The 144179-nt window shown below is 41.1% G+C and overlaps 1 protein-coding gene and 4 long non-coding RNA genes across 14 annotated transcripts in view; 2 read left to right on the forward strand and 3 right to left on the reverse strand.

The window, feature by feature from the left end:
- Positions 1-3540: 3540 nt before the first annotated feature.
- LOC118168864 lies at positions 3541-13734 on the forward strand. Its single transcript, XR_004751826.1, has 3 exons — positions 3541-3688; positions 11144-11248; positions 12645-13734. It is a non-coding gene; the product is annotated as an uncharacterized LOC118168864 (long non-coding RNA).
- LOC118168866 lies at positions 5554-15649 on the reverse strand. Its single transcript, XR_004751828.1, has 4 exons — positions 15436-15649; positions 13245-13318; positions 8061-8157; positions 5554-5961 (listed from the first exon to the last, which is right to left on the reverse strand). It is a non-coding gene; the product is annotated as an uncharacterized LOC118168866 (long non-coding RNA).
- Positions 15650-24787: 9138 nt separating this feature from the next.
- LOC118168861 lies at positions 24788-28918 on the forward strand. Of its 2 annotated transcripts, none has more exons than XR_004751822.1 (2): positions 24788-28406; positions 28488-28918. It is a non-coding gene; the product is annotated as an uncharacterized LOC118168861 (long non-coding RNA). The 2 variants fall into 2 exon arrangements; XR_004751823.1 differs by having other exon boundaries at positions 28682-28918.
- A 3410-nt stretch (positions 28919-32328) lies between these two features.
- Positions 32329-120378, reverse strand: LOC118168863. Its single transcript, XR_004751825.1, has 5 exons — positions 119684-120378; positions 107813-107908; positions 56580-56700; positions 48389-48473; positions 32329-32565 (listed from the first exon to the last, which is right to left on the reverse strand). It is a non-coding gene; the product is annotated as an uncharacterized LOC118168863 (long non-coding RNA).
- A 4356-nt stretch (positions 120379-124734) lies between these two features.
- GRID1 (glutamate ionotropic receptor delta type subunit 1) overlaps positions 124735-144179 on the reverse strand; it is a 522277-nt gene continuing 502832 nt past the window's right edge. For 4 of the 9 annotated variants that reach the window (XM_035329542.1, XM_035329546.1, XM_035329543.1 and 1 more), the window contains 3 exons: positions 142677-142917; positions 142337-142423; positions 124735-125442 (listed from right to left, as the gene is read on the reverse strand). In XM_035329542.1, coding sequence (XP_035185433.1) covers positions 125014-125442; positions 142337-142423; positions 142677-142917 — 757 coding nt within the window. In that variant the 3' untranslated portion in view covers positions 124735-125013. The other 5 variants (XM_035329548.1, XM_035329551.1, XM_035329550.1 and 2 more) reach the window with 5 other exon arrangements.

Raw genomic sequence — 144179 nt, forward strand, 5'->3', positions numbered from 1 at the left:
CCCGCAGTGACTGGCACCTCTGCACCTCTCCTGGCACGGTGGCCAGGCTGGTGGTGGGCACCTGGCACCTGCCAGAGGCTACAGGGCTGCCTCTTCCCCCTGCCCTCCTGCTGCTGGCACACACATGAAGCAGGCATCAGTGTCTCCCTTACTTTTTCCCTCATGTCATCTCATAGTGTTTATCTAGCGAGCAGGAGTAACCTTAAAAATAACCCTTGGGAAGGCATCTACCAGCATCTGCTTTCTGTCTTTAACCTCAGGCAGGCTGTTGTCAGCAAGAGACATATTCTTAATGATTTTTTCCCCCCATACCAACTTTTTTTCTATCAGATAGCACTGTTTTGAGACCAAGAGACATAGGCTGTATTCCCAGCTTTGATGTTTATGGGCACCTCTCTTTACCCCTTTGCAGCCCTCCCACCACCCACCTGGCACTTCAGCCTCCTCCTGCCTGGGGCAGCGATGGTGCCTCACTGTGCACTTTGACCACTCACCAAGTCTCATCTGTGCCATGCAAAAGAGAAATAATAAAACTAAAGGCAGATGGCTGATAACACCAATCTCAATATTTCTTCAAAACATCCTGCTGAAAAGTCTTCGTATGAGGCTAGAGGGGAAGATAGCCAAAAGCACAGGCTTTATTTCACCCAGAGTTAAAGTGATGTGTGTACAAGTGCACTGCGACTGCCAGGCGGATTTTAGCTCCAAGGAAATTTCTGATGCTTTAAAAAGTATTTTCAAACCAAACTGGACAAAAGGTTACATTTTGAGAACCTTGCACTAAAACGCTCCCCTAATTTGGAACTGCTGCTCTTTTGGTCATGTCTGATCATTTTCAAGAGTGTAAAAGAGACTCTTGCAGGGAAAGAGAACATATCTTTTTGGAACAGGGCCCAAAAATTATGGTACAAACATCAAATAACATCCATTATTAAGTACACTATATAAATAGCAATTACTGCTAAGTTCTCTGAATCAAGAAATCATTGAATAATTTAGCTTAGAAGGGACCACTGGGAGGGTTAAGTAGTCCAACCTACTGCTCAGAGCAGGGCTAGCTTCAAAGAGCAATGTGGCAGAAGGCTCGTCTAGCCAAGCACTGAATAATTCCAATCACAGAGAACCCCACAGCCTCTTTAGACAACCATTGCGGTGCTTAATATTTTTGTGGTGTTTGGATGGTTGGTTTTTAAGATCTCCTTTTACCCAGCCCTCGCTGTGACTTCTGAGGATTTCCCCATTCTTTCACTGCCCTCCTTTGAGGAGGGTCTGGCTCTGATGTCCCTGTAACCCCTCTCGGTGGCTGAAGACCGCAGCTGGTGGCCCTTTTTCCTCCTCATTTCAAGGCGGAACAACCCCAGCTCCATCAGCCCCTCCTGTATGCTGTGCGCTCCAGCCCTTGAGCACAGGATATCAATTCTTGAGGATATCAATATCTCTCCCCTAGTGAGGGACAGGTTTTAGGACACTGCATGAGTGCTGTGGCCTCCCAGGTGCCCAGTGGAGGGAAATCATTCGCAATGTGCTGGCTACCCTCCTGCTATGGCTGCCCGGGATGAGGCTGTGGGGCTTGCATTTGCCTCTGCTGAGCTCCTTGAGGCTCCTCCAGCTCCAGCCTTGAAGCCGTCCATGCTTCCAAAGCAGCAGCCCTGCCCTCTGATAGATCTCTCTGCCCTGCAGTCTGGTGTCACCTACAAAGCTGCTGAGGGTGCATATTTTCCTGGCTATTTGATGGAGATGCATTAGCTCCTGTATTGACTCCTGAGAATGCTGCTTGTAACAGGACACTGATTTGAACCGCTGCCCCCTTGAACCCAGCAGTCCAGTCCAGTTTTCCATCTGTGCCTCAAGAGAATTAATTATACTTAAGTATAATTAAAAATCAAAGCAAATGGAGTCAAAATGGGAATGCTGGTATGTTTTCCAAACAGTATTTGATCCTTCTCTGAAATTAGTATACGTTATTTTGATATACTTACCTTTTCTTTCCCTGCTTTTCATTTTAAATTAGGACATTCCTTCTAAATTATTGCAATTTTTAAGTAAAATGAAGTGGGCAGTGTTTCAACCTGTTCTTAAAGTAATATCAAGATATAAGATCTAAAATCAAGATATAAGAATATTCTTTTGAAAATGTAAAAGGAGAGTTTCAGGATTATGAGTATTTTTTAAAAGCAAAAAGCCAGATATTGCTGCCAGCGTAGAACTGAAATTACCAACGCCAAAGAATAATAGTCTATTACTCGGTTTCCTGCTTTTATTAGCTTGCATGAGTATTATGACTGCCATAGAGTATCTGTTCTGCTGCGAATGTGTTTGACAACAGCCAGACAGGTTCCCTCTGCAGAGCCGGCACCAGGCCGGTATCTGAGCTGCTGCTGCTGCTTGAAATTCGACAAGGCATTTCTCCAAAGCTGGTCCAAAGGTGGTAATAGCCAAGATTTATCTTGGTAATTTTGGTCTTGGCCCATTGGAAATGTTTTTTAGCCTTCAGACATGCTGCTGGTCAAAGCTTTCCAATGGGATGTGAGCCATAGACTTTCTCAGTCGTCGTAGCTGAGTTATTTTGCTACTCAGCTATGCAGAAGCAGCAGGCCTTTAGGCTAATTAATAAATCATCAACGCATTTGTGGTGTGAAAAATGAAATATTTATGCTTGCCAGAGTAATATTTCTGTCTTGCAGCCCCATGCTCTGTTGATGCCTGATGGAGGATGAAGTAAATACCAGCTGGTGTAGAATGAGCAGAATATAATTACTTTCTACAAAGTTAACTGAATATTAAAAATAGAAGTCAGAGAAGCTGGCAAAAAGAGAAATATATATATATACATTGCCTGAAAGGCAGGGCATAGCCAGTACATAAAGGGAACACTTGCCTAACTAGTGCCGTGGGGATAGAGAACCTGCAGGATCCATATTGTGTACAAATGTGTCACGCCGAGGTCTTTTTACAGAGCAGTTAGTGACCAGCTGGAGTAGTTAAAAGGCCTGAAGGGAAGCCAAGGATACTCTAATGTTCCAGTCGGTCATCATTAGGGGACCAGTGAAGGACTTAAAGCATCAGATGTTGTTGCTTTTCTAAAATGTGTCCACTATTTAAAAAAAAAAAAATACTTCTAGGTTTTAAGGTGAGCAGAGCTAGTTTTGCTCTTTATGTTCTGACACAATAGTAGATTTAAGGGAGCTGTGCGGGGTGTGATTTTTGCAATCACTGCCCCAGTCCTTCACCACAGAGTGAATGTATGAGCACCAGGCCAATCAAACAGCTTGAAGAAAAACATTCTCATATAGCAGAGGGAGGATTTAACCCCTTATGTGAAGTGGAGACTCTTTACAATAATCAGCTAAGAGCAATCTACACAAGAGGCTCATTTTGCATGCTGGCAGTTACAATCAGGGGAATTGAAAGAGCAAGCCATCTACAAAAGCTATCCAGACAGGCAGAGGGGTGGCATTGTGCAGGTCAGACATCACCTTCCCCCCCTCCCGGGGCGGGTTTGAGGGTTGTGTGTGGGGGGGGGGGGGGGGGGCAGAAAATTTATTCTGACTCTTTCCCTTAGGCCTGTGTGCACAGTCTGAGGATCTGATGAAAGCCAAATGACCAAAATCCAAGAAGAGCACTCTGTTCATGGATTTTTTCATTTGCTTTCATAGATGTGAGAGATTGTGGTGTTCAGGTGTTCAAGGTAAGTTGAGCAAATGAGCTTCTGAGGCTGAGCCAAACCTCCATGCCAGACCCTTCAGGCTGGTAGCATGTGCTATGATATGTGTTCATGTTCAGTGATTTATGTTAGAGTCAATATGCAAGGACAGACTTCTAACCTGGATCATTGGTCTGTCTTGCAGTGGAGCATTTATCTCAAAACAGAAAAGGAACACACTATTCCCATCTGGTCTTGATGTTTCTGAAGTCAGGCAAGTTTGCATACAAACAGTGGTCAGTTCATCCAACTGTTCCTCCTACATAACAAGCGTCACATGGGGAGCATTTGATATCACAAGAAATAACAAAGGTTAACTATTTGTGTCTTTTCTCTGTTTGCTGTGGGATATGCTTACAGCAGTGATGTTACTCTTTAGTAGTAGAGGTGCCCTTGACATAATCTGAGGACTACATCATCACAGACTCACGGAGTAGTTGGGGTGGCAGGGACCTCTGGAGGCCACCCGGGCCTACCCCTGCTTAAGCAGGGCCACCATGTCCAGGCAGCTTTTGAAGACCTCCAAGGAGGAGACTACAACCTCTCTGGGCAGCCTGTGCCAGCACTCCGTCACCTGCACAGCTAAGAAGCACTTCCTGATGTACTTGTGACCAACCCTGTGCTGTGGCACAAAGCTGTCCCAAGGTACGTGCTCTCTGCCCTCCAGCACCTTGCTGGAGGAGTGGAAGACGTTGGAGCTTTTGCCACTTTCCTCCCCATCACTGCAGATGTGTGAGCATCAGGGAAGTCATGCAGGGAGGAAGAATGGCACACAGGAAGCTGAAAGTCCCTGTCCCAGGTGGCAGCAGCAGAAATGGTACAGACAGAACCTCTTAGTCCCCTCATGATCAAACTGCCTGCTGAGTATGATTTGAGTAAAACAGTAGTACGGGTATGGAGAAGGATGAATGTACCCTTTTGCACTTGTCTGCCAGGAGAAAATAAAAAAAACATTCAAGGAATATGAGAAATATATATATATTTCAGGAGGAGATAAATTTAAATCTTCTAATGATATTTTAAAAAGATGTTAGACCTTTTAAGAAAATCCCTTTAAATAGAAGAATTAGAAAAGTAGTAAATGACCTCTCCTCTCCTCTCCTCTCCTCTCCTCTCCTCTCCTCTCCTCTCCTCTCCTCTCCTCTCCTCTCCTGCAGCCTTTAGAACTAAATGTCATATTTTAGCTCCATGCTTCATGTTTGCTTCTACAAGAACAGACAATTTAAATATCAGTTATTATAGCTTGTCAATAAATTTCAGAATCTAAGCAAATCTGGCAAACATGACTGACAGCTACAAATTAATTTAGCTTTGTTAAATAACCAGCCAGCACGGCAATGCCATTGCTGACACGCATCAGGGTATAACACTAGTAATTCAGAATGTGAGCTGTTGTGTTGTCATGAAATACAAATTATGCAGATCTTACTCCTCTCCTAGGAAGAAAGAAATCTTTGAGGCTGTGATGCCCGTTTGGCGGAGTAATCAGTAATCCAGAATGCGCTGTGGTTTTATACTTAACAGAGCAGTGGTATGGTTTAAAATAAAGCAGGCTATCATCAGCGTGTAAAATCATAACCACTAGTGTGGATGGTAAAAATTAGTATTTGCTGCAGAGAAAGAAAAGAAATATTGTGGAAATGAAGGTGCTCACAAAGTTAAAAGTCAGTCAAAAGCCAGCAGGAGCTACCAGTAGGTAATCAGAATTTTTGAATAGCAAGTCATTTATTTAAGCACTTAAATAAAGTCACAGAAGACTAAATACAGGTGTGTGTGAAACACTAGGCTATATCCACACTGGGGTGTTGTACCTGCAAATAGTAATAATATTAACGATGATCTTCCACGTTAGAACTACCAGATGCTTTTGTTGCAGAGTATATGATAAACAAGTTTTTTGACAGTATTATCTAAAAAAAGAAAAACAAAGAGAAACTGTGTAAGCAGTTGTTTTACTCAGAGCAGGTGGCCAAATAGGGATGATCTAAAAATTACCAAATTTCTTATTTTACTGATGTTGTTAGTCAGTTGCATTGGGTTGTAAGCCCTAGCAAGTGCACAAGGAAAAATGGGTGTTCCTCTCCGCATCACAAATCAGTATTCTTGTCTTCAGGGGCATCACGTTGTACTCCTAGTGAAGTAGGTCTTGTTGTCTTCAGCAGGGTTTGCCAAAGCTATCAGGGCATTCAGGGCCTCTCTCTGTGTGTGAAACGCTGGACGGGGCTGTTGTCACAGGCTCATGAGTTGCTCTGCACCTGCTGAAGATTTATTGAGACGTGAGCTTAGACATGTCTATGATTAACATTCACACCGTGCTTTACATGGCTGCGGTTTTAGTGGCTGGGTTGGGTTTTGCTGGTGGTGGTTTTTAGCCTATTTAGCTTTAATAACCACATGTTCTTCCCACACAGTTACGAGTGATAAAGGTTGGTAGCGCCTTTCACTATTCGGTTCAGTCTTCAGTCTTTCCTGTTACAGATTTGTAGCGTGAACATTTCTCTGATACAGGCAGGATGGTGAAGATACGATACAGCTATGAAATAAAATTGGTTTGATCACCACTGACATAACTTGAGCCAGAGCTGCCCTGTATTAGAGCTGACACAATGGCCATTTCAGCCCTAATGTGTAGGGAAATGAATGCCACTGTATGAATTCCATTCAAATTTTCTAGCAGTGTTTCACTTATTTGGTTTTCTCATGTTTTGTTGTTGTTGTTATTGTTGTGTGGTTGTTTGTTTTGTTTTTATTTAATTTTCACTGTGTAACAGCAAAGAAATTCTATCTGGACTTATCATAAGGACTTATCATACTCCTCCACCTGCAGAGGGATTCAGGCTGATATATCTCCTCTGGCAGAAAGCATTAAGTCATTAATCTGTAAGAAATGCAAAAGGCCGCAGTTAGCTCAACTGAGTGTTAGTCCCAAGGTTTAATGATGCTGGTGCAAAATTTAGCACTGTTAATTATTTCATGGAGACATATAGTGATGTTTCTGTTGTTTTAATCATTTTAAGAGGAAAGTCAGCAAAAGTTTACTCAAGGGCTATGAAGGATCAACTAAAGTTAAAAAATTTATACCTCAGTAGAGAGTCTGAGTAAGTGAATCGAGGGGAGATGTGATTTGTGGATCTCAGAGGAGAAATAAAGATATTATAGGAGAAAGAGAGACACTGGAACATTTTGATAGTCAATTTTATTTAAAACCATTCAACCACAATATGACTAATTTACTCTTATAATTCATTTGGACTTTCATAGGTGTTGTGAGAGCAATATTCTGAGGGGAGAAAATTCACATTTCTCTGTATGCTCTAGCGGCCACCCCAGGATGTATTTTAGGTAACCTTTTCTGTTTATTTGTCATTCATCTGGCTCAGCATCCTTCAGACTACTGTAGGATTTTAGTACCAATTGGATCTTCCTGGTGCTGAGCTGGAACAGAAACTCCAGCTGTTTCCTTAAGGCCCAAAACAGAAGGAGGTCTTTGTTTTGACAGAGATTGCCATGTGGCAGCCTAGGCAGAAATACCCACTCAGAGAGGAAGGCTCTTTGAAAGTCAGGAAGTGTTCTGAAGGCCTTGGATACTTGCTTAGGCCATTTTCCATGGCTGTAATCTTAATAAACCAAAGTTGTTCTATGAATTTCATTCCTTTCAAATCATTCCTGTGATGTCTTTAATTTCAGTCACAACAGTCTTGTCTTACCATGTATAAAATTAATCTGTTACCATAAAAAATGCAATGTTTACCACTGTTAACCTGCTGGGTCACTAGGGTCAGTGCTTCATGCCCCACTCCAGCTCACCCAACGCCAGTGTAACTGTGCATTTGGTAGTAGCCATTGTAGTTAGCTGAAAATGTTCTGAGATTCTTCCAGTTCACATGCCATAAACATATCAGATTATTTTTTTTCTGCCTGTGAAAACAAGCATCCAAAAAAGAAAGAAAAAAAAAAAGTGTGGTATAAATAGAATATGTAATGAAATTGGCCTAAGTCGGAAACTCATCAAGCTGGAACTCAGATGCTGTAAACTCAACAGGTAATAGACAAAAGGTCATCCTATTTCATGGACATTGCTTTGAGATAAAATAGCTGTTAGAGTTAATAATTCTCACTATAAATCTTAATAACATAAAGAGCTTGGTTATACAACTGTAGTTATTTTTATCTCAATGACCTTAATTATTAATGTGAACCCTTCACTGTAACAGATTTTACTCTATCAACTGTATGCCCAGAGTATGGAAGTGCCCCAAATGACCACTAGGGAAAGGAGTAGGTACCATTAGCATATTTAATTTGCACTGAGTACCTTAAATCTACAGTGAATGAGATCTATCATAATGAGGCTTACCATCAAATCACAATATTTCAGGGGAGCCATATGGAGCACAGCTAGCATGGAGTCAGAGCCTGGATTCAGTCTAGCTTTCAGACCAGAAGAAGGACTCCTGTGAAAGAGCAGCCTGTCAGGAAGAGGGTATCTAAGGTGGTCTGTGTTTAGTTTGAATTTGAATGTGTCTGGTTCTGGGTTGCTTGACAACATTATGTGTAAGCATAGGACATTGTTTCTGATTTATGGAAAACTTGCTTTATTTCTGCGCTGCCTTGTGGAAGAACTGAAAGTTTTTGATTTGCATGGAGGAAAACTGAGGCCCGCCTTCTGGGATCAGGGGCTAAACGTTGGTAATTCACCTTATTAGGCTTCCAAAATGAGCTCACTAGAACTAATCAAAGTATCATAAATCTCATATCAAGGTTATCTCCCCCTTCTTTGCATGGAGAGAAAAAAAAAAAAAAAAAAAAAAAAGGAGAGAATTACAGGGAAGACATCAGGTAATCCTGAAGTTACTGCCATACTGACTGATTCATTCTGGTATTATCTAGTGCTTTCATAATTGAAAGTAAACTTTCTCTCCCTCTTAGAATATCAACTTCCATCCATAGCATCAGAGCATCAGATTGGGCCTGCCCTGGGTATAACAGTCATTTGTCCCAGGACTGGCAAACTCCTTCACCGTTGCTGCTGTGTTCATGAGAGAGGTGGACTTGGGGGTTAGTTTTTTTGTCTCTGGGACTTAAATAAGTTGGTCAAGAAGTCTGATTCAAATTGCTGTAATTCTGCAGGCAGCAAGTGTCCACTGCATGTGTTCTTCCATTTCCAGGCAGGCGGCTGGGATAAGATTTCTTATTTAGTTTCTGAAAATAGGAAGAAAATATTGCTCCTTCACTTCCTATTCAAATACTGCACGCTGCAGTGGGAGTCTAGACACCTACTTCATTTTGGGCATTGTGTTCCCACAGAAGTTCAGCAGAACCATCCCTGGTCACAAGCAGCAGTGGCACAGCCTTGATAAGTAGAATTTAACCTGGGTCACTTCTCTCCTGGTTGTGCTCCCTAGACACAGAGTGATCGCATAACGCTAGTCCTCTAAATCTAGTCCTAATGCATACTGCCTTTCCCTCCTTACTCACAAAATCACTCAATTTTTGAACAAAGCATCCCTGAAGCTTTGCTCCAGCCTGGGAGTCTTGTACACCTTCTTTCTGCAGCAGACTAGTGCTCTGTAACCTAATATGAGATTATTTACTTTTCAAATTATCTATTTTTGGAAAAGTAATGAAATCAGGAATCCTACTTCAGCATATCATCATGAAATAACCTTTGGTGCAATTACTGAATGCCAAGAAGGAAACTATTTTCAACTCCCTAAGAGTTTTGTTCACAATATTTGGAAATACTAACCTTTATCTACCAATTTATGTCTTCCTGCCTTTTTATCCACCATGTAAAGAACTCGTCTGTCACTCACTCAAAAGGTCCATTTTTCATTTCTGGGCAAATGATTGAACTGCAACCTTAACAAATCTGTACATAAATATGAGAATACTCTCTTTATTCCCATTTCTGATTTTTCATATGATCTAAGAGATTAGCATACTAAGCACTCAGGATTTGGGTTTTTGAAGAACACGGAGTGAACCACTAAGTATTTCTGATGATCTACAAAAAGCAATAATGCCTCTTTCCTTTTGATGTGTCTATCAGGAGCTCAGATTCCTGATTGCACAGTTCAGTCTTTAACCTTTCCTGGGGTTATATTAATGAGTCTTCTCTGAAAACTGAAATACTTAGCATTTGGGATATTGGTAAACTATCCAATTCATAAATATATATGTGCATGTAAATATATATAATGTGACAGAATATATGAACCTTTAGGTATCAGCTGATAAGCATGCTGTCAGCAATAGCTTATAGGTGTGAGGTGTGAAGAGGTAAATAAAGTTACATTTTTTAGACCTTCAGAGCTCAAGATGGTAAGTTCTGTGCTCATTTTTTTTTTTTTTTTTTCAAGAAAACTCTTGCTTTATGACAAATATTTTTTTAATGATTTTTTTTGTTAATGAAATTTGCATTGCAGAAAGATACTTATTGCAAAGTAACTAAGAAGACTTTATAATGACAATCAAATGAATAATAACTTTTACAACATTCTTCACTAGCATACTACATTCCCTGGTGTTTAGTTAAAGATGAACTACATGAACTGTTACACTTTATTAAGTGACATAAGTAGAGAAGGATGTATGGAAAGCAAAAGCAAAACATTTGTAAGAAACTAATAGAGTTAAACTTGCAAATTTAACATGGAACATTTCAAGTTTTCTCAAGTAGAGATAATCAAACCTTGCTAATCTCTTTTACAAATTCCCATCACATAGGGATAACTAAATTAAAATTAGTTCTTAGTAGGTATTAGGATTCACTGCCCATACTAATATGATAGATCTTTTATACTATTCGCTTCAATGAGTGTTCCTTTAGTATGGTTCAAGGCATCCCGAAAGCTTGCAGTGAGCTGACAAAGGTGCCTTTGAATACTTTAATTATGCATGGCCATCTTTATCCTATTTAGACTGAGACTTATCTAGATTACATGATTGGTTAGCCTTTCAGAACAAGTTGACCCTTAAATTAAAATGTTGCCTCTTCGAGGACTACCAATCAAATTAAAACAACCAGTCACATTTTAACCTCTATAATGAATTGTTTTTTAAGTGTTCTCTTTTAATGATCAGTTCCTACAAAATAATTTATAATTGTCAGCGGTCCACACTAAAGAAAATCAAACTCAATTGAAGACTGAGACTGTGATGAGCCCTTCTCTCAGAGCTTTCTGCTCTTTAGATCTATGATTTTGGTAGGATCACAGAACAAACTATAACTCTCTAAATTGGGTCGATGGATGGCATGAACTAAATAGCAAGCCTGAAAACCAGTCCTCTTCTTACCACTGCACAAAGACTTCTAACTGTATTGGCAAGAGCTATTCTTTCCCTGTTTATTACAATCTAGCAAACGTGGGGGCGCTTTCCAACATAGTTCAGTGCCTTTAGAAAAAAACTTTCTATTTTTCCACTATTTCTCTGCAGCTGCCACTGAGTGTAACCCCCATGGTGGCAAGCTCCCCTGCTCCTTTCAGGTGTTTTGCTGGTGGGATCGTCCATTTTGCAGGAGACTCCCTGAGCCCCAGCAAGGTCTGTGGCTCCAGAGAGACCATTGTTTTCTCTTCTCATTGCAAAGGTTAAGTTGATCCATAGGCAGCAAATAGGACAAGGGAGACACGTTGGCTTTCTTTTCATTTTGTCTTTCTATATATTCTCTTTAACAAAATGTGTTCTGTTGCGTACTCTCACAGTACGGCTAGCTGGCAGCACATACTTTGTATATTTTCATGCTATTTCACATGCCACTTTGCTTTAACACTAACTGTAAGAGAAATTCATGTCTGTGTTGACAAACTCACAATTAACAGATGATGTAAAACTCTAGCATAAAACTTCCACATCACTCCTTTAGCGTATGATAATAATGCCTATTACTCATATTGATTTAAGCCTTAGCATTGAAAAAGTGAGTTTTTATTTAAAAAAAAAACAAAAACTGCAAAAGTTGTAAACATGGGGGATAACCTGGCTACTAATTTCAGAATGTCTTATTCTACATTTATTTTTACACAAATATATTTAGTACATTTAAAATGTTACTTTACTGCAAAATAGCTTTTAACTAAAAACAAATTTAACAGTTAAACGTCTGTGTGTTCCATGATGCCAAGAAGCCACCTCTTTCTTTCTCTACCATTATCAAACTAGGCTATACAAAGAATGTTTCATAGCTCATTAAAAAAGGCAGGTTATCCTATAGACCTGCCAAAAGGAGAAGCTTATGATCAACAGATGAATTTAGCAACTAAATAACACAAACTGGGGGTGGAGAATTATATGCAGTGAGACTGTTTCTCAGACAAAATTACTAAGTAGAATTAAAAGGATGATAGGCAAACTCCTAAATAAAATCAGCAATAGATATCTTAGTTTAATGAAAAATAAATATATATATATATATTTAAGAAGATCTCTAAAATGATAATGCATGTTGCTCATTCCAAACTGGAAGAAGAACTACAACTTCAGATACTCTTGCTTTGTGCAAGGAGTGACACCTCTCAAGCAGGTGTCCTCTAAAAGTTCTTGGTTGACTTAACATGTGCACTGTCTTGTAATGCATATATTATTATTGATAAATAAAGAGGTGAAATGAAAGCATGCAAAACAATACCAATAAAAATAGGGAAAAAATGAAACAAAATGAAGGCGGGGAGATACACTTGGCATATTTATTTTGCTGTCATTTCCACTTTTACATGCTTACCTTGTGGTTTTATTAAGGCTTGGCCCTCTGGTTCTGGGTGACCCTTTTTGATTTTCCTACTAGCACTGGAGTTGCACCATTGAGTGGCGTTTACTGGAACAGTCAGTATTCTAGATGTGTTAGATTTTAACAGTTCATGGACTTGAACTACTAATTATTTTCCCTGTAAGCATGGGAAAAGTCTTCAAACAGTGTTTTTTTTTTTCTCTACATTTCCAGTAATAAATAGAACAAACAGAACGTGTGTTACAGGCATGGTCAACTACACTTGTGAGGCTTCGGAGAGATCATGGGCAAGTACATTCCCCAACTTTGTTTGAATGCTTATTGAGACTGGGGCATCTGCTGGGTCTTCGTTCCCATCTGGTTTCCCAGCTAGGAAAGAAGCTGAGGATTTCTGGGAAATGTTTCTCCTGTCATTCAGACTTCCATCACTTTTTTTTTGATCTATTTTATTACAGTCATAGTGTATTTGAGATTATGTACATCGCAGTCAGTAATCTGTATGTCTGCACTGTTACAAATCGGTATTGCATTAGTACCTGAATTTAGCTACATCTATTTCCATAATTCCAACATACACAGGCATAGGCTAAAACATGATTAAGTTCCTGGAAATGGTTAGTATTTTACACTGACCAGTTTAATTTAGTCTCAAGCTTGAACATAATATGCACAGGCCCCACGAGTAAGCGCTTAGACATATGTTGAAAGCACAAGTAAACCTTGGTTGTTGGTGGGGTTCTTCTTACAACTTTAAAGTAACTTAGCTAAAGCTCTGGTTTTGATGCTAGCAAAACCTAATCAGGGTGTGCTTACCTGGAAAGATTCCTTCAATTGCAAGTGAAACCAGGAGAACACTTAGTACATGAGAGAGCACAGCATCAACATTACTAAATACAGCAACAAAAAAATCAATAATTATAAATAATGAAAGTAATAGCCTTTAATGTCAGTTCCCTGTCTACTTCTATAAACTTAAGGTTGATAATTTTAGCTGCCACTTCCTTCTTTCCCATCTCCTACACTGTACATAAGGTTATATATTGTTTTTTATTAGTAGACCCCCCAAGTCTGCTAATACAATGGCCTAAATACAGAAGGGCAGTTAGAAAAGCTTTTCCTCCCCACTTAATGAAAGAGTTATTCTGAGGCTCTACAATCTAACCCAGTGATATTGATTTCTACTTCTTACATGTAAAGTAGGAAATTCTCTGTGGAGTTGATTCGGCTCTTTGTTGCCTTGAGGTTTCATAATAATTCAATTAATAGCTGAATTTCACCAAGAAGTTGCTTGGGATTTTTTTTTTTTTTTTGGATGGAAGCAAAGAAATGGCAAACAGGAGAAAAGGCTTTTCCTGGTTTAGGGTTTCGTCTTTTCAAGATTTTCACTCTTTTTGTTTTAATATTAATTTCCATTTGATCAAGAATTTCTGTTCAGCTCTGGAGACACATCAGAGCATCATTTGAAAGACTGCTGAGTAAAAATCTTTTGTCAATATTTTTTGTCTCTATATATACATACTTTTTTTTCTATTTCCTAGTAGACCTTAGCAGGAGCACTCTTCCCCCTTTTTTATGAAATCTCTCATTTTTTCCTGGTCATCAAAAATGATAATGGTGAACTACTACAAAGCTTTCCGTGCTGTCTGATCTTGTGGAATCTTAAAATTCGATTGGTGTAAACTGAATTTGCTTTCAAAAGCTCTTAATTGGTTTGTCCTGGCTTAGCATATGACTTGTAGTATTTTTGGAGGCTTTGTTTGGTTGTTGCTTAATCCTTCCCTAACTGTCTTGCTAATCTAGCGCACTTTAGATCAAGTGTTGCAAAAATGACACCGTGACACTCACTGCTTCTGTGTTTGAGCAAAAAAAAAACATCTGTGTGGCGTCTCCAGGGGATCGCAGCTCAGCCACTTCAAAGGATGGGTCTTTTAGTGAGTTAACCTCTTGATTCTACTTAAGGTCTATAGATAGATGTGCATCCTCTCTAGCTCATCATAAATGAAGCACAGTACTTCAAGGAGAAAAATCTATTATTTGCTCAGTTGCTGCCCGTACCCCCCCCCCCCCATCCCTTTTTACTTGACTGTTGCAGTATGCAAGCAGAATAAAAAGTTATTAAAGTTATTAGATGTAATTAATGTGGCCCACAAAGCAACTACTTCTAGAATATTGTACTTATGGGAATTATTGGTCCATAATTATTTACAAATTTGTATGATTTCATTATGAACTTTTCTTACTTGTCTCTTTCATTGTTTGTTTGAGGTTTACCCCTATTTATATAATTGATTTTTTCCTTTGTGTTGCAATGTACAATGTGATGATTGAAATTCTTCAGTGCCTGCATGATAGTTTTTTGTTTGGTTGGTTGTTTTTGTCTTATGTCCACTGAAGTTCTGAGGATTTAACCTGTTAAAAACAAACTTTTCATTCAGCTTCCTGCGCATGGGGATGGCTATTGCTGTTGGTTTCTAAACAAAGATACATCTTGCCTCTCATGCATAAGTTGCTTGGAAACCTCACCTTCTTAAAAAACAGTAGTTTCAGTGATGCTCTTGAAGTGTTCTTTGCTAAGCTCATTATTGCAGGAAATTCATTACTCCAGCAATACACCTGGGGAAAATGGGAACACTGTGTGGAAAGAAATGATTAATCCCTGGGACACGATCCTGCAAGCTGCCAAGTCGGGGAGCAGAGGTTATGCCTGAAGTTTGTCTTGATTCATTTTGCATTTCTCCAAGGAACAGAGCTCATCTTATTCATACAGTCCACTGAGAACATAGGGCAGCACTATGACTCCGTGGACAATGCCCCTACTGTGAAGAATTTATCAGTTTCTGTGTTAATGCAGTTCTAGTTCAGTGTGCTTAAATTTTTTCTTGTGATGGACACCTCCAACCAATCTCAAAATATAGTAAATGAGAAAATAGATTTCAAATCTGTTTCTATGTTCTTGCACAATAGCAAGCAGCTCTTTTAGGAAAACAGTTTCAGAAATATTTACTTCATTCCCTGGGGAAGTTACAAGATCTGCTGGGAATCTCTGAGAAGTGACATGTTGGGGGATTCCTTTTCTTCATGCTGGAGATCCGAAGTTAGGGTGTGGATAATTTTGTTAGTGCTTTAGAACTAATTTTCCAACTATGTGCAAAGGTTAAGGACATTTGCCATTATCCTTTAGGGAGAATTTGTTAGAGCTAAGGTTGTAGTTCCTTCTGGTGGTTTCTCTCTATATCAGGGTTAATGTTAAGGTTGTATTCCTAACAGAAGCTGAAAAACTGCAAAGATTAATTTCTCTATCTACTGTAGAAAATTGCTCATAATTTTTGATAGCAATTTAGACTTGTCAAGGTCACATCCTCCAGCTAAGCTAGGTTTAAACATATTTGGTCACCTATATTTAAGGTTGACAGCAAACAGTATTTCAAATTCAACGAGAATTTCTCATTCAGGATCCACATCAGGGTTGAAGCGAGGGCTGTGGCTGGTTTCTGGGAGCTGGGAGCGGACCTGTGGTGATGGCTGTCTCCCGCAGGACCAATGCCCTTGGCGAGGGATCTGAGGAGATGGGGCTGTTGGATAGGTGCCGCTTACAGAGGCAACTATTCACTATTAGATGTGGACGGCAGAGTTTGGTGAGCTGTTTAAAAGCAAGGCCGCCAGGCTGTGTTTAGTGATCACACATTCAGCGGCACATGACTTCTACTTACTCTTGTGGCTGGTGGGAGCTGCTTGAATAAGATTTGTCTCAGTGGTGGCACATCATTACGTGGGGTTTTGAGATCCCAGGAAAAAACAGGATTGAAAGCTGAAACGCCAACTGACAAATACAAGTTCCAGTCAGTTATAGGTGTTGCTGTATTATATTTGCCATCCTTGGAGAAAAAAGTACGGTATGTTACAGCATTATTTTATTGAAAGGCTTAATAGACTTTACTTTTCAAAACCTTCATAGCAGTCTACCAGGCTGCAATTCATCAAGAAATACATTTGATGTTAGTTCAAACTGCACTTTTATAACTTGTTCTTTCTCTGGGAACATAGTTGAACGTAAAGTAAAATACCCAGCTGCTAATAGGTTGATAGGATAACGGGGTTTTGTGATGGGAAGAGAACAGAAATGATCCTGAAGGCAACTTTGCCAAGTGTCTGGGGACAGTGCTGCTGCTTGGGGTGCAGTGTTAACGAGCTGTCAATAGTGGCAGGGAAATAGGCAGTCTCCTTCACTTTCCCATCAACTTGCAGGCTGCATCTGACCAGCAGCAAGAAATCAGATTGTACTGGAAGGAAGAGGGAGCAAAAGGGCCTAGTAAGGAGTTGTGATACCACGAGATGCACTGAGTCGGCAAGTTTCCCCAACAGCCTCCACTTGACATTAAAACTGCCACGCCTTGATAGACATCTGAGAGGGAAGTAAGTCCCAGAGAGGCTGCCTGTGAACCCAGGCAGCATTATATGAGATGAGAAATATATAAACAGCTGAGATGCTGGAGGTCTATTTCCTTAATCAAACAGATACAAATGAGGTAAGCAGGAATGGGACTGTCAAAAACACTGTTGTGACAATTGAAAATTAATATATTTACTATGTATAATTAAGTTTATGGATGTATGTCATCTTCAATGTTAATATTTCAATTAAATTGCAGTATCCCTTTTTATGTGTTACACCATTCAGCTGTGGAGGTTGGACTTTGCTGTGACAGCTGACGAGGGTACCTTCTGCCTTACAGAAATTTGCTGCCTCTGCAGAATGGCTGAAGGGATCTCCTGCTTGCTCCTTACCCACCTTATGGGAGTGAAATTTCCTACTGACACGCCACCCCATATGACAATTAGGCAGCCGATCTGCAGGACGTGTTGTGCATGGCAAACACTGCAGTGGGTGAAGGTGTTCCCAAGGCCGCGACCTCCTAAGGTGCTGCGCAGCCTAGCAGAGTGGGGTCCCTCACTGCCACCCTCACATAGCCAGTGACATGGTGCAGGGGATTGCCCGCCCTGGGGTCTTCCCTGTACTGTGTAGAAAAGTCAGCAGGACACGGCCGCAGCAGCAGGTGGGCGCCCACAGTATCTTGTGCCTGAAAGGGCCGGTGATACGAACAGACTGACACAGCACCACGCAGCAGACTGCCTTGCTGCTGGTGTTGTAGGACTCCTCTTAATGTGTTTCATTAGCTTTTAGCTTCATCTGTCATTAATTGCTGGTGGGAGACTTGCAATCCATATCTGTTTCATGCTGCCATTTGATCTAAAAGTTAGTATTTCAAATGAATGCACAAACGATTGCCTTCTTACCTGCAAGGAGCTAACATTTCAGCTCCCCATCAATGTCCAAGCCTCGTGCCAGTGACAGAAAATGCTGCATAGCCAGTCAAGTGTTTTACTACACTGTTAAGGGAACGTGTTTCTAAACATTACTTACCTATGGCCTCTGACCAGGTAGTTAGGCATGCTGTAATACTTAACGTATGTAATCAATCTATGCTTTTAAGCTGAAAAACTGAAAACATATGTTGAGGCTAGGCACACTCAGACAAACTGGCAACCCTGAGCTCCTCGTCCTGTTGTTCTAGACGCATTTACACCGTTTGCCATGTGAAGCCATCAGCAGAGCAGCCAGCCTCACTCTTGACACTCTGGCATGAGCAACGCAAGCAGCAGTGATGAGGGCTGTTATGCTCAGTTCAGCAGCAGGTGCCCAAGGCCACACTGCCCTTGCCTTCACACAGATATTATGACCTGTCACGATGGGTGTTACCTGCACTTCTCGAGCCAGCTGAAGCATTTCAGGGACAGGACAAGGGGTGGTCCTCCCCAAGCAGCTGGCATAGCAACAGCTGTACTCTGCTTTTTCTTTTCTTTTCTTTTCTTTTCTTTTCTTTTCTTTTCTTTTCTTTTCTTTTCTTTTCTTTTCTTTTCTCTTCTCTTCTCTTCTCTTCTCTTCTCTTCTCTTCTCTTCTCTTCTCTTCTCTTCTCTTCTCTTCTCTTTTTTCTCTTTTTTCTTTTTTCTTTTTCCCTTCCCTTCCCTTCCCTTCCCTTCCCTTCCCTTCCCTTCCCTTCCCTTCCCTTCCCTTCCCTTCCCTTCCCTCTCAAGTGATGGGAGCACTTGCACCGTTTACCTGTGCCTCGGAGCAGCCACAGCAGGGGATCAGGACAGGCCAATGCACCAAGGACACATCAGCTTGCTCACCTCCTGCTCTTTTGGAATTAGTTTTGCAGTTAATGTACACACTGATGTCAAATAAAATGAAACCGTTATGATGTTGTGAGTTGCCTGAGTGTTCTTTTGAATTTAATTATTTAAATGACCTACTATTGTTTCTAAATTAAATATTTAAGCTTGCTAAATGGCTGCCATCCTGGCTTAGTAGTTAATGTGTCATGATTCGTGCTGACAGCTGGAGTTGGTGCTAGTGTTGGGGGATCTCACCTCCATGCTGTTTTCTCTGCACTGTACACACCCCGGTACTGCACCCTGGTACTGCACAGCCAAGGCACTTCGTGGAGACTTGTTTGCAGTGCCCTGGCTGGGAAGCTGAGGGCTGGAGCCAGCACAGGCCTCCAAGAGCCCAGGTTGCCCTCCCGCGCACACCCATGAGCACACGCACAAAATGCGGTATGGCCTATCTGCAGGTGCCAAGGGCACACGGAGAAAAGCTCTGTGTGATTTTTATGGAGCTACCAGCAATTCACCAGGGACATCTTGCGTGCCTGCTGCAGGCTTTCTGCAGGAGGTGAGGCATCAGGCCTGCTCGTGGGACCAAATCCCTTCCTGGTGAACAGAGGAGTCAGACTTCAGTCAGGGAGAAAAAAATAACGTCATTTGTCCAGGTTACCTGAAGTTTCTCAGTTGGCGAGACTTTAATAAGATAAAGAAGGAAGGGCACTGAGGAAGGAGAGGATTAGTATTGCATTCTTTCTTTGATTTTTTGTAGCTCTAGCTGTGCATTTTACACATCTATCCATTACTGTATTTGTTGGTTTCCTTCCATACGCCCAAAATCCTAATACAGTAAGCCTACGCTGTACTCAAGAAGAGGATTAATTCAAAATGAAGGCTTAATAAAATAAAATACCAATATAAAAATAGCAATATATGTCCATCTGTCTGCTGAACAGAAAGGGCCTGGGCACGTCAGACTCATATTTGTTACAAGTCCTTTTGTTTAGGTGTTATTTAGCACACGAATCATGAGCGGTGTTTTTGTTTGCTTTTTGTTTGTTTTAAAGATGGATGTTCAAATTTGAGCTATGTATTTTCATCCTTTGGTTTTGCATGGACTTTGAAACTTTTGAGGGCCTGTGGAGGAAGCATAAAGCTTTAAAAACGATATATATTTTTAAATATTAAGAATAGGAGATGTCAGATTTTTCTTTAATCTAACAGCAGAGATTATAATGGTCATTTAAATAATTCATAAAGCCTAAATAATTAGTCACTCTAGTTAATTTGCAAGCAGACAGACAAGGAATACATACTACATATGTAAGGTCAGAATTCAGTTTTAGGTGTTAAATAGCATGAATGCATTTATAAAAATGTATCTATCTTTTAAGAGATCCACCTTGTGCTTTCAAGAGCACAGGCATCACACATTTATTCTCAGCTCTTACATCATCAAGCACTGAGTCTATCCAGGCAGAAGTTAATACTCAGTTTTAGCAACCATAATATTTTTAATTTGCTGGGTTTGTCACGGCTAGGATCTGAAGGTGATCATGAGCCTGCACTCTTGCATTAGCACAACACACCATGTACTGTGTCTCCAGCAGCCAGCTGGGCATGGACTTAGGAACAGGGCAAATGTGCACTGATATGGCCCCATGGGGGGCCACCCACCCAGCAGGAATTTATATGGTAGCTAATTTCTGAGCCACAGGGGCAGGTAATTTCTTTATCCTTGCTGGATTTTTTTCTCTCAGTGTCTTTATCTGGTATGCTTTCGATTTTCTGCAGCCATTTAACATTCATATCTTAAAGCAAAGCTTTTTCTCAGCATAAAGTCACTCTGACAGAATAAACACTTCATTTTGTTTGTTTTAGAACTAGCAGCCATCTGCTAATTTCCTTTGATCATATCTAATGACTGTATTAGGTGATAACTATGACTGTTCCTGACACATGCCCACTCCTGTTGCCCAGCTCAACCTCTCCAGCATCTTACTTCACCGTATTACACCTCGGAGTACTTAGTCCTTCCAGGAGACATTGGCTGCTATCCTCTCCCTTGGGATCACCTGTAGTTCTGCTACATCTTTACCTGAGATGGAGACAAAGGAGGCAGGCAGCACTGCACAAGGTAATCACAATGGAGGCAAAATACACACTTCTTTTTTTATACAGTGCCTAATTATGCTTTCTCAGTATCTGGCCTATGAGCCCTAAAGCATATTTCCTTCTTTTCTCTGTTCTTTTTTTTTTAAAAAAAAAATAAAATAAAAACTTTTTGGAATAATTTTCTTTTAGTCATTTAAGAGTCACTGAGTCTCAGAGGGTCTTTCTTCAGTTCATATCGCGTGCCCCTCTTCTTAATAACCACAAATAATGTCATGAGCAAATGTCATCACCTCCCTGCTTAGCCAATTTTCCAGATCGTTTATGACAGCGTATGCCTGCACTGGTCCCTGAAGCCCTCCCAGTAGCCCTCCATCTACTGTAAAAACTGACACGCTCATGTCATACTGAATCCTAGGCTTCAGGCTCTTACCTGGATATTGCAAGACCTCCGACTGACAAGACTGCTTGCAAGTAGTCTCGATTGATGCCTGTACAAAATGGCATGGCAGAATCCTGTTGCCCACTTTCATATGACTTGTGGCACAGATAATTTTGATGTCCCCTGATGCAATATGCTTGGTAATGCCAGAAGGGCTAGAGCACAAGTACATATTCCCACTTAAAGCTCATAAGGGACTTTTCTCTAGGGTGAAAACACATTTAGGCACTTAAAAGCGGAGCAGGCTGTCTGCCATGCAGAGCCAACACACAAAACTGGCCCGATTTGAAACAATGAGGAACGTGCTTATTTACAGGAAGCTAAACTGTGTTTAGTTCAGCACTAAGAAATACAGACACGTGTGTCAAGTATGTGTCTTCTTTGTAGTTTTGGATTGGTGAAATTGGTAGCCTCCTCTGTTGTTTGTATCAACACCTTATATCAGCAGGAGTTAATCAAAACATTTTTATTTTTTTTCACAGAACTTGATGATTATGACAACATAATGCCTTTTTTCCCCCAATGGATCTGATATCTATTGCTTGGCATTGTTAGCACTGGGCATTTGATTTATATCAAAGTATTTTAAGTGTCACATACTATTGGTATAGAAGGGATGATTCTCAGTAAAACACTAGGATCGAGCCACTCCTCTAATTATAATAATTGTATTTAGAAAAGGTAAACAAGTTCCTCTCATAGGGAGGCATTTAATCTGTTCTGTTAGTGATGTCTTCTTTTTTGTTTTTTTTTTTTTTTTACCTAGTGAGTAGGTTAAAAAGTAAGCAGACAGCATTCTCCCAGGAGACAGGTTCTCCCCAGGCAGAATATATATTTTAAAATGACTGCCGTCAATGTGATGTGGTAATAGACCTTCATCCCTAATGCAAGTGCTGGCAGCAACTGAGGCATCATTTACTAGAATATATCTGAGGATGACTTTTTGTAGCTTTTTGTAGCAATCTGAGTTCAATTCAAACCATAATCAGCTAATCACTGGCAATTTTCAGATATGAGTCAAGCTAATTTCAAGACAATCAGCCTTAGATAGTTTCATTGAACAGCCCTGGAGATGATGTTTATGTTGATGTCCATTAGTATTCCAACTGACAGTAATGTGTGCTTTGCAAAAAGAAAACCAAAAAATAACAACAAAAACCCTCTCTAGCATGAACAACAACTAAAAGTCTGAAAGCCTGAAGTGTAGAAAATGGAGGTTTATTTTTACCCACTGGTGTTCCCGAGCAGGTGGTCGAACTCCAGGGCTGCATTTGTGTAAGGCGGCAGTGTGCTGTTTAGGATACTCACCCTAATTTGAAAGTGTATATTAGCTGCTGTTCAACAGTGACTTTCAAAACATTTGCTCTATTCAAAAGTTGAGGAAACTAAAAAGACTGTCAGAATCTAGGCCATACTGTGTGTTTGTTACTGTTTTCAAGAATTTTGATTCAAACCACTTGCACCTTTGCTAGCGCACATCACTACGGTTTGGAAATGAGCCTATAATGGCCCTTACTTTTTTTTTTTTTTTTTTTTTTTTTTTTTTTTTTTTTTCCCATTACTTGTTAGCTTGTTTTCACAGACTCCAGAGTTAGATATTCGTAACACCCCATTTGCAGAGAAATCCCCCAAAGGAAAGATGCTCCTTCCAAGCACACGGCCAAAGTGAGGCGCAGTGAGACTACAACAGGCAACTTACCCATTTGATCTGCCTTCCTTTATGAAAACACTCTGTCAGTCAGTCAGCTTGGAATTGGATGGGTACAGTTTGATCCTGGTACTGCTTAATGTGAAGCGGTGCTTTCTGGCATCTATTGCAGATGTAAGAAACCCTGAGGCCTGGTTCTTGAAGCACTGTGTGATGAAGTTATTGCAGTATTAACTTCACTGAGAAGTATTTGTTTCATTTTAGTGTTCTGGATAGCAAATACAGCTTTGGAGCTCTTGCCATCACATCCTTGACCTTTTATATGTCATTAACATGAAACTGAAGTTTTGTTGTCCCTCCTGACCTCTCCCGGGAGCTGAGGAGAGAGGAGGCACGCAGACTGCTCAGTGCCTGAGGAGCACTCCCTCAGGCCTGCCTGTGCCAGAGGCCTCAGCAGTCACACCGCATGGTGGTGGTGGTGCTGAGTCATGGAAGAGCATTTCTTACACATAGCTCCTGATGGTGACACACGCACAGGATCCTTTTACTAATGCTCCTGTTAATTAAACAAGTTAAAAAATAGCAAACCCCACAACATTTGCTAAATATGCACGTTAAAAAAATATTTACTGCAAATCAGTCCCCACTTCCTGAGACTGAGATGAATGCTAAGAGCCGTAACTCGTCCCCAGAGTACCTGGCAGCCTGACATTGAGTGCTTCGTACCGAGCTATGCCAGTCAGCAGACACATTAGCAGCTGTCTCCCATGTGGAGTCTGCATTAGGAGGGCAGGGACCTGCAGTCACACACACACACCTTTGCTCTGTTTTGTACTCTTTGTACAAGAGTAGTGGAGCGGCAGCCAGAACATTAACACAGCTAAAATAGAATATGGATTAATAGAAAAGGAACAGACTGCCATTTTATTAATCAGTATGCCTTTACTTGACTGTTGTGTTCTGCTTACTGCATCTCAAAAAGTCTGGATGGCAGAAACATTCTTCAGAGAATGGAGATAAATTGATTAGGATCATAGAAAAACTCTATAAGGCAAGAAATTGAAATGGTGGTACCTGTTTACTATCGATGTGATAAATCAGACTGAACAAGTTGCTTATAGACAAAGTCATTAATGGCGTACTAGTGCTCAGAGAGTTGTTCTATAAAGAAAGAACAAAAGATGATTTGTTAGGAAACAGCAACTGTAAAGCTTATGCTGATTACATATATTATATATTACGCTACTATTATATGCTACATAATATAAACTACATAATATGGTATATTATATACCACACAAAATATACTTTATTTATACTTATGGAGCACACTATATTGTACTGTTACATAGTAAGTATGCAGTATATAACATCATAAATATGTTTATGTTATACAATATATAATATATATATCAGATACTAAAATATATGCATTACAGAGACAGTATATTATACATAATCTATATCATCTATATTATATAGTATATAATATGTAATGTAATTATAAAATATTTTATTGCATAATATATAATGTATGTGTTAAACCATAATATATACTATATTATGCATAGTATTTAATATTATATAATTTACAAACTACAGCATATAAAATGTATAACTATATATTTGCCTATATCTAGCTATAATCTATATTTATAATGTAAATGTATAAAATATAATTGTATTTACTACATAGCACATATGTATAGTGTGTGCATATAAATATTTCATGCTATATAAACAATTATATATTGTATAATATATATTAAATGCATATAGAATATAACCTTTATTATAGGATAACATATATAGATTCATATATCTTTAATATAATGTATATGGTACTATCTATTATTGTATAATATAGATAACTGCACATATAGACTATGGTATATATAACAACATATATATTATGTATCTGTAATATATCTATATAATTCTAATATAGTACATGTAGTATTATATTTAATAAATATTGTCTTCATATATACATATATATTCTCTATATAAATACATAGTCAAGCAGATCCTTATATGCTAACCAAAGCATTTTGTTGGCCACATACAGTCACAAGTTACATAAATATAGCAGGAAATAAAGAAAGGAAGTATAGGTGAATAAGAAGGAAATCTCTAGGTACATTAGATATAATGATGTAATCACTGTGCAATTTAAAATTATGTAGTTGGATGCATTTTAACAGACATCAGATGTTGACACATTAATAAAATACATGTACTCAAACATATACATATAAACACAAATACAGCATGCTCTTTATAATTCATGGGTATACGTAAGCTATGTAGACATATATATAAACACACATAACTCTTAACAAGCTCTATTGAGAAAAAGAGAATTGTCATCATTGTCTGTCGGTGTGCGGATTAATAATTATCTTGGATACAAAGCAATTTCTTGCACAAACAGGTCAGTCTGTAATTGTCCCCTAGGGAGAAATATTGCCGGAATGATGGAGAATGACAAATTCCTCTGCACAGATTTAGCTCTGCATCAGTCTGATATATAATTTAGATGGGCTTGCGGTGCAAATGTCTTAAAGCAGGTACAAAAGAGTGCTACCAATAAGAGCCTTATTTTGGTATTTCCCAACACACCCTGCTCACATACAATTGCTGCACTGTTTATTCATGCTGCAGGGGGACAAAACCGTAGCAGGGAGAGCGCACAGGGAGGTGCATGCACTCCACAAGGCAGGGAAACCACAGGAGTGACAAAGTCATCACCGTGGGGTCAGGAAAAGTGGCTGTAGAGCTGGCTTAGCTGCAGCTTTGGTGGCTTTTCTTCCATATTTATGAGTTCTTCTCATTAGATGATCTGCTGGTACATGTTTTTCCTTAAGTGAGGGCCCATCCCTTTCAGAATCTAAAAGCTCTAAAAGCCACCAAAAAGTAATGAGCAGGAATGAGAAACATTCCCCCCACCCCGTGCTCACCTGAAAGTTCAGGTGCAGCAGCTGATCCCAAAAGGCACTCCTCTCTGATGGGGACTGTGCCAACCTGAGCATGCCAGGCAGCGGATTTAAAACACCTTTCCATGCAGATTTTGCACAGCGAAAGCAAGCCATAAATATTCATGGAAAGCAAATACAAAAGATATTTTTGTAAAATGAATACATTTTAAAAGGGTTGTAATATATTCATAGGAAGTTTTTCTAGCAGGAACCTAGAATCGGGGCCCAAGTCTGGAAGTTACAACACATTTCTCCAGCATTAAGCACTCGGTTGCAGTGAGAGCGCAGATCCCCCAGGCCGAGGCAGGCCGAGGCAGGCCTCGGGGACTTCAAGGGACTGGAGTAGTGCCAAGATGGGATTAATGCCAAGGACTTGGGCCGTCAGGACTGAGCTGAGACATGGAAGTGGGCTCTCCACTTATAGTGAAGTAGTTATTTCAATGTCTGTGTAGCTCACTTGTTGACACGAGGACCCTCTGCTTTGCAGGGTTGCTCAGCACCAGCACTGGAGGCACTCCGGTCCCACTGCCCTCTGAAATGCCATTGCAACCACAGCTAAATGGTAGCTCAGCTCCTCTCAGCTTTATCTTTTAGCAGGATTAAGTTTTACTGAGCCTTGTTTAAGATGAGCAATGACTTTCTCTCCAGAGCTGGTTTTTGAGCAGAAGGTGCTCAATCCAAAGGTGAGGTATTGAATATCAATTTATTGCCTTTTTACCCTCTGATTTCCTTTAAAAAAAAAAAAAAAAAAGATGAAATTGTGGGTGTGTGTTTGTATGCATAATACAAACAAATGCTTCCAAATGTATCAATGCCATTAACAAATGATGATTAAAAGTCATGGCAACAGCAGAGGTCACAGAGATCTTCTCCTTTCTCAGGCTGATGTGTGAGTACCTCAGCTAAATGTGCATGCAATACATGGGCAACAGATGTGGAAGGCTGTTAGGAAAAATGAAACAAACAAACAAAAAAGGCTGAGTACTTAGCACAATCCCAAACTAAGGTGCAGGGCACAGCTGATAAGCAAGAGACATAGGACTGGGAGATGAAATGGAAATGAAAGTGAAGGCCCACGCCAGCAGTGCAGCGTGGCTGCTGGAGCTCTGCAGGGAGGGATGGGACAGGTGCCCCAGCCTCCCCCTTGCTCTCGGCTTGCTTTCCAGGGGTCAGCCCCAGACACGAGCCCAATCCCACCACTACACGTTGGCTGTGTGGCTTATGCGCAGATGAGGACCTGAGTGAACAGTCAGACATGTACCTGCACCTGCAGTGCCATCTGAGGTCCTAACGCCAGTCCTCTCTGTTAGCTAATGGTATCACAAAGCATCCTGGTGATGCATCCTGCTGAAAGACACAGGTCTGGAACAGCCTTCTTGTTCATTAAATTATTCATGTTCCAGATGGCCACCCAAACACCTGGGCTGGTACCAGGAAAAGTCTACAGCAAAGTTCAGTCGTCCCCAGGCAAAAGCCTCCACTCAGAGTCCTTACGGGGTAGCTGGCAAAGGGGCACCCAGAGACACACTTGTCTCAGAAGTGCTCCTGTTAGCACCCACTCATCTACTGCCATATGGCGCCTTATGTCGAGATAAGCCGTAAACAGAATTGCACGACTCTAAATAACATTTAAGAAAAAAATACAGTGTCAGCCCAGCTGTTTATCACTACAACATACAGTTGTAATTATTCCTACCTTTTCTCATCATTACAATTCTAGCGTTCAAGTTTTCAAGCTTCTTTGTACCTTATGTCTACAAACACATTGCTAAACAGCTGCGACACTTAATAGTTCAGAACAGAAGATGGAGAGACAGTTGTGGTTACGAGTATTATTCAAATCACAGTTCAAAGAAAACCCTTTATTTTGGAGAAGATTTGTCCTGTGCAGCAGGGCACGTAGGTACCACTTCTAGACAAAAACTAATCACCTTCAACAGTGGTTTAGCAATTGGCTGGCAAATTATCAATTACTTCATGCACCATCATCATTTCTAATGTTTCCTATCATGTATGCACCAAGAACACTATTTTCTTTTCTGTTTTCAGTAATGCTTTCCACTTGTAGAATTAGCTGAACACAATAAGAGACAAAAATGTAATTACTGCAACCATGTATTAAACCTGCATTTATAAAACATTAAAAAAAACAATCACAAAAAAAAAAAAACTGGAGCTAAAACACTGTAGTTGGCAGTGTTTTTCTCTCTCTCTCTTTCTCTCAACCATAAGCCACTGCTGGAAGCATGCTCTTTACTTTTTCTTGCAAGTCACATACATCTTGTCTCTTGCTTGCAATGACTGTATAGTATAGTGTCAATCAGCTGAGATGAGAGTCATTTAGTTGCATATAATGATGTTTGGCCAAGTGAAATTGTACAGTTAATTATGACCAGATGTGTTTCAATATAGCCTTTCAACCTTTGAATTGCCCAGTATGCTTTCTCTCACATTTTGACTTTATCTCATTAATTGTCTCACTAACTAATCACAGGCAACTACTTCTAATGTAACCATAATGAGGGAGATACTAACTAAGCACTGAACGCTAGACCGTGGCTTTGTGTAGCAATTTCAGAAGCCTGACAGACCAGATTTCAAAAGGGCTGGCTTGCGGTCCTGAGTTCCTCTGGTGACTGCTATGTCCCTGCTGCCTTCCAGCCAGCACAGCAGTCACAGCTGCATTGAAATGAGCAGGCATTTTCTCCTACAGGCAGCAGGATGGAGACAGGCTACGAAGCTGGATGATCCTCGATTTACTGTGTTTATGAGGAAGCTGTTAACCAGAAATGAAAGCTGGGTGAAAACAAAGCAGAGAAAGAGCTTTGGTCACAGGGTGTGTATTTGTTTTTCTTAATTTTTGTTTGTTTGTCTTTCTTACTTTATTTTCTTTTTCTTTTTTGGTAGAGGACACGTGGAGTGGGAAGACCCTTTGAAGAACAGAGGAGCTGGGCTACTGAGAGTTTTTGTCTGTCAATGAAATTAAGTCCTTGTCTTTTTCTTTATACAATTCCCAAATACCTGTTTTCTAAACTTACATTTCCTCAAGTAATAAAACATCCCACTGGAGAAGAAAAATGTAAAACGCCTCTGTTTATCCTGGATTCCTCACTGGGTAGATTAAAGGTATGACAAAATATCTTATCCAAGAGCTTATTGCGATGATTTATTTAATATAGCTATATAAAAACTGATATTCCAATGCCAAATTTTATGCACAAGAGATGATTTATAAAGACTATGTTTTGTGTATTAAGAATAATGAAATAAATGCTATCAATCTTTGCAATTCCTTCAAAGTATACTGATGACCAATCCCCAGTCCATCACTGGTGCAGTGTCATCTCCTCATTCTGTGTGCCAAAGAGGTTATCACTGGATGGGATTACTGAAGTAAAAATATATTGGACATGTTTTTCATCTCCATATCAACAGGGATGTAAGAATGAGAAGGAGTCATGAAAATCCCCTTTCTCAGAGAAGACTTTAAGTGATGAAGTTATAACACATTTTTGAAGTGTGTTGAACCAAAAGGCCTGGGACAACAAGGTTTAAACTGAAGAGGTGGAAGAAGAGTGGGAGCAGGGGTGCGGAATGATGGTGTCAATTAAACCTTGTGTTAGGGATGAAAAATGACATCACCTGCACATTGCTGACACCCACACTCCGCTCAGGGCTGAGAAGTACAGCAAATTTGAACTTGGTGAAGTGAGAAAGTCGAGAGTAGATTTAAAGGGATGGATGGCTTTGTCAAATATTCTATTTTAGATAGGGGAAAATAAGGATAAAAATAAAACATTTTGGCTGTGTTGTATGTTTGATGCTCATCCAAAATGATTTTGCCTGGATCCTGAAATAGTAAGCTGCTTTCCTTAGAGGTGATCATACTTCCCACCCTTTTCTTCGTTCTTTCTTTCCCTCCCACAGTATCAAGCTCTTAAAGAAAAACAACAACAAGAGGCTTTGAATGAGTACCTCCTCTTCAAAAAGCTTTTATAAATGGGAGAATTAGAGGTGCTCAGAGAAATTAAGGACTTGGCAAGTCTCAGGAAGACGGATTGGCATTTATTTTATTTTGTATATACCTTGTCATGTAACCCACCAAATGATCTCAGATTTGTGTTGTGGCCATATCTACAGTAAAAGACAATGATATTTCTTGAGAGGGTAAGAATAAATCTCCCTTGAAAGCACACAGTTACCTTCTACATGAAGCTATCACACGGATTTTAGAAAGCAATTAGTAGGGCAACAAGCTGGGTGTCCATGGCTTGCCTTTCTATTTTCTGGACACCAAAGCCACATTCAAAAGAGAATGGACAATTATTTATTTATTTATTTATTTCCCCTGAAAAATCTAATATCCTATCAAAAAACCTATGATGTTGTAGTTCATATGAAATGCTTGGACACTGTCCTGGTTTCAGTTAATTTATATAACTCTGGACAGAGTTAATTTTCCTCCTAGTAGCTGGTAGGGTGCTATGTTTTGGATTAGGATGAGACGAGTGCTGATAACACACTGATGTTTTAATTGCTGCAGAGCAGTGCTTATACTAAGCCAAGGACTTTTCAGCTCCTCGCTCTGTCCTGCCAGCGGGCAGGCAGGGGGTGCAGCAGGAGCTAGGAGGGACAGACCCAGGACAGCTGACCCAAACTGGCCAAAGGGGTATTCCATACCATCTGACGGCATGCTGAACAATATCTAGGGGTGGCTAGCCGGGGTGGGGGGCCGGCTGCTAGGGGATAGGCTGGGCATCAGTCAACGGGTGGTGAGCAATTGCATTGTGCATCACTTGTTTCGTACACATTATTATTAGCAGTACTATTATTATTATTTTCCTGTCTTAATAAATTGTCTTTATCTCAACTCACAGGCTTCACTTTCCCATTTCTCTCCCCCATCCCAGAGAGGGAGGGGGGAGGGTGAGCAAATGCCTGTGTGGTGTTCAGCTGCCGGCCGGGTTAAACCACAACAGACACTTTCGTCTTGGGAAGAGAGCTAACAATACGCCTTACATGGCATGCAGACAATGCTCTCTTCACTTTTATTAGTTGTCTCTGTCACCATGTGCCCAAAAGATGGAGGTAGATGCTGCTCTAGGTTTTATATTGTGACCATTTACAGAAAAAGCACTCAGTATACATGTACGCAGACATTAGCTAGGTGTCACCACTGTGCTCTCATTCATTGCCTGACAGAATATTTTACTTTAAGCCCTAAAGAACAAACAGCAGCATTTAGGGTCCTGGGTGAGTAAATGTGCCTAGGCCCTTAATATGGAGCTTAGCAACATCTGGGAATTGCTGACTGAGCACAGACAGGAGAGGGGCACCGATTATCAGCAGTGTGATATAACTTTACAAGTAAGGCACATCTAACCTCAGAGAGTGATGAACTGTGCAGGTGGTGAGGCCCAGCATCCTGCCCTGTTGTCACCAGGCCTTTTCCAGCTGTGCACTCACTGCCATGCGGGAGCAGGGAGAGCCTGATGCAGCCACGTGAATGTTTGGAAAGTCCAGCCTCAATTTTAATGAGAGAAGAAAACAAGATAATAATAATAGTTACAGAGAGTACCTAGTTTGTTCCAGCACTGGAACTTCCAGTTGTGGCTTTTTATTCATTCATTCATTCATTTATTTTCTGCAAATGTCCAATGTCATAAAATGACCAATGTCATAAATCTTTGTATGGAGCAGGATTAATTTTATACGGATAATTTGGACAAAAATAACCCATTTAGTGTTTTTTGTTTGTTTGTTTTTGTTTTTGTTTTTGTTTTTTTAACCTCAGGGCATTTACTTTGCTGAACTGGAAGGTTGCACATTTGATCTGGCCACAATTAACACAGACACAATTAGCAAGCAGCATTCTCAGCCACTGCCTACCTACCATTAGCTTCAAGGATGGTTCATGGGCAATTCTCTTTGAGAGAAAGGCTATTCTTTATTTCTGGGTGTAACTGTGAAGAGATTCGACTAACTATCTCCCTGACTCAAACTGCTAAACCCAACCCACACAAATGTATTTCACTCTAAGTGCCCCCACTTTCCTCACTCTCCCCCACTTTTCTCTTGCTTTCCCATTATCCACCTCCCCAACAATAATAGGCCGTAAGTTTGTTTGCTTTTTTCCTGTCATAGTGAATGTCTAGTTTTAAATGCCACCTTGTTTAAAGATAAGAAAAATGAAAAGAAAAATAGCCACAGAACAAACTAATCTCCCTTTCCAAATATAAAATAAAAGCCATCTTATTTTTAGGCTTTGCAGCAGCTCATGTGTCATTTTCATGATTTCTTTCGATGACTGAAAGGCAGTGAGAGGAGGCGAGAAAAAAACTTTTTTTGTTCCCCTTAGAAATACATATTCAGAGCTTTCCCTAACCTGATTTCTCCTACATTAAATCATCCGTAGACCAAGCTACAATGAAGCCCCAATTACCTGATGTTTTTGTCAGCTTTCAGTAAACTGCATCATGGTGATTAGCCCAATATAATGGCACCAGCAACATGATGCATGTAGGCTATAATTTTTTTTTTTTTTTTTTTGCATTATAAATCTACCTCCAGCACCCAGCAGCTAAAAGAAGCTGGGCTTCCAGGTATGTTGAGAGCAGGCTGCAGAGTAGGACTTTTGGGTTAGAAACCAACCATGCCATTACCCTGAGGGCGAAGGGGACGAACGAGACCAGGAATCCATTTTGTACAGCTCTGGTCCATCTGGTGTCGTGGGTAGGTCATGCAGGGCCTGACACCAGCTCCTTGTGATCAACAGGAAACATCCCAGTCACCTGAAGGACAGCAGAACAGACCATTAACTCTTAATTTCTCGGGCCCTTTATGAATAAAATTACTTTTTTTTTTTTTTTTTTTTTTTTCAATACCCTCCAGCAGGCAGATACCAACACAAGATAAGCTTTCGGCCTTCAGCTCTCAAGACTTAATTCCCCAAGATGATTAATAATCCCTTTATAGCATCACATCATGTATGGCAGCTATCACCTTAGTGGACGCAGGCAGAAATCCATTCTGATTTCAGTACATTTCTTCATATGTGGTTTTGTTAGCCAATATATTACAACAGTGGAAACATCTAATTGGGTTACATGATTATATAAAAAAATATTCTGTGTATTAAATATGTGCCTTTCATTTTAAACTGCCTGAAAAAAAAAGTTTAGTTCATACAACCATAACTGGTTTGTATCAAAAAGCTCTTTCAGTGTGTAAATATAATCATCTGCTGACTTTCTCTAAACATATCATTACTACTCCAGGAGAAAAACATGCGAATACATCCAATAAATGTTCTTCAAATCCTTCCTTCTTTCCTCTCAACCATTGCAAATAGAGCATATTATTCAGAAACGCTTCTATCTGGTGTATGTGATGCTGCTCTTATTTGTCCCTTGGGACCTTTGGTTGCGGATGAGCAGCTCCAAGCATAAGGACTGGGAGCAGATGCAAACGGCAAGGCTGTGCCGTGCCGGGGTTGGTTACCGCACCCCTGCACACCTGCTCACTACCTGGCACCGTGTGCCATAGCAGAGATGTTGCTTTGCCCCCATTGCTGTGTCTAAGTCTTCCCTGTTTGCCCAAGCATTACACCTTTGTGCTTCCCTGGGCCATTAACTGCACTATTCAGTGTCTAAACCGTAATGCCAGATCCTGCTCCTGCCTTAGCCTCAATCCCCAAGAGTCCGCCCTGATCCATCCCCGGCTTCTTGCTTGAATGTTTGTCCCAGCTTACTGTCCCTGCACAGCACCAGACCCTCCGTGCTAGACATACAGCACCTTCCCTCACCATCCCGTCCTTAAAAATAAAACTTCCTTTCTCTGCCAAAGAGTGCTAATCTGTCTAGTTGAGGAGCTGCAATAAATCCTTCCCCTTTCAGCATGCAGCTATCAATTAGTGCCGGTGCCTAATCTGAATGTTTGAAAGTCTGATAGACCTATTAATAGCAAAACATCAGGCATCTAATTTCCAGATACTCTAAAATTTAATTCCAGTTCTGTTTAACTATCCTGGATTTCTTTTTAAAATTATCATGCCTATGTTTCTGCTACACTGTGTTTCTTTATCCTGATGTTATCGTGCTCAGCACAGATATGTTCAATAAGCAGTCTGGATAAAAGGGAATGTGGTCATACTTCCCATTTGGCTGCAGACAGTGCTCACGAGTAATGCAAGATCCAAACAGATTGAGGAAAATATCACTCTACTAAAATAAACAAATAAATAAATAAATAAAAATCTCCTGAGGAAAAAAACTCCCGAGTCTTCTGTGGGACTCCTGTACATGCACAGCACTTAGATGGCACACTCACTTCAAGGAACCCTAACTCAGTCTGCACAAAGATGTAAGGGGTTATTATTTACCTCTTGCACAGGTACGTAGTGTGAAAGTGAAGTTAGTCCCTAATGAAAGCACATGCAGGGAGCAGTGAATACCATCCTCGCATTCATCTGACTGTATTATTTCTTTTATTCAGGAAGACGTACCTGAGAATAGCTGCCCATACCATGCAAAATACGGAGTCTTTTCTCTCTTTTGCAATTACACATTCGTGATTCCCTACCAGTCCTTTCTTCACATTGTGAAGAAGGCACTTTTCTTTCTTTTGAGAAAAAGAAAATAGGCCACTGGACAGACAGTGAGAGGCAAATAGCACACCCAATAATAAAGTAACCTCCCCCTTTAGAAGACTTCAGGTGCAACATAAAAGTGTCTCTCAATTGTTTTTTGTTTGTGTTTCCTTTTAATATTCATTATTCACCTATAGTTTTATAGTCTCATAGTTAGAAATTCCAGGTTGCGCTCATTACCACTTAAAGCGCTCTATAATGTTAAAGGAACAGTGCAGAACACACAAACATCTTGTTTGCACAATTGTAACACGTTCTGTATGTGGTATTTTTTATCTTGTTATAGTAAATTTCAATATTTCAATATTCAATATGGCCTGCATTAAAAACATCAACAAAACAGCACTGTGCTGGTACAGTACAGATATTGTACATTGTAACATGAAATAAAAAAGCTTACACTCACCTTATTAGTAAAAACATTTTTTTCAAAGGCTAAAATAAAGATTAAAAATGGTATCTGAAAAAAATATTACATTAAAAGTGAGAAGCGCTGAGTGTGAACATATCATTGTGTAAATTCCTACATTTATTCATCCCTGCATGATCAGATTTCCTTCCTCATCACACGCTGGATATGTTCCTCAGTGGTGAGCTGTTCCGGCTATAATGCCATAGAAGCTGATAAAGATAAATAGCGATAAAGAAGAAGCAAAGATGGAAAAGCTATGAAGGATGAGGTATTATTTCCAAAGTGGGCACCTGACATTTAAAGATAACTATACTCAATACAGATCAATAAAAAAAATAAATTAGATTTGATTCAGGTCCTGAAATGGATCTATGGGCCTCTGGTGTTACTCACCCAGCTCCCATGTCTTGCAGAGGAAGCTGGATTGGGCTGTTTGCCTGAGAGAGAAGCTCTGAGCCAAACAGAGGGCAGCAGCTCTCTATATTCAGAAGTAGCACACAGGAAACATGCTCACCAGACACTCTGGGAAAGCAGAAACCCAGAAGAAGTGTAGTGTGTGTGGGACCAAGCTTCTACGGAAACCGCAGTGTGGAGCCAGCTCCTCCAGGACAAGGTCTTTGTGAGCTGAGAACCAGGTCTGCGCCAAGACTAAACCCAGCTGCCCCTGAGAAGACAATAACAGAGTCCCATGCTGTAACGCTGAAAATCCAGACTGCTCTGGTTTATTGTATAAACTCAATTTTTCTCACAGCCTATATGCAGAAATTACACACCCATGAAGTAGGTGGGTGTGTTTTATTAATCCTGAAACTTCTCCGTACTTAGCTCTGAGGTAGATGTAATAGTTTATTTCTCTGATCAAATATGGTAACACAGAACTTAAGGAACAAAATCCACACTTCTTGGACAATAAATCACACCTTGATAAACCCCCTACCCATGCCAAGAATTCATCCAGATTTATAAGTGTCTAAACAAACAGACTAAATGGATTTATTCCTACTGAACTCAGTTTAACATTCTGGTATTTAGCCATTTTTCAAGTAAAGTACCTCCATCTACAATAATTAAAGAACAATAATTTCAGACTCAGATGTATATAAGAAACAGCACAAAGGTCAGGCTCCATAAAAATTTTGCCCTAAGACATATATGGAAAATACCGTACATTTATTTTATGGAGCCCAAAAGAATGGCATCTATATTTAGGTCTCACATACATTAAAATGTGAAAAGAGAGAAGACTGGTATTATTTATTTAAAGAGTCAAAGATAGAAGTCTAAAATTGTTCCAAGGTGGATTTTCAGACTTGGATGATTTTAGGGCTCTTAAAGCCATACTCTGTGCTGTTATTGTTTTAAAGAGAAAAGTCTGTGATATAATTATTAGCAAAGGGAGAGTCTTAAATGGTTTGTCTATATCAAAATTCTGACAAGACAGCAGAGTGGCACAAAAGGCAATATTCTCCAGAAAAGTAATCTTTATCAATTTTTTCTGTTCCTCCACCCTGGACTTACATTTCTGTCATGCAGTTGACATTCTCTCGATATCGAAGAATGAAAAGTCAAAACAGCAGCTTTTAAAAATAGAACTCTTTTACAGTTTCAAACAAAGTCAACATTTAGTTTGGAGTAACATAAGAACTTTCAACGAGAAGCTTCACAAGCAAACTTTTGTCACAAAATAAGCCAGAGAACTGGTGTATTATTAGTACCTACAGAAGCATCTTCAGTGCAGGAGTACTTAATTTGTGATTTCTCAGTTTCATGACACCTTGACTAGGAGAGTAATTTTTAGTCATTGGGATGTTTTTAATAAGAAACACAAAAAGCAGCATAACCGTGAGAAAAATAAATTGTTGGAAAAACACATATTGCTATCATACTATTGCTGCAGGGATACCACATTTAAAACTGTCTTTATATAGGCTCTGTTCTTCCAATTCATTGGACATTTGTATTCACAAGTCCTAAAGAATATTATTTACTCCTCCCATATAATTTGAGTTGAAAATTGCAAAGAAAAAATTCTAATCAAAAGGAGGAACAAAAAAGTTTAGTAACAAGCAGGAAAGAAAGAAAACATTATAGAGAAAAGAAAAAAAAATCAGCAGAATTATCAGTGAAACTTTTTTTTTTTTTTTCCCCCCTCCAAGTTTTATGTAAAGAAGCTGCAATGAATTTTCTCTCCAAAGAACAGTGGTAGAAATTTGATCCTGATATTAATTATATCCAAACTTCTCAGATTCTCAAAAAAAAAAAAAAAAAAAAAGTATAATTTGACTTCAACTACCTTAATTGCACCCTTAGAAACATCCATTTTGATCAATTTCTGTTGGATTTTACCATCTCTTCTTCTCAACTGGCAGTAGTAGATAATGGAGTCCAGAAAGACTAAGGTCTCTTTTTGAAACCTTAACAACCAAATTCTTCATCTATAAGAGGAAAATACGCTCACAGTACGCATAACTCCTTGTTTGTTTTCCACCATAGAGAAGGTAAGATGTAAGAAAATATAGATGCCTTTGACAGGAAGTAGAAACTGAAATTGGACACTGCTTGCAGTGCTTTGATTCCTTTGACCCTTATTCTTCAGTACAGGCTCCTCTCGTATACTTTGGTACACTGCAGTATAAAATATAGTACAGGGTACTTTACATGGTCTGCTGGTAGGCACTGCCAACCAGACTGTGATCTGCTTGCTCCTCAGAGACTCAAGCATGCAATTAATTGATTTACATGGATTTAATTGTATAGCTAATTGTCAACACAATGTTTTGTTTGTGGCATTCTATTCATGCAATTTCCTTCACAGTTCAGGTTTTGTTTTTGTGCTTTATCTTTTGAGCCACTCTGTAACTTCGTTGCTAATTAATTCTCATTAATGCTAGCATAATGTGTGGTTGCCACCGTGTATTAGGAAGTGCCCACCACCAGGAAGTGCATGAACATGAAGACTACAGGAATCAGCTTGAAGATGCCAACAAAAATCAGGAATTTCATTTTGGGCATGCCAGAAGACCAGCAGTTTAGTCAGATAACCTCACTGCAGCTGGAGGCACAGAGGTGCCTGGAAAGACGGCTTTTTTTCCATAAGTTGAAAAGTGAGCAAAGTTTTACTAGAGTTAAAGATAAGCTAGCAATGCAGGTAAGAATCATTAACAAGTAACTTTTTTTTTGTCTTTTATAATTATACTGTCTTTCTTCAGGCTAAGAGAAGCCAGATCCTGTGAGCTATTTTGACATTTGATAGAAGTTTTGAGGGCAAATTATACATCCAGTCTCATGGTTTTCCATGAGGGTGAGACAATCCATCCTTTATACTGATGGTGTTTATTTAGCTTGACAAAAATATTTATATCTATTTTTAGCATGGCCTTATAACATGTCTAGCATATCTTTCAGTTGCTCTGTTTCACATATTGAAGAGCAATATTTCACATATTGAAGAGCAATAGCAAAATCACCCCACTGCTGCACAGTGTGTCTGATGACAGGGGAGTTAAAGTGACATTTTCCGGGAGCATTAAATACACCCACATGCACATATGTAGACATACATACAAGTTATTAATAGCAATAAGAACAAAGGTAACAGCTGATATGACCTGCAGTCGCATTACATATGGGTTAGCCTCGCTGCATATCAAATAGCTCATTTGTACTCTTTAGCAAAATAATTTCTTGACAGAGGAGCGCTGATAAAACATTGGATGAGATGTAACAGGAAAATCTCTAGCTTTGCAAGCAGTTACAATTTAGCTATTGTATAAAGATAGGATATTTTTTTTTAAATAGCGTAGAAGAAAAAAACAAATCATTATGATCTTGATACATGTCATTTAAAATTCACCTGATTCCCTCTCCCCCGAACCCCGCTTTCCCTCATAAATCAAAAGTGAATACACAGATCACAGGGATGAGGAGCAGGTGGTAAAGCAGCCTAAAAATTTCTTTTCTATACTTCAGGGGAGAACTAATTTCCTGTTGAAAAGAATGGGTCATTTTTACTGCTAGTTTAGCCACATGGCTCCCAGGTACCAATTTTGTAAAGTATTATACATTTTCACTGTGGGTCATTTGTTTCCCCTGCAGGTTTCCTTGAGACTTACAGAACTGATACACACAGATTTTTCCATCTGTGCTTCTGAGCATATAATGATGATTGGACAGGTTATCTTTCCTTTAATCTGTACAGTAAGTGACAGAAAATGCAGAAATTTTGTCTATATGTCATATAGAGCAACTGTCTCATGACAGTGCCTGAACAAGACACTGGTGTTGATACCCTATAAATTGCCCATTTTCCATGCTCCTTTAGGCCAGCTGTAACTGCTAAAACCAATACCAGCAGGCGTGGATATTGTCTGACAAAGCAGTGACACAAGAGCCCTTGTGCTATAGCCACAGAGGTCCCTGAGGTCAGCCCAAACTAGAAATCTCAGATGGGTTAAAAGCTACCAATTTTTTTTACCTTTCTATGTATACATATATATGAGTAAGCATGAGTGTACATAGAGCAGGGAGGGAGGTGGCTGCTACATAGGATGAGACGATTGCTGAGCTTTTGCCAAGTCAGGGCTGTGCAATCCTGGTACTGAGGATGGGGCTGAAGAAGTACAAAATTCTCCTTGGTCACAGGAGGGGAGACAGCAAGTGCTTAATCCTCAGATGTAGGAACGGAAAACAAAACAAAATGAGAGACTGCAAAGGAAAGCAGTGCAAGGCTGTGTGACTATTCTGTTTCCATGATCAGAGTGTTCAGTCACACAGCATGTGGAAAATTAAATAATATTCCATACACTGAGTGCACTGAATAGGAATTCATACTGAGGAATTCAAAGAGATCAGACATGGTATGTCACCATGTAGGGAAATGTATCTGAGCTACGTGAAGGATGGTGCCTTATGTTTTTTTTAATAAAGGTGAGGATAGATTACAAACCCTTGATTTCAGCGCAAGGTTGCATTGGACAGAAGGTATTTCCTTTAAAGTACTGAGTAATTTGCCTTTTTGGAAGTTACAATAGAATAATGTGAAAAGCATTGAATACCAAACTATATGAAATGGTGAGATGTTGAACTGTCACATCTGTAAGAAAAGGCCACTGAATATATAAGAAATAGGTCACCAGAGCGAAGTGGAACAAGGCAAGTAAAGCCAAAATGCCCATGTGACACCAGTCGTACCTGAAGAGTATACCGAATATTTATTTAATTATGGTTGCTTGGAAGGTTTAAATACTTCCACCAGGAGTCCTTGATTCCTAGGAAAGCTTTTCAGAAGGAAAAAATGGGAAAAGTGTGTGTGGGGGGGGGGGGACGACACCACCATCCTTGTTTTTGGTGGTGTAAAAGTATTTGTGATGCATACGTTGCTCCCTCTCAACCACAGGGATGGCAATCACACCAGGGGTAGCTGTGCCTATATCTGTGGGTTAAAGCAAACCCTTGCGGAGCTGCCGACTCAAGACCTGACTCACTTGCAGCTGCTTGCTTCTGGCAGAGCTCCTCAGCCATCAGGCGAGGCCTCTGCCACCTTCCCCATGCCCCAGCCCTGGAGGCCAGCACACAGGTGATGAGGCTCTCTCCTCACCTCAGAGCAAGCAAGGAGGAGGGATGCTACACAGGTCCAGCTGTAGGGGTGGGCAGGAAGCTGGAAGGAGCCTACTGCGGAGCACCCTACATCTGAACAGTGGACATGTCAGACAAGCAAGGATCTGCATCAGGAATTCAGGTACCAGCCACCGAAGTTAATGGAAATTTATTTTAAAAGGCTTCAGGAAGCTCAGATCCTCACGCTAGCACCAGGGTAAAGGCAAGGAGGATGTAGGTTACAGGAACAGTGTGGCATGGTTACTCACTGAAGTGCACTGGTCCCTTGAGGCTCAAAGTGCTTTGAGGCATTTGGTATGAGCTGTCTGAGACACACTGAGCTTACAGGCCCAGCTCCCTCTTTAGACAGCTGTTGTTGTTACCTTGCAGGCCCAGCTCCCTCTTTAGACAGCTGTTGTTGTTGTGTGGTTTGGTTGTTAGTGTTGTTTTGTTTTAATATTGCATATGCTTCAATTTCTATGGCCGGTGTTGATTGTATAACTTCTTAAGAGAGCTTTTGAATACTGCAAAGAAATACTTCCCAGAAGCAGCTTTCAGAAAACAGTTTAAAAGTCTTGATCTATCTCCCTGGCCCTGGCATCCTCCCACCACGGAGCTTTCCAACCGCAGATCTGTGTGTTTTTATGGTGCCTCAGAAGAGGCATGTCAGCCTCGAGGGCGGGTTCCTCGTGGTGCTGAGGAGGCTGTACAGCAGATGCAGGGAACTAAATCAAGACGGTTGATCCCTGTACAGTGTCATAACTGTAAAATCCTCCCATAGGAACAGTGTGGAAAGTGGTTGTATTTGTGCATTCATCATGTATGCTATGACAAATGACAGTTTTATGGTTAAATGCACTTGAATGGAAGGTTAAGGTTCATCTCCCTTCTCTGCCCTAGACTTCATATATCACCTCAGGTAAAACTAAGAGCCAGATAATACCTTAAACAGATTTACCTTCCTTCACCTTGTATTTCTAACTCGGGTGTTAACAGCACTTCTTCCCAACCTTGCCTCTTTACTTTACACACATGTGCCTGGAGGTTTGCTTGGGGCTTGGAGCAACGGGAAGCCTGCAGTCAGGCAGGGAGCCTGAAAATGACAGCAAAAGCAAAACCAACAGCACTTAAGGCAAGTAGTAAATGAGCCCGGTCCTGGTTCCAGTGAGAGACAGCACTGCGCTGCCCCTTTCTGGTGCTGTGCACTTCTCCTGAGCCAGCTCCTGCTGCCAGCTGCCACCAGGGGCCAGGCCCCGGCGCTTTCCCCAGCTGTGCCAGGAGCACGGCACATCCACTGGGCCGCCGGCAGCTCCTGCGGCACCTGTGCTAGGCAGACAGTGAACAGATTCCCTCCTCCTTTCTCCACATGAACTTCAAAATGCATGCAAATCTGTGAGGAATAAAGTGCACATATTCTTTGTGTAAAACCAGGTACTTGCAGTAGCCAACAAGTGGATTAAGGATTAATTAACTGATGCAGATGTGGAAATGTATTTCCCCCAAACCAGATTTCAAAAAGATGGCACTGCCTCCGGAGGAAAAGCAGCAAGAAAAGTGGACACTGAGCTTAGGACCAGCACACGGGCTGAGTGACAGCGGCTGTCTGGAAATCGGGTCAAGAGGAAGATAAACTCCATGGAAGAAAGACGTGGGACTGTGCTGCCAGATAGGCAGGCAGATCCCCACATGGCCAGCTGCCGGGACTCAGGCAGGCGAGGGACAACTTGCAGGAGCCCGCTCCGAGTCCTGCAGCCCCTGGCTGGCCTCGGAGAGCGCTCTGCAGCCTGACACGGCAGCCAGCAGGCAAGGGTGCCAGCTCCACCGCCGTGATACCACGTCTTGAAAATGCATCAGCCGTGGGCAGAGATGAAAGGTGACCTCGTCGGGTATGTGCAGCCTACCCTGAGAGCCAGGGTTTTCCCAGCTGCACCAATGAAGCACATTTTGTTTTATTTTTGACTCATATCTGCCATAAGGAAAACAAGTATTTTATACTCCCCAGAAAAGGCAGACCGGTGTAGGTTAAATGCAAGAGGAATGGCGGGGAATGGTGACATTTCTAATAGATACTCATTTCTCTATGGATAAAATCATTTCTGAATTTAAGAGTGCGGGTGTTTTCCAGCACAGTGAAAGATAAGACAGATAGTGGATAATGATTACACTGAGCCCAGGCTCCTGTAACATGATTGTGGGCATGATGGAAGCTATATAATACAGAGATATTGCACATGATTTATAGGCTGTGAAAAGAGAAGGGTTTCAGTGTGTGTGTTGTGTTTTTTTTTTTTTTTTTTTTTTTTTTTTTTTTTCTTCAGAATTGTAGCTCTGTGCCCTAAAAGAGAGGATGTATTTAACTGTCAGGTTGGTATATTTTAAATGGATAACGCTGTGCCTTGAAAGGACTGTGCCATCCTTGTCTACTTAAATGTACTGAAACTATGCTTAATTCCTTGTAGCTCCCATCCTAGAGTGGTGTTGTAGAGGCGTTGTACGTCCATTCTGCATGCACAACTCTCATCTTTTTCTGCTTTACTGTTAATAGTTAACTTAGTGCCTTATTTCTCCACATCAGTAATAGTAGTTACACTTTGGCATATTTAATAGGAATCAGAAGGGGACAACACTCACGTTCACAAGGAAAACATAGCAGCATCTTCAGCTAAACAGTACACAACACAAGGATAATAGTAGAAGACGTGAGATGTGGGTATAATGCAGACAAAAGAAAAACATATTCTTGCTAGAAGAGACTATAAAAAACAATCTTGGCATTGATAACCTATGACATGATCAGCTTTAGGGGAGGACAGAGACCTGAGTCAGTATCTCTGATATTTTTTTTCTTTGTTGAAGTATCTTAGTGGAATAAAAATCACTCCAGCATGTGATGATGTTTCTCCTTTTGCTTGCTTATTCCCTTTTCTCTTTATTTTCTGTCTGTTTTTTAACCTGTCATGGTCTTATGGGTCTTTTCCAACCTAAATGATTCTAAGATTTGTCTATCTCCTCCTTGTATATTTATTTTCATGCTGGAAATTCTCTTTTTCCCTTCCCAAATGCATTTATTTTGCCAAATATTTCCCCCCTCCTATGCTTCTTCAGAGGTGCTGGAGATGTAGAAAGCCCTGGGAAGACTCAGGGCTGAGCTCCTTATTGCTAGAAACAGAATGGGGAAAGAAAAAAAAAAAAAAAAGAAGAAAAAAAAAAAGCTGAAGACATCAGGAGTAGCTGGCTGAAATCTCAGCATTTCACCCTCTCCATATCAGAGAGGTTGCTTCTGCAGGAGTGCGCTGGGGCAAGAAGAAGAGAGCACATGGTGAGATGGGGGAAGGATGCAAGGAATCCACACTAAGGTCAAGACCCAGATCTGAGAGCTTTTCACAGACATAAATTGTGAGCTACCTGGGAATTGGCTCCTGGTAAAGAGAGTCTCTAGCTGACCAGGTTGGGAATTTGGAGCATTTGAAACATCTTTCAGACATACCTCCCTTCAGGCTAATTACTCCACATTTGTCATCCAGAGATGAAGGTCACTTGATGTATTGAGCTATCACCCAGGGATTTGGGGGCTTGAAGTGACAATTGCTCTGTTATGAATATTAGCTGCGATTTTTCCCAATTATCCTAAGAAATGTTAAGCCCCAAGAGAGCCTTAAAGAAAAACTCTCCAAATTTGTGTGGGACTCAATCATTCAGAAGTTCTGCAGGCATCTCTGGGAACCAGCCATCGTCCTGTGCAGCTCCCATGATCCAGGATTAATCAGCCAGAGCTCACCCAGAGAATGAAGCAAGCCCCTAAAAAAACCCTACAACGCAGAAATTGACAACAAACAAATTCTCCTTCAGCTTTTCAGCTCATCAATGCTTCTGAGGCTTTAAGAAGTATCCCACTTTAATAAACATGCAAAGCTATTAATAGAAATCTCCATAAGAAAATTGTTTGTACCAATTCAGTTTCCTAATCCAACAGCTTTAGTAGAATCTTGAGCAGGACAGATATAGTTTGGTCAATTTAAGTCATGTATTTTTCAGAACAGAAATGATGCAAGGTGTACAAATGCATTTGTCCATTAAGGCAGGTAAAACAGCAGAAAAAAAAAAAATCATATTGCATTGATCCTTGAGGTCTTTGGAGAAGCTATTCTTATGGCCAGAGCCAAGCTAGGATGCTTCACAGTGAGAATGACTCTGCATCTATGCAGATAGCTGCTGGCGTAAAAACAAAAACTGGTGTCCTCAAGGTGGACCTCAGACCAGAACATACCTGTATCATCATCCACCGGCTGTTGTCAGCTCTATGGTGACATGCTGCTACAGCAGTGGATGAAGAAGAGAATTAAATACTTGTTTTACTCTGCAGTGAAATGGTTAATTTTTTGTGAATTTTACTACAAATTCATCGCGAAGCAATTTGACTGGAAATTAATAGGATTATTTTTGACTGGCTGAGGTTAATGGCTTTTTTCTTTATTTTATAAAATCACCATAATTTAGTAATACTTATCTAAGTTACCATAAAAATGTAGATATTGATAGCAAAATTACAGACAGCTGGGTACAGGATGAAACAAATTGACAAAACCCATGCTCTTAGGAAAACACAAATGCAAAATTGAGTATGTTAGGCTAACCATTTAAATGACCTACTAATAGAGGTACTTTAGACCAAAGTCCTGGTTAATTTTACACTGTATGAGCATGCAGAGGAAAACATCTGCTGAAAAGCGGACAGCCTGAGCCCAGCAGAGACATGCAGGGAGTAAGCAGCTTGGACACACATTTCTTCCATACTCATTTCACATATTCCTCATGGTTTTCAATGAAAACTTTACTAGAGTACATTACTTAGGCACAACTGATTTTTATCCTGGTGAATTAGTAAGGGACAACCACAGAAAAACATTTAGAGCAAGATGGACAAAGGCTCTGAGGCTTTGTTGGACAAAGAAACAGCACTGAGGCACTAGGTAACTTTAAAATATTTTGGTTTCAGATGAAGCTGGCTATGGCAAGCATGGATCCTGCCACCAAAAATGACAGATTTCCCCAAGCCAGTGCTTCCCACAAGCAGCACTGGAGCAACCTTTGGTGCTTTCTTTGCATAGACCATTCACTGCCTGCGATGCTGAGACTGGCAATGTGAGGGTAGGGGAGGGGACCCTGGAAAATATAGCCTGGATAACCTCAAAAGGAGGTAAAGGTGGCAGTTTATCTGCAATAGGAGCAGTGGCATAAGTCAGACCCTTCTCTCATTTATCTTCTCCTCGTGGATTTTTTGCCTTTCAGCCCATACTAGAGACACAAAACAGACTTTCTCTTTGCTCTGTAAAATTAAAGATCTTCTCCTTTCCTGGCAGCTCTCTCCTTAACGCAGGTTTCCAGCACCACTTGCTCTCCCCTTCTCCATCTCCCCGTGGCCGCACCCTCTGCCCCCGATTCGCAGCCTCCTCTGCTCCAGGCACCCTGAGCCCAGCCTCCCCGAGGCAAGCATCAGGTCTGCCTTTACACTCCTCATTGCCTGCTTTGCCAAAGAGGAAACAGGGTAACTACAGAAAATCAATACAGTTTTAAAGAAAATTTTATTAATAAGAAGGGGGTGTTAGATTTTTCATGGCTACAACCATCTTGATGGCCACTGTCTCATGATTAGTTTTGATATTTCTAATTGGTTTCTGTAATACTCAGAGAGCGAGAGGCAGTTTTAACCTGAAGGTTTGTACCACTGCCTCATGTTTGCATCTCTGTATGAAAAGAGATGATTCAGAAAATGTTGTGTCAAAGTTATTATTTAGAAGTAGATTCCATCTGAAAGTGTTTGCTTTTGTTAGCTCCTTCATTTTCTTTGAATATTAACTACTCCATTAGATGTAATACCTACAGGTTTTAAATAGTGATTCCTCTTTGTGAATTTTATTTAATAGCTGTTTCAATGTATGTTTGTTCAATGCATATAAATCTTCCCTTCCCACAAGCCGAATCAAAAGTAAAGGAAGAAAATCCTTTTTCAAGGTTTGAGAGCTTTGTTTCAAAAATGTACAATATGTGGCCAGGAAACTAGTGTCAAAGAAATATGAACAAAATTGTTATAGGACATGCATCAAAAGATTTCAACAGTTGTTCTGAAAAGCAAAATAACTGAACATGACTGTCACACAGAAAGAATTATGACACTGTAATTTCCACACAAGATGCAATTTCCAAGGATCCTTGACTCTTCTTGCCATGTGTAAATGTTTAATACCTTTTCCCCTATTTTCATGTAGCTATTACAATCTCCATCTGTTGCTGTTTACATATAATATGCAAAAAATGAATAGATATTACGGAATGTTTGAGATTTTATGTATATAAAAGATCAATTTGGATCCTGGCTAGGAGAATGCCCTCATGGGAGGGTTAACTCTGGTGGGCAAACACCAGCAGAGGCAGCATTTCATCATGCATTTGTTTCAAAGAAAGAGCAGGAAAAAAGACTAGATTTATAGCCTTGGGAAGCTTTACGTATTCCTTTAGGGGAGGAAAGAAAGACAGAGTAAGAAAAGGCAAAGAAGAAAGGAAAGTTAATAGATAAAAGTGCTTTACACAGATACCTACATCAATTACCAATGTATGAAACCATTCTAATATTCTCCTTCATACAAATAATTCCACAGACCTCAGTAGAGTGAGTCACTCAAATTATTTTTATGAAGAAGCTCATACTACAAGCACCTTAGACTAGGAGCCTTATGAGTCTAGGTCTCCGGAGGACTTCTGACAGATTTACAACAGAGAGAAGGTTGTGCTTATTGACTTGTAGCATAAAAAAATATATATTTATGTTGCTACATAAACATTAATAAACATATGATCAACTGCAGCTCTAGATCTATGCCATGTGGAGGATTCCTAGGGTGCAGTATTACAAGAAAAACAGTAGCAATATCTAAATTTAGGGATGTTTGATATTTTCTATCATATTATTGTATATTTAGGGCTCACAGTATGACTGAACTCCTTGAGTTCAAGATGGAATTTTCCTCTTATAGGCTAAATTAAGGAAAAAAAATGATAAATTTAAGGTTAAAGAAAGAATATTATTCCTCACAATTAGTTGTTTGTTGTTGTTGTTGTTGTTCACTTTAATCAAGAAATGTGAAATTATTCATGATTTTGTAGAGGAATAGAAATTAGAGTCTTGTGTCTAGGCTTCCATGTGGGAAGAGAGCATCTCTTTGCTGTCAAACTAACACATGTGACAAATGCTCAGTTCGCACATGTCAAGAAGCTCTGGGCACTGTTATGAGTTAAATGTATTCTGTTGCAAGAGAAGCATTTGCAGCGTTTGATCTATGGGGCTTTCCTGGCACTGAGTGAAGGATGTGCCCAGCAGGAAGAGAATCTCCTCCTCTTCCTGTGTGGAGATGGATGGAAAGGTAAGTTTATGTCAGGAAAGGCATCAAACTAACAATGCAGCAGCTTGATCCTACTCCAGCCAGTGGAAAATAATAAAATATATTAGAGGCACTAGACCGAAAGGAAAGACCTGGTGACCTGGCAGAATGGCATAGAGGGGCTAGACAGGAAGGCTGAAACTAGAGAGAACTAACTGACATCATAGCTTGAAATTGTACATATGCTTTATATCACAATAAGCATATTACAAAACATTTGCTTTGAGGTCAAAGCAAAATAACATCTATCTCCAAAAACTCTTGCCTGATAACGGGATCTGTTTAAAATGTTCATAAAATAATGCTGAAAATGCTTGAAGTTTCTCTGCTACCAAATTGAAGCTTAGGGAGTTAGAGTCATAGCCTATTAAAATTCTGTTTAGCATGCACATTTTAACAAAGATGTTTCAATAAAAGGGGGTTCCATATAATTATCTAATGACTTGCTATGTCAGTCATGATAGGTCCCAGGTCTGTGACTCTCTCACGAGAGTTAAAAAGAAGATAAATATACAAGTTCTTACCTGCTGCCCTTCCAATCTGAGCTGAAAGCAGTAAATAGTCTTATGGACATCTCTGATGTGATTTGCATCGCTGAGAAAACAAATCCTGCAGAGAGAAAAAAGTAGGCAAAAAGATGTGCTATTTTCTTTTCATTGAATGAAAAATGTTCTTCCACAATGTATGAGAATGTAATTTGCTACATTTTCAATTTAATTGCATTCCTCAGTTCTTCCACTCCCAAGTATTTTCATCCTTAGGGCTAAAGGTTTACAAATCTACAGATGGTGGATTTTCATGACTAAATATTATTTGATCGAGCAGCAGTAGGAAAATGGGATACTTTTCCCATGCCATATCTTCTGTCTATCCCAGATCCTTCTCTGCAGGGCTGCTCTCCAGCGTCTCATCGCCCAGTCTGTACGTATAGCCAGGGTTGCCCCATCCCACATGCAGGACCCAGCACTTGCTCTTGTTAAACTTCATGTGATTGCCCAGCTCTCCACTCTGTCCAGACCTCTCTGTAAGGCCTTTCTGCCCTCAAGGCCTTGCAGAGATATCTGGACAGGTTGGAGAGCTGGGTGATCACCAAGCACATGAAGTTTAACAAAAGTAAGTGCCGGGTCCTGCACCTGGGAGGGGGCAACCCTGGCTATATGTACAGACTGGGCGACGAGATGCTGGAGAGCAGCCCCGCAGAGAGGGATCTGGCGGTCGTGGTTGACAGCAAGTTGAATATGAGCCAGCAGTGTGCCCTGGCAGCCAGGAGGGCCAACTGTATCCTGGGGTGCATCAAGCACGGCATTGCTAGTCGGTCAAGGGAAGGGATTGTCCTGCTCTGCTCTGTGCTGGTGCGGCTTCACCTCGAGTACTGTGTGCAGTTCTGGGCACCACAGTACAAAAAGGACGTAAAACTGTTGTAGAGTGTCCAGAGGAGGGCTACAAAGATGGTGAAGGGCCTAGAGGGGAAGACATATGAGGAGCGGCTGAGGTCACTGGGCCTGTTCAGCCTGGAGAAGAGGAGGCTGAGGCCACATCGCGATCTAACGAGGGGCAGTGGAGGGGCAGGCACTGATCTATTCTCTTTAGTCACCAGCGATAGGACCCGCGGGAATGGTGTCAGGCTGTGACAGGGGAGGTTCAGGCTGGACATCAGGAAGAGGTTCTTCACTGAGAGGGTTGTTGCGCACTAGAACAGGCTCCCCAGGGAAGTAGTCATGGCACCAAGCCTGTCTGAGTTTAAGAAGCATTTGGACTGTGCACTTAGTCACATGGTCTGAATTTTTGGGTAGACCTGTGCGGTGCCAGGAGTTGGACTTGATGATCCTTGTGGGTCCCTTCCACCTCAGAATATTCTATGATTCTATGATATCTTGTTATGAACAAATGTTCCCAGGGAGACCAAAAAGCTTACAAGCATTTGAACATCTTTTAAGGAGAACAGAAGTCAGTCACACAGCACCCAACCAGAGAAACACAGGAAGAGGAGCTGCAGCACCAGGCAGTCCAGGAGGACAACAGTGCTTGAGACAATTAGCTCAACCAGGAGGCAAGCAAAAAGTTTTAGGAAGCTGCATGGAGGTAGAGTGATCCTGAAGAGTAGATTCTTCTGGCTTCAGCACCCAGTAACACGTGCCAGATGCTGGAGCACTGCTGTGGTTGTTACTTTCACTGGCAGTGCCAGGAGACCCCCAGCTCACAGCACGCTGTCCTGCAAAAGGGCAGAGCTCAGGCTGCCAGGCCCCAGCAGATTGCATCCCAAACCTGCGGAGCTGCACGGCTAGCTGGTTAACCCAAGGGTAGTGCGGGGCGATCCGGCATACTTGAGGGCTGCAAGGAGCAACACCCGCATGGTTTACTGCTGTATGACAGCTCCATCCATCACATCCCATTAGTCTGTCACTGCCTAGAGGTGCCAATTGCAACCAAGGCAGTAAAAGAGGAGGCTGTGTTAGCTAGGCCTCTGCATAACTACTGGTAGCAGCACAGAGGGAAGGGAAGGGAATCAAAAACCCAAGAGTTCTGCTGGCAAGAACTACCATATATGAGCTCTGGTCCCAAGACCAACCCTAACAGACCTGCCAATAAGCAGAATAATAGTAAGGACTGGAGAACAACTTAGTTACTCAGATTTCTTTTCACATCTTTCTTCACACTAGCCATCAAGGACCCATTTTCAAGAGAATTCTCTCCCCCATTTTCACATGTAAATAAGGTTCAGATGTTCTGCACCTCCCAGTCCCTGCTACAGCTGCTCAAGAGACCTTGTGTGCTGACCAGCTGAATGGCGACAGCAAGCTAAGGAATAAGAAGCACTGAACATAGTCACAGCGAGGCTCTCCTCCTCCGAGGGGGATTCATGGTGGTAGAAGCTCAATGCGGGACATGCAAAGATGTCTCTGCTTAAATCTAAACACAGCCTTAATTACTATTACATTGCAATATCACAACGATTGAAAACAAGTAACAGATAAAGTATTATAATAAGTACAAAGATGAATAAGTGGAAACAATAAAAATAGAAATGTACAACTTATGGGACTATTCAACCAAAAACTGTATGAAAACTGCCCACAAAACCTTTGAAAAATTTGAAAAACAGACCAGAAAAAATAATATTTGCTTTGTTTACCAAACACTTCAGAGCTATCCAGGTACTGGGATTTATTTCCCCTTTCAGAAAAAGCACATTAAAAGGGAAGCTCATTGTCATCATTCTGTTGCAACATTTGCACTAATAGGGCTGTCTATCTTTTCAAAGAACTGCTTCTTTGAAGGAAGCTACAGTAAATTGTTTAGGGAATTTACCATTGAGTGGTTCCCTCAAGAGCTGCATCTCTCTTTCGCTGATTAATAATGAAGCATTAATGAAAATGTTTCCATGTCTCCATGCTCCCACCAATTAAATGTGGTGCAGAAAAGAAATCCAGCCTTTGGAAATTGTTATTTGTCTTCCTTGCAAGACAAGCAGTAGTGAGAGTAATTCTTTACTGGGAATATTGGTAAAACAAGGCCTGCATTTAGGGGATTCAGACTGGTAAAGATGGATTCTTAAGCTGACATTTAAGAATCACTGACTCTCAAATACCACATTAGCAATCAAGAAATCAACAGTGTTTAGAAGAAATGTAATTAGCTCAGCATGCTCCGCTTGAAACCAGCACTGTAGTTATCAGCTGCAACAAATGCCAAAATGGAGAATTTGTTTTCCATTGAAATGCATTACATTTTACTTTATTAAAGGCATGAGAGCTTGAGACATTAATATTTCTGAGAAACTGCTGGAGCTAGCTTAGATCAGGGTGGATTTTTCTCCATTAGCTGAGCAAATTCTGGGAAAGCAATCTGTCTTTCTTTTGCTTGGTCTGTGCTAAATGTATTGCCATGACATCGTGCAAGACAACTGGGGAGAATGTGTGGTAGGTTATTAATATGTTTTCATTTTGTTTGTGTACAGAAGTTACTGAGATCATGTTTTGTATGCAATTATATTATGCACTATCTGAATTGACCTTATTCTGGAATTAAAGGCAGAGGATGTCAAGTCAACAGCCCCCGAAAGCCAGTGCTTCTGGACACAGATGGTAGAGCTTATGTGTAGAGAGAGAAGTAATTCCATGCACGGCAGTAAATATTTACTCAAATCCAGTCAACATTGGTAGTGCTTTAATTTGACAGCTGCTTTGAAACTTATTTGAGTATATGGTGGCCTCAGATCACTGCAGAGTTGAAAGCTGCCACCCTTCCTGTCTACCTCGGTAAAGAAGATACGGATTAAATCCTAAATGTGTTTGGGAAATGAACTGTACTATATACTCAGAGCTGACTGCTCCAATATGTAATGGAGGATGACAATTAGCTTCTGCTGTACATCTTTCTCCAAGCAAAAAGAGGCCTTAAGTTCTTAGCTGTCTATCACTTTAGCACTTTTCACAAGTATCTTCAGTGCACTCCAATTTTTGGAGCGAGCTGGAGCATGAAATCACACTTCCTTGATTTGCTCGGTGCCAGCACTACGCTTTTCTCAGTGTGGAATAGAAGGAAGCGATGCCCTTTGTGCCCTCAGCACTCCCCACTGCGAAGGCTCTGTCCCTGTGAAAGCCAGGCGCGGTGACCCAGGGGAAGCAAGGCACCGATCGGTTCTTGACAAAGCCCCCTTCAGCCAACGGGCTCTTAGCCCCCCTGACAGTGTGAGAGGTCTTTTGAGAAGAAATTCATAAGGCCACAGACTGACAAAGACCTTTCTGGTATAGGCAAGAAAAATGGTGAATAGGAGAAGTAGTGGGTGGGAGAAGAGTGACGGAGAGGCAAAACGTGCATTTTAAGAGGAAGACTACAGGGACAGAAGTTACAGGGTCACCATGCTCTTAGACTATGAGCCAGTGCTCCTAGGTGCTGTGGTCAGATAAATACTAATACAATAGTTTTAAAACACTGCTCTGAAATGTCACCTTCATCTCCATTGATCTCCATTACCAAACAGGTCTGTCACTGTCACTTGTGACAAAAGGCATTAGTCAAGGAAAAGCTCTAAATAAACTTGAGGAAGACAAGCAAGCTCTTTTCTCCTAGCCACACACAATAACTTTATGAGAAAAGCCTAAGAAAGTAGGGCATAGAAAAAAAAAAAAAAAAAAAAGCATCTAGTACTGAAACTGAAAATTGAAATGTTCTATTCAAAACTGTCAGGCTTATCAAAAATATTTAGCTTTTTTTTTTTTTTTTTTTTTTTTTTTTCCCTTTTCCCTCCTCTAGGAAGGATGTTTTTGTCTGGATCTGAAATATTTTTAAGACTTACTTTAATCTGCACATTACAGCAGGGTAACCGGTACCCAGGTACATACTGTATGGCTAAAATTTACCCAAGATGCCCCAAGGCTGGAGTTACGCTTTAACCCCTGAACCATGCTAAGAAAGAATTGGTGGCTGGAAGCCAGCTGCTACACAGGTGCCAACTGCCTGTTTGGAGGACACGTCCCCTGTCACCACTTACGGAAACACTCGAGCACTGTGTGCCCTAGCTCCTCTCCTGCTGCATGAACAGACCTTCACCTGGTGTGCAGCCGGAACGATATATCCTGCGTCCTGGTGGACACACTCTGGATAACGTTTTAGTCAGACCACACCACCATTTCAGGACATATAAAGCAAAAACTTGGTTTTATCAGAACAGTTCCCTACCAAGCGATAAAACAGGGTGGATTAGCTAACAATGTGGAAAGCTGGATGCAGGGATTCCTATGATCATTTTGGACAGGCACAGCTACATAGGGAAAAAAACAGTTTTGGAGACATTCTTGTCATCGCTTAACGTACATGTGATGAGCAGAGAGCGGTGGCACTGCTTAAACCACTAACACATCCACAAACTGCTGCCGCATCCGCTTGTCAGAGCTCAGATATTTCAGAAGCTGTCACCAAAGAGGAGCCTCTAGGGGAACGATGTTTCTCTCTTCTTCTCTTAAATCATAAAGTGAAGGCAGACAAAGGTGGCAGTAAATCCCCTTGATGGCTGCCCAGTTGGAGGGGTACCTCCGCAGCAGTGCATGCTAAGGCAGAGCTTGATGCTCCACATCACCTAGTGAGATGCAAAAGGGAAGCTCCAAGATCCCTACAAGTCACCCCATGCTTGCGCCCTGCAGGTTTTTATAGTTATTTCCTATGCCCTTAAACTCTCCAGCATAAATGTTAAACTAAAGCTCCTGGTCCTTGTTTTCCATAAATATTGCAGTGGAGAATTAGCTGAATTTAATTACAGTTATCATCAAATAGCAAGCATTAATCAGATGCCAGTAGCAGCTGTATTTTGCTCTTCTGAAAGCAAGAAACTATTTTAAAACTATTTCATTAAAAGCAGAAAACTATTTTAAAAACAAAGCAAAAAGCATTCCATTTATAGAGTGGTATTATCTCAGTGCACACAAACACCCTCAAAATAATAACACAAAGCCCCTCTTAATAGCATGCTGTTGTAGTAAGAGCCTCTTATGGAGACAAAATCTAGAGAGACATTCGTTTGAACTGTACTCTGAATCTAAAAAGGAGAGAGAGAGGAATCGAGAGCAATATAAACAAAACGTGTCAGTTTTCTCATCTATTTCGGCTGCTGACATGCGCTTTCAGTAGAGATGCCCATCTAATTACAGAATCATCAAGTTCTTTACATGAGCATAAATTGCTCTAATTCACACATCAGTTCCTCTTTTGCACTGCAAGGAACATGTCAGTGCAAAGAGGATCAAGCCCTTCATAGATAAAAAAACAGTCTGCTGGGATCGGAGGTGGGAGTGCAGAAGGTTCCCACCTGTAGTCCCCTGAGGAGGGTGGGCAGGACAGGGAGGGTGCCTCGGGGTGCAGGGGGGACAGGCTGCAGGTGATCGCACCCAGGGCATTTTGCTGCCTGGTCCCTGCCAGAGCTTCAGGATCTGCACTGGGAGGCTTTGCCCCTAAAGCTCTGGTGTGCATGAAACTACAAATGTATCCAACCTCTGAAGGAATTTGGATCTAGGCACTAAAAATGTAGGTGCCACAAACTACACAGCCTGTGGCAGATTTGTTCTTTATCATTGCTCCCAAGGATTTTTGTTTAGAACTGGTTTTTACTTTCCAGAAGCTGATTGTATCATCTTTTGCAAGCACCTCCTCTAAGCTAAGATTAAACAACTGCTACTTGAGATTAAACAATTCAATACAACAGATCCGTGGGAAGGGAAATAGAAAGCTCACCAAGTCCAACCGCCTGAGCACCCTGGGGCTCACCAGAAGTTACTGAGGGCAGTGTCCAAACGCCCCTTGAGCACTGGCAGGCACAGGGCACCAACCACCTCGCTGGGCAGCCTGCTCCAGCCTTTGGCCACCCTCATGGGAAAGAAATGCCCCGTCCTGCCCAGCCTGAGCTCCCCCGGTGCAGCTCGGGAAGCCACAGAAAGCAGCAAACGGGGAATGCGCATTTACTGAACAGTCGTGCATCTCTCTAAGGGTCAACTGCAAGTGCTCCTCACTGAGAGTGCAAACAGCAGCCAGCACACAAGCCAAGACTTCTTGTCCTACATACATCTGAAATAGTCTCGTAGGTCAACTGGTCCACAGGCTGCTGGGGCTGACCACAGGACTTGGAGAAGTATTTTAACTACTAGTTTATTTCCCTCAAAGTTGAAATGTGCTATAAAATGTGTCAAGGCAGGACTGGAATGCTTTACGGACATGCAGTTTGGGGCAGGAGGCCAAGGTAAGATACGGCTTTGCATAACTCTTCAGCTCTAAAACTGTTTACACAGGCTGTTTTTTTTAACACTGATGATTCTAATTCTCCTCCTGCCTCTGAAACCCTGAAACCACTTCTGCTGCTTTCTAGGGCTTCTCATGAGAAGCACCCAAGTTATAACATATTTCATAAGTGTGGAGATATTAAAACTTGAAGCATAAAGTCTCTCCCTACCCCAGATTAAGAAGTTCCCTGTGATTTTTCACTACAGTGACACAGAAAGAAGAAGAATTCTCATCAAAGTCAGGCAAATAACTCAGATGGAGCAATATATACTCGGTATATATATACTTTTTTTTTTTTTTTTCAGATTTAAAATTGTCCATTAGGAGATCATTCAATATATTTATTCCTCCAGGCCACACACTTGCATTAATAGTTTCCACTCTCCAGCTCCCGACACACAGCAGCGAGCACTTTTCACTAGGTATTGCCTCCCTGTTTTGACAAATGAGCCCACGTCTTAAAGATAAGCCTGAGACACAGTCCTGTCCTTCCAAAAGGCACTTATTAGCTTCCACTCAGATTTTCTGAAGAGTCCTGAGCACCACTGACACTCGCCCAGGACGTACGTGGGTTTGACAAGCAGCCGAAAGGACATGCAAACACAAACACAGATTTATCATTTTCTTCCTGCCCAACAATCACACAGAGCTTGCTGTAAAAATGTTGTCAGACGTGAACTCCACTACGTAACCTTACAGCCATTAGCTCTTCTGATACCATGCTATTTTTGTTGCAGCACTCCCTAAGCTGCAGACGGAGGGGAGCAGCTGAACACCAGCACCTCACCGGGGGCTGGGAGCAGTTTCCAGCTTCCCGCTGGTGGGTGCTGGCACCCCACGGAGCCTGGGAGTGTGCTGGTGATGGGTCACAGCTACACAGGGAGAGGGAAACATCCCAAACAACTCTAACTTCAAAAGGAAGAAGGAAAACTTATATTTACACACACACTGACCGCTGCCTCCACGCTGCATTCTCTTTCTCTGCACCACCAGCAGCCCCACAGTTGCCTGTATCCCAGTCGTGGCACAGTCTTCAACCAGAGCCCAGGTCCAAAGTCCTCAGAAACTAAAAAGTTGATGCAAGTGTAATGGTGAGGGGGAGAACATTGAATGCGGGCTACCCAAAAATACACCTGCCTTCTGATGCAAGTCCCACTGCCTCCTGTTCTTCTTGGATGATTCCCCAGGAAAATTCTCACAAGTAAAGGCTTAGGTAGGAAAAGACAAACCCCAATTGTCCTTGCAGAAAGGCTAATTGCCCCATTATCTTTAAAGTAAACCCTCTATTTTCTAAAAATAGTGCCTAGGTGTTAGAGAATCTCATTTTAAAATACCCCATGTTAGGTAAATAGAAGTCGTTGAATGGATGAGTGCTGACAGGTTAAAACATTAAAATAAAAATCAAGCCTTGGTTTTGGAGCCTGCTGTGCATTGGAAACATTAACCTACTTTGAGTAAAGTTTGCTAACTGAGCAGAAGAGGAAACAAGCAGGGCGTGCTGAAGAGAGCTGAGTGCAGCTCCTCTGTCTTGTGCCTTTAGAGCTACAGGGACTAAACACAAGGAGAAAAACTCAACCAAAGATCTGGCTGCCATCCAGAAGCTTAAAGCCTTTGAAAGAGCCCCACAGTGAAAATGAAGCTACTTAACATTTTGATTTTTTCCCATCTGTTTGGGAAAACGGAAAAGTCTGGTTTTAATTGTAATTAGGGGTCAGAAATTGAGAAAGCTTTTTTGTTGTTGTTTTTAATTATTATTTTCCCAAGTGAATTTTGACATTGGTGAATGTAAAAACCTGCCTCAGGTTGTTCGCAGGGGTTCAGATATCAGCTTGTGTCTATGACGAGATACCAAAACTTTTTACTTTTAGAAACATGCAATTCCTGCTAAGAGCAGCACTGCCACCATTTCCATCTTTTCTGCAGATTAATGACATTTCCTGAGTAGAAGAAGGGATAAATAAGTATGGACCCCTGAACATTTCTGTCATGACAAAAGACAAACAAAGCATGTAAATTGAAAAACAGCTTTTAAGACATAATTTTCCTGGTAAAATTGCTTTCCTTTATAACTCTGCAATAAAGGCTTCAAGAAAGGACTTTCCTACTGAGCATAAAGAAAACTTATATCCCATTTAACACAAATACACTGACTTTTCACTTTTATGCTAATTATCGTGTGCCCTCCGTTATAGGAATAGATCCTAGCAGAGGAGGGAATTAAAGATGTAACAGATACTTCACCCCAGGCTTCCTTTTTTAATACCAGAATTTTTTAAATTTCTGGCATTTGATTTTTAAGAAAGTTTTTATGTGGGATCGTGTGGCATCGTTTTTCAGTAGTGCAGAAGGCTCTATGACATCCCAAACAGCAGCTGATGAATTTCAGAAGGTTCCTTCTGGACAGGCACCTAACAGTCTGGGTGGTCACCATGCTCACCCAGCCTCCTTTTCTCCAAAAGCAGAGGGCTGCGTGTGATGGATGCAGATTGCATTGCAAGCTGACCAGTAGTTGTATCTCAGGCTACTGCTATTAGACAGGTCAGGATTCATGTGAAGAAAGACACGCTTATCTGAGAGCTCTCTTTCAGAAAATAGAGATGGTCACAGAACCAAAGCAAACCTCTCAGCTTTCACCAAACAACTCCGAAGCTCTTAAAGGCTTGCTTCTTGTTGGGAGCGGCAGTCAGACATATATGCTGATGAGTTTTTAGTAACCCACTCAAGCTAAAGCGAGCCTAAGTATGGCACTGAAGTTTTGCTTCTTCTCAGAGCCAAAAAGATGACATTTCTCTTTAGTGCACATACAATATAAAGACGTGCAGCAATAAAAAGAAACAGAACGGAACTCAGAACTGCAGTGCTCTTCATCAAAGCTCTGTCCTCTGATGGAATCGGCATTTCAGGTTAAGCTTAATGAAGGAATAAATGAAGAGATAAGGGGAAATGTTAGACCAGAGCACGTGCACGTGTTCAGTGCTACCACACCAAGTCCTCAGCAAGATTTTACCATCAAAGGGGCAGGAGGAGGTCTTTTTCTTCCAATGCCAGTTTTCCCACAGACTGCCAAGAGACTCAACGTAACCCATAGTTTTATCTGGGTTTATAACTGACTCTATTTTCCTGTCTTTGGAAGTGACGGAGAAATATCAGAAATGTTTTCAGATCATCGGCCGGAAAGGTCCATTTTTGGACAGGAGCTTGCATGCTGCTTTGCACAGGATTCAGTAAAAAAAAAAAATCACACGCTGAGATGATTGAATGCTACATAGTGAGAGAGGGATAGGGCTTTGAGGTGTTTTTTTGGGAGGGTGAGGGAGAATCCTAATGAATGTTGAATGATCAATACTGTGGTGAATTTAGCAAAAAGACTTAAAACCGAAGTAAATAACAATCCAGAATAACAGGTTTGGGGAAATGACTTGTCCAATAACATAGGGAATTCATCAAAGAAGGCAGTCAGACTTTCCCCAGGAAAAAAAAAATGTAATTCCACTTAAAGTTTCCATCATTAATTGCTACCTCAGGGGTAAATGTTGCCCGGACTCTTGGGAGAACACTGCGGGCACCAAAAGCAGATCTGAAGAGAAATTTCAAACACTGGAGGGTTTATTCTTCCCCGTCTTCAAAATGGACCTGTCTTCCCAATCTGGAGGCCTTCCTGAGGGGAAGAAAATATCATTTGGGGAGATCTCTTTTTAAAATAATGTTTTCTACAAAGAATTATTTAAAATGAGGGGAGGAGATGGAGACATTTTTGAAATGTTTAAGGGAAAACCATTTCAAACATCACTGAATAAAAAGAGAACAACCAGGGAAGTGGGAAGAGATAAGGACAAAAGCTCTGCTTTTGTTCTTTTTCTTTTCTTTTCTTTTTTTCTCTAGGATGTAATTATTCTGCTGTACGTGGGAAGAACAACAGGACAGAGAAATGACACAGATAAATCCTGCACCTTTCCTCCGTGCACAGAGAGGATGCTGCAGCAAGCCTCAGCCGGCAGCATGATGACGCCCGGCTGGGCTGCTGGGGGAAGGCGTTTATGGGATCGGTGCCAGGGTGGGCTTGTGGGATAAGGAGGTGGGCACAGAGAGCTGGTGTGAGCCTGTGGTGCTTGTGAGCAGAAGCATCGCTGGAAGCAGTGGTGGGATGGGATCAGCCTCCCTAGTAATTAACCTTTGTGCAGCTGATGAGGCTTTTTTCTCTACAGAGAATTTTTATGAAACTGTCCAGGCTTGAGGAGTTGGAAAGGCTCCATTCAGGGAAACGTGCACAGAGACAGCTCTGCTGCCAAACATCTGTTAATTAGCTACCATAAAAAAAAAAAAAAAAAATACTAAAAATCAATCGTCAGAAGCTAAGCTCAAAAAACGTTTCTACCAGCAAAAACAAAATAATCCTTTCCCTGCACAGCTTGATATTTCAGATTTTTTTCCCCTAGTCCAGTGTGAATCACATGGCCTTAGGATAAGTTTGAATGGTAAAGGTGCAGAACCACCCAAATTCCTCAGTTCACAAATATCATAGGATGGGAAGAAAGGGAGGTGATCGTACCTCTGAGCTCCTCTGCAGCAGTCCCTGGGCTGGTTTCAGATCTTACACAAGTTCACCACCTGAGGGACAAACCAGAGCTGACACCAGCCAGAACCTCCTAAAGAAGGGGCTTGGGGCTGACAGCTGAGATCAGGAGATCAGGGGGGTGTTTGCTGCGGCCCAGACACAGCCCTCCTCCTTCAGGGGGCAAGGACGGAGGTGGGCTCTGAGGCACGTCTTTCCCCTCGGAGCTTCTCTGTGATCTCTAACTGAGATTCTAAAAGAGTATTACTTCTAGCTGAGCCAAGAAAGAACTCAAATTCAAAACACACAGGGTCAGATTCACCCATCAAAGGCATACAGAACAGTTATTTTTCCCTCTTTGGCCTTGAAAATTAGGCTGACTCCCCTCAGCCTCCTGAAAGCCCCTTTCTCCTACCAGGCTACAGAAGCTTCGTTTAAGATCAGGATTAGAGCCAGTGGTTTTTCTCTAAGTAGCTCTTTGCCAGAGATTGCAAATCACTTCAAGATAATGTTTTCCTGGCTGGCTCCCAGGGCCCAGAGCAGCAGCAACAGGGCAGAACAGGGCAGCAACAGGGCAGAAACAGGGCAGAAGTGGCTGCGTTGCTTGCTGAGGACACACAGCACAGGGTACCACAGCCAGGCCTCCTGCTGCTGCTAGCTACATGCCGCGTCCTCCGCGGGCAGCCCCATCCGTCCTGTGGTGCTGCGGGGGGAAGGCCGAGACTGGGACCGAGTGGAGGTGCCAGACATGGGCTTCCTCCCCAGGACCTGGGGGAAGAGGGAGCTGTAAGTGCTGTCTCGATCCTTCTCGTTGCACGCACGAGTTGGGGAAGCCAGCAGACACTGTTAGTGAGGGAATCCGGGGAATTACTTCTATTCTTTATGATCTTTATTTAATAATTTAACTTCAGAGCAAAGGAGTTTGGGAAGGTAAATCGTGGCCCAGGAAGACATAATCAGATCAATAAAGATAGTGCAAGCCACTCTGGGCTCACTGAAACAAAATGGCTGGAACAAAGATATTTCAATATTTTCCTCATTAAAATTTCCTTGAACTCCCACATTCTCACTCTTTGAAACTTGAGGGGGGGGGGGGGGGCCCCCCCCAAAAAAAAAAAAAAAGAAAAGCTTTTTGATGACAGAAAATATTTAATTAAAATAGGTTTAAAATGACCATCTCAAGCAGCACCTAACAGTATGGAAGTGATGTAAATTCTGGCTCTGGCATTGTTTCCAAAAGCAGTTCTGAACTGGAAAAGCAATCAGCTTTCTTGCCGGGCTAACCTTTCCTGCTAGGGTTCATCTAGAAATAGATTTTGTAGTCTTTCCAGTTAAATGAAAACCTCTACGGAAGAGATTTTAGAGGTGAGAAAGAATGGGTTAGTGTGAAAATTTCTTGAGTGAAGACCATGACAGATGATGCAGTTCTCCCATGTGCTTTATCTGTTGTGTTCAGGCTCTGAACCTACACTCAGACAAACAAACCAACCAAAAGAAGTCACTGTAGCTTTTAAGGACTTCTGAATAAATACGCCTTCTTTCCTAAACATCATACTGGGTTACTTTGCACCATTTACCTTTATCTGTCATCCCCTTCCAGTACCTAAAGGGAGCCTACAAGAAAGCAGGAGAGGGATTCTTTGTCAGGGAGCGCAGCAATAGGACAAGGAGTAATGAATGGCTTTAAACTAAAAGAGAGAAGATTTAGATGAGAGACAAGGAAGAAATTATTCACTCAGAGGGTGGTGAGGCACTGGCACAGGCTGCCCAGAGCAGCCGTGGATGCCCCATCGCTGGAGGTGCTCAAGGCCAGGCTGGTCGAGGCCCTGGGCAGCCTGGGCTGGTGGGAGGGGGCCCTGCCCATGGCAGGGGGCTGGAACTGGATGGGCTTTAAGCTCCTTTCTGACCCAAACCGTGCTGTGGTTCTATGAATCTATTAAAAATGGAAACAAAGTCAGATGTCTGTGTGCATGCTAAGTTTTTCAGAAGTTGTTCTGATTTCTGATAAAGGAATTAGAGTTGTTTTTTTTTCAAATATTTTTGGCAAATAAACTTCTTGTAAACTGTTCAAAAGCACACTATTTTTCTAAAAGGCTCAACATTGTTTTAACAGCAGGAATGAATAGAAACAACCTTTAAAGTGGAAAGTTATGTCAATCTTAGTCCGAGCTACGCCTCAATGCTTAAGGAAATGAACTTCGTATAACCCAGTTCTTCCAGCAGAATTAGATCAGACGAAGGTCAATAATTTATCAGCGGACTACGTGTACAGGAACTGCAGACTCACAGGCTCAGCCCTTTGTATGCAGAGGGTGTGGTAAGACTATCATTTTGTCTATCAAAATGAGTAACAAAAATGCTAATGAACAAACGAGACCCCATAAATTCATAGCCTGATACTGGAAGCAGATATGGCTGAAAAGCAGTGTGCTGTTTGTGTGCATGAGAGTTTTCCTCTGAACTGACTTACAGTTTTAGAAGAGAGGTTTTATTTTTTTTCCTCTCCAAAAAATTCCCTCAACAGCAGGTAGGCAGAAAATGGCCAGCTAAGCTGTCAAGCCCCTGTTGGAACACATTTATTGATCATTCTGCTGAACACACACTTTGTTTTGATTTTGCCCATGCTGGGCTGTACAGTGGTATTCACCTCCTGTACAAGTGTCTGAAGCAGCTACGGGGCCAGATCTGCAACTACCAGGCAGAGGCACCGATATTTCTCCATTTCGGTATCTCCCAGCCCCTCTGAGTTGAAAGGGTCTCCCCATCCAACACTGCTCAACTCCAGCTCCACTGGCAGTGCTCTCACTGCATGTCCCATCCCCGTGCAGCTCACAGCCACAGCAGCAAGAGCAGAGCTGGGCTTTCCCCTGTTGCACATTATTTCCTTTTTTTTTTTTTTTTTTTTTTTAACCGGCAAATGTTTTGCTGCTCCAGGCATGATTATTAATGTATGAACAGAATGGTAGCATTTGATTTTGTCATTAACCACACTGTTTATACATTGACGTAGGGAAATAAATAATGCACAAGCATCACTGAATCCTATGCTATTGATACATAATGTTTAATTCACTCTTTTCAAAGAATGTTTGTTTCAAGTGTGCACCTTTGTGCATTGATGACTATTTATACTTAAGGATATGAAGGACAAATTATGGCAGAATGAGCGCTAGAAATCCACGGGGATAATATCAAATGATAATTTATGTGGTTGTGAGGGATTAGTTGAACTTTTCACCTACTTGGGTGCACAGGAGATTCTATTTCTGCACCACTGAAGTATAGCTCAATTACATTCAGCTGAGTACAACTAAAAGTTTTCCTGCACAGGGTTTCCCACTCATTTCTTTTCAGGACATGCCGTCCCCTCCGACTAGATCTTTCTACCTGAATAATTTCCACAGCAGTGAAAAGGTGGTGCTACGCACGAGTGTACAACCCTACTACTCGAGAAATCTAGATCATTTTTCTGAACCAAAAGGTACTTTTACTTCATGAATGAGATGGAAGAACACATTTCTACAACGTCTCTCACTTGAAGCTCTGCCTGGCTGTAGTTTCTGTAGTTTCTCGAGAGTCAAACAGACAACAGACTTGGCCCTCATCTTGAAAATACTGAAATACTCAAGTCCTTCAAAAATCTGAAACGGCACTGAAAATTTTTAAGCATTTTCAGCTCGATTTTTGAATGGATTTCAAGTCATCTATCAGTCAGCTGCTGATGATAGAGGTACAGACAGATGCTGCAGCATCAGGGCACCAGAGGCTACTGTGTCCTGATAGCAGGGAAACCTTGCAATTGGAATAGCAAAGAAAGCATAATCAGAAGACATTAAATACCTACACTATGCTGAATAAACTTAGTGTGACCGGGTTTCTTAGAGCGCATAGCAAATTAATTAATAACAGATGCCCGAAGCACAGCAAAGTGTTACTTCAGCTAGGAAAGTCTCACATTAGAGGTAGCACGTAATGGAAAAGCCATGTAATGGTAGAAAGAGCATAGGTATAGGTTACAGTCACAGCTGGTCTCTGATAATAATAAGATTAAATGTCAGCATCTTACAACTAAGTTGTTGTTTCCTCAACAAAAAGAAGCTTAGGAAAATGTGGTTTCTCAGCATTTTTCAAGGTAGGTCCAACACTCCAACAAGAAGCCGAGCTTCCACGTCAGGGGGAAGGGCTGGCACTTGCGTGGCAATGGCAGCAGCGGGTGGCCCTGGCAGTGCTCACTCAGTGCCATGCTCCTGCAGTAATGAACATGGGGTGCCAGTTTTGGGGAGCGCACAGCTGCTAACCCTGCCTGCAGCCCTGGCTGCTCCACACAGCACAGCGAAGGTCACATTCAGTGACACCCTGATTCCAGGTCACTGTGGTGCAAAAAGCCTCCCTCCAGCAGAATATGTGTTTCACACCTAGCTGCTCCTTTTGCCAAGCTGTCATATTTAATTAAAAATGCTGACAGCCTTTAAGGATCTCTACAATGTGCAAAAAATACATAAGATCAACACTTCACACTTCTACCAGCTATTTATTATTCTTTTCCTACAGTAATTTAATTCACTTCCTCTAGTTCTTCACAAGCTAGGGGCCGAGCTTTTTAAATTGTATTTTCCACTTGCTGTTCTCCAAGAGAGGCAGAACAAATACATCCTAATCAGCACCTTGAACTCCTCCGTGCAGACCTGTCCTCAAGACTTTGTCCACCCAGAGAGGTTCTCCTGCTCTGCGGGCTGGCTGCTTTCTGCAGAGCATTTGTTGGGCTGGGGGGAGAGCTCATGCTATGCACTCTTAGGCCCTCATCAGAGACTACATTTTTTTTCTTTAAATCTACAAGTGCTTGGAGTTAAATCCATAGGGGGTGAAGGCATCTAACTGCCCATGAGTCCTTCAAGTGCCGTATCCTGCTCCTGTAGCGTTAAATCAAACACTCGGCTTCCTGCGTTGTTCTGGATGTGCCATGAGGTGACAATCTCATCTGTGTGCACTCACAGACAAACACCTGCCCATCCCTTTCCTTCAGGCACAGGAAAACCTCATTCTCTGGGAATTTTTCCCTCCCTCTCTCTCTTTTAAAAGCAGCATCAAGATGCTAACATCACCACAAATAGTTTACAAGAGAGAATTCCTCTCTGCTTTCAAGGAGTGCCATGAGACGCTCTTATCAACACAGTGCTATTACCACTGTATTTTTATGTCTCTCTCATTTTGGTACTTCATTTTTGCCATTTTGTGTGTAACTAAAGTGTCTAATGACACCCTGCCATGTTGGGTCCCAGCCACAGATGCTCGACCTATGTAACTCCTCTTGCTGTGTACCACTGAGAGCCTAGACAGACAGACAGGCTGTGAGAAGGAAAGCAGTAATCCCCATTTGCAGATAAAAACTAAAGGTTCAGAAAGGTACCAGCCTACATTTAAAGCCAACAGAGATGAGCAGGCACTAGAGAGAGAAAGGGCAGCTGCAGCCCCTGCTTTTGCTCTGCCAGTCTTTTCAAGCTCCCACGTAGACTCTGCTAAGCTTTCTGGCCTTCCCTACTTTTCTGCTCAGATCCCTTTCCCCTCCAGCAGAGCTGGGGCTGGGACATCTCCATGGGAGATCAAGTGCCAAGCTCAGGGGTCAGCCCTGCAACAAAACCTCTCCTGAGGAGCTCCAGCACCGCTCCACTCCCGGTGGCTCCCACAAGCTGCCAGCTTCTGCTGAGTGACATGCCCAGCGTTACACAAGGAGCCAGGGACAGCATCCACAAGAGGCCTGAGCCTCGTGAGCTGTAGGGAGTTTGAGACCCCCAGCACCTCCAGGGTGGGTGCCGAGGTCTCTGCACCCACTGCTCTGTCGCTCCTTCCCAGCGCTGCCTCTGATTCTTCGATTCTCATACTTTGTATGGATTGACTAGACTGGAATAACCTAGGGGTAAATGGACACTAACTCAGTGCCAACCACAGGCACAGAGATAATGCTACTTGAGTGCAGATCAGTAATTTTAAAACCAAATAATTACAGAAAAAGCTAGGTTAAAGAGAATCTCAGGATGCTCTGTGTGAGTGGAGGGCTGGGGCAGGCCAGGCTGGTTCCCTCCTCCAACTTCATCACCTTCCACTTCAGCAGCTCAGACCAGTAACACCCATGGGAGTCCTAGTCAGAGTCCCGGCTGCTTTGCCGGGCTTCACGTCAGGTGCAAGTAATTTCTAAAGCTGCTCAAGGGAGACACTTAAAAATGACCAATATATTCAAAAATATTGCCTTTCAGCAATTCATCTTTATAAAAAACGCTCATGAGAAGTGAATTTGTAGAAAATGGATTTTGCTTTGCAAATGTAATGATTCATAATCATGACTGGCTGTGCGTTCATCTAGTCACAGCAGAAGAACAATGTCATATTACACATCTGACCAAACACAACTAATCGGTATGGATTGATTAAAAATTGAGATAGCTACAGAGGGTGTCTTTTCAAACCAATCTGTACAGTCGCATAACACAATAATGCAAGATGCTAGAGTGATAAAGAACATTGTGGTTTCATAATGAACACTAATGTAGAAAACCATATAAATTCCTCATTCTGATTTAAATACTCAGTTGTAAGAACTACCTATTCTATATCTAGTGCATACATAAAATCAGAGTGTAATAGAACTGGATAGAAGGTCTAAAACTTAGGACGCTTCAGAAATTATTAATATACATATATATTTAGTATAAAAAATATTGAGAAAATTTTTAAAAGGACTGAAATTATTCAGCATAAATGAAGACTGTATAAAGCTGCCAGACACTAGTGCTGATTTTAAAGGTCAGGTTTTTACAAAGATGAACATTCAAAACCTTGCATGAAGATATTTGTATTCATGAAAGAGAAGCTAACAGGAGGTCATTAATAAGGTCTTGCTTGGGACCTGAACGAACATGCTTTAAAGATGTGGATAAAGGAAAAAGAAAAGAATAAAAAGAAAAAAAAAATAAAGCAATAAGCTTCAGAGCAGCCTGCCTGGAAATAACTTTTTATCTGAAATTTATCAGATGGTTTGTGCAAACTGGTAACTGCTGTAGGGGCTACTGAGTGTCCCCAAGACCCACCTACACTCAGAGTGGCAAATACCTTACCCAGCAGCAGGACTACCTAAAGTTGATTGAAGAACTACGACCAAATGCAGATTAGTCCCTTGTAACCCCTGCTCAATAGAAGCAGAATTTGTTTCATTCCTAAAACACAATATATAGTCCCGTTGGCTCTATAAGGGCCCAGATCCAGTTCTCGCTAATGGCTTAAATTAATTGTGTCATAGCTGAAGTTCTGCATATGTCAGAAATTAGGAAAAATGAAGCTGCCGAGGCCTCTGGTGACTTGTCAAGCTCCAGGACACTTGGTGCGTGGGCACTGAAATGGGCAGCTCTTTCCAAATGCCATCTGGGCACCTCTTTTGCAGATACTCAGTTCATTCATAAAGGCTTATCCAGGTTTGGGACTTTCAAATTCAGGTGCCCACAGCTCCTAACATTTATGCAGGAGGGTCAATGAAGTGCTTCATGTTTTGTAAAAAAAAGACATTATTTTCCAGGCTGTCTGCTTTAGACAGCTACAGACCTGGTGCCCCCTCTCTGCTGACTGAAGCCGGGAAGCTTGGCTGCTGTCACAGGCAGCTGCAGAGCCCAGGACGCAGGAGCCCGGCGTGGTTTGCTGTGCTTGTCACATCTGCTCCATTATTTACCTAGGAGGAGCCAGGTAATGAAAAGCAGGTTGTTCTCAGCCATCCCAAATTTCTGGCTGCCATCACAGGACTCTGCTGCCTGCTGAGGTGCCAGCGTTGCTGTGAGAGGCGGCCAACATTGTCCCAGCTCCCAGGGATGGCAGCGTCTCCCTTACCGCGCCAGCCAGCCAGGCTGCTGCGCCCTGCCTTGTCGCAAGCAGAAATCTCGGGCACCTCCAGCTCCGTAGGTAGCGTCATATTTCCTCGGGTTGGACTGCTGACAGGAATATTGTTCCAGCAAACGTCTAAGAGCCCCGTGGGCATCACGTTGGCCAGCAGCCAGCGGTTGGGTGCCACTGGCCAACAGGATTTATAAACAAAAACTGGGAGGGGGAAATGGAACGGGGAATCTCGCTCATTTTATACCCTGCCATGAGACACTCTGAATGAGACACTTTTCCTGCTTTTTTGGATTACTAAAGAAAAAAGCATCTTAAAGTACTCAGCTAGCTCACGATACACAGGCCTATGTTTGGCAAGGCATAAGCAGATGTTCTCAACTGTGGTCACTTGAAAAGACACATCACAAAGATGTCCTTTCACACAAACTTTGTTCTTTTTCTTCTCCTCCTTTCTCTTCAGCAGACTGATGTTGATTGTTCCCAGAATGATTCAAGAAGTTAGGGATCACAAATGACACCACAGAAGAAATTGAAAGGTTTTCTACCCAGCCAGCATAAGCTCACTGCCAGATGCTTTTCAGATGTGCACGCACACATGCGTTGCTCCCATTGCTTTACCCAGCCTTGTTCTTTATCAGCACATCTCAGCACCATCTCTTTCCTCTCCCACATCGCAGTTCCTTCATAAAGCTCTCACAACACAGTGAAGTGTCACTATTTATCCAGGCCCAGTAATGCAGGAATACATCTCACAGCCTGCAGAATGGGCTCTTAACTCTTCTTTTGTTTATTAATCTGCTTGAGATGCACAGTGAGAACACGTCGATACTGGTAAGGTTAACGACTGATTGATTCATAGCAAGACAGCACCAGCATTTCCAGCCAAATGATCCTCAGTAATTGTTGTAATGAAGGCTGCAGCGTGCTCTCAGGGTGCACAGTTCGGTACAGCACACCTCCTCGGCACACCTCCATAGGAGGGCCCTCACTTGGGTTTCTCGCAGAGGAAGGGCAGGTGCTGGAGGGAGCAGAGATGTCTCAGCACATGGCTAATAGCCACCAGCCCAAGCGGTCGGGGCCCTGAAAGCCAGCTGCTGTCCCGGACAGCCCCGGGATGCTGAGACTGGCACTCGTGCCTGCCACACACGGAGGGGACCCGCACACACTTCATTTTCTCTGTGGCTTATAATAGAGATATACGCCGAGGCTAAGAAGAGCAGGCTCCACAGAAACAAAACCATTCTTCATAGCCGACTGGTGCCATTAAGAAGCATGTGGGAATTACTGGCTCTCCTTCTCACCGTTCAGATAATAGGCTTTCTACAGCGGTACTCTTTCACCAGATTATTGTTATTGCAGACGCTAAAACGATCACAGCAGGTCGCACAGGGGCAGAAGAAACAAGAAAGCAGTAGCTGACTGGCAGCAGGTGGCTTCGTGCCCCTCAGAAGCCCTAACCCCGTACCCATCACCTGGGCAGCTGAAGGGAAGCTCCCTGCAGCTGGGGCAAACTCCTGCCGAAGCCCATTTTCACCCACTGCCCAGGCCCACCAGTGGACACCCGGCCACAAGGTCCCATTCATGCACCACAGCCCCGAGGGACACATCCTCCCTCACCGTTTCACCTTGCCTCACACCAGGCACCCTGACCCACAGTAGGTGCTGTGGGCAACATCCCCCCAGCTCCCGTGTGCACTGCTCTAAAATCCTTAGGGACAAATGTTCTTGACCCTGCCTTGTAAGATTTGGTTCTCCCAGCCGGCCTGTATAACATCCATTTCCCCATCGTCCCCTCTCAGAGGGGGCTCCAGATTTCACTGCCTGGGTGCCACCCGACCACATACAAAGGAACCAAGTCATCTCAAAATCCAGCTGAAAACACTGAATAAGAAAAATCCAAATAGTGCAACATTTCTGGCTTCTCAGCACAGATTGAACCATAATAAAGAATAAAGACTTCCCAAATGGACAGAAAACTGTTTGAATCCCATACACTTTGGGTCAGATTGTTTTTCTTTTCAATCCTCTGTGCTAGAGAAGTTTTTTGTTTTGCTTTGTTTTTTACCTCTAAATAGGGGAAGTTACAGACAAGATTATCACAGTTCCCACCAGTGAATGACTGGCATCAAGCAAGTTGCATGAGGACTTGCCAGATACAGGTGACAGAAGCAGCAGCTTTGCAGTTGATAGTTTAAAGTCAACAGGAGGCTGCACTCACCACAGGGACTTGATTTCAAAAATGACAGCACCTAAAAATAGGACTCTGGTGGTCTCTGCTTTCCTCCGCATGAACACAAGCTGAAGAAAATGTCCCAGACTCTCCCTGTCTCTAAGATCATTCATGTCTTTTAGCTGAAATCGCACCTCTGAGCCACAGAGAGATGAGATTCAAAATACATTTGCAGACTGCAGGAGCCCTTTAAGTGCTGGGATATTTAATGAAAGGAGATGAGCTTGTGGCCCTTTTGCAAGAAGAAAGCATGTTTTGTTTTTTGGCCCTGCCCTGGAAATTTCCACCTTCACTGCTGGGAGAACTCTGCCATCACACACAAGTACGTAGCTCAATGTCCCAGCAATTATGCGCATGATGAAATACAGAAATTGAGGCAGTTGCTTTCCTGCTGGCAAACTTGTGTAGGTGCCTCCAGAGCTGATGCATTCCTGAGGTTGTACAACGCAGAGCATCACGCTGCCAACAAGCACACTAGCCTCATTAAAGCTGGCTCACTACAAAGCCAAATTACAATAACTTTGTGACAGGGTAGAAAAAAAAAAAAAAGCCAACAATAACCCCAAACCGGAAAAACAACACACTTTGACTTCTCTTTCTACCCTGAAAGCTCTGCACTTTGCTAGTGGGTGTTTTTAGATTTCTCTGTCCACCTCCAGATTCAGCTCACCGAGGCGGAGGAGACGCACAGCTCAGCGCACCCCCTGGGCTGATCAAACCTTTGTGTCGGTTTCAGGCAACATAACCACGGAATAGAACAAATCTCATGTAGCTTGCCTTACCAGTTTGACAACAGGTAGCCTGGAGTCACTTTCTGTAATTAATTTCTATCCATCACGTTCTGCAAGTTACACTTTCCAATAACGATGCACCTGTTTATACACAGTAGATAAAATAGCATTTTGCACAATATATGTGGAGTATTATCATGACCTTCACTTAGACGAAGCCAGATGCACTGTTGTTCTTCACACACAGAACTTCCCTCAATATATTTGTTTGGTAGAGATATCACTCTCACCTCATACTACTTAAAGCCCCAGAGGCAATAGTGAATCTGTGACAGAAGCGATGCCCTAATCCCATTTTAGGCTTTAAATAGAGACATCCTCTCTGCCTCTGGAAACGTGACAAGCATTCACCCCTTGCATTCCTGTACCTGGATGCAAGGAGGAGCAGGATCTGCTGTTTACTTCAAGGACAGAAGAGGGAATGAAATTTGGACTTCATTTAACCTGCATCTGCACACTGTGCTAAAAGAAGACTTGAGCTGTGGCTGAAAGGGGATAATTAGCAATAATTAATTTCTGCTGCAGATCATTAGCAATTTGCAACCCCTACGAGCAAATGAAAACTATGGTTCATCACACTCCTAAAATTAGCCCTAACCAAATCTCTTACGCTTAGGATGGCGATTCTTTCTGAAGGGCAGGAAAGCAGCAGAAAGCCTGGTTTCCATCTGGTTTTAGAGAGCTGAGAGATTTTTCTCAGACCACATGGATGTGACCAGTGATTAGTCCCGCCTCTTTCCCTCCAAATCCTAATTTTTCTCATGTTAATGGAGACTTCAATAATAATTTATTTCATGTTACCTTGCAAAGAAAAAAGATAAATACCATATATGGATGAAATAGGTTGCATACTTTGAAATTAAGTGCCACCAGTACACCAGAAACCTCAACAAAGGGCTTTACTGCATTTCTCATTTTTCATATTGTCAAGATTCTCTTAAAATAGGGAATTTATTAAGTGAAATGTGGAACAGGTTTTTATCAGCCTCATCTTCCCATCAAAATAAACGGTCCCCATCAGAAATTGATTTAAGAAAAAAAATGTGAACAATAAGTCTACTTGCCTCATTCCCCAGGAACACATACACTTCCACCTGAGTCATGCCTGACATACGTTACTCATGCTGTATTCAGTGAGACTTACTGAGGATCTACTAAAATGGATGGGTACATTTTAATTAGCTCAACAATAAACAAGACACTGATTTGTGGTATAAGAAACCGAGTTTCCATAGTACAGAATGTCCCCACTCTTCCTTACAAGTATTGTTCTGATTAAACTGGAACCTAGGGGGTTTACGTTTTCCTGTGGCTATTGAACGCAGGTACACAGAGGCAAGAAAAATATCATCTTTATCTCCAATAAGCGGGGCTTCCCAGATCTGTCCTGTGCTGCCTTTTGGAGTTGCTCATAACCCAAGCATACTGGGGAGGCAAAGGGACCCCACACCCTACTGGGATTCCTCTCACCCTCCCTCCACACAAGGAGATGGGCTCCGGACACAGACTTCCCAGCTCCCCTTCCACAGGGCTGCAGTCATCAAGTCCCTCATCAAGCTAGCAGGCTGCCCCAGAGGCACAACAAAAACATGTATCATCTATAAAAAATCTAATCATAATTAGTAAAATGATAACAGCATCTGAAAACAAAGTTATGTTTCTTTTTTAAAAACAAACAAACAAACAAAAAAACACCAGCTGATATTTTGCAAAGGTTTTCAGTTAAGTATGCACACATCAAGAGTTTAAGAGACTGCTAAATTTAGAAATACAATCTATTTCTGCAAGGCTCAGATTTTAGCTTCAGGTAGCACATATTCATTAACACCGGATCTCCACCCAGGAAACATAAATTGAACTGTAATAATTGCAGAACAGCAGACAGCACATTTTAGATTTGAGATTCAAACACTAGTCTTTTTATTGTAGAATGAATTGGTTCCTGCAGTGCTTTGTTGTTATTTATACATACGTTCAATATTGATGTTTATGTGGACCGTTGGTGTAACTGATTATTTATGGATGTGGCCTGAAATCCGAGACCTTTCTGGCTGAATTCCCAGTCTCCTGTATGAAATTCTCTGAGACCCATGTAAAAGAAAAAAAATCATTTAATCTATTTCAGATTTCCTGTTTGAAACAAGGATGAGAAAATAATGGCGATGATAATGCTTCTTCAGACTTTCTTTGTCTTATAGATTTACATACAATAACAGTAACCTCTTTGAGAAGGAAGCATTTTTTACAGCATACATTTGTGCAGAACTAGCAGCCTTGGGGTCCCAAGAATAATATTGTAGTATAAATTATAATTCATTTATATTTAACTGGAAAATGTGTACTGTAAACATACCCTGAGCAGTAATCAATGGGAGGTCACGCTACGAATCCCCAAACCAGACGTGGACTGGCTAACACAAGCAGGTATGTTGCCTGCACTTCTGTTCAGGCTGCCTGATGTGTCTGGAATTGAAAGCTTTCTGCACAGACCTTTCTCACAGGGCAGGCAGGGAGAGGTCTCAGCAGCCTGATTCACGTGGGGTGTTCCCCAGCCACATCCCAGGTTGCCCCTTTCTGCTGGAAAAGCATCTGAAACTGCCCTCTCTGCCCACATCCGTACTTAGGCATAGCTGTATTTCTTAAAGACTGCTTAAGAACTTAAGTTTCTCTAAAATTCGCCTTTAAAATCCAGTCTCCTGACAAGAGAAGTACCAACGTACCAGGTGCTCCAGCTTTTTTGTCGTCGCTTTTAAACCTCCTTTTCATCCCCATTTCCTCACCCTGAGCTAGCAGAAACAGCCTCACAGCAAGCACAGGAAGAACATAGGAACCACAACTAGAAGATACACACATCTACCAGTGATTTTTACTTGACGAGATTTTTATGACATGGTATTAACACGCACTATGTAAGATCAGGCACGGTACCGTTCTCCTTTCAGCATTTTTTGTTGAGGCTCTTTTTCTTTCTCCATTTGTATGATTAATTATTACTATTATATTTGTTACTACACTTGGCTTCAGAGGCCAAGGCAGTCTGCAGAAACCTGTATGTGACGCAAATTCACAAATTAGACCACAGTGGAAAAATATATATATATATGTGTATGTCTGTGGTAAACTTACAGTCAAAAAAATAAAACATCATATCTTATGAAATTTTACTTATTGTTCTTTTACTTCATATAATTTAAAATATTATTAAAGAGAATTTCTGATAAAATTCATATATAAACCATAAGTCAATACTTCCTTTAAAAGTTTTAACTCTCCCAGAACTTTTTCCAAAAAAAGATGAAGCCATTACAGATTAGCAAAGCACCTTACGGTTGGCAAGTTTTGCATATTTTGCTGGAAAAAAAGTTTCATGAAAGAAGTTTCACTCAGCCCTCTGCCTACAAGAATTTTCCACTTACTTTCTGTAGGAGGGTAATACGTAGAATATACATCTAACAGAATGTATCTGTTAACGGGTCACGGCTATGGCTGAGACTGACAAAATTAGAGCAGTCTGAAATTAGATATTTTATTCTCTTTGCTTACCAGCATCTCAGTCTTCTGTGAGCGCTTCTCTGCGGCACCCACAAATTCATTTGAGTTCCTTTGGCTGATTTTTGTCCACTGAACTCTCTGTAAGCAGTGATGCTTTTCTCAAATATTACCTCTGCTAACGTGGCCCAAAGGCAGTATTTGAACAGCGCTGAGGCCTTGCAGAAGTCAAGAATCATGAGCAACTTCTCCAAGAGGGCTCAGAGGGCTCATATTAATAACTTCATGAAAAATATTAATAACTTCATGAAAAAACACAAACCCAAACGGATTTTATAGTTTTGAAGTCAGATTCTTTGTACTAATTATTTTACGAACAATATGAAGCAACATTGATTTTATAGCTTTGCAGCCTGATTTATTTGGCCATGTGCAAGTCATCATCCAGGGTCTATGTCCTACAGACAACTGGCACTTGGAAAGTCCTTCCTAAGCCTTCTTGCGTCCCCTTGAATATGATTACAAGTGCTATGTATAAATCAATTCACTTAAGTATGATTAAAGACTTAAAAAAAAAAATCACACAAAAAAACCTCCTGAAATAACTAAATCCACATGGGTAGGAGAGAGCACGACGTAAAAAAGTTAAAGTAGCAGTAACAAATACGCTCTGGATGAAGATCACACATTACAGATCCTTCTGCCATGAAGAGGAATGATAAAGGATTTCATTTCCAAATCTGGCAAAGCAGAAGCTTTCCTGAGTTCTCCCCTAATGCACCAGCTACATCCCTTTTCCAGAGCTTGCTTTCCAGAGGACTCAGCTTGCAATACCCACTGCAGTCACAGCTTCTCTTCCCATGGCCTAAGCAGACTTTGGCTTCAGGCTTTGGGAACCAGGCACCGAAAATTTCCCAGTGATTTGCAAGGCCAGTGAAAAACAGAAAGTAAGGTCTTTAGAGTTCAATATTTTGTTTAGCATGGTTTAGATAGAGAACATTGAACAACTTATCTGTATTCTGCACCTCAGAGCCCAGCTATACAAACGGACAGGACCAAACATCTCTGTTTCAGTGTGTCTAACCAACCCAATTACAGTTGAGAGCGGATTTCCTTGCTGTATCAAAGTGTTAAAAAACATTAAAATGCCTCATTTCTCATCTCTTGTATCTCATTCTGGTGTAAATTAAGTGACTTTTATTGAGTTCTATCAGACTTGCAGCACTGAAATTATTAGTAATAGAGTTGTTACCATAAAATTTTGGTATGTCCTAAATATCCTCCTTATTTTCTGCATATACTAATTTTAAAATTCCAACTAATTCAAATATATAAATAACACCAGAAAGCAATCAAGATTTCTTTGCTATATGCCTCTCACAAGATAATTTTCTCATCCATATGTATTATTACCAAAAGATGTGTTCTGCATACTGACAGTAGCTCTTGTTCTCTGTGTTCTTGTTTGCTATGATAGGTCAACATCTATTAATACTGAGTTTTCAACTGAGCAATTTTTTTTTTTTTAATGGTAAGAGGTTGCTTTCTTTGCTGAAGTTCACTTTATCACAATAATAAGTAGCAAAATATCTCAATCCAAAAAAATATAATAAAAATAAATTCTTCACAGAAAATAAACACATCTTTTCTTCATTTTTCCTCTTTATCTGCCATTAAATTACATTCATACATCTAGCACCACACTCCAGTAAGCCCCATCGCAAGAGAAAAATCACGATGCATCCCTGAAGAGAGAATCTGAGAATAGCAGAGACAAATGCAGGACACCTAAATCATTTCCACTGAGGAAACAGAGTGGTAATTCAGAATTAAAATAGTTTTTCCTCTGCAGCTGGAATGTGTCAGTTTCTGATTTGCAGCTGAAAACAAAAATTATTTTCAGCTGAAGTTTATATAGAAGGTTTTGCATTTTCCAGTTGTCACTTTTATCAATGATTTACATGCCAGCTGAGAAGCATTTGTAACAGCTGAGAGTATGCATAAACTTGCAGTATTTTTGGAAAAGAAACTTAAATTCCATAATGAGTTGTTCACAATAAACTTTATTTTTAACACATACATGATTCATCGTGTGCAGACTAGAGCCTAACATATCCATGCGTATAAAAGGGGATATTGTTCTCTTCACTGATTTAATTGGCACCAAATTAATACGTGTTGTTAATACGTGTTGTATCAAACATCAAAAATCTAGTCTCTTTACACCACAGAAGTATGCTTAGAAACCTTCTGAAAGAGTGACAATATAAACTAGTTATTTTCTTCTGGTATCCTAATATGTTTTAGTGCATCTTTTTCATGATGATGTGTTTTAAAATATCAAGTACTCCTTTTTGGTAGTGATTTAGTTAGTGAGTTAGGTCTCGCTATTTTCAGAAAGTACTAAACAATCCTCAGCAAATGTAGCTATTTTGGAAAAACAATCTAAAATACCTAATTTCAGCCTGAGCATTTAGTACTTGTGGACACTGAAATGTTCTACCCTACACATCCACCACTAGAGGAGCTACCACCTACCGATGAGATGCGCCAAAGGTACTAGCTCTGTGGTCACATCCACGCTTTTATATGCCCAACCCAAATGATATCGACTACCATCACACCAAATAAAACAGCTTCAATGGATAAAATCAGGAAGGCTTCAGTACAGATTTTGAATAGAACTTAGTGGTAGGAGAATTTAAGTGTGGGAAGGGGAGCAGCAGCCCAGACTGGCTCCGATAGGAGGGCTCACTGTGGAAGTCTCTCCTGTCTTGTGCAAACCACTGCACAGAAGTGCTTATTTCATAAAGGACCTTGTTGCGTAAACATAGCTTGGGATTTCTGAGGGCAGGATCTAAAGGCGAAATAAGTAGTCTCATGGAGCATGTAGATTTTGATGTTTTTTTTCAGGCTCTGGATGCTTTGGGGGAAAAGCCTGTGTATGAACCAGGACACCATCAGGGGGTTCTAGCAAAACTCACTTCCCTTGGCCCTTATTCCCACAGAGTAAAAAATTAAAAAGATTAACCCAATTAAAAAAATAAGAAAAGATTAATCTAATAATAATTCCCTCCAATGTTTATAAAAAATAAAATATTCACAAAACCGAAGCAAAACGGAAAAAAAAACAACACGCATGCAACAAAATGAACAGGACAGCTACTTCGCTGGTTGTAAGCCGTACCCTCATTACTGACCTTTAGAAGAGGTACGGAAGAAAGGCAAGGAGGTGAAAATTAATAACCCTTCAAGCAGACAGCAGAGAGGCATCATAAGTTGTGTGATCTAGACATTTTTATCCACTGCCCCCATCCTCCAGAAAGACATAATTAATTTACAGTCATTTTAACCTGCAAATGACACTTGTACAGTTGGAGGACTGACAATCAGTTTCCCATGTTAGCAGCAGGGTGTAAAAGTCTGAGTGCCATGGCATTCGTGCAGATGCACTGAAAAATGTAATTGATGGGACCTCCTACCTTGTTAAGTGCAGTGGCACTAGCTGTAACTACATGCAGGCAGGAGGAATACATGCTACTCTTCAGCAGACAGAATGAAAAAGTAAATAATAAATTAAATAGTCCCTTAAAGTCCTATCTCAGTGAACGGTTAACATTAATAGCTTTGTTTCTTTTTAACTCACAGAATACGGCACCATGAGTCAATAAGCAAAATGTGTGGTACACAACTTTATTTTGTGGTTTAGACTGCAATAAATTCAGAACATGATGCACACAGTCTCTGCTAGAACCACTGCAAATGACAAAAGTTAATGATAGATCTGTGAAGAGGAAGGAATAGGAACAGTAAATGTGTGCACGTATTTGTATAATAATTCAACAAATCGTAGATGACAAGGTCTCCTTTGCTGAAAAACTGTTTGAATAAAAAAGAGCCCAACTTAAAAGGATTGTAAATACTAGGCAGCATTTTCAATATCTAGAATATCCAGAAAAAAAGACTGAGCTTATGAACTACCCCAACTATCATGTGTGCATTTAGGGCTCAGTGGACAACACGGGACAAAAAAAATTAACGTGTTTTTTAACTGAGGCCAGTTCACAGGCCATGCCTGCCTTCAGTCAAGAACTGCAGTCCTGTCAGGCTCGGTGACCCTAAAGCTACCTTCATCGTATTTACCAGAAAACTTGTGGACCAGTCTCAATTACTGCATTTTCACAGTTACACGTCTTTGTCCTCCTCTTTTTATTCCCTCTACAGCCAGGGCTCACTCCCAGCAATCCAGGACAGTGAGTACCCCAGTCACACTGAGGCAATGCCCTCAGGTCAGGATTTGCAGCGTCACTCACCGCTCCTAACACAAAATCTGTCCCTCCTCCTTGACCCATGCTGCCAGTTTTCCTTCATTTAGGCTGTGAGGAAGACCTGCCCACCATGCTGAAGTCCCCCTGTAACCAGCCCTCTTTATGTCATTTCCACTAAAGCAAGCCCGTGCCCACCACACATTTTACCAACCTTACTTATGGACAGGGACAGGCAAGGGAGACATCCGCCCTGCTCCTTTGCACTGTATATGCTCTTTTAAAATACATTAGGAAATATTTTAGATGCACAGGTCTTCATGTGCTGCAAGAAGGGGCCGTATATAACCTGAATAATCTGACAGAAAAACAGGCTCACGGATGATAAATTTCATGCCGCTGATTTAAAGTGGTAGAGAAATGAAATGAATGGTAATCAGTACGTTATCTCCAAGCTCGGGTACCCAAACTCTCTTGGTTATGAAATGTCATATTAGTCAGGAGTTCATTATATTTCTTGTGCAGCATAACAAATGTGAGCCTGCCTTCCAGAGGTGGGAGTCCTCCTCTTTTGTGGGAGCAGCGGATACCCTTGGGGCACTTAGTCATATGATACTGTACCACAGAGCTAAAAATAGGGTATTGTGTCAAACTAGATTTATAAGAGATTGCTTTCTATGTGTGTGCAGACAACCTGATTTTAGATTTACATCTGATCTATGCTCAACTGCATGGAAGCGTTCCCTCCTGAACACCTCCAGAGGTCACAGAAAGAGTCCAGAGTAGTACAACTTTAGTTATACACAGCTAACTGTCCCACTGCTACTCAAGTATCATAGAATCATAGAATCATAGAATATCCTGAGTTGGAAGGGACCCTTAAGGATCATCAAGTCCAACTCTTGACACCGCACAGGTCTACCCAAAAGTTCAGACCATGTGACTAAGTGCACAGTCCAATCTCTTCTTAAATTCAGACAGGCTCGGTGCAGTGACCACTTCCCTGGGGAGCCTGTTCCAGTGTGCAACCACCCTCTCTGTGAAGAACCCCCTCCTGACGTCCAGCCTAAATTTCCCCTGCCTCAGCTTAACCCCGTTCCCGCGGGTCCTGTCACTAGTGTTAATGGAGAAAAGGTCTCCTGCCTCTTGACAACCCCTTACGAGGAAGTTGTAGACTGCGATGAGGTCTCCCCTCAGCCTCCTCTTCTCCAGGCTGAACAGGCCCAGTGACCTCAGCCGTTCCTCGTACGTCTTCCCCTCCAGGCCTTTCAAGTAGATAAATTTAAAAACAAAAAATAAAAATAAAAAGGCAGAAAGAAGGGGGACCTACAAGAATAAGCAGCAATTATCATGAGCACCAGTTTCAGATGCACGTTTAATCCTAGACAGTTGAAAATTTATCATCAGTTTTATCAGGTCAAAGCCAGAATGTGTTTGTTTTGGTCTTTGTGGTTTTATCAGCTTCTCTTCACCTAATCACCTTTCCTTCATCACAGCTGAACTTATATTTTATTTTAATTCTTCCCTTAAAGGATCTACAACATTCTGCTTGTATGCTTCTGCTTATCTAGCCACTGCAAGCGTAGAAGACATGACAGCATGGTATGAGACAAAAGTTTTGTATGAGATAAAAGCTTTATTGGCCTGTATTTTGGATGACCAAATTACTCATCAGCAGTGAACTCATGAATAAGTTATGAAAGTCATTACAACAAGTGCCAATAAAGCCTTTTTATACGACATTGTCATATATTCTACATATGCAACTTATTTTACAGAAAGGAAAAAACTCTACATAAGATGCTTTTTAGAGAGTCTTAAATTATTTTTATTGGGACCATTTCTTCTATCCTTCCAATTGCAAACCAGACTTTAATTAAAATAAGCCATGCTCCACTGTGCTGAGAGGTACAGAAAATTTAAAATATCTCTGAAACTTACTGCTGTAGCTTTTACTTTGTCAGAACTCACAACACACCACAACTTGAAGAGTTGCCCCGCTGGAAAATTATAGACTTCCCTTTCCCAAAGGTGGGAAACACAGGTACTATGGTGGACACACAGCTAGGAACCCTACATTTATCAAATACTGTCTATTCTGAACATTCAATCACTACAGTTTTCTAAAGGATAAAAACTTTAATTAGTAACTAGAAAATTAAGGATATATTATTGTTAAGCTGGCTATATCAACTTTCTGAAGATACTTAGAAATCAAATCCCAGGAAGCTGAATGAGGAGAGCGTCAATGAGGAAGGTATCAATCCTCATTCAGCTTTTATTTACCCCACAACTATAGGATAACAAGAGAGGAAGAAGGGAGAAGAGGATAAATGTGTACATACTTTTTTGTGTTTGTGTAAAGAATTACTAAACACCCTCTTTCAGTTAGCCAAATTGTAATAGCGAAGATGCTTCCTGACACATTAATTTGTCCGGCATTCTTCTCAGAGTTGAACTCCTACAGGTATTTTTCCTTCCTTAAAATGTCAAGCAAAGGCTGAAACAAATTCCCAGGAGCTGGTAGTTGGCATTGTTTTCAGGGGAGCTGTGGGCACACGGTGCAATTCCTTTGTCTAAATATAGGTTTCTTCAACCGAATGGGTTGTGTGTACTTTTATTCCTCCCTGAGGGAGGGAAAGGGAACCTAATCAGCACCCAAAATAGAATGGTTTGAAGTGAACGATTTGAGCTCTGGAGGTGCTTCCTTTCCCACTGGCAAGATGTTCCCCTGAGGCTTTTCACTCGCCCTGTAGGTATTGTGGGCAGGATGAACCCAACCCACAGCCCATAATGCTGCCTGCCAGCTTCTTCCCTGGTTTGCTCCATACACAGCCACTTACACAAGTAAAATTAGTCAAACATCTTTTTAAACTTGGTAATGTTTTTCAGCTCGTACTCTGCTAGGTCAGTAACTCTACGCAGTGCATGTCAGCAGTTAATTTGCCCATAATGTTATTTCTAGTGAGAGCAGCACTTCAATCAATGATGTGGTTTCTCCTTATGCTGGGTCTGCAATTTGGACTGCATTTTGACACACTTGCCAGATAAGTAAAGATATTACCTGGTGATTTGTTTTCATTTATCAGATGCAATACCTAAATAGCCTTTGCTCGCCTACGTTGATTTCTGAAGATGTGCCAGTGTTTTCAAAACACCAATGAATCAAGGAGAGAGGCTCTAGCATTGGTATTCCTTGCTGATTGTCAATTCTGTGTCCCCAACACAATTCTTCCTCGAAGATGTTTACAGGCACAATTGGCTCAAGCTATCAGTACTCATGTTTTGCCTTATCAAATCACCAAGGTGCTTAACTGGGCTCTCATGCTCTTGCCCAGAGATTTCCAAGATATAATGTATGCAGCCGGTGGGGGAAGAGAAAGAAGTGCCAAGCAGACGCCACGCTCCCACTGCTCTCCTGACTGCTGCATGGAGCAAGCCCTCCATCTTCCTGCCAGGGAGCCGCGTCCTGCTGTGGGACAGCCTCCTCGTAAAACACCAAGGGGCAGGATGTGACAGGTAATGAAAGAAGAGCACAATATATCAAGCAGCTAAATAAATAAGAGAGCAGGTAGAGCATTCCCTCTGCCCTTGCTGACAGCTGGACAGCCTGCTCAGGCAGCCAAGGCAATTAAGCCCTAGAAAAACTGCTGCTGGCCAAAGAGCCCGTGGATAACAGCTTCCCCCCAGCCAGACCAGGAAACATTCAGGTTAAAGCAGGAGGCAGCAGGTACACATGAGGACGGGAAGTTTTCCAGGAGGATCTTTACAGCATACTAGATCCTATCAGGCTGTAATCTGCTGTATGTTTGCATGGATTAAACCCGACTGGTCAATGACTTTACACACTTTGATGCATCTTGGCTGACCGTCATTTAAATCCAATGCATGCCCTTTACTTCAGCAATAGGAGGCAATTCAGGATTAATGTTCCAGGGCAACACAGCTTCCAAACCATGAGCATATGGAATAATTTCAATTCTTTCCATAATAGTTATTCCCCTGGACGATTATGAAAATGTGCTAATCATGGACCTTTTCTTCCAACCTGCCTTATCTTATCCCATGCTTTGCCTCTTGATCTCTACCACTTGAGATGTCCACCCTCGACTGTGAGTCTTGGGGGATTTAATTTTATTTCTATATGTTGAGGATTTCCCCCCCACACACACACATTTCCAGTTGAAGTAAAACAACAGTGAATTACACAACAGGAGGATGCACCAGCATACAGATGGAGCTGGACAACACGTGGGAAGAGGGTTCCTTCAAGTGCCTATCACACCAAACTTCTATATTCTACCAATATTCTACCAACTGCATCTAAACTCCTCCTGAAACAGCAGGAAGGAAACTACAACATGAAACATGTCTGAATTAAATGGTTTTAGCAGAAGTTGGAACAGGATGTACAAAGTCACCTGTGACTTCACCAGGCAGGTGTCAGGTGAGCTTTGTGGCTGCTCAAATGCATGCAGAGGGTCACGCTGGCCTCCAGCTGTGCCTGGGTCTGGGAAATTTGCAAAGGTGGTTTAAAGAGACTGCAGCCAGACTCAACAGGGCTCACTCTATCTAGTTTTAATAGAGACAATAAAACACAGCTCATCCAGTAACTCAGCATCTTACTGTAAGCTGAGTAATAAAGTCCACGAGCCAGCTTGGAGCACTGACTTGAACATCACACCTTTCGGTACTCAAAAGGTGCAGTAATTGGCCTGCCCATATGACACATCCAAGTTCCCCAGGCTCAACCTGTGTTATTTAAATGGCAAAGCACAGAAGTAAGACAGTGAAAGGACAAGTAATTTTCTTCTTTTGTGTGCTGACTTTGTACCGCAGTCCAATCCATTTCCTGCTGCTATTCAAGTTCCTGTTTGGATACAGAAAGGTAGCAAAGGGAGCAGGGGTACCTCTACTGCAGTCTGGAGATGCTCAGCCTCATTTAATAGACCTACCTCTCACCTGGGCAATTATCGAGACAAAGAAGCACGAAGCTCATCATCATCTAATTTACACTGGGCTCAAGGTTCAAAGCTGAACTACATTGCAGTCTGCACCTCAGACCATCACTTTTCTCGGACTTAAAACATTATCATCTTTTTTTTCCCCCTTAGAACCTTGCTTGCCCTTATCTGAAGTGTAGCCCTGAAGATGGAAGATGAGTTGGAGGACACAGAAAGGAGGTTAACATTTTAGGTATGCCATTGTTATCTATACCACAGTGACTCAAAATAACTTCTGCACATAAATGTGACCATAAGCACTGACTGTCTTTATGCCATTATTCTCCACAAACCTCTTATTTCAAAACATTTCTTCATAGCATTAGCACTTCCCTGAACTCCAAGAAGTCCTGTCCAGCCCCTGCATTTATTTCCACTACAAGCAACTGAGCTACCAGAGCTTCGGTAACAAAAGCAGAAGATGGGACAAGGAAGGAGAACCACCTCCTTGCCACAAAGGAAACGTGCTGATAAAAGCTCAGGCAAGATAACCTGACCCAACCTGGGGTCTAGGGGCTCTCAGGCATAGTCTGTGGTCACTTTAGGCAGTGGTAGTGTTTTAGGACAGTCAGTACTTTCACAGACAATCCTTGTCACAGCATATAGCTCCATAGGCAGCTGCTCTGCCTCCCTTTCCTTGAGACAAGCACCTAGCCTCCGCACACTGCTGCCCTCAGCCTGCAGTGGTTTGTTTATGCCTCCAAACCAAATACCAATCTCAACCTAGAAACGTGGACCTAGCAATACGCTGGTCGTGCTGCTACAAGGCGGAGCAGATTTACACAGAAGTGGTGAAAAGAGATCACAGTTAAGCCAAGAGTTTCCCTCAAGTCTCGAGGAGCCATTGAGTCAGTTCCAGTGAGACACGTTTCCTCCGACAGCTTATAGAAACCAGATATAGGACTGCTCTGTCTAAAGCTGCATCCGTTGAAGTTTCTCTCCTGGCCCCAAACTGCCAGCCCCGTACTTACGGCTCAGCTGGAGGCGTTGCTTGTGAGCTCGGCGCTACACTCAAACCACCCAACCCCTGCTACAAATCTTAACCCATATGTGCACAGGCAGCACCCAGACTGTGCAACAGATGGCTGAGCACAGCTGTCCATAAAACGCTTTGAGAAACAAGCTTGAGCTCCAGAAGGAAAATAAAAATTCCTAAGGACTTCTTCCTCAGGGAAGAGGTAAGTTATTGCTGGCTTTCCCAGGAACCAAAGATAGGCAAACTCTTCTGTTCACTTACAAAAACTGTCACAAACTTCTTAAAAAGCAGACATACAGTATTAAGGAGCGACCTGAGCAGTGAACAGACTTAGCAGCAAAACACATTCAAAAGGCAAGAAAGAAAATATATACACTTGCTGCTGCCCTGAATATGATTTCAATTCAGAATCGTTTTAAGGCCAAGCATAAGGTGTGACATAATGCTTGAAAGATGTGCCTGAAACATTATCCTGAAGAATATTTTCACTGACTTTCTTAGCAGAAATATGTTATCAAACATTGTATCAACAAAACTAGACATTTTTTAAAGCAGAACCATTGATTCTTAACAGCCTTCTGAGAAGACAAAAGATAAAACATGACAAAAGGCTGGAAGACGCTTCTGATTCAAGTACTGTACTTTTTACAGGATTCTGTTTCCATATGTCTAAGCAAAATATAAAGTTAAATCATTGTTTAACATAGAAAAAGGTTAACCTAGGACAACCTGGGAATTAGCAATTATAACTTTTGGTGACCATAGGGAATATGTGCCTCCTCCTCCTAAAAAAACTCCAAAGGGGAGAATCCCTGCACAGAAAGGAACGCATCCATTGCTCTAGCTTTGGGAAACTGAGGCTAAGTGACAAACACCACCCAAGTGTACTTTACCTTTGTAGTGGGTATTTGAGCTGATTCTTAAGATAGCAGAACTACAGCAACAGGAATGGCTGCAAGATGTGCTGCTGGTCAGGAATTGGCAGCAACACTGGCAGAAAGCACTGGCTAATGGGTCAGCTACAGGTGGGCTGCTGTAATGAAGCATCGGGGGAAAAGCTGCTGAAAGGAGAGGGTGAAGGCAAGAACCCACATGCAAGCCTGCAGGCAGATCCAGTTATTTTGTCTGTGGGAAATTCAGCTGGGATAGCAGGGACAGAAGCTCCAGAAGCAGAGCACAAGAGCAGCATGCACAGCGGTTGGGCTCTCCCCCAGCTCCCGGTCTCAGGAGTAAAGCCTGGTTAGCAAGGTCCTTGCACACCCACAGCTGTGGAAGAGTCCCAGGAGGAGACTCCTGGGCTGAGGTAGCTCAGGTGAGCAAAATCTTCGCACTTAAAATGGAGGCACATTTCCTAGATTTCAGTGCATTCCCTTTTTCTGCTACTCTGCAGTTCTTTAATTCTTCTAACAATTCTGAGTCAATCAGTGAACACCAGATAGGGAAATCCTTGGCTCTGGTGCCACTGGATGTCATCACTTTGTTTCGTATGTTTCTGGGTGATGCTAACTCCAGATGCATATAAGATATTTAACAGAAACCCCTGAAATGGACTCTCATTGGTCTAACAGACAGTCAGTTCCTAGCAAGATGACAAAATATTTCTTCATCTAAAATAAAATATGCAGTTAGCATAAGATTTACTAAACGCAGCAGTCAATACATTGAGTATTCATCGAGTACTCTTGACATCTGTGGAGATATTTGCTTGATAAATGGTGACGCTATGAGTGTCCCTGCCATACGTACTTTGCTTTAATTTTAAGCAACAGACTAGGGTGCTTTTCCTAATCAAGGTTGGGAAACCTCTCCTACAGCTCAGAGACCACAAAGAGCCAAGGAGATCCAAAGAGTCAGGCTGGTTAGCTTCCAGCAAGCTCCTTGAAAGCTCTTGTAATTTTGCTTTTCATTGGGAAGAAGATTAACTTTCTGCCCAGCTTTAATTGCTGGCTCTGCCACGGAGCCTGCTGCAAGGCCTTTCACATGGCTTTGTCCCTCCACGTCCTTTCTTACTCTTTATCAGTTTTTCTCATTTAGAGTTCAGGTTCTTCAGGAAGCTGTTTCTTAGAAAGTTTTTGGAGTCTTTTTTCTTTTTTTTTTTTTTTTTTTTTTTTTTTTTTTTGGCAAGTCTTTGCACAATTCATCTTTAATTTCTAGGTGATGCCATAGCAACACAACCCTGACACTGCAGCACTGAGAGCAGAAAGGGCAGACCCAGGTCAGGGCCAGCTCTTAGCACAGCCACCTTCATGTGTGTAAGGAGCCCACAGTTTTTGGAAATGCCCCAAACACCCTCTTGGGTGGTGTTAGCATTTAACTAAACTGCAGAGGAGGGGAAAAGGCAGCCAGCCAAAGTCCTCCAAGCCTGTGGAAAACCTCACAGATGCCTCCCAAGAGACAAGTCCTGCCCTACAGTTTCTTTCTGCAATTGCCCTCCTTAACTATTTACTTTATTTTTAAGAATTATAAAAATGATTTATTACTTTGGGAGACTCACCAGTAACCTGTGCGTATTTTGCAATTAGATGTGGTTGTTCCGTACTAGTAGCACTTCTCCAGAAAAGTGATGCTGCTACAGATTCACCAAAAAATGGTGTTGCTATGGTTTACATCCAGAAAGGATGCAGAAAAGCACAGTGAAAAGCACAACCTAACGTGGCTTCATGGAGTGCAGTCAGATTAGACTGCCTTCATTTTGGCAGACATTAGCCCAACACCAGGACCGAAGCCCACTACAGTGCATGAACAACCTTGGGGAGGAAGCATACGAACAATGTTGCCTTTCTGTACTTGACTGAACAAAGCAAAGATTGTGGTTTTTTTGCATTTCATTCAAAAGCTGCAAAAAGACATCTTCCTATTTAAAGGAGAATTAATGGCATCTTTATTCCTGCCACTAGGTGTTTTATAACAGACCACAGATCTGTGTGCGGTATCTCTGCTTGTAGCCAGAGCCTCAAAGTCCATTACAGGAGAAGTCTGCAAGGTAGGCAGAGAACTGCCCCATGAGCAAGGGGCTTTCTTCTCCCCTTTCTCCTGCTCAGACACAATCCTTTCACCACACTCCTGTTTGAAATAAAATCTGCAATATTTTATATAAAGAAAGCTATTAACTTTTTGTTTAACAGACTCTTAGAAGAACCATTTGCTCATACAGACTATACGTGTTACTGCGGTAACCGTTGGGGACATCAGCTGATTTCTTCAGCCATCCCTACGTCTGCCAAGAATCTCAGTGCAACACTGCTACTCTGTCAAACAGCCCTTCCTGGAGCAGAGGAAAAATTAACTTCCCTTACAAGAGCACCTAATTATTAATTTAACTCCAAGAACAGCCTGAAGAGTTTGCACAGCTCTGAGAATGCAGACACTTAGAAATACCTTTCATGTGGCAAGGGTAGCTAAGGCAGGCCATTGGGAAACTTGCTTCTAATCTAAGAGGAAGCCATTTATGCTGTAAAAACGGCATACTGCTCATTAGAGTCTGTGCAGATGGTTCCTTTTTCCATGTACTTGGGAATCAGAAAAGGCCAAAGGCAGCACGGCAAGGACTAAATGCGTTCTGTAACTTAGACCTTTAGCGTCATTCTCATGTCCTGTCATCTTTGTTCTCTAACAGCAAACTTTAAGACTTTGCACCTAGCCGTACTTTTTCCTTGTGCTTTACTTTACTCAGCGAGCCTCTTCAGGAGCTTTGGGAGTTGAAGTAAAGAAAGGAGTGACCACACACATTTCAAACTTTTTGAACTCATCTGTCTCACGCAGAAATGCAAAAGGGGAAGAAACCACAGAAGTTTAGTATTTGCTCTTGCTGCACTCCTCTTGGGCAATTCTTCCTCTGACCTCGGGTTGCATTCATACACGTATCATCAAATATTTTCTCTGCATGACCAGCAAGCAATAAATGAGGTGACTTACTCTGCTTGTTTACCCTCTTGCCACTTCCAAGAAACCCAGAGATTTACAAAGGTGATCTGAAATGTTAAATGCCCGTATTCCTTTCAACTTTCCATAATGTAAGGGATCTGAACCAGGCCTCATGGAAAAGCATATTAACATCTTACAAGCCAGTATTTCAGGAAACATGCTTATAAAAATCACTATATTTGCCATTTTCTGATGGCAACTTGTCTGCTTATACCTGTAACTGCCCATAGCGTATAACAATAGCAGTCAGCAATTTCCACAAGAATGCAGTATTGTTCATCTAACATGAATACTTAGTGGCCAGCACTCTCTTAGAAGCTTTATATTATAATTTATGACTGAAATCCTGGAGGAAATGTATAGAATTTAGTCAAGTTGAGTAAAGTCCTGTTTTAGGCTGTTGTACAATTCGTTACTCACCCTAGAAATTCACTGGGAATGCAACACACCTGAGTTCTGTGGTGGCGAATATTCTCTATCACTACATTAGACTTGCTAAAATGGTTTGTTCTTTGGTCAACTAGTCATTAAGAAATGAGATCTGACTTCGCTGGGAACTGAGTTGGTGAGCTTTTTCCCTATCACTGTGGATTTCCCCATGACTTCTTTTAAACGCTTTCCTCACTGCAACAACTATTATTTTTGTGCTTTTCACAGTAACTAGGAACTTTCTGCCCTATACGGGAGCTGCATGAGTGTGAAATATTGATTTTTCTGTATATTGTTCTGCTTGATGTTACTGCTTGGTATGTTTCTTTTTTTTCATTTCTCATTTCCAACTTGCCCTACATTTCCAGCACTGCTGAGCATTTGTCATAGCTACGTATAATATTGCAGTTTGTTCCAAATAAACTTTTGGGGCATCTGGAAAGAATGACTGCTTTTAGTAAAGCACGTATCTACCACGGCTCTGAGCTGGCTGAAGGTTTGAAATGGATGTGATTATAAACATGTTCCAGCAAGCTTTGTAAAAAAAAAGCTAAAATAATAAATTGCTGAAATGCCTACCCTCAAAGCAAGGCATACTAAGAAAGAAGAAAAGGGAAACTTGACTAGCTGTCCCCCCACCTGCCTTGTGTTTTCTGGCAGATACACTACTTACAGGCTTAGCTTTATTTCTTCACTAACTTCGTGCATCACCAGGACTTCCCCTGCCTCCCACCCCCAACCCTTCCTCCCCTCCCCGCAGGCAGCCCCTGGGGTTCCGGAGGGCAGCTCCGCTCACCAGCCCTCCCCACAAAGCAGAGATCAAGTGCTGCCACAGCCTTAGTGAGCAATGTGCATATCACAGGGAAGAACATAGCCTGGGGCTCCTTGTCAAGACGGAAATACAGCCCACGATGAGTTTCAAAACCTTGTAAAAATTAAATACAATCAGAAAATGCCAGCCTGTCCAAACAAGAGAAAAATCTTCCTTTATACCTCTTCACAGGACTCTATACCTTGACATCTGTGCAATAATAATGATTTTATTTTTTTTTCCTTCTGCTCCAGGTTCCCCCCAGCCTTACGATGTCTGAGCAATGTTCATCCGTTATCCAAGACACGTGTAACATTCTCAACAATATGTAGCCTAAGAGGCCAAGATGCTTCACTGTCAGTACTACCTGCCAACACGGCGCCTCACCTTCCTAGAACTCTGCAGCTGTGCACAGAGGAACATAAAATCGGAGCTCCTCCAGCACAAAGCCTGGAGCCATCCACCCCATTAGGTCTGGAGCAGGGCCCGGAAGGGAGGTGTTTCCAGCCCACGAGGTAGGGATGTATTTACTTGCCTAGGTCCTGAGCCGTCAGGAACTCTGACAAGTCTCACCCGGGCTGATGCCAAGTACCAGCTCTCACCCAACACAAGTTGCTCCTAGCTCAATCGGTCACTTCTCACCAACAGGCCTTTACCTACCCTGGGATGAAGCTAACTGCCATTCTCCCAAAGTGTTCTTATTTGTCTTTCACGACATTTTTTAACCACACACCACAGAAGTTCTCAAACCACACCTGTAGGAAGACCCTGGCTGTGCAAATAGGCACTGCTTTGCTCCAGCCCCAGCACTGCCACCAGCTCCATGGGGGTCCACACCACAACTCAGCCCTCCGGGAGCCTGGACCCGGTACTGTGCCCAGCGCTGACACCCTTTGTCAAGCTTCACAAACACCATCTTCCTAAGCTGGCCTTGTACTTTCCTGTAAATTTATGTTTTCCCCTTATTTTAGGCGTTTAAAGTGAGCTTTGGCTTCCCTACAACCCCATTGCTTGTTATTACTGCAGCCAGTCCTTTAGTGTTTATTTTGTAGGGTATGTCTGGGCTTTTTGAGCATCCCTTTATGAACGTTTCTTTTGAGCATGCAGTGCTCATCTTGATTTATAAAGTGCTTTTATATGAGGAATTCTTGTATTCTAGCTTCAGCTTTGACCCTTGAACTTCTCTTCCCCCCCCCCCCCCCTTTTTTTTTTTAGAATAGTTGAAGGAACTTATTACTGTTTCTATATATTTATATAGACTTGGGGTATTTTATACAGGCTTGTTAGCTGCTATCATTTTTTCTTCACTTGTTCCTCAAGCCCCGATACCCCCACACCACCATCCCACAGACATTTACATCCAACTTCATCTATATTTCACCAGTAGCTTTCACTTACAGCTCAAAGTGCCATTGAAACCTTTCCCTCATCTCCTCAACCATCTCCAAGATTTTAAGGCTGCAGAGGGATTTACAAGTTGAAACTCCCACAGGGTCCACAGCAGCATTAAAATAAATAAATAAATAACAATAAATAAAAAGAAAAAGCTCTCCCTGTTGAATTTGAACAGGAGGTTCACCTGAGCAATGCCAAGTGCTGCCTCTCCCCAGGCTCTGAAGTTCTTTGCTTCCGCACATCCACAACTAGGGACAGCAGAGATGTCTTCTGCTACATTTTTGTCTTCTGCTACATTTTTTGTATCTTTAATAGTAGGAAATAACCATTCATTTCCTCTGTAGCCAGTGGAGGTGAGTAGACAACTCAGGGCACCACAGTTAAATGCCAACAGTATAAAACCACATTTTTTGATCTCATCAAAAGCTGTCACGTCAATGTCTTTCCTCTAAAACGCCCCCAAGAAAATGTTCTTCGCTTACTGACAACACGTTGCTTCAAAGCAGATGTAGAATGTGGCTCTTATTTCTCACGCAGTTGTCCCTACCATGGATAAACTCAGAAACATCAGGGAAGTCAATGAGGGAAATAAAATACTATCCTTTACTGAAACAAACAACTTCCCAGATATTATATCTGGTGTTTCCATTTATTAAACCATTTATTTCAAAACTCTCCCATGTCATTCCACACACAGCTCATTCCTTCTTTGTGACACCGTTACGAGGTGTAACCCTGTCAAGCCCACTTCAGAGGAGGGAGGAAGGGAAAGAGGAAGACATGATTTGCTGGCACATAGCACAGCACAGGACCATGCAAGCTTCCTTCTGCTTCTTGTGCTGCTCGGCGCAGTCTCGCCTGTTCATTTTATACCCATAGCCACGCAAAGGGCCTATTTGAATTCTGTGCTGGTCCTAAGCTCTGATTTGACAACTCTCAAAGCTGAAATAATTTATTTATCTAGAGAAAAGGCCCTGCTGCCCTGCTGAAGACATTCAGTTCCTACCTGGCCTCATCCTGCAACAGGGAAGAAAGGACAATTCATCTTCCAGGCTCATTCATTATTCATAGCTGTCTGATGAGACTCCAGCCGAAAAAGCCAATCAGTATGAGGTAAGACAATGGCTATTGTTATGAGAAGACCCACGCAAGCCCAGAGGGTCATTTCACATGGGGCTCACCTGGTGATTGCAGCAGTGGCCGGGGCTGAATTCACAGCTAGGATCCTGGAAGTTAATTCAACTCCGGGGCCTCTTAAATAAGAAAGGTGAAAAAGCAGAAACCAGAAGAGCCTGAAATTAATTTTCTAAATATATCTGGGAGCTGTGCAGACAGTCCTAATTCCCAGAGAGCCTGGGAGTTACAGCATTTTGCTCTATTTCAGTTTGGAAGCATTGGGAACAGCCATTGGTCCACTATGTCTTCCTCGAGAGCTTTTAGATTTTTGTCTCCTTCTCAGCCCACTAATGGAGCAAAGGGACTCAGACAACTGACTGGGAAGCCTTGGAGCTGATGCCTCCGAAGAGTTGTCTTCTCATTAGCTTGGGATCTTACACAGCAAAGCAAGCCAGCAAGAGGCCGGAGAGGACTCTGTCAGTCTCTCAATCAAAACAATTTCCCTGGGGTGTTTATGCCTCAGTGAATCTGGGCACACTCCTATACCCCTGTTGCACTAGGGGATTTTGGATTAGGTCTATTGACACTCAGACATCAAAAGCAGTGGCCCACTGCCTGTGACCTCTGTGTGAGCTGTTACCTCAGGAGAGCTTCAGGAAAATTAAATTAAAAAAAAAAATCAAGGCAATGTTTCTGGTCCCTGCATAGACATTCAGAAACCTTCCTTCAAGTTCTGAGGCTTCTGTCTGTTTTAGGTTTCTATTCACTAAAAGCAATCCCTTTGGACAGAGAAACAAAAGCTTGAACACAGAAGGCAGATGCTGAATCCTTTATCACTAATTATCTTACGAGGTCAGAGCTGGAGCACCTCAAACTGGACTCTTATCTCTGTGATGGAGAAAAGACCGCTTTGAAACCCTGCATCCCTCTTAGCCATCCCATTTTATTTGACAATTGCCAACCATCAGTGTCACAAGCACCTTTGAAACTCTAAGTTGTTCTTGACAAAATCTCTGACAGCACTGTCAAATCCAAAGCACAAAAGCTTTCCAGTAAACGCAGCCATTTGTCACCGCTTTCCTTGCGACCAGCTCATCAGCCAAAACAGCAAGCATTTCGCTTTTGTTCTTCCCCTTCAAAGGGAAGTTGCAAGTACAAGTAAAAGTGAAAGGCTTAACCAGGTTAATCAGGTCAGGAAAAGCCAGAATAACAGAAGCAGACAGCTGAAATACATACATATTTGCCTTGGCCAAAGACAAGTGCTAGGGCCAGTGACCTACTAAGGCAGGAGAGAGGACAGGGAAGGGTGATATCGAGCTCAAACCCTACTCTCAGGTACAGGTGAGGCACGTGTGGTGATCTTGGTCCAAATTGCCACAAAGCCCAGGGTAAAAACACGACAAAATTGGTGATAGCTTGTGGTTGGCATGTGGCTCCTGAACACCCAAAGGGAGCGAACTGGTTAGTGCCCATCTGCATTAACTCACCACGTGCTGTATTTCCAGGAACCCTTTTTAAGAAGGGTCAAGCGAAGACAGGTCAAACAGGGCTCCAAGCCGCTTTGCTGGATTTACAATGAAACCTTTCCCTCCCATGAAAGCCACTGTACAGCTGCACTTCAATATGTCACCTTTGTTCCTTTTCCTTCAGAAATCAGCATGCACCGAGTGACAAAGCCTATTAGAGAAAATTGACCCTGAAGTCATTTAGCTCGGGATTTGCCAAAGCTCAGAGGTATTTATTATTCTTACAAGCAACGAGGCATATGGCTGACTTTTCCAAAAGCCAATTCCGAAAGAAAAGTGACCATTTCTTGAAACAAAGATATTTAAGAACCTTTAGTCCAACACTGGGAACGAAGATTTCTTCGTAAGTCTACACAAAAAGAAACTGTGAATTGCTCTATGCCTGCTTCAGCGACCACATACCGCAGCTCCTCAGAGGGTGCTGCTCTCTACCCACTTCGCACATGTGCAGAAATTGTCAGCACCAAATGGACAAGTGTGCATCAAGGGGCTTTCATACCTGTGCTCCAAAACTTACACAGAGATGCTCTAGCAAAACTTGGGGAGTTCTTTATTTAAGAGGAGGCTAAGGCCTAACATGGAGAAGTTTCAGCCTGAGAAGTAGCCTGGACAAGTTTCAGTCTGAGTAAAGTTTGCGACTCTGATTTGAACCTGCATCTGGTTGGGTTAGACAGCAGGTTCTGGATTTTCCCTGTTTCAGTTTACCCAGTTCAAATACTGTCTCTGAAGTGCTAAAACAGAGCTTCAGCAACAGCACAAAGCTGTCATCACAAAACAAAATAATTCTCTTTGATGGAAAGTTAACTGGTTGTAACCAAACAGCAAAATAGTTGGAGGAGAAAAAGACAGACAAAATGTCTTATCCCAGGCCTTAAGCCAGAGCACAGTGTGTGTTTGAAGACTTACAAGTCTTCGGTAAAGAATTTCAAAGAGTTTCTTTGCACAGGAATAAGTTTTTTTTTTTTTTTTTTTTTTTTTTTTTTTTTTTTCCCCCCCCCCCAGCAGTATTTTGATTGTTTATCTCTGCTTTGGCCCAGGAAAACCAAACTAACCTTAAAGAGAGTGTAACAAGCCTAAAGAGTATAATGCAACTTCTGTCTTTGAAAATGAGTCATATTAAATATATTTATTGCACAAACTCATGTAACAACTCGAGGAGCATGGGCATCATTGAACTTTACTGCCTCTATTTGGGAAAGAGAAAAGGAAAGCAAATAAAAGGATTTTTTGTAGTAGTAGTAAAGTTATTTTTATATGAAGTAGTAGTTTCAAAAAGTTTAACACTTTTTTATTTTAAAGGACATAAAACAAAAGATGTTCTTCATATATAATATATTCTGTTGGCTGGCTAAGTTAGGATTTGGTGCTGCCAAATAGAAGGGCTACTTTCCCAGAACTAAAATAGCCCTGGTTAAAAAAAAGAAAGATCAGCAGTAATACCTGGGCTACAGAGGTATATGAAATAACTCCAAGAAATCTGATGTCCTGAGGAAATCCGGAGAACTTGCCTCACTACCTTAAGTTGTTTGGAGTACCGAAATACCTGCATCTCACAGGGATGCTGAAGGCATATTTATCCTATTTCTCCCAGATACAAAGACTTCCATAAAAAGAATACCATAAAGAGTCGCAAATTGCTTGCCCAACCACTAAGCCTTTGGTTTGGAGCCCAGCTGGTGATGCCTTTTCTAGCAAGTGTACTGTGCTGCTGCTCTGTTTCCAGCTCTGCATCCAACCTCTGCCCCTGCCAGCTAAGTTTTACTTTGCATATCACGGATTCACCTAGGTTGGAAGAGACCTCCAAGATCACCTAGTCCAACCTTTGACCTAACACTAACGAGTCCTCCACTAAACCATATCCCTAAGCTCTACATCTGAACGTCTTTTCAAGACCTCCAGGGATGGTGACTCCACCACTTCCCTGGGCAGCCTATTCCAGTGCCTAACAACCCTTTCAGTAAAGAAGTACTTCCTAACATCCAACCTAAACCTTTGCACTTTGTGCTCCGAGTGAAGAATTTCTTCCTCACGTCACGTCTCATCCAAATCTCCCCTCCATTTGTTCAAAGCCATTATTCCTGGTTCCATGGCTGCACTCCCTGAGAGAGTCCCTCTCCAGCTGTCTTCTAGGCCACTTTTATGGGTAAGGCTAGGTGGCAAAAATGGCCTGCCTTGGAAGACAGACAGACAAACAACACAAAACCTTCTGAATTTCAAGTTACACAGAGCTATCTTTTGGCCTTCACTCAAGAAACAAACAGTGCCAAAGCATGCTGAAATGCCTACAACAAAGAACAACAGAAGTTACAAGTATACACCACAGAAACCTTCACATGCCACTGGATGCTCCAGGCATGACTGGTTCAACACGCATTTGCTTTGCTGAAAACATTACAAATTACTGGGAAGCCAAACCACAACATATCAATTCCTATGGAGCATCATTTGTTTTGAAAATTGCATAGGAATAGCAAAGAGACATTTCTCCACCACAAAAAAATAAATAATAAAATTAAGATAAGCTATTTATGGAAAGAGTCATTTACAAGAAGTTCTCTTTTTAAAAATACCCGAACTAAAAGAGTGGGATATTACATCATTGCTAAACACAGTTCCTTTTGATGAAACAGAATGTCCTTTTTGTTTTGGAAGATATGCTCATTTAGAATTAAAGAAACTAGAAATAAACTTCAAACGAACCTGATCTACTTGACTAACGGACATTTTAGACTCTGGAAAATGTTCAAGCCAGGCCACTTGTGCTAATCTGACACCAAAACAAAAATCTCATTTCAAAAATTTTTTTATTATGGGATTCTTTCCACCAATAGAACCAGATCTGTTCAAAACCTTTTGGAGCAAGGCCAGCCTACAAAACCCAAGGAGCAATTCCAACCAACACATTTCCAGTGGAAGAACTGCTTTATCAATATTTAAGGAGTCACTTGCCCTTCTCCATGTCCACTGCATACAAGTCAGTTGTGAATAATTTGGGATTAGCTCCCTTTGCCTCAAGAAGCTTGTTAGCTGCTGGCTTTACAGTTTTCTTTGAGTTGCTAATCTGGTGTTGCTAATTAAGACTTGCAAAGACTGTCGCAACATTCTAATTACGGTAAGAACATGTCCCTCAAATCCACTTACTGGAGAACACACGTTGTTTTACTACCCATGTTTCTTTGGACCATATTCACAGCAGTATACTGTTGCATCCCCATCTTGGGATTGTCTTTATAATGGTTGAAAATTTTAATAAAGGAGGAAGATAATTAGATAACTAGAGAGGGCAGCAGAGAGGAACAGATGAGCAGCAGCAGACAGTGGATGCTAGGGTTATTTTATCTACTCCTGCACCTGGAGGAGGCATTCCTGCATCCCCCTGCCCCAGCCTCACCCCGAGGACACCTCCCTGCACAGCCACATCCCTGCTCGGCTCTAGGAAATGCCTGCAAGAGCTCAATCTGGACGTCTTGCTAACTTTCGCAATATCACCATCAGAGGGCACAGCAGGAAGGAGGGAGCAGGCAGCATCACACCTTTGGTTTTCCTCAAACACCTCAGTAAATCTTTGCACTTACATACACTTACATTATTTCCTCATGGTGGTAAAGCAAACTTTCCTCTCAGCCCCTAGTACTAGCTTCTCTTTGCAGAAATGTGGCATTTCACATGGCATGTGACTGGCTTATTATTCCTTGCTGGAACAATGGAGAATTCCTGTCTGGTTATTTTTCCTGGCAGAAATGAAGAGGTCCAAGCTTTTGCAGGTTTGGCTCTCCAGCAGTTCGGATTCACATTTTGCATCTCCATCACATGAGTTTCCAGTGCACAGCCAATGCTCTGCCCAGACAGTTGGGTGCATCTACATAATCCTACGACAGATGTCTTCAAGGAGCAGAGTTCTTTCACTTCTTACTGAGATTTTATTAAACATTTCATTTAGTAATTCCTAGTCAGACTTAATGCTCCCAGTCTAACATATTCCAAAGCTTCTGCTTTCCTGGCACATACAGCTGCAGAGAGCATATTCTCAATTAAAGGTATGCAATTTGGTTTTGGCTCATGAACTTCTAACCATTGCCTTCATATCTTTTGCAGCCCTTTATAACCTGGTAGGATTCAGATGGCTTCATGTTAGCTTAATATTTTGAAAAAAAAAATTGTGGTTTCTTCTCAGTGTAGTGAATAATGAGAAGGTGACAGGATACAGATGGGACAGTCAACTTTATTCCCTTCCCTTATTTCTGTTGCTAGTTTTGCATAATCCGTTTCAGCTAGCAGGTGTCAGAACATTTCTACAGCTCTCCCCACTCCAAACTAGGTTAAAAAAGAAATGTCTCAAAGGAACAAACTGAAAATCTGAAGAAAAAAATATCAGTGCATTCAAAACACTTTGTTTTCATTTCAGCTTCCCAATCATAACTTTGCTTATATTTCGAAGTGGAAAGCTCTCGAGGTCCAAATGCTCCCTTTCCATATGTGTTAGAACTAAAATAAAATCCACTACAGTGTGAAAACCAAAATGAAATGCAGTGCAAAGTGTATGGTTGGTGACACACTGAAGGGCTGGAAACCGGAGTCTGGAAGGATTGTGAGCTGGTGTACGCTTATTGTAACTTCTCTGAGAAGATGAAAGGTAAGAGTTTGCAGAACACCAAAACTTTAATATCAAATAAAATCACTTTCTGGCACATAGCTGCAAGCAGAGGATCATAAGGGAGGTGAAGCTGTAGGAGCGTGTCTTTAACAGAGCAATGGACTCTTCTAGCCAACTCATGGCAGGACAGAAGGTAAAGAAATTGTTTCTAATGCTCAGATCCAGAGCTGTCAGAGGAAAAAAAAAAAAAAAAGTCTAAACATGAAATTCACCAGCAATAACATAAACCCCTACACTCCTCAGCACTGAACAAGGTGCTCACAGAGAGCACTCTTCCTAAATGTCAAAGCCATTAAAATACTACATACAACTAAGTATAAAGAAAGCCAGGTTAGTCAGGCAGCCACTCTGCATAACTAATGACACTTGTTTTTTAATTCTTTACATTTCTCATTTGCAGTGTTTTCAACCACATTGTTTTGAGAAAGAAAAAAGAAGAAAGGGAAAACCCGTGAAAAACAAGAAAGCCCTCACAGCTATTTCTATCACACCACGAATATTGATTCCTTTCTGATTTTCATAGAAATTTGTCAGAGTCCTGTCAGTACAAGATTGATTTCCCTGCTTCTGGGAATGGTAGGTTATCAATATAATTGCTACCATCAGTGCATTTTCACAATCCTTCCTGACATTTCTGCTCCAGTGGCAAATCAGTGCGATGCTGACTATTTCCTCACCTGAGCCAGCTACCAATGCAGGAGGATTTCATTTTTTCCTCTGGTAGAAAACAAACATGCATACCCCAGCACCAAAACACCCTCTTTTTATTGTTACTGAACAGCACAGAAGAGTTAAGTGAAAGCACTATAAAATAATAAATATATATCTTTCTGATGCTGTTATTTCAGCATTTCTCCCCAGAAGGCCTTCAGCGTGCACGTTCACGGTAGCTTCAGCGTACCTCCCGTGAGGAAACGGGAATTCAGGGAGCCTTAAAACTTCTGTTGCATTACCACCTCTGCAAATAAATAGAGCCGAGTCAGCCGAGAGGTGCTGATCATGCAGAAAAACCAAGCATGTGTTGGAGGCAAACCCAGCAGGTGCTGAGCAGCACCAGCCCCACAGGAGTCTTTGGATGCTCATCACCTGTCTGCATCAACCTACTGAAGCACACTTAATCCCTTGCCAACCAACACCGCTCTACAACAGCTGGCTACACTGCTACCCACGCAGGCAGGACAATCACCTCTAAAGTTGTCTTAGCCAACATGTTTTTTCCACATTTAAGAGTTTCTTCACAAGTGGCATTCAAATTCTCCCCCGTGGCATCGCAAATAATAAAAAGATCCCCAGCTTATTGAGAGGATCATGTACAGGGCTCAATTTCCACACCTGCCCACAAGAGCCCCTCCTGTCTTGCTTTTACATAAAGACAGCACCTTGATTTTGGCCATCCTACGCACATCAGGAGAGGCAGAGGCTTGCTGGAAGAGTGAAAGCCCAGTTTTGTGTGAAGAAAGCCCAGAGGGGCTCCCTGAGGTTGAGCAAAGTTTATTTCTGACCCTCTTGCCAACTCCCCGCCAAAAGAAAAGGACAACATACAGGATAATTGGGGACCCACTGTAGTCACCAGGCTTTGGAGCAAGCCTTTAATCCAGCCATCACAGCGTCCCCGCAGCTTCCCTGTACAGTGAGGTGCCTTGGAAACACCATGTCCCTCAGTAGCAAAAGCCTCGCTCTCTCACTTGAATTGAGCTTTGATATGGCTCTCTAGCACAAAAGGATTTAGGATCTCTGTTGAGAAGTAATAGCAGGACCTTTACTTCTGTGACATCCAAGCTATCACAGTAGCACATCCTCTAAAATACAGCAGATCAGAAACCTTCCTAAAAAAAAAGTTGCTGTTCTTTCTTTTTTCAAAATCAGGATTTAATGAAGCAGAAACTTCCTATAAGGAAACAGAAGTTGGAGGGAGAAAAAAAAGTGTTTCTCGGGACAGTATTTCTAATTGAAGACCACTGCTTACTCCCCAAGAAAAATAGTCAGGGGTGCATGTGAGTGGAAACAGGGCTTAAACCCGTGACCTGCTGGATAAAAAGGCATCCACCAATACTGTGGCATCCCTATCCCAGGGATGCTGCAAATCCCTGTGCTATTTCTAGAGATCTTCTTCTGGCCTCTAAGTATCCACATGCCTGGTTCCTATCCCTGTAACGTCAAACAAACAAGTGTGGAAAACCCTGTGTATTTCTTTTGGTTCAGCGGAGTTCTGTTCCCAAGCCAAGCCCCACTTTAAACTTCTGCCATTTATCTGCCTCCCGCAGAGGCTCTCAGATGCCGGCAGCCAGCTCTGGCCAATTTGCAGCTGCAGGCGTGCGCTGCAGTTAGTAATTCATCTGACAGAAATTGGACTAGCAGCAAGCAGACCTGCATTGTGGCTGACGGGAACTTACACAGTCCCTGATACAACCCTGCGCCGTTCTGCGAAGCATGGGTTTGTTGTAAATCTCTCTAATAGGCATAAAGGTGGCCCGAGCCAAAGCAGATAATGCAGCATTTGCTGCCAACCTGGGATAAAGGCACAGCCAAAGCCGTATGTAACACGAGGCCCAAGGTGCACAGCATCGCTGAAGCTTTACTGCTAACAGACGAGCACAAATTACCCCTCCCGCATTCTGCGAGGGACAGCTTTTGCACAGAGGAGGCTTATTTAAACATCAGCAGGGCTGCACACGCAGCGCTCCCAGCAGTGCGTAAGGCGGCACAGACCTCTGCTCCTGAGAGCTAATCTGGCAGCCATTGCTGCATTACGAGGTTAAAGGCAAATGCACTTTTGTTGAACTCCCAGCCTATCAAACATACATTTACAACAGATAAATATGCATAGCATAAGCAAACCACAGGATTACCAGGATTAGCTGCAGTCTTCCCCACTGCTGCCAATGTTACAGACTACCCCTCTCACCAGCTGAGAGCAGCGCATCACAAATTCATGGTACATACAAGTCACGCGTCCTGGATGAACAAATGCATTTACTGTGAAATGCCATGAAGATAGATATATTTCTGTTAAAGGCTTTGATATCTGCTCATTCCCCTGCCTCCTCATCAAAAGGAAAATAGTGGAAAGGAAACAGCGGAGACCTATGGATAGCACAATGAGGTCAGCCACTGCCAGGCCAGCTCAGTACTGCAGTCAAACTCATTTCAGCATGCAAATTTCATTCAATGAAGACCTTGAACATATAAGTTATACCTATTTGTCCTCCAACATCAGAGACCTGCAGGATCTTTCAGAGCATGGTTCGTGCTATCTCGAAGTTGCTGCTGTAGAAGAACCCCTGCCCATGCCACTGTTGTGTAATTGACTGCTTTGCATCCCAAAACACAGCAGTATCCTTCCCCGGGACACAGGGAACACCAGAACACTACAGAAAAGATTTAAGATTTGGAGTTCTTTTGTTTGTTTTTGTTTTTAAACTTGTTTGCATGTTTCCCCGCATTATTTCTCCATTATCTCTTAACACATAACCCAGTTAAACATTTATTAAAAGATTTTAAGGGACTTGGTGTATCCCTGTAGCAAATGCTTGTACTCAGTTCAAAAGAGCCCTCCATTCTGAAATCCATATGCCCAATTGCCAATGACCATGAAAGATACGCTAGTGAAGACATACAATCTTCCTCTAGCGTAAGTACTCTTCCATAACACAGAGGTATGCACCCCCCACCCCCCTTTATTTAACAAATAATGCCTCATTTATTAATATTCTACAGCAGCGAGGTCTGTCTAGCCAAGCATTAATATAACATTTCTCAAATGAAGTTCTTGTTCTGCTTGATCTAACTTGTAAACGCTTGGTAATCTATCTTGATATGCTCCTGTCTGTCAGGGGCTGCTGCCTGCTTCACGCTTCTGCTACGAGAGGCAGGCAGTGGCGCCGAGGTACGCTCCTGGGAAGCTCTATCCTTCCCTTCTTAATTACACATAAGACCAGGTTCATTGTTTTGAAGCTGATGCAAGACATGAGTAATTGGAAGTCGGGTGCAGTATTTACAGCCAGCATTTAGCAGTATGTAGAGAAATAATGATGGTTAATATTGACACGAATGGCCTCCGACCTCCCTTTCCTGCACTAAGGACAAGTAAAAGGCATTTCACCAAGGGTTTAGCTCTACAGAAATCCCCCCAAAATTGCATGGAAACAGAGGACTTCATTTTGGAGACTAATTTCTGCTGAATGCATGTTTTTGGGTGTTGAGGCTTTTTCCTCTCCCCCTAAACCTTTTGGATTTTTTTACAGCCTAGTTTAATTTCTTTAGCCACTTACTAAGAAGGCATGGTGACACCTTGACAGCCACATTGTCACTTGCCAAGGATATTTCCAGAGAAATACTTCACTGAATTCCCTCTGAGGCTTGCTGCAGATTTTCCAAGATGCTTTTCAAGATACTTTCAAGAAATAGGATATAAATTTTGTTTCATTTTGTTTTCTTGGAAAACAATCAAAATTCTTATAAATCACCAGACATGTAGCATGCTTCATACTGCAGGAATCCAACCAAGTAATAAGGAACACAAATGTGGTCAGACAATGCTCCTACCACGGTGCTACATTCAGAACTGGTGGTTGATACCACATACACAGGCTTTTCAGAAGCTTCTGGAGGCAGCTGATACCCAGCAGAGAGCTGTGCAGTCATCCTACAGTACCGAGTGGGGAACAATACCCCACCAACACTCACTGTTAAAAGGAGCTCCCTTTATGTTAGGGAAAGAAGGTTTTTTCTACAATAAAAACAGCAGTGTTCACATTTTAAATATAGTTTGTGTACAGATCATCACATATACATGCAAGGGTAGAATAAAGACATATCCTGTTACTTTCAAGGGAGAGATTCATGGTGAGCTCCCTAAATACAATCCCCAGTTTTCTGTCAAGGCAAGCACCCATTAATGTGTTTTCTGACACCAAGGAGAGTTACAAGTATATTAACAGAATTCAAAAGGAAAATACAGTTGAAGCAAGTGTTGGGGAGGCAGAGCAAAAGAGATGAATGGTCATTAGGACATTGGGAAAGGTTGACAGATTTGGCTCTTCTTCAGTGAAGCAAGGTAAGTGTTTGAGGAGTCCCACATGTATCAAGGTGCCCAGGCCTGCTACAGGAGTGGTCACTTCTCATTTCTGTTTGACCTTGGGACCGTAATTGCTCAGGCAGCATCACTGTGTTTCAGTTGTAATTGGCAGTCACTGAGCTGAAGATTAAGCTAGCATGAAGACTGAATTACCACTCAGAACTTAGAATAAATTGAAAATAATAAAAAAAAGAAAATTACTATCTGCAGCCCATATTACTACTTAAGTACTAAAGGTTAAAAATTGCAACTTTCACTCCTTGGGTTTGTAAGCTACCTGACACACTAAAAATGAAATCAGTATCGACTTTTGGAATGGTATAGTGAGGACCAGCAAAGACCTTCCCCAAATCTCTGTGATAACACATTCATGTTTTAAATACATAGTGCATAATGAAAGGACGCTTATTTTGCATTGACTTCCTTACTAGTTGTACAATACTGGTTCTTGGTAATTTTAGTTTCTTAAGAAATATTACACAACAGTGGAAGCTGAAGCTGTTGCAGTTATATTGATATATAACCCACAAAACAGAAGAATTGGACTGAGGCAGAGTATTTTTGTAGGGTCAACGTACATCTCAAGCCTGGCTTTCACTGCCTCCCTTGGCTGTAAGCCAGCAGCGACTGCACTAAAACCAAGGAAGCTGCTGGGATAAGGCTTAAAAGAGAACCAATGAACTTTGTCTGTTGTCTACTCAAATGCATTTGTAGTTGCAAGCTGTAATCTACCACAAATAGCCACATTTAAAGAATGCAATTACACGGAACAAAGCTGATGACTCTGTCAATGCACAGAGATCATTAGAAAATGGTAACCAGTTGCAACCGATTATCAATCTTTGCACCAGAGAAATGACTATGTTGGGCTTATTTTCTGTCGCACCTAAGTGGAGATATGATTGTAAAATCCACTCAAGCCTGCCAGCTCCTCTAGAGCAGACATACAGATGGGGAAATAAGGCATCTGGGAGATGCTGGATACCTTAAGAACTGCATTTGCTATTTCAGACACTAACCTCCAGTATAGGTGAACACAAATTATTCAACCAGAGTCTGAGAGGTTCAGTTAAGCAGTACTTACTATAAAGGAAAGTAAAAAATAATACTAGGAATACTATGAATCAATTCTTTTTTAATGTATATTTTATTATTAAGGAGACTCAGGTGCATGCTTCTAAGAGAGAATCATGCTGATTGAAAGCATCCTCATGGAGTCACATCTGCACCCCACCTTCTATGTGATGCCTTTGAATCCTAATGTTGCAGTTAAAAAAAGGTCACAAGATAGATGGAAACATCAGCATAAGAACAACAGTAAAATGCACAAGTGCTGTAAAGCTTGCATCATCTGTGCTTTATACTCAGTAACAAAGAATGGTGCCATATTTTTTTTTTTTCCCACAACAAAAAGCAGGATGGAAGCCATTTTAAAGTGGTTATTGAAAATTTTTGAATACAAAAAAAACCACCACAGATGAGTATTTCTCTCAACACACGCGGTACCTCTGTTATAACGGACAATCTAACACAAAGATGTCTTCAGTGAAGTGGAATTCACCTGAGGCATTTTCATCCGATACAAGAACTGGCCTTTCCTAGTTGGTGCTGCTGACAGGCTTCCAGGAAGCACACAGCCCCCTCTCTGTTCGTACCCCAAGGAGGCTGAAAATAGGTCTTCTAGGGACGTATCCTCTTTTCAAGTGATTTGAAATAAAACCTTCAAGACCAGTATATCTACCATAACCAGATTTTCAAGAGGGAGAAGTCATGCTTCCAGGGACAGAATATTCAACTTTTTTTTTTTTTTTTTTTCCCCTGGTGTCATTACTAACATCTCTTGGAATAATTTTCCCTGTATTTCGCATCCAAAGAAAATTCTGAACAGCCATTGGTGTGGGTGTGTGCACGTGGGTAAGAAAGAAGGGTCTTGGTGAAGTCTTCTAGTACTGATTAAGCTCAGTCATCTTGTCCCCATACAAGCTTTATGCAGGCACCATTCACTTTAAAGATCCTCACTTAGCTTGCAAAACATGAACTAAGAAATATTTATTATGAACTGAAAAATCAGATAGTTCACATATTGTAAGAGCACTCTCAGCATCTTGCATTAAAAATAATGGACAGAAATGCTACTTGCAGATGTCAAAATCATCCCTTTAAACTGAAATAAAGCCTGAGTTACTCCATGCAGTCCCAAAATCAGCAGGGCAGCACTGCTCTCAGCCAGCTGTCATGGTGATCCAAAGAACCCCCAGGAGCCCCCAACGCTCCCCACACCCGAGGCAGCCTTCTGGCTCCGGGAGCAGCAGCTCTCAGGGGCTGCCTCAGGCATCGGTCCTGCCTGCAACACGGGTGTGCTTATCTCTGGTGCAAGGCTCTGACCAGAGCAACGACCTTGGAAAGTAATTCTGATGATCTATATCTATTTGGACTGAGATTAAGCAAGAACGGGTACTACAGAGCAAGTGTCGGACTGGTTTTGTTGTTTATTTCTCTTTAATATTGACTGTTACAGCTATGCAACCAGCTTTGTCATTTTACTTCTGATTTTCAGCCACTTTTGCATCTCACAGCAGCAATGCATAGCCATGGTCTACACATCAGTCTTTAGACCTGGCTACAACAATGGAAGTGTAACAGGTTTGTTGCACGAAGCCTGGTTTTGTATCCCAGACAACATACACTTAAGAGACCAGAGAACCAATAATGCTTCTCACTTGCACAGGGAAGGCTAAACTACAGATTTAAAGAAACAAGAGAGAGAGCAGTTGCAAGAGTCATAATTGGTCATTCCAGAAACACCAAGGAAACCTTCTGCTTTCCCATACCCCTCATCACACACTGAATTGTTGGTCAGACACAAGTCTGTACCCTGGGGACCTAGGCATAATGCTCCTCAAAGATCAGTTACCTTCCATCTAACCAGCCTGTTTACTGGTGGTAAAAGGTTGAAGCAGTCTCTCTTAGAGACTTGGAAAGAGCAGACACTCGTAGAAACACTAGATTTCCCCTTTGGATTCACGGAATCAGATTTCAACAAAACAGAAGTAATTTCAGTCTTCTTAGACAGAGGTTTTAAAACCAGAGGAAATTTTGCAGCCACTGTAGTCTAGAATTAAGGCCTTACTTAAAGTTTTTTTTTCCTAGTGTTTTACTTGAAATCAAAGAATTCAAAACAAATAAAACACCGATGGAGAATTGTATTTTCCATACATCATAGTGATATGGTCACAGTTTCGTTACAGTTACAAAAAGCTTCACTACTTTTTTTTTTTTTTTTTTTTTTTTTAAGCAGTTCTACCTACCTCTTGCTTCACATGCATACAGCAGCCTTAAACATAAAATAGAATGGCTTCTCTTCAGGAAGTGTAATTAAATAAAATGGGAATATAACTAAGGAAATGAGCCCTTTAAGATTCATTTAAGAAACAGCACGATGGTGCTGGGAATCTACAGAGTACTGTAAATCCTGGCTGGAGAAGAGGCATAGGGACTTCCAGAGTTAGATGCAAGATTGTCAGGAGAATGTTCTGTTTTCTTCCAGAGGAAATAAATGATTGATAAAGGTAGAGAGTTGGTAATTTTTTCTCCAGGAAAAATCATAAACCAACACCCTGTCTTTCACCCTTACGTTTCTAAAATATGCCTGGGGCCTGGCTCACTACTGATTATATCTATTCTTCTGCATTATCCTGGTACTTAAAAAAAAAAAGTATACTGCTTGTGCAGTGTTATAAGAATACCAGCATCCGGAATATAAGCAGTGTTAGGTATTAATCGCCTCTTACTCCAGAAAAGTTCCTTGAAAAAAGACAGTTCCCTCCAGAAACACCAAGCTGAATTAGAGATGGTGCTGTAGAGGTTTTGCCTACTCTTAGAGTGCCTTAAGCTTCAAATTGACCATACTAAGCTCCTGACAAAAGTTACAGCTTCGTGGAAACCCTCATAGAACAACACACTTGTTCTCACAGCCTCCAGGAAGGAAGCCCGCTTTTTCTCCATCACCCTATCTCGCATCAGCACAGCACCCATTCTCTCACATCACTGCTAGTTTTCACTTACCCACTTCACTCCAATCCTGTAGAAATGTTCCTTTCGAAACATTCCTGGCCACCTGTAGAGCAGCAGGTGACTGGTAAACAGAGAGGCAGTTGCCACCTGCAAGTGAATAAACAGCAGCTCTTAAGAGAAGTAGAAAAACCAACTTGCGAAGGTACAGTTGGCTTGTTACCTCTTAGAAATGGATCAATGCAGCTTGGCCTATTGGCACAGCATGATTTGAGACCTTCAGCCAGGAGAACCAGACCTTCAGCTTGGGACTGATTCCCCCTAATGGGACTGGTTAGGTCTTCAGTTAGGCAACACATATGCCCAGACTAGTTTCAGGCTTCCTGTACAGTCGTGGACTGCATATGTATATATATTTCTACACATATGTAAAAATAAAGACAAAAGCCATACAAGGTATTTCAGCAAAGTCTAACTGAAGAGCTTTGCCCTAAGAGGTCCAGCAGAGACCTCTTTTAGTTACATGGGATCCAGCAACTACTCATGAACTTGTGGGCAAAATACTGTAGACCATGGCATTTATGGGGCAGCACACCAAGATGAGGTGGCTACCACTTCACAGTAGATGTGCATCACATCGGCAGAGCACAGACCCCTAAAATCCTGCACCATCCAGAGGAGCTTCAGTTGTCCAACACCAAGACATTTGCTTTGCTGCCAGCTAGATGGTGACACTTCCCAGCAGGCCAACAGCCCGTTTTAGATTTGCATTTTACAGTATTACAGATAGAGCAAGGCTTTGGTAGTTCTGCAGTCCTAGATAAAAGCTTTCAAAGTCCAATGGCTTGGCTTGATGCATTGTTTATTTGTTTTAAAACTCAAGTGATAAAACCCACTGTCTCCTCAAAGTTTACTAAAGAATATTTACCTCTTGGGTAAAACTTGTAAACACATTAACAGCAATCACTCACAAAAGCAGAGCATAAACTACAGGTAACACAGATAAAAGAGTAAGCAGAGCCATGCTGTACGTGAACAAAACCCTCCTCAGGTACATTTTCACTCTTTCGCCTTCTGAGGCGAGAGCTGAAATCTGCATTTGTACAATCCTCCAGGATATTTCTGTTCCTTCTACAGAGAAATTGACTTTTTAATGTTTAAGAGCCACGATAGCTCATGATACAATGCTGGCTATCAGTACGCAGTGGATGGCTATGTTTTCCTTACAGTTTCCATCTTGTGGCTATGAGTCCCATATAAGCCCAGATTTCACAGCCAGCATGGAAATCTGTTCAGCAAGATGACTGACAAAAAAAAATAAATCCATCCACCATCTCTTCCATGGTGACTTGGTAGCAACCAGGAGGGTCACCTTTGCCGCCTCTACACCACTCTTCATTTTCTTGCAACATGGTTCTAGCTTTCTGATTACTCTTCTCTACTTATTTTACTACATTTTTCCAACAGGAAAAAAGACACAATCTGTTACCTCTGCATCAATGAGTTACATGCACATTGGACAGAACGGAAGGAAGCAATTTTTAGACCAAATTGGAAAAATAAGCTATGCCAAATTCTTGCAAGTACAGATCAGAGTTGACGTCTCTAATTACAGAGGGATTTTGATTAAATACTTGGCTAATTATATATAGTGAATTATTTAGAAACTGTGTTTCATTTATTCTTTCAAAGGAGCCTTTAGTTTATACCCTAAAAGAATAAAAACCCGTGAAAGTATCCCTCCTATTGTCTGTAAGAACTTCCTACATGCTTCAGCTCCACAGCATGAAAAACTCCATTTCAAAAGATCATCTTTGCAGAAGACTGACATTTGGATACACTGAAACTAATTTAATCCTACCAAGGTCTTTATCAGAGAATTCCTAAAAAAAAAAAAAAAAAAAAAAGTGTTCTTCCCCTCATTTTAACCATCCTATTTATAGCCTGCATTTATCTTCGCATTTCACAAGTGAAACGCTTGTTCAGATAGGCCAGGGTGCAGTTGTATTTTAGCCCCAGGACTCGTGCATAAATCAGTTCAGAGCCACGAGGGGTTACAGTGACCTAGCAAGGGTCTGAAGAGTGGCTAAGGTGTTGTGACAGGGCAGAGCTGTGGCTAGATGGTGGCTGGCACATTTCAGACCTCCAAAAGTCATCCTACTGCGCTAGGCAATTCTGTAATTGTTTAGTAACTGATTACACTAAACAAATGGAAACTAGGCATGTCATTAAAGTGACAAAAATCACAACAGCAATGCCAAATGTGGCACCTGTCATTCAGTACCCCCTTGCTCAATGGAAATAAGCAGTGTAAAACTACACAGATGCAACCATTCCCACTAGCTCTGGTAGGGCCTCTGGCTTCCAACCAGTGATCTGATTCATGGCTCCAGGAAGGCTCCCGTCACAGCACACTACGAGCCAAATGACAATGCAAAGTCAATGGTAGAAAGCTCATGAGGAGAGAAAGCTGCATGCATGCAATGGTGGAAAGATGTCCCTATCCCAGTTGTGACACACAACATTTATTGTGATCTTACCAACCACAGCCAACAAGGCCACCATGTATTATCTTGAACGAGGAAAGAACTTCCTTTGAGACACAACCAGGAAGTTTGTACTCACAGCCGCTCAGTGCCTTGACAGATGGCTTTGGCTTCCTGGGATAAGAAGAAGGCAGCAGCTGTGAACTGCTTCCAGCTGAATTAAAATCTGCATCAGACCAAGATGCAGATAAGGCTTTGACTCCTTACCCTGGCCAGGGCAGGGAAGTACAGAAGTTATGTTACAGAGATGGCAGTTCCATATTTCATTTGGAGTGGGTGATTGTCCCTATCTCCATCTTAACATCTTAATCTCCATTCACCTTTACAGCAAGGTTAGACACACCTGAAATGCTTAAACTAGAAAAATTTGTTGGCTTTAGTATGCAAGAAAGACAATGCTGCATAGGATAATTTCTGATATTCTGGAATGAACTGGGCATTACATTTAACTAGAAATGTTTTTTCTTCAAACAGAAATATGTTTTTGGGCAGAGTCAGAGAGCTTTGAACAATAGGCGTCACTACAGAAAAGAGACTTCATATATCTCATGGAAAAACTCTACAAATAAGAACATTTTGCTTATGAATTGTAATAAATGTTTTACCTTAAAACCACTGTAAAAAGAAAAAAAAAGATTAATGAAGAACATATTGGAAGAATCTAGACACTTCGATGTGAATAGCTGAAGAGTTTGCAAGATAGAGAAGGCAAGAAGGGGAAGAGAGTTTAAACGCAAGCAACTTAAGAAGGACAGCAAAAAAAAATAATCCCAGTTTGCTCAAGTTTCTAACAACATCCAACAGAAGTTACTCCACAAGACAACCACCAAGTGACAGCAGGGCAGCATGTCACTTGCTTTGCCTCAGTACCCTTGTACACTCAAATCAGCGGCACAAAGCCATGGGTGGTTCAGATCCCAGCTGGAAAATCACAGGGACATGAAAGGGTCATTGCCTCGCCTGCTCCTCAGGGGAACCTCCATCCAGCATTAAAACATGTCTTTTTTTTTTTCCCCAGACATAGAACAGAGTCACTGAAGCCATAAGATGCATTTTCTCCACAGCTAGACTGATCTTTACATGAAAAAAGGTGTGCAACCCAAACTTTCAGACTTGGGCTCAGGATTTAAACACCACTCTGGGGACAGCCTACAAAACTGCTCTTCCCTCGGGCTCCAGCCCTTCCTGTGTATTCATCTGGTCTCTGGGACAGGAGCCATCAAAGCCTGCTGCAATAGCTGTGTAACCAGGCTGACACATTTACACAGTTGTTTGCCAAAAACAACACCAGCACCCCCCAGGCACACAACAACCCACCCACCACCACCACTTTGTACATAGGCAGCTCAGGACAGCCAATATTAGTGTACCAAACTGGTTGTGTACAAAAAAAACATCTGATTCTGCCTGGTCAAGTAACAGTTAGTAGAAAGCAACACCCGTATGAAGCAGATTTATGTTTATGACAAGCTTGCTGAAAAAAATTCAGCGTGTCACTTGGGAGAAGACAAGTGGGGCAAAGTTTGTCATTGCTCTCTCAAACAGAGCAGCTCTGAGTGACAGGCCACGATTACATCCTTGCAGATGAGAGCACAGAGGAAAATAAATAATTTTTAAAAGAAGACACCTCACAAAACAACCAGCTGAGGTGTGAGCTGGTGATACCTTTGGCCCAGAAGCAGATACTGTCCTTTGAACCAACCAAGGCAGGGGCTGTATGGGATGGGAGCTGCCTACAGCCCCTGCCGGACCAGGCCCGACCAGGCCCAGCCCTCCTCCTGCCCTCAGCCAGCACCACAGGCACCAGGCAGGGCCTCGGGGGCAGCGTCCCCTCGTCCCTCAACCCCCAGCCTCTGGGGCTGCCATAGCTGAGCAGGACAACAGGTCTTTGCTCTTCTCTAGTCCCCTCCTCCCACATTATCACTTATAGCTAGGTTTATACCAGAACAAGTATGTGGGTGGGTTTGGGCAGTTGGGACACAAAAACCCTGCTCTAACCACTGTGGCTTGTTAGAAGAGAAAAACAAACAAACAAACAAACACAGCATCTCCAACCTATTTTCCTTTAGCAAGTCAGAAAGGTTGATCCAGGTGACGTAACAAAGGCACATGTTCAAAAATACTTTGAAGCTGTTCCTCAAAAGCGCTTCTTAGTGCAACTCTGTTGTTAAGAGATAGAAATCTTCAGATTAAGAATGAATGTATCTTTTAACCATTTCTCTTTATAGTCGAATAAAAGACAAACTGAAGAAGTGGAAACAATTGGTCAGTTTTCAGAGGATATGCATTCCAAGAAGAAAATGTCAGAAAGCTAAGAAAAAGCTCTTGGTTCAATTTTCTACTTAAAGAAAAGATGACACCCATTCTGAAGGTTCAGAGAAAAACAATTGCTTCCTTCATACATAAAGGACTCAAAGATGCATCTCAAATGAGCAAGATTTTTTTTTTTTGTCAGAGGGAAATTTATATCAAATATACCATCAAGCCATTTGCTTTTTATCATTTTGTGTGAAAAGAATAAAGTTATGCTGCTGTATAGGAGTAAACATTTCAATTAAACTCCACCAGGATGTGTCAGAACACTTTCAAATACATCTATATTTTAATAATGGATTAGTGATATATTATTATGTACCAATAATCCAATTAAAAATACACTCTGGATAAACAATCTGGCCTAACTCCAAACCTGCATACTATTTAAACAAGCTAATGGAAACATTAGGTGCCAGGCTGCATATTTTGTTTTCTAATGAAGGTAATATTTAGCTGACACAAAACCAATTTAAATGTAAAAGCTAAACAATTAAAAGGGTCAAAACTAAAACTCAAGCATTTCACACATGCCAGTTGAGCTACCCAGTATGAAACATATTGACTCATGCAAACAAGATGGAGTTTTACCACACAGAGGCCTCCTAACAGAGGCCTGTACCAGATTTGTGCCTTCATTCACATTTCATAACTGCATACAATGAGTTATAATAATAATCCAAATTAGAGCAGTTAGGTTATGAACGGTAGATGAAGATTCACCTCATCAAAAACGTTGTCTTCTCTCCTCAAAAGACAACAGAGGCACCACATCCATGAATGCTTCAGTACTTGGCCTGTTGCAGAAAATGGGCAATTTCAGGTACCTCAGCACAATTGTCTCCCGTATCTACAGCGACAAAGAGAGGTTCACAGTGCCTAAACCAGAGAGACTGCTTAGCATCAGGCTGTGAAAAACATGAGGTGCAGAAGTGGGAGATAGGAGTTGGACCGCAAATACACCTCCAATGGGCGCAGGCCCAAGCTCAAACCGAAGAGGCCCAGGCCTCCGTTCAGGCGCTCCCAAGGTTCCAGTCCCATGCTCAGTTTGCCAGGGGTGTTTTAAAATAAAGGGTACCACATGGTGGCTGAGAAGATGACTTCAAGACAGAAGCTGCTGCTTCAATTTCTTGTCCCCATCCCTATGGAGCCTGACAACTTAATTTACCACTTCATCCAACCCCATCACCACACAGTACACAAGAGCAAGCACATACCTCACTGCTGGAGTGGGCTGTGAGGCACGAGAGGAAAATACAGAAGAGTGGCCAGTGCAGCAAGTAAGACCAGCAGTCACAAGGATAAATTAAGCTGAGCTGAGAAATCATTTTCTTGCTGGTGATTATTTTCATGTGAAACTTAATACACTGCATCCAAGAGAGAAAGCTCCAAATTCTTAGTAAATTCCCAGACATGGTAATGTGGAAATTTAAGAAGTATTTACTTTTCATTGTCAGATGACTTTTTTCCTTAATTTCTCTTAACTTTGGCTGCATGAGTGCATATCAGCTAGCAAGCAAATAGCCTGAGTTAGCCCATCACATACAGACAAGTCCAGTGGAGAAAGTATCATTTTACGTGAGGCACATCAAATACAGAGAGACACACTCCTTTAGGAAAGGAAAAGCTTTCATGCACACAATCCCAAAAGGAGAAGCAAGGAGTAACTAAAAAGTAGTGTTAAAACTCATATCTGCAAGTGGGACTGTTTAAACATATGAGAAGGACAAGAGGAAAAAAAAAATTCAATAGAAAAATGTTTAAAAAAATCTCATCTTTTGGGGGCAGTAATTTGCAGCTCCAGAAAAGCCTTACACACAATAACATCATTATCACCTGCAACCTCCATAAGGCTTCCTACAAGTCAGAAGCAAACACAGTACATCATCACATTAGGATGAGTGAAATGCTTCTTCACTACTGCTTTTTTTTTTTCTTAAAAAAGTTCTGTTTCAGAAACCTGAGAAAGTTACTACCTGTGACACACGTCAAAGATGGGCTGAGCCTTAGGATGACATAACTAGCTACCATGTGATATATCATGTTTTGTAAAAGTTATCCTTATTTATGCCAGCCACAGAAATAGGACAGTTTTTAGTTCTCTGAGAAGCACGTGGATAAATCATAGTTTATTCTAACTTACAGATGACACTGAGAAATACAAGATTCTGCTATACAGCAAGTAACTCCTGGATATTAAGGCTGAGATATTGGGACCACCTTTTTTAGGAAATTGTTATTATTCATCTTCCCAAAACCACATCCCCACCAAGAAAATAAAAGACAATCACAAGCAAAAAAAAAAACAACAACACATGAACATACACACCCCAAAACCCCCACACAGCACGTACCACTGCAGACTTAAAGATAAAGATGCAAAGACAAAGGAGAAACCTTGCACATTTTATCTCTTTCTTTCTAAGAAAAGAAATGTTTGAAAATGTTACAGCAAAAATAAAAAAACAGCTGGAGAGAACCAAAAATTTTAATTTCAAGGTTTCCAGACAGGAAGAAGGACTATGTTTTGTGCTTGATTCATCAAAAGTGCTTTCAGTTTTTCAGATTGATTCACCTAGCCATGACAATTGTGCTTTTAAAATCATTGTACTTTGAATATCTGATAGTTGCAATATAGCAAACAATATGAATATTCCTTCCTACTCCCATTGCAAGAGTTAACATTGCTTTTGTGTTTACACGCTAAGAAATATAATCTCATTTAAAATGCATATTTATTCAGATAGTGAGTAGTGTATGAGTTATTGAACCAAATTAACCAAAGAAAAAAATACTAATATCATCAGCGTTAATAGAATATAAGCAGTATTTGCTTGCAGTTTATTTAACGGTATCTGCATTGATAGCCCTTGAAATGTTCTTTCTCTATATACACACACAACATTAATAGTGAAGTAATATCTTAATTACAGTGCTGAAATACTTCCTTTTCGTTGTGTTTTTTTTTTTTTTTTTCTTTTTCTTTTTTTTGAACACTTGAACTTTTTGTAGGACTTAGAGTTTGAGCCCTTGAGAACAGGTGTCTAATAAAAGGCCAGCAAAGTAAACATTAAGAATTTTAAGATTTTTTTTCCTTATGGGATCAAGTTAAACTTCCTTACACATGTCAAGACCTGGACCACGTTACCAAGTATAGGATGGCCTTGCTGTAGCAATCAATTACTTAAGGTATATTTTGATGGTATGCATTAGATGCTTTAAATGAACATGGAAAGCCAAACACTTCACCCTTACGTGCCTTTGTAAACAGCACTTTTATTCCTTATGTAGGACAATACCAGCCTAAGACAGAGAGAAAGTGGAAAGCCAAAACACCAGTTTCCAAACTGAAAGTTTTAAAAAAAAAAAAAAAAAAAAAAAAAAGAGTCTTCCACAAATAGTAGGGTATGGACTTGAATTATTCATCCAAAATACAGAAACAGCTTTGAAATCTCAAACCGTACATCTGAAGCGACGTGCAAAATAATGGTGAGCTGACTTGACTTTGATCAGGGATTATCAAAGAGTTCCAGTGGAGTTAAGCCTATAAGGCCTGTTGAAACTGAAGAGTTGGGAGAATTCAAATGTTTCAGGCCCAATCATAGCATCAGTTTTTACTTCCCTACCCTCCCACCCCTCCTTCTAGTCTGTCAGAATACTTGAACTATTTCTTTCCAGTCCTTGAAAAAACAAAGAGTGACATCTAAACATAATCAACATGTGCCATTGCTCACTCAATAATGACTTAATAAGCCCATCAGAAGTAAATCCAGGTGAGTAATGGTAATTATTTCCAATTAATTACTTCAAATCAAAAGCAAAATTAAATTTTAATGTTTGTTTCTAAGTGTGAATACCTTCAATTTGCCACTCACTGAATAGTCATTTCAATTCCTTCTACTAGTATAATACTGACCAGCCATGTTAAACACAATCTTATGCATTTCCCAACAAAATGAACTACGTATTCTCATTTCTAATGCAAGTTTTGATGAAAAATCAACTAAAAAAAAATAAAATCTGATTGCTATATTCCTATGGGTAGGAAGGGAAGAAAGAAACACCAGGAACTTTAGAGGAAGATTTTTTTCCTCAATACATTGTTCTGTTACCTGCTCATCAAATGCCACATATACAGAAGCTTTGTCTTTGAGAAAATAAACACTTTCTGTGAGCAAAAAGCTAGTTTTTCCTTTTAGGCTTTACAGCGATATAAAAGAGTTGTTCCTTTTGTCTAACTTCTACACGTAACACCTGTTACAACAGTTTAAGGTCATCAGAAAGCCTAAGCTGCCCCTGCTGCCCCAGTGGGTGCCAGGGCACAGCCTGCTGCGATAACATTGCATCTTGTCACACACCTTCAGGTAAAACAAAAGCCTGAGATCTTAGCTCAAAATTCAGCTGTCCAATTTTTGGCCAGGGGAACCACGCCTTGTATCTTGCTCTACACACACTGGATTTGTGAGCCAGGGTCAGTGCACAGCAGACAAGGTTTGTATCCTCCATCACACACTTGTCCCACTGATGCTCAAGCCTGCCTCTTGCAAACAGAAGCTGCCTCTACCCAGGCCTGGCAGCTTTTGCTGCTCTCCCAGCCTTCAGGAGGAGAGCATTCTGCTTCTGCAGTCCTCCCCAAATGGGGAGAAGGGTTTCCTCTGAAGAGCCACACAAGTAGGGAGTTTGGAAGGGTTTGGAAGAGTAATTCAATTGGTAGCTTAATTTAACACTTTATATTTCACATGCTTTCACTGTCTGCTGTTTGAGTCCCTGATATAAGGTTTAATATACTTTTTGTGGCACTTAATACTGTGGAACTAAGCAGGCTTTATAACCAAGGGCCTGGGACTTGCTGAGCTGTTTAACATCCAGGTTAGTGCTGGAGGATACGTCTTTTTACAGCCTCGTAGTTATGTACCCCCACCACTCCAGAGTACTGTCGCTCTCTGTTTGAGATCTCTGTCCTATCTTAGCACACCACCACCATTTTCTGGATGTAATCTATCAGCCATCAGAAGTGCCTCTTGAACCAGCATTTGCTGCATGCTAGAGGTAGACTTCTGCTTTCAAAAAACATAGGGCTTGCCTCACAACAGAGCTCTGCAATGCCCAGAGCACAGTTTTTTTTTTCCCTGTCACTGAATGTAATGCAAGCTGCAGTCTGGAATGAAATCTAGTTTACCATATTTACCAAGTCACTGAATTGATATTGTTTCCTGTTCCTTCGTGGCAGTTATTACAAGCATGTGGACAAGACAGCCCTTCCTGATCCAAATGGTTTGCTCGATTTGAAAGCATGTTTCTCCACTTGACATTTTGACATGGGTGACAAGACAATGCCAAGAATGCAAATGTGCAACAGGAAACTGTTCTCATCCTGTAAAAGTGGTGCCTAAACGCTGCACAGTCGGTCACTGCCCAGAAGAGATGGGCAGTCCCACCTCGACACAGGACAGGAAATCAAGCGGCAGGGACTCAGCAGCCCATAGTCCAACCTGCTTCATGTGCCAGGATCAGCCTGACCCAAGCATCCCACCTAGTATCATGTGGATTTTAAGACACTTTTATGAGAATAAGGATAACTGCATGCAGCAGCCTCCACATAAAACCAGGTCCATACCATGCCATGGTCTCAATTCAGCTCCTTCCCCACTTTATTTCCAGGCTCCCCATCCTTGCTGAGGGGCACCTCCCACCCAGGGCCAAGCTCACTCCTCTGGGATCCTTGTTAAGAGTCCCAAGACAAAAAACAAACAAACAAACAAACAAACAAACAAACAAAAAAACACAGGTCTGTAGGTGAGAGCTGCCTGCAGTTGAACAAACTCCCAAACCAAATCTTGCCCCCATTTCCCAATTTCCCCACGTGGTCACAGATATTCGTGGGACACAACAGCAGGCAGGATGCGCTGGGGCACAGGACTGCAGCACCGGGTGCACCAGTTACATCCTTCGCATCCTTAACCTCATTAATTTTTTTATGGGATTGGTCCAATATAAGTCATTAAGAGTACACTAAACAGAATTGTTTCCTGCTGAAATATAGGAAGTTTGCATAAGCCTGTGATCTTTCTTCCTTGCAGATTCACCTGCATGTTTGTATGCTCTTTTGTTCTTATAGTTGCAACCCTCACCTGAAATTCTCCTGCACTCTAACGAGCCACTTGGAAAATAATTCCATCAGAAAACAAATGCCTTTTTTGAAAAAAAAAAAAAAAAAAAAAAAAAAGTTATTTCCTTTTATGAAGGAGCAGCACTGTAGATTTCAGAAGCAGACTGATAATCAGCTAAAACTGTTTTAAAACCTCTCATTCCATATTTCTTCACATACAGCTTCATCTATAGCACTGTAACAACACAAAAAGAAAAGGCATATTCTTCATCTTGAAAACAGCTGGGGACCATGTTGTGCAAGGAGCTGTGGCTTCCCACCTAGAAACTATTCAGATGATTTCTGCAACATAGCAACTTATAGTGTATTATTAATCAGAAACTACCTTCTATCCCAGCCAGGCATCCAAACAGTTGAACCTTTGGTAGAACATACAAATATTTTTTTGCCCTTTTTTGTTTGAGCTTCTTCCCTGCCCTACAGCTTGCCATATCCTATGCCTATCTATGTTTGTGAGGATTTATTTCCCCAACACACAAAGTTACACAGAGACAAAAACAATTAGAAATCTTGATAAGCTCTTAAAACCATAGAGCTTTGTAACTGGAGCAACAACAAAACTGAACAGCCACCAAAATACTACAGATCTTCCAATAAGACTTACAAGAGAAACAAAAAGAGACAAGATACCTTTTCCATGGTAGGACCCCTTTGCAACATCAGATGAAATTATTACCATTAATAGAGCCCCGAACAAGCCAAGTGATAAACTTTTAAAGAGGAGAGGAGGCATTTAAGTAGTACTTTGTAACTCTACAGTTTAAAAAAGAAATTAAAAATCCATCCATGAATCTTTACATTCAACTTGGAAGAGAATAAGTAAAAAAAAAAAAAAAAAGGAAAAAAAAAAAAAGAAAGAACAAAGCCCCACACATTACTTGCATCTGCGTTAGTTACCTCATGAGCTTGGAGAGGCCACGTTGCTGCACTCACTGCTCCCCTCCAAAACAAGTCTTTGCAAAGCAGCCCCCTTCTCCCAAGGTGCACATACACCTAGCACCCACACCCCAAAACTGGGGAGCTGGAGCCCTGTGGGTAGCTTGGCGGGGCTGATTTCCCCCAGCTGCAGCCAAAGCCTGGGCCAGCCAGCAAACAGCCCACACCTGGCCCAGGTGCACACTGTTTGTCAAAGCTGATCTTCCCCACCTGAGCGAGAGCCAAGCCGAAAAACCTGGCACCACCAAACAAATAATTCCAGCTCTTAAATAATATAACAACTGCTTCTGGTAGAACAAATGCTGCTTTTATTTGTTTCCTAAAAGTTAAGAAAATAATAGTTAACTGAGGCAACTGCTTGTATGATGGAATCTCTGCTTCTGATACAGCAATACAGCTTTACTAGACATTTAAGATAGATGAGTTGTAACCATCCTTTCCTCCCTCCCCCTTCACCACATGGTCGTCGGTACCTTATATTTTGCTTCTCTTCACAGTTTTCTTCTACCTTTCTCCTTGCATTTCCCAGGGTTGCAAAAGGACGTAGATTCTTTGGGAAATTTCCAACGGGGTCCCCCAAACGTGTTGCATTTAGGTCTATGTCATTATCTAGCTGTTCACAACATACATTACAGTCAGCAAAGTAAAATAAAATAAAATATGTAATAAAAAGTAAAATAAAATAATATGTAATAAAAAGTAAAATAAAACAAAATATGAAGGTCTGAGCACTGTGGTTGTTGTAACCTGCTGTTGGTAACCTGATTTCCTTTGAAAGGGAGGCTCTGTTTGCCACCAAGCCAACCGTTTTTAACCTTTTTTAGAGGAGATATATACCTAAACTTGAACAGGTTTTAAGAAGAAATTTGTCCTATAAGTTATTTTGGCTTACAGTTCAAATTTAAAACCATGTTAAGTGCTCAAAATAATAATATTAATATAAGTTCCTCTTTTGGTTTAATTTTTGAGACTCAAAACATTTTCCTTCCCAGAGCTGGCACCGAATACAAGATTATGGGAAGTCGTGCTTGCAAACCCAATATTAAGAGCCAAATCCTTGTCTATTGAGATCCAGCCTGGTTGGTCCTTTCACTGGAGGGTTGCTGATTTACACATGAAAGAACCCAGGTTTATGTGCTTTATTCTATCAGCAGACTAAGAGAAAGTGAGTTGTTTTTCTGAGCCCTCATCTACAGCACAGCAGTGGCAGGTCACCAAAGCATGGCAAGGTGTTGGGAGTTTCACTTTGCAAGACAAATATCACACACGTGTAGTTGTAACTCAGCATTAAAATGTTCCATCAAGCTTCAACTCTGAAATTAAAAAGTAGTTCCTATTTTTCCACTGCAATAGAAAAAACTTGGTGTACTACTTAGAAATAAAGCAATGCATCCTTCAGATTGCAAGCAAACAGAAGAAACTGAGTCACGTTTTTGTATGAAAATAAAGTCATTTCTAAACTAATGGCTAAATAGAACAAGACGCACTACAAGTGCTCTGCCACAGATGTGACTTTCACAGAAGTTCATCAGCAATAAAAGGAAGGTATAGGCACTCAATTTTCATTTCATATACAGCCACCTTTGCAATGTAAACATCCTTGAGGATCTGGGATATTTGGGATTAGGCGTTATTCCTCTGTTTAAGCATGCACCTTCAGAGGGAAGTTCTGCTTGAAACTAAGGGCACAGCCTGGGCTTCAGAGTCTTCAGGAAATTCTGCAACTATTCTGCTTGCCAGCTATTAACAGTGAAGGGTCAGAACTGCAGGTGGTATAAGCAAGCACAGCTCTGTGAGGGCTTTGAGCTTATGCTCATTTACATCACATGGAAATTATATTTCTCACTTCATCTGTGAATAACTGCGCATGTATATATATATGCTAGAGTGTGTGGTGAATACATATTATATAGAAAGTGAATGCTTTGATCTGTCAAAATAAAGATATAAATATAAAACAGGAGACAGAATATGGAAATCATACATTCTGCATTTACTTTGAAAACTGAAAAATTATGGGAAAGAAACACTGTTTATGTTCAAGGAGAACCTGGTGATTTGCTTAAATAATCTAAAACCAAACCACCGTCACGTGAAAGATTTAACAGCTTTCTGCCATGGTTGACAGGCCCAAGCTATGACTTGCTAACTTTATATAAACAAATAATTACTAGGCAGTGTCAGAGCCATCATGGATTGTGACTCTTACAGTATAGACTGGTGCAGCAAAGCACTTTTAAACAGTTAACTTTAAGCAACAGAATAGTCCCAGGGAGATTGGTGAGCTCACTCACCTGCTTAAAATTAGCCATATATTTAGTATGAGACCTGCATTTAACTCCGTCAGTAATCAGCAAAGCACTACAGCCATCGCATAAAGCAGCCATGTTCTCTAGGGCTGGCTTACACATATGCTTAAATACTTTTCTGAGTGAGGACCACGTGGTTTGGTGCTGCAAGATTCTGATCGTCTTAGATGTAATCTTGCAGAGCATTTAAACAGGCGATTCACAGTCTATGCATAAAAAACAGTAGGATCCAGCATCATTTTAAAAGTTAAACCACGCTTCCAAACTTTACAGCACATGGTAAGACTGAGCTGGGAGGAGAACACTGAATATGGAGAATGTTAAAGTTAATCCCCAAATATACTGTATTCACAATTTATTCCACAAATGCAGTTCAGTTTAAATTATTCAGCACTGTGGTTTAGACTGTAACATGAAAAGGACCTAATGTATTTTGTGGAAGCGATGACTCCTCAGCAAAGCAGTTTCAGCCCCCTGCTGTGTGCTTTGTGGGGAAACCATAAGGGATCAGCTTGGGCAGGCCCTGACGAGCTTATTTCCTACAACATGGGCACAGAGCCAGCATCAGTGGCCACACTGCTGTGCGCTAGCAGCTCACCGTGGATCCTTGCTGTCCAGAAGGGAGGATGTGTCTGGGTGGTCACTTGGGTGGCCAAGCAAGCTGCTCACCCCTCTGCACCAGGAGGATGCTCGGGACGAGGGGTGATGGCCTCCTTGTGCTGGTGCTGCTGGGAAGGGAGCACCCACTCCGGCTGAGCCCCAGCTTGCACGCCTGCAGCTCCTTGCATCTCTTCTGAAATCTTAAACTGGGAATAAAAAGAGAGAATTTTTGCCAGCACAAATAGTTGCATGCTTTCTCCTTTGCAGGTACCTAGGAGTGCATGGCCTTCTTGTGCAGCTTGTTCTTCCGTAACTAGTTGGTGTACATGCATGGAAGGCAGGACGAAGTCGGGGGGAAAATGTCTATTTTTTTCCTGTGGCCAGAGTGTTATAATAATAATAAGAGGGAAAAGTATGACAAAAGAGGAAGGAAAAAAATCCCAAGCTTATGCAGGCCAAGTGTCTAAATAAGATAAACCTAGTCAGCTGACTAGAGCATTACTCATTTTTAATTAGGTTGAAGCAAATAGTGCAATTTGTGCCAGGCTGCAAAATCGTGCTGTCTTCATGAGGAACTGACTTGACAGATTAATCCCTGCAAGAGTCCTCTTTCTGGAAGCTCACCATCAATAGTCCTCATTTAAACAGTATGCTGAGTATGCTCTTCCATTAGGCTGCTTTTATATCCCACTTTGATTTTTCTTCCCTACCGCTTGAACTATAAATGTAAAAATTTGGGGACTTTTATCATCTCATAAATATACCTGTTGAGTAATTATGCAAATCAAATTAGGAGCAATCAATTGGATGTTTACTTATCCAAAAGCCTGACCTAGATTGCCTGCTGACTTTCTGGGGATGTAAATGCGTTTTTACTTCTGTTCAAACACAATCTTTCACCTTAATGTAGGCAGTGATTTTGCTGCACCAAGATCTACAGCCTTTTCCAAATAGCAGTGTCTAATAAAGTGGAGAAATCCAGATACAGAGGGAAATTGCAACATAGCTATAGAGATGTTTTTGAGAAGATACTGAATTATCCCAATTCTGAATGAAAAATAACTGATGGTCCATTAGCAACAGTGGGTGAGGAGGGGGCACGTTAGAACTACTATTTGGGAAGGAAACAATGTGTTTTGGTTTTGATTTTTTTTTTTTGTCATACGAAATTGCACTAGTAATATTTGCAGCATGAGACATTAAATTATCTATATATGTTGCTTTATCTTTGTCCTTGATTTGACAAAAAAAATAAGCATTTTAGAGCCATTTCTACCAAGATTGTAGACATGGCCATTAGAATATTTTTCTTTATAAAATCAACAGGGAAAAAAAAAAAAAAAAAAAAAAAGGCAGAGCTGTGCTTGTAGTCATGAGGAAAGCTTTATCGTTCAGGGATATGACTTCAACAGTGAGCATCACATCCATTTTGAGGCAAATTCCTTACAAATCTCAAAGAAAGGAACGGCACCAGAGGGCACAGTTGCTGCAGTGCCATTATCTCCTGCCTGTTAAAGCTCCCCCTTCTCTCAGTCCTGTCAGCCACTGGTTACTCCCCTTTTTCATTCGTGTATATAAGACACACACACACACACACAAAAAAAAAAATCAGCTTTTTCATAACAGCTTTACCCATAACCTGAAACCTGCTATTTATCAAAGCATTTATATATATAATATACATGTGCTTTATGACATATATATTATATATATAAAACACAGATTAAATAAAAACAGCCCCACAGCACAGTAAACATAAATACACAACTCAATAATCTGTGCTTAAACTTGGAAACCATGTGGAAGTTTAAATCCTTGTTAGAAGGCAAAAGTTCATTTTCATCTTTTGTTGGGTTTTAGTTATAATTCAGGTTTAAAATATTTGTTGCTGTTATGCTAGTATCAGTTGTTAAACTCTCCAAATGAATTGCCATCGAGAGGGTTTTGGGGAAAGGAGAGGTCTGAACACAGTGAATTTTTCTGGCCAGAAATTGATTTTTTTCTTTTCCCTGAAAACAAAAAGGACAGGAAGGGAAACTATGCTGAAATCCTCAGGAAAAAAAAAAAAAAAAAAAAAAAAAAAAGGCCCTCAGTCCCAGTAACTGGTCTTCTTTGGCACTTGAGAACGATCACAAGTAGTTTGCCTTTTTATTCATATAGAACAAAATTTACAAAGTCATTCATACATTTCTGTTTTTTTTTTTTTTCTTTTGTTTTTTACTGACTTCGAAAATTGGGAATATTCAAAATACACTTTTACCCCACTTCATTCTTTCATTATTTACATGTATATACAAGAAAAATGTAAGAGTTTCTTTTTTGTTTGTTTGTTTTAAATTCTGTATTAAAAAGCTCTGCTGGTTGTGTTACTGTTTGTTTTCATCAAATGGATGTTCCATGAGAGGGCTCCATTGCTTCTGGAATGACTCCCCCTGGCACAGACTGAAATGACATTGGGATCGGGGTTTTCACGGGACTCTGACGAAACAGTCCTCCATTTGGCGACCTGTGTTTACACTGTATAGAGGGCATGGTGGCTGAGCTGCTCAGGGGCAGCGGCAGGTTGCTGCCAGAGGCAGCTGTGAGTGTCCTGCTGGCACCATGAGTTGTCTGTTCTGGTAAAAAGGTGGTGACAGAAAGTTGTGTGTTCTGGTATTCGCGTACCGGCTCCAGGGTCTGAGCTGGCTGCATGCCACCAATCTCCAGGGCTGAGATTTCAATGGACGCCGGAGAGATCTGCTTGTGGGCTATGTCTTCATCGATCAAACTGTTCATGCGTCTGTGGACCTGCTCCAGGTTCACTTCTTTATCCTAGGGAGGAAGAGACCAGAACAATCAGTTCAGACACAAGTACCTTTAACGTCCGCCCCCCTGTCCACCCGGTGTGTGATAGGAGCTGCTGGTTACTCATTAGATCGCTTCGATTTCGTCTGGGCCTGTGCAAAACCTCAAAGTCTGTCCAACATCTCCAGCTGAGAAACACATGCTGAAGAAAACACCAGCTCAATCTCAACCTGCAAAACCCTCTGATGTTCTCAATGCCATCCTCCTTGGGGGTAAAATGACATCTCTGGTTCAGCCAACGGGAGCTGGCAGCAGGGACCAGCACATCCCACAAGCCCTTAGCTCACTTTGCACAAGCCCAGGATAAAAGCCTCTGGGAGGCGAACAAGCGAGCCAGAGAGCAGCCTGCTGCCCTGTAGCCCCAGGGCAGCTCAACACTCCTCTAACTGCAGCGCACTTTGCAAGGATTACATCAGTGTGACACCGTGCGCAGCCTAGCTGGCTCCCGGGTATTTGCTTCTTGTGCCAAAATCTACTGGCCAGGGGTTGTGGTGGCGAAGAAGTCTTCCCTTCCCAGCAGGGAGCCTTGGGTCACCTACCTGGCAAGGACCATGGACCTCCTGGAAGGGCACTGAGATGGAGACCTGCTCTGGGAGCCCTGAGGAGGGGAACGCTCAGCTGTGTTTTGGACAGCTGTGTGACTGACAACAAGTTGCCATTCTGACACCTCATCTGGTACAAGTTTAGGTCTGTGGTCAGTGCTCGGGAAAGCAATGCTGGTCTTTGAAAACAGATTGCTATCCTCAGAGAATGAGTCACCTAACATTCCCAGAGAGGTCTCCTCAAGGGACTTTTGGCACCCCGTGCCAAACATTTTAGCTTCCAGGAGGAAACACGGCCAAAGAAGTTGTCTTTAAAACTTGAAGCAGCAAAGACCTACAGCTGCTGTTTATCTCTTCAGTGTGGTATGCAGGAAGCCCAAAATGGAAAGCAACAAAACTGGCAGAGTAAAGTCACCCACCTGGGATGCTGTTATGACTGAATTTTAATAGCTAGCAGTGCATTGCAAATAAAAAGGTATTATATCATTTCTCTGTATTTCATGAAGCACAGCTGTGATCTGCAGTTGTAGTTATTTGATGCAACATACGGCAGAGTAGCAGCAGAGCATCCATAAAAGCCCAACAGGCCTGGAACAAGGCATCCCTTGCTCTGACAAACCACAGTGGGCAGCCAGCAAAATCCCAGGCTAGGAAATGGGACTACCCAAAACTTTTCTGTTCCAGTAATCCCCGATTGCCAACGGGTCTACATAGTCCTAGCTGCTTAAACCCAACACCAGTAGCCTTAAAGACACTCCTGTTCGTTCCAAAGGCTAGGCTCTGGGAACAGAGCAGTCTGCAGTGTCAGTGCCAGCCACTCCTCGTGATCTTTTACTGCTACCTTTCAGGTGGGGCACAGCAAATTACAGTGCTATTCCAGTGTCATACACTGCTTTGCAACTTTGCCTTCACTCTTAAATTGACAATCAAATCAGCTCCAAAGCCCTTGATTCCAGCCAAAAACTAATACAGATTTGATTCTCGCCTTGTGGTTTAAAACCACTTCTATGTTACTCAGGAACCACTGGATTTTTTGATCTCTGCATGGATTTAGAAATGAATTAGCATTACATGATGATGAACCCAAACCTCTGTTCTCAGCTTTGGCTAAATCCCCATTGATTTCAAGTGGAGTACAATTGTTCAACAATTACAAGGCTGAGCAGCAGTTTTCACTTCCCTTCTTAATCAGTGGAATGAGGGTTCCTGTTTCATTTCACTTAAAAATCACTGAACTCCTCGTGTGGCTCCCCAGAACGTTGGTGATATTATCTGCCTCACCAGAGGAACACATACAAACCATATTTTTTAACGTTGCTTTTTCAGCAAAATCCTCTAATCAAATAATTTTGAATTAGGGAAGATCAATAGCAAATAAATAAATAAATACTTATGTGGCAGAAAGGGCCTAAACAATACTTGATTAGAGAGGTGGTATGGCTGTGTTAAGTCCTTTTCACCAACCTGGCATGTCAGGCTCCTTATTCTATGAGTTAGACAATGCACTACGGTGACAGTAATGCAGAAGCTCCTTCATAAACTCCATAACGAGGTAAATTAAGAATTTGTGATATACTGGCCAGAGTATTACATGGATTTCATTATAGACTTTATGAATCTCTACTTCTTGAAGTAAAACTATGGACTGGGGGCAAGAGTAGGAAGTGTTCTTACATTACCCCCAGCTGGGACTAAGGGCTTGACCTCCGTGGGCACGTTCGTTTTGTGCAGCATCTCACCAGGTACTTTTGTGTTTTCTTTATCTGTCTGTCAACAAAAGCCTGCGGCAAAGTCCTGCTTATCTGCAAAGCTTGGCTATTGCAGTGTCTGATGACATCTGTGTCTAAGGAAGCTAACTCCCAGAAGCCCATCATATGGTGCTTCTTCAGGTCCTCTGTACTACACGTCCTTTTCTCAGGAATGCTGCTCCCTTTGATTTAGACTCCTAGGTTTGCACTCCAGTTATCTGGGACCCATTTTCTTGCCAATCCGCTACTACAAGAAAAGAAAAAGTAGAGAATTCAGGTTGGAACTGCACAAATACTAGAGGAACAAATTTTCCTAAATAAGACTTTGGAGAAATGTTCATGACTCATTTGCATTTTTATGAGTTTTTACCAAATACTAATGCTTTCTTCAGATCATTTTGAGTGAAAATATACATCAACATTTTATTGGTATTTGTATTTTTTGATAGCAAAGATATCCTCATTGCATTCCATCCTGCTTTGCTATGGGAACAGAAGTAATGCGACTGGGATAACTAGCCAAGCCAGGGGGAATGGTGCAGCTCCAGTATTTGCAACATGCAGTTATCAACTGTTTGCCGAGGAAAAACACGTTAGTGAATGAAGTGAACTCCTCTTTTGGAGTATCTGTGCACAATATCTCATAAAATTCAAATAATTAATCCTTGTTATATATTTAGCTTAGTTCTTTTGAGATATAAACATAAAGAGCCACAGATGAGATGCTCTTTATAGACATGTCCTGCTTCAGACCAGAGGGGTTATTAATTTTCACACCATTTGGAAGTGTCCCTCTGTTAGCCTAACAGAGTTACCCTCCCTTCCCCTCTACGCAGTCCAGCCCAGAAATGGAATTGCTCAGAAATGGTGTGTTTGCAGTTGCATAACATTTCACAATATAAACATAAGTTTATACAAGTGAAACACAGACATCACTTTTCATCTACTACAGAACAGTTCATAAATTAAGTAGAAAAGTAAATGCTGGGGATTATTTTTAGGAGGTAGGTAGGGGTACAGATTTCATTTGCCTACTTCTAACTCTATTCAGCACTAAGGACAACTTTGTGGCCTTATTAAGATCAGGGGAAAATATATATATATTAAGGCTTCCAAGAGCCCAGAAGTTCACATTATTCCTTCTTTCTGTTACTAAAATAAAATGTTTGTAAAGGTTAAGGAAAACAACTCTGTCTCTGAGGAATAATAAAAACACATTTTAAAGGTTCTTCCATTTTTCTTTGTCTTATTAGATGAAGAACAGCTAAATAACAAAATGTCAAGCTTGGTATGAAACTGTCTTAATGTTGAGAGAATGATCTTTCAAAAAGTAAAGACTAGAAACACCTGAAAAAATTAGTTTGTCCTTGCATAATTGAAGACTGCCTTGAATCCTAGGATTTCCAGAATGGAAGGTGTTGTGATAGCTTAATTTGACAAGTGAAGCTTGCAGAATTTGTAAATTCTGTAAACATCATCTTTTTCCTTTATTGGTCTCCTGGAAAATTCAATAATAAAACATATGCTACAGAAAAGTAACAAGATAAACGAAAAGGGTTAAGAGGTAATAAAGCCAAACAAACAAATCTAAAAAGTTATGACATTCTGCTCCCTTGTCAACTCAGTATTCCTCCTTACTTTTAGTTCTATAATTCTTAGTAAAAATGAGCCATTTGTTATAACCTTAAAACCCTTAGCTAGCTGGCATTTTTTTTCCTGAAGCTTTGTCATCTTAATTGTGAAATGGTAATGTAGCATTGCAAAAGATCCCAAACTTTCTGATGCTGCAACTGTTCTTATCAACTGTTGCATCTCTGTGGCAAAATTAAGGAATTGAAATTATTAAATCAGTATAAATTAGCACATTGAGGCTTGGAGCTAGGGAATGCCAGAGGTACCAGATCTGGCATCTGGAAGGGAAAAGCTGGAGCCAACGAGGAGGTTTGTGTGCTGGTTTTCCAGCGCAAAGCCTTCCCTGGCCAGGGGCAGCTCCTTGCAGGAAGCCTTTCTGCTTCTCTTCACAAACGTTTCTGGCTCCAGCTCCAGCTCGTTCTCTTTCAGAGATGAATGAATGAGCTCCAAACATAATACTTCAGTGTCTGGGGTAGGCACATTACTGAAGGTTTCTTTTCTCTCTCTCTCTCTTTTTTTTTTTTTTTTTATACTTAATATGCAAAACTTAGTTAATATTATAAATATGTCACCTCTCTGATGTTTCATGCCAATTCAATGTCACTTTTCATATATAGTTATTGGATAAATGTATATGGTTCTGTTGCCAAAAGGAGATCAAATATTTTTCCTTTGCTGCCTTCATAATTCTATTTTCAATATTAATGTTATGCTACAAATAGATCAGTTGAAGAAGTTAATCAGTGAAAGGAAGAAAAAAATATCACGTGTAAGGAAAATGAATTATAAACATAAGCTTATCCTTCTCCAGCTTAAGGAAAACAGCTACCCAAACATTGCTTCTGGTCTGGAAATTATCTTACTCATAAACACCAATTTAAATGTCATTCTTCCCCAATGAGTTTGAGTTCCATAAGGGCAAATGAAGGGCATGTTTCTGATACATCCTAAGCACTTGATCCTGAGTGACAGGTTCAATGGTCTATGTCAGCAGGAGCACATTGTGGCAAGTGTCTGCATGGATTTGAAGGATGCTTACCTGAATTATCTAAAAACAACTAGTTCTGCACAACAGTGACTGCAAGAAACTGTGACTCCCTATCAGAGCTAACTAAGGTTGGCTTTATCGTGCAGACAGAAATTATGGCGAGATAAAAAAGCTGATAGGATGACTTAAAGTGTAATCACTATATTTTCTATTTTATTTTCTGTGACTTCTGACAGTGGGCTCTGAGAAAAGCGTGTGGGCAGTCAGATTAAAAAAAACGAGAAACTACTTGGGAGATTTGGAGTCAGTTAACCTCAAATTTTAGAGATTACAAGCTGATGAAGTAGTTTCAGTAGGGCCAAATGCACAGAGTGGATATCTGGAGAAATTTAATGCTAGAACTATTCCAAAACTGTGATCAACCACATCTGCACCCCACACATACAAATTAAACCACAACAGACTAGAGGATAAGACTAATGAACCTGACCCTACATATCAAGCGCACACACACACAAAAATAATAAAAAAAAAAATGTAGCCAATATGGGTAGGCAGGCATATACATAGAGAGACTACCATGAATGTGCTCATACCTCCCGGTCAGATGCAGATAACTGTGCCAACTGTTAAAAAAGCCTGTTAAGGCTTAATAAGGCTCAAGAGATGCTGAAAATAATGCTTGAGATCTTTTAGAGCAATATAGTCTTAATCACCAATTACAGAACATTTCTGTTTTGTTTGGTTGTTTCTGTCCTGGGTGACAATATGAAGGATAATCTTTCAGTGAGTAGATGAAACCAAAACAAGAAAGAAATGTTAACAATGCATTTTCATTCTGTGAAGAACTATTTTAGAAAATTAGGCAATTTTGTAAATAGGACTGGGGTTCAAAAGTTGAGTCAAGCCCCAGCCTCAGACAGACATCGCTTCTTGTGACCTTGGCCAGGTCAGAGGCCAGTCCCTTTCCCACTCATGTAGCAACACCTCTTAACCCATATGCATATGTGGAAGATACAAGCATCAGTGGTCATGAGAGACAGAATGATGGAAGGCACACATATACCCAGCTAGGCGGGAAGTTTCTGGGACACTTCCATGAACAGACAGGCAAACTGCATAACTGAAAAAGAAAGCAGAAAAATAAAAGCAAAACAGGGAGGTTTCCCCACTCAGGTGCCCACCAGCTATTCTCTCAGTGCAGTATGGAAACTGACAGCTCCACTCAGCTCCCAGCCTTTGTCTGGTGTGGTTCAGACATCAATGACTCAAACATCTTGTTAAAGAGAAATAAAGAGGCAGCAGCTCCCCATTTGTTTAAGAAAAGACTTGTTTTTAAATGCTGTATTCATAAAAGGTCATTATCATCGCTTTCAGCTGCAACTACTGCATATGTAGAACTGTAATTTTATTTTTTTTTTCCATGAGGTTGCGACAAAGTAGCAAAACCAGACATAACTGGCTTGCTCAGGAAGAAAAAGCAGTGAGGATATTAAGTAATAGATGTGCTGCAAAACAATGAAAACAGTATGGTGTTATATAATAAAAATAGCCCATTTTTAAAACAAATCTCTTTGCCATAGTCATTATTTTTTAGAGATTCTGCACTCGACAATGCAGTGAAATGCAGACAGATGTATAAACAGATGCAGCGATGATGTATGTTTCCTGTCATTAATTTAACACAGGCAACTGACCTAGTCAAACAGCACTTAATGTTACATAAAATTTGCAGAGTGGTTTCTGAGTGTACTCTGCTAGATGCTGGTTTGACCACAACAATATCTTACGAGAAATAAGTACAGATGCGCCTCAAGAGTCTACCTGAAAGCCTACTTTTATAAATAGGCCCAATTCTGCAATCAAGCTTCTGGTGGAAACAATACCATGTATTTTAAATAAGCGATTAAGTAAGCTATCATCCATAAAACAGCTGTTAGAAGAATGTGTTGAGACTGACATTGGTTGAGGTCCAGTAGACTGTTATCCAATTGAAAGAATAAAATAAATGGGAGAATTTTGCAAAATATTAATTTCAATTGATGTGTAATCATCTTCAATGAAATAAAACTTCATTAAAAGCTATGCAGAAGAGGCTACCTTATTCACTAAGAGGTGCTCTCCTTCACCAGAGAGCAGAAATTCTGTTATGAAGAGAGCAATATTCTTTCCCTGTGTGTAAACCTGAAATAAATAAAGGAATACTACAAAGATGATGTAAATTTGATAGAAAAATCTTTCGGATACATTGCCAAATTTCACTCCCACCTTCCCACAGCCAAAAGATATCTATAATTGGTAAAATTAAGAAACTATTAACAAAAAGCCAAAGACCAATGAAGTGGCAGTGACTCGCTACAGAACTGCTGTTGCAGCAAGGAGTTTCATGAAGTAGCCCACATCTTCCCACACTCACCTTGTCCCCCTTGCTCAGGGCGGCTTCATTTAACCTGCAGCCACATCTAGCCAGGGAACTAATTCTGAAGATGGTTACGACTGTCCCATAGTCTGGGCCTGTAAGCTTTGGCCAGGATGGGCGTAAGTTCCCCAGCAAACCACCGAAGCACAAGATGCACACCAATTTAAACTAGCTGAACATCTTTTCTTTTTTTTTTTTTTTCTTCAACTACAAGCTCACTATACAGCACAGTGTGAATAAATATGGAGGAAAGAGTACCAAGGGTACATCTGTTACAAATCAGGAAATGGCAGGTAGACCCCTAGTCTCTTTCAATGACCTACTCCCACATTAGGTGTAATCCATGAGCTAAGTGCAAGTACACAGAAATAGTGGCTAGTCCTCACAACCAGCAGCAGTCTCAAACCCAGAAGGTAAGAGGCTGTGATAGCATCCTCATTCGTTAATACAGAAGGGGACATTTAACTTCATGCTGAAGTATTCAAGCTTTAAAATCCTTACCAAACTTGGTTCACAAGCATTAGAAGCTGGTAACTACAAAGAAAATGAATGACTGGTTCACATTATACAGATGTTTCCACAACTTTCATGAGGTTAAAAATAAATGGATACAAGAGAATGCACAGAAACATTTTTTCAACACAAGCAGCAAAATGCAGTAGTGAATGAATGCTGTAAGCATGCCAATGTCTCTGCAAAGGAACTCTTTTTAGGAGAAAGGACATGGGGAAACCTTTACTGTGTACACTCTGCATATATTATAGTTACAGGCATTTACAACAACACAAAGATCAGGTTCAAGGGGACTTCCAGGGAGAGGTAATGATGAGGAGAAAACTAGCACGGATTCATCTGTGCAGGCATTTTCAACAACAAACCAATTATCTGTATGTTTATTATAAATTCTCACCATACTTCTGAGGCCCAGCCTCACATCATTGGCCATCTCCAGACAGAAAGGGAAAGGAAGATTTGGGGAGAAAAAGAAGGATCAAAACAGTGTGGCTAACAGTATATTTAATATTTCACTCTTTTTAGCAAACATATACTTATTACTTGTTATGCTTCTGGTTCGAAATAGCAAATTCTAGGCACTGCAACCAAACAGGATTGTCCTTGAAGATGGTGGTAGTTTCAGAATTCAACTATGACATCAGAAAATCACCCCACGAGATGACAGATTATTCTTTTACAAAGATTTTCACCAACATTCTGTTCCAAAACTCACTAAAAAATAAGGTGATTCTTTACAGTTTTTTACACAACTTTTAAATGCTAAATTATTATCTAGTTCATAAAGGAAGTGATTTTTCACTCCATTGAGCCCAAAACAAAGCAGTGCTACTCTTTACCAGCCTGATTTACACTACTGGAGCATCAGACATAAAAGATTGGTCACCATCCTTCTTTGCCATTCTAGCCTAGTCAAATCCAAATCTCAAAAATTCCTACTTTTCCTGTCTTGCCACAGTTCCAGAGAGATGTGGCACAGGAGACACAAGGAGTTGCTTCTGCAATCCTCTTGGTGCCCAGCAACAGTTGCCTTGCAAAGCCTCTCCTCCTCCACTTCAGCTACATGCAAATCTTAGAAAACTATTACTCCTGACTATCAGTCGTGTATTTTACTTAAAAACTATTTTTTTAAAGGTTTCTGCATTGCCATTGAGGGCATATTTTGGAAACTGCCCAAGCTCCTATTTCAATATGAGAAAATAAATGGACAGTTCATTAGATAGCTCAGCATATTGAACATCTGCCCAACGGTGTTCCAAAAGAGAACTCTCAGATAATGAATACTTCTGAAAAAAATACCACTTGTTATGCTGAGCAAAAAGATCTATTCTCCACAATAGTAGCACTTGGGTTTCTTTAATATTTTCCTAATATTGAGAATAGGAGACAGGTTATTTCAGGTATTATAAGAATGATTAATTTCAATGGACAAATAGAGTTATAAGTTGCCTGTTATTGCTGTATGGTAAGTTACTAGTACTAATATTTTTCTTTTTCAAGAAGAAGCCAATAGCTTTTAAATGTGTCTGACCAAGTTTAAAATATACTACCTATCTGTCCTAAACAGATTTTGCTGCACAAAAACCATAGACATCTCCAGAAAATCACTTCAGTACACACGTAAATTCCAGTTTATGCTTTACACATGCTGGTTCCAAAGCAAGTTTAATCTTACATCTAAGGTGAATGGAAGTTTGAGCTGGGTGAGATCTCATTTAATTTATGTACACATTTAAAACAAATAGTTGGGTCAACATCCGGGTCCCTTTACAAACAAACAAACAACCAAATCTTGAGGAAGCAATCACATTTTATGTTTATTATTATTATTTTAATCTTTAACTGACTTATTATTACTGAACATTCAAACCTCCTCAAGAAGCCAACTCTCCAGTATCACTGTAGGCTGAGATAAAATATCAAACATTAGCTCTGTAAACACTGTGTGAAGAAGAATCTAAAATACTCTGACACATTAAGGTTCCAATTCAGTAAAACACATAAGCTCATGCCAAGCACATGAGTAACCACAGAAGTTCTCTGGGATAGGTCATATAATGCAACTTAAGCAAGTACTTAAACTAATTACCAAACTGGAACTTTAAACGGGTTGTTTCTTTCTGAGTTCTCTGTATAGCAACATGCATTTTTAAACTTATTTCTCTTCATCTTTTCCTTTTATTTTTTTCCTTAGGGTTTATGCTAAGTAAGTCTAGATCATATCTGTAAGAATCCCATTTTTCTTATATGACGGACAGGAAAATTAAACAAAACACAAAAATCCCTTCCATGCACCTAGGGACATATGTTGGAACCAAAGGAATGCTTGAATACTGTGGTGGGTATCAGAAGCCTGGGCCCAATGTCCTTAGTCATGGGGTAGACACGTCACCTTTAATCCACTACGACCTTGACATAGATCTACAGTGATCAATAGCAAGACTTTATGGATTGCGCTGGATTCTGGATGAACACACTGCTTGTGATCAGATATTACAGAATATCTGCATCACGATTAGGGACCTCTAAGGAGAAAATCTTGTTTCTTTGTTCACATAAAAAGAGAACACTGAGTTGGTTAAGGTACACTTCAGTTCTTGTACAAAGCAATTTAAATATCCTCTTTTTTTGGACTCTAAGTGATACTTCAAGCTTGTACTTTGTCACCAAATAACATTAAATTTTGCATTCTGGAATGACTGATTCCTAACACTACTTTGCTGATATTAAAATGCCAACTGAAGTTTTTCATTTTATTATATTCAAAGTTAGTTTGAAACTGAATTTCTAGATGGCATTAAAATGCATTATTTTGCCAGTGTTTGCATTATTTATTTTCCCCAAAAACACTTTATTTTTTCTTAGAAAAGTAGAATACAATACAGTGGTACAAACAAATGATCACTTATATGCAACTGAGCAAAAAATGTACATAGATTTCAGACATGTCATAAAAATACAGAAAAAATAATTTAAAAAAAAAGGATAAAATATAGAAGACATGCAATGAATGGAAAATAAAACTTCAGCTTGATGATCTCATGTTTCCTTTCACTCACAAAAGGAACCATCCCAGGGGAAATCAAATTGTCAGATAAAAAGATAACAAAGGAGACAATGTAAATGAAGTGACAAAGAGAAAGATGAGGATAGTGAAAACAGTGGTGAAGGCTTAAGACTTTAATAATCAAAACCAACATTACTAACGCCATGCTGAAGGTATGGAAGCCTCAATTGCCATGGAATAATAGTAGGAAAATATGGTGCAGATCACAATTCTTAGCTGTGACAAATTTTGATCCATTGGACTCATATCTGTTAGCTCATATTTCCATTTCTGAGGTACACTGGGTTTCATATTCTTCTAATGCCAGAGGAAAGTCCTAGTGAGTAACATTCATGACTGCTAAAGCTGGAAGTATGGATTTTTGAGGTAGGCTGGAATTTGCGTATCATCAAACGTGAGCAGGGGAATTTAAGGCAGATCATGTAAGGCTGCCATGGAAAGAGATAAAGTCTTTCTTTCATTCATCCTGAACACTGGCAATATACTTGTGGTAATCTTCAGAGTAATTTTGCTACACCTCCCGCTATACTACAGAGCTAGAAAATATTGTAGAGTCTAAGCTTTTTGAGATTCGAAAATATTTAAAATAAAAAGTCTTGGGAGTAGCCAATGTAATAATAATAAGTAATAGTAATGATAAGATGCTGTTACTAGTACACAAGTCTGTTCCCACTCCAGACAGTACTTGAATTGCTGCTCCCTTTTAATAATATGAAAATAAAAAGTGAGAACAAAAGTGAAAAGATTATGTCAAACACAATGATTTTGCAGAAGCAACAGCAAGTTAAGAAACTAAGCTGCAAAGATCACGATTGTTAATGAATTATAAACTGGACACAAGTTATGAGGCAGTGGCTAATAGCACATGAGTACATGGAAAATGATGTTATTCCTTATTCACTAGAAAAAATAATAATCTTCATGCACTACAAAATCACAAACACATTGGGTACAGCTGATGAAACACTCACATTGCTAGGAGTAGCACAGTGGAGAAAATACATTTCTGATTTAGAATATATATTATCAGATCTAAGAAAGAATCCAACCAAGAATTTATTGAGATCATTCTAATATAATCTTTCAAGATCTATATTAACAATATATAAATCAATCTCATCCTTTATGAAAGATGCAGCAAGTGTCAATTCCTAGCAAAGATATTATCTTGTATAATATCCTAAAGTGACTAATTTTCTTTGATACAAGGTTGTCTGTTAATTTGTTTTTAGTGAATACATCTTGCGAAAAGTGAAAAATTCAACTTTTATTTCCATGAATAATATGATATATAATCTTTGCTTCTAAGTTTTTATTGTTTTGGAGTAGAGTATGTGGATGAACAAGGAGTGATTTCTTAATAGTTCTGAAGAGATCTCAGAGGTAATAAACTTCAAGGGGAACACTACATTGCAATAAGACATAGCTTATAAAGAACAAAGGATGCTGCTGAGTCTGTTGCAGTAAGCAGCTATACTGGATCAAAACCACAACGAACATTTGAAAACTGTCCGTCAAATGAAATAAAAGATAGGAACAAAGTGATGATGTGGTGAAGTTTTTGGCAGTCAAATGATGCAAATTACATCAGAGTTTACTGAGATCATAAAATAAATGCATGGGACTAAAAGGTATAGAAATACAGCAGTAAAGCTTGACATTTCTATGCTACTGGGTTTCAATAACTGTGTGATTGTTCAGCTATCCAGAAGGGGCACAGAGCAGAGTGACTGAACAGATATTCCAATGTTAATTTTCAATTTTAATTTTACAATTCTCCAGATCTCTCAAGTCTATCAGAGTCTAAAGATTAGGTATTGGTATTGCAGACTGTGAAAACTTGAGATTTTAACAATAAACATATGAGCTGACTAAATTTCACAGTGAGTATAGGATGGCCGAGCATTAACAGTAATTATGAAAAGCTGATTATAATTTCTATAAAATCTAATTTGAAAAATATAACCAAATGTAAATGTTCCTGAAGTAGAAAGTAATAAGGGCACTTAAACACTACCAAATATCTTTCCAAATTTAATAGATGACGAACTTGAACCCTAAAAGATGAACTTGGCATGGTCTTGCAGCTATACAACTTTCCTGATATTGTTGGAGCTAATCTTTCTGTTGTTAATCTGATTTGATAAGGAAGCATTAGAAAGGATCATATTATGATTTTCACGTAAGAAATCATTAGAAGCGTTTTTACAAATCTACTTCAAATAGAATCAAAATATCGTGTATCTACCTCCTGAAAGGAAAAACAAAAACAAGCAAACAAAAATACCAACCCAGTCTTCACTCTTGAAGCAAGAAACTTCACTATTGATCACATGACAGAATTGTAAACCAAAGGCAATTGAGTGTTTTGGGAAAATAAAGTCCATCTTTTCTGGAGGTTCATCTTAATGAATAGACTTAATGGGCTGAAACTATACTTAACTTGTTTAATTTTGAGGAGAGAAAAAAAAAAAAAAAAAAGATATGCTGTCCGGAAAAAGAAAAAAAAAAAAAAAGAAAAAAGAAAAAGAAAAAAGAAAAAAAACCTTCCCCAGTTACATAGTTGACACTGCAATTTTTACACTCACTGTAATTAAGAGTTGTGATTTATACCACACAGACCTCTGAGTCCTTGAACATCTCAGTGTATTGGCTCAGGATTATCTCCACAAAAGCCATAGGAATACAAAGAGGAAGAGGAAAACCCTAGGAACTGGGGTTCACCTTAATGTCAGCTGAAAACATTTCTCCAATGATAATGAAAGTTTTGCACATTCTTTTGGCTACAGGCTTCATGCTGACCCTCAACAGACAAAATTATAGTGTCTAAAATGCTCTCTTTCACTCCAGCAAGCTGCATAGCTACCCAACCCTGCCATGAATCTGTCAGAGTAGTTGAATATTCATCTTCCCAATATCTCTGTTTTTTTGAGTTGGCCCCAGTTGGCATGACAGAACCAATGTGTGGGTCAAGCCAAAGACAGGAACTTATAAAATGGCTCTGCAAGTTATGATGATACCTCATTCAAACCTGAATCCAATTTTCTACAGTTGATTTACAAAGCTCCTAACAGCATAAGGGTCACAGTAGTCACTGACTGCCTCCTTTTCTTTATGATGGCTATTGCAGAGAATGCTATTCTTTTTTCTGCATGAGGTGACTACCAAAGCCAAAGTACAATTTTGGTCTGCAAAAGTATTGGCCCCTTCTGTGACCTTCAGATGCTCTGCACTCCACAGAAGAAAACAGTCAGGAGAAATTCTAATTTCCACAATTTTTAGGTGATATAACAATACTCATTTTTTTCCATAGCCTTACCAAACGAAGAAAAAGAAAAATGAAGTCACCAGCATGGCTTAAGTTGGCAGCTGTTACTGAACTAATGACTTGGATGGACTATCAGATGCTGCAAAGAGGTAGATTTTAATGATATGTATGTGCTATGCATGTTGTAGCTCTGTTATTATGGCCACTGATGTAGAAATGTTGGATAATATGTAGTCACAGAAAAGAGATATCCCTAAATACACTACTCCTTGAAATAAAATGCTCTTTTTCCTTTTAGTCCCCACAGCTAAGTTACTGTTACTGACTTGTAGCTTGAGCAGAGGGGTTCCTGGACCCATCCTTTCCAAAGTTTTGAAACTCGGTTCCCTTAAATAAATTGAAAATCTTCCTCCAATCTGCATATCATCAGTTCTTCTAAAACTTGGTTCCTATCTTAATTACAGTAGCTATCAGGAATCCCACTTCAGTCCCTCCTCACGAGTACTTAAATATCTCTGCTAACTAGTCTACTAAGGAATGTTTGCTAAATCCTTTCACTAACTTATTAAAGTGTATTTTATGGTCACCATTCTCTCCAGCTACTCTGACCTATTCCAGAGATGCATTTAGCCTCCTGTATTTCTCTGCACCAGCCTGCCCTCTTTCAGGATCACTCATGATGTACAACCCTGTCTGCCCCCTTATGCCATCCTTATGCTTTCTCCTCCATCTGCTTGCACTTGTAAACCCTCATCCCTGGTGCCCTTTTGTCTGGAACGATCACTTTCTCTTTCAGCTTTAACACCTACTTGTCCCAGGACTCTCACCGGCTTTGTTCCCTCTCTCTCAGCAGCACCCACAAGACCAGCCTTTTCTGAGCCTGTTCACCTGTGTTGTGCCTGACTTGAACTTGTCCTGCTTAACCCTAGACCAGCTATGCTCTATGGGCAGACTCATGCCCACATGCATGTGATCCTCCTGAGTACAGCTTTACCATAAGGGTAACTGTAGTACACTTTACAAGATGGAAACTTGAAAATATTTTACCATTTGTCATGAAAACCGCAAAAGATGTGAGGAGCAGCCTCCAGCACATTGTAGGGAAGGGGAAAGTGAAGGGGAGTGAGGAGGGGAGAAAAGAGTGTTTTAGGTGATAAGAGGGGTGGGAAAGGCATACAGGGCTCTGTAATAATCCCTGCAACAGAAAAAAAAAAAAAAAAAAAAAAAAAAAAAAGAGAGAAATGAAGGAGATGGGTATCAAGAAAAAATTTAAAGTCAGGAAGACAGATCCTTCCTCATAGATGGAAATTAAGTATTGAAAACTGGGTGATTTTTTTTCCCCCTACCTGTATGAAATCCTGCCTCTGGGGCATATCCTCATCTCACTCCACAAAGATGTGCAAAGGTGAGTCCCTGAGTGCTGAAAGGAGAACGCACTCCTGACTGTGGCAAGACAAGTGCTTGTGTACATGTAACATTAGGACACTTTACTCAAGGTCCCTGCCCCTTTCCCTGCTGGGCTTTCACAGTGGTAACTAAGTCTACTGCTAAGGTTTACAGCTTACTGATGCTAATGCGGAGTGAATTCTACAAAGCAGCAGGGCAAAATGCTACAGTATTTAACCAAAAAACAATTAAATGTGCACTTATGTTCATTTGAAAGCTTGTTTACAAGCAAGATTACCTACTTGTGCTCTCTCTGTGGCTGCTTTTGTAGTGCTGCATTGTGCAACGTGGAGACATGCTTCCTTTTAATCAAAATTTCTCTTGCTATTATATGCTGCGGAGCCACAGGCAAGTGACTTTGCAGCTTTGTCCCACAAACACGACATAGATGTTTATCACTGACACTTGACGGATGAATTCAAATGGGAGAAGCAGGAACTTGGAGGAATGGAATCTTACTGATAAATATTTCACAACATTACAGACTGCAACATATATCTTCAGATCCCATTTGGCAGAATTGCTTACAGGTGATAGGTACGTCAATTATTGTAATACTCCTGGCAATCTGAGAAACATAGATTGGAATTGATGGGCTATGTACTATTTTTCAGCTGTAGTGCAGCTCGCTGCTATTATTTAGCTGTAACAAACATCTGTTCCAAGATGAAAGCACCTACAAATGCCTCTGTTTCAGAAATTACAAGAGGTTAGTTTGTTAAACATTTAATCTATGTAAACAAATACAGGCTTCATGCAAAACAGATCTGAGTATGGACTGATTATTCTATCATAGCATCGCTAACTATTATTTGCTACCATGGCAAAACATTTCAAAAACAAGAAATTCTCAGATGTATATTCCTACGTAAAATGTCATATGAAAATCAGTTTACTCAGAGGCCCCTAGGTTTAGAAATAAAATTGATTTCAAAAGACAGGAAGCATTTAAACTGTGTCATTGCAATATGGCTTATTCAGTAATAACTAGATGGTTTATTTTTAATTGCTTACATACTTCTTCTTCAAACTTAGCCTAGGTCAGCCATGAAGGAAAATGAATATCAGCTGCTGGCAGCTGTATAGCCTGTGCAAGATGGACAGTTCTCACAGCCAGTGGATGGGGTCTTAGATCAGAGAAAACATCACCACAGTTGGCACGACTGGGTGCCCATGACTGGCCTCCCTGTCACTCACAGCAGAGAGGCCGAGGGCATGTTTCTGAACTACTCTCTTACCCCTAAAGGTGGTCTCTCCAGGTCAGGGTTGAGGCACATTGGTGAGGCAATGTGGGGAAGTTTGCACTGCTGCTGCCCATGCTGTATCTGCTCTATAAATAAATAGAGGACTTTAGTCTCCGGGGCTGTCAGTTTGACACCTTCCATGTGCACAAAAGACATGTTGTGGTTTCTTGTTTGTTTAGAAACAACCACCCAAAATGTTATATGCAAAGCTTAGTACGGCGAATCAAGATAAATCAAATTTATTGTATGAGAGCACCTAAAATCCCATGCCTTCCACTTGCTCTCTCTTTTGTGTTTTCTACTTTTAATTGTGATAAGAATAAAAGTTATGGACCTCTTTCGGAGTTTCTTGATGACAACGGTTGCTGTTCCACCACAACTCCAATGCTGCCACCAAGCAGGCAAGAAGAAGGCCTATTGCTAAAATGCAGAAAACGCCTGCAAAACTGTGCAGCTTGAGTGCCTTCCCATCTGTCTGTGCGTTGGTGTGGCTATTCAGGTCACAACGCCCCATACGTGGCCACCATTTCTGTTTAAGAACATCCAAATCTCCGCTTTCTTGCAACTCCAAGATCCTGCAGAAATTTGAAAACACTAGCATTAAATTCAATGACATTTTTTCTACATCTTTCCATTATTTTCCTCTTACATGTACCACCCCCTAGTTCAAAACTTTCTTGCCATCCACCACCCCCATGTAGGATTCATCTGAACCTCTGCTATATAGGGTATTCATAGCAGCAGGTAAACCTTACTAGGTAACTAGAAAAGGGATAACTGTCAGAAATTCCATTGCGGTGCAAGAAGCATTCCCAAGGGAAATCACCGTATTCCAGTTAGTCATGGCTGATCTGTCTACATTCAGCTGCAACAGCTGGTCCCACTAGTGAAATACGCAGCCCACTCCACTGCTGCTCTCCCACAATAATTTCAAAATCATATGAGACTAAACATGCTACTATTTGTACACCACTTAATACAAATCTGTTTAAGCAGCGAACAACTCATTTACTTCAGCAAATGTGGCTTATTCGAAAGGATTTTACTCCAATGCTGTTACTTCATGCTTGAATTACTGTGTTAACAGTTGCTAATTAATCATTGTTTTGCCTCTTGTGAAGTGTCCCTTCTCTCTATGAATGATTCATTTTGGATTTGGTTTGATAACTGTTTTTACTGTTTACTAACAACCATTTCTCTTGAGGCAGCTTTCTTTTTGGTTACACAGCTGGAGCTGTACTCCTCCTTCTAAAGAATGAGCAAGATGGGGAAATCTGGTGCCAGTTTCCCACCTGGAGAAGTGCTCACCTTCTGCTAAGGCCACATGTGACTGCACAACTGCATGTTTTCCTTTCAGTGTACATGCTGACATGAAAAAGACGCTCACATCTGATAGCTCAGAGATCACTGAAATGCCACAGATATCGTAAGTCCTGGCAGTCCCATGCAATACTCAACAATTATTGTTTTCCTATACTATGGTGAGGCTGCAACCTGTCTCTGCACCTGAAGGATAAACTGAGACATTATTACTTGCTTGCTGCATGAAAGACATTGCTTCATAGCCTGAAAGCATAGTAGGAATCCAAAATATCTCTTTTATCTTTCCCCTAGCTCATACAGAGCTCTGGGGACACCGGTCCTTTTTCTACCAGGGCCAGTGTTGCCTGGAGGTGTGAGGCCACACACCATCTCCAGTCCTTTCCTCTCTAAGCAGATGCACACAGAGCAGAAGTAGCAGCTTTACTGAAACCTGAATTCATAACCTTTCTGCTGTCACAGAAGGAAGAGAATTAAGTTTATTCAGTAAATGGTCAATGCCAAAACTGAAGTGAAC

This window comes from Oxyura jamaicensis, chromosome 6 (genome assembly GCF_011077185.1).
Source record: "Oxyura jamaicensis isolate SHBP4307 breed ruddy duck chromosome 6, BPBGC_Ojam_1.0, whole genome shotgun sequence".
Classification (NCBI taxonomy): domain Eukaryota; kingdom Metazoa; phylum Chordata; class Aves; order Anseriformes; family Anatidae; genus Oxyura; species Oxyura jamaicensis.